Genomic DNA, 144,179 nt, shown 5'->3' on the forward strand with positions numbered 1-144,179 from the left:
GTGAGCCCGCTGTTGGGTAGGGATTGTCTCTATATGTTGCCAACTTGTACTTCCCAAGCGCTTAGTACAGTGCTCTGCACACAGTAAGCGCTCAATAAATACAACTGAATGAATGAACAGTCCTTGGCACATAATAAGCACTTACCAAGTACCATAATTATTATTATTAGTAGTAAGCACTCAAAAAAATTAATTGTTTGACTGATTTATGGAGACAGTACTGGGGTAGGGAAGGGGAAATCAGCCTTACCCCTAAAAATCATCTCCACCCCATGCCACTCTTGCCCCATTCCTGGCACCCAATGGCTTTGGGAGTTCCGGTTAGTGTGACCACTTACTTGAGTTACAGCAGGCAGTGGGCAGCCACAGTGAAATGACTTCAGGAAGTAGTGGATAGAGCATGGGCCTGGGATTCAGAAGGCCATAATCCCGGCACTGCCGCTACGTCTGCTGTGTGACCACGGGCAAGTCATTTCACTTCTCTGGGCCTCAGTTACCTCATTCAAAAAATGTGGTTGAGACTTTGAGCCCCAAATGGGACAGGAAATTTGTCCAACCTGATGTGCTTGTATCCACCCCAGCGCTTAGTACGGTGCCTTACATATAATAAGTACTTAGGAAATATCATCGTTATTATTATTGTAGGCAGCAAGTGAGTCTGTCTAGCTGACACGGTTTCCCCAATCCTGTGATTACTTATTCTTTTGCCTCAAGATTCACTCTCTGAAATGTGGAAATCTAAGAAAACCAAAAGAAAAAACCAACTCAGTAGTATTCCTCTTTTTCCCTGGGATCTCTTTCAAATGCAACCCACCTGCCAAGTCAAAGGACACTTGGAGAATCCTTCTGACGGAAAAAGCACTTTGATTTCAGCTGGGACACCAAAACTGTCTTTTATGAGGCCTCCAAACATGAAGGCCTTTGGGCCGATTCCTCTTCCAGGGTCATGGTGACACAGGGCTTAGAAACACGAGGCAAACCACAGGCAGAGACGGCCACAGATGGCGGCCCCCAGAATAATACCCAGACCCCACAGGCCCTGTCAGGATTCACTCCGGGACTCTCAGCCCTGGGCATCTCAGGCACTTGGCCTGCAATAGGCAAGTCAGTTTGAAACCACCCTACTGGAGCCAGAGGAGGATCGTGAGTGCAAAAAGGCCAACGGAAATGGGGCCTTGGTAGTTCGACTGAATAAGTGTGACGTCAGAAACCCAAGTCATCCCTCAGCCTCTGGCCAGTCAGTAACCTGGAAGAAAGACGGGATTTCAATCAATGGCTCTCTGGGGTTGGCAAAGATTCAGCCAGAGGAGGGGCCATGCTCCATCTACAAAGGGGTGAGCAGGCTGGGGGAGGCCTCCTCACGGGCTGTACCTCCCTGCTTCTCTTACTGGCCCTTGGAGACTGAAGATGGAGCTGCCACTGCTGTCCGCTGTCACCAGACCTTCTCTCTGCTGTATGTCTACTTCTTCAAAATGCCACGGGCAGTCAGCATTCATTCAACTATATTTATTGAGCACTTCCTTTATGCAGAGAACTACTAAAGTGCTTGCGAGAGGACAATATAACAATAGAAAGACATGTCCCCTGCCCACAATAAGCTTGCAGTCTAGAGAGGGAGACAGATATTTCTATAAATAAATAATTTGCAGATATGTTCATAAGTGCTGCAGAGTCGGAAGTGGGGGTTGAATAAAGGGACCAAGTCAGGGTGATGTAGAAGGGAGTGAGAGACGAGGAAAGGAGGGCTTAATCAAGAAAGGCCTCTTGGAGAAGATGTGCCTTCAGTACAGCTTTGAAGGGTGGGGAGTGTAATTATTGGATTTGCGGAGGGGGAGCTTTCCAGGACAGAGGCAGGATGTGGGTGAGGGGTCAGTGGTGAGATAGATGAGATCGTGGTACAGTGAGAAGGTTAGCATTAAAGGAGCAACTAAGCCCTCATTTCCTCAAGTGGTGGAGCTGGGATTAGAGCCCAGGTCCTTCTGACTCCCAAGTCTGAGCTCTATCCACTAACTCATGCTGCTTCTGTATCCCTATGGGGAAAGTGAAGAAAGGGAGACAAAGCTCATTTTGAAAAGGTTAGGACCCAAGAACCCTCACTACACTACCATCTGTTTCATCCTTGGAAATGTCAACCCCGGACGACTGACAGTGTCCTTATTTATACCCACATGCTTCTCACTGGCGGGAGTCTATTGTCCAGCATGTTGTTTTTGCTTTGATCTTTTTTACAAAATGAGGCCAGTAAATGTCCGGAGTCCAGTCTCCAAACTTGGGAATGTCAATTTCTATTCAAGAGGGGGCCTCTGACCTCTCCTCTTCTCCCGCTAGGAAGGTGAGATGACAGAAGAGGATTGTTGAAAGAAAAAAAAGACCATGAAAGCCTGGTTCTGGACTGCAGAAAGAGGGGAGCAGATATTTCAGGAATGGTGAGTCATCATCCTGCTTTACCATTCACAAAAATCCTTCCTGGAATACTGGAGTCCATTCTCGGTTCCGGGGCTTGAAGGAGGTGGGGAAACCAAGAAAAGAAAAGAGGCCAGCAAGTCCCAGATATAGCCCCTGGTGTAAAGACCTAGAATGAAAGGCCAAAGGCACAGGAATTCTTGATTCCGGAGAGGGCCTAGAAGATAGAGCATTGGCTTGGGAGTCAGAAGGACCTGGGTTCTAATCTCAGCTCCACCACTTGTCGTCCGTGTGACCTTGGGCATGTCACTCATTCTGCTGTGCTTCCATTTCCTCATCTGTAAAATGAGGATTCAGTACCTATTCTCCCTCCTCCTTAGGTTTTGGATGCTGTCTTGGGGCAAGAACTGTGTCTGATCAAATTAACCTGAAACAATCTCTGTCCTTACCACAGTGCTTGGCTCACAGCAAGCACTTGACAAGTTTCGCAATTACTATTGTTGCTATCGCCAGAAAAACAAAACCCAGTCTCCAGTTGACACTGCAACAGCTCCCTATTGGCTAAGTTTATTTCTTGGAGCTCAAACGAGGGGTGGCAGAAAAGACAGAAACAGGTTGGAGCGAGAAGCAACATGACCTAATGGATAGAACATGGTCCTGTTAGTCAGAAGGACCTGGGTTCTAATCCATGTCTACCATTTCTGTGTGACCTTAGGCAAGTCATTTCACTTCCCTGGGCCCCAGTGACCTCATCTGTAAAATGGGGATTACAACTGTAAACCCAACGTGGCACCTGGACTGTGTCCGACCTGATTAGCTTGTATCCACCCCAGCGCTTAGTACAGTTCCTGGAACACAGTAAGCACTTAACAAGTACTATTAAAAAAAAGAAACTGCAGAGAAAGTATAGCAAGCAAGTTAGTAAATGATGGAGTCAAGAATGACAGCCAAACCTCAGTCCTGAGATGTCACAGCTGAGTATCACATGAGGAATCGATTATGGTGCTGGTGGTTTGCACAACCCCATTCTCACTCATCCCCCCTAAATACTATTGATCTATTGATTGATCTCTACTTGTGGTGTTCTGGCTGGGACCCGGAGTTCATCAAGAGAGCAAGTCGGCAGGGTCAAGGTAAAATGTCTCCAAGGCATTTTCATTTGCCAGACTCATTAATGATAGAAGCATAGTCATTGTTATTAATAATGATAATAATGATGATAATAAAAATACTAATGTTGAAGATGATAATAATACTAATTGTGGGATTTGTTAAGCACTTACTATGTGCCAGGCACATAGTATTAAGCAGTGGGGTCTTTTCTTATGCCGTCGAGTCATTTCCTACCCATAGTGATGCCACGGGCACATCTCTCCCAGAACGCCCCATTGTCCATCTGCAATCATTCTGGTAGTGGATCCATAGAGTTTACTTGGTAGAAATACATAAGTGGTTTTCCATTGCCTCCTGCCACGCAGTAAACCTGAGTCTCTGCCCCCGACTCTCTTCCATGCTGCTGCTGCCCAACATGGGTGAGTTTTGACTTGTAGCAGATTGCCTTCCACTCGCTAGCCACTGCCCAAACTAGGAATGGAATGGGTAGGCCTCTGCTTGAATCTTCCTCATGTAGCTGAGACCGTTAGAGTACTGGAAACTCTCCAGGTGTGACCCTGAGAGGGATAGCACTGGGGCGGTACAAGCTAATGGCATTGGACACAGTCCATGTCCCACATGGAGCTCGGAGTCTGAATCCCCATTTTACTGATGAGGTAACTGAGACATAGAGAAGTTAAGCCACTTGCCCAAGCAGACAAAGTGTTTACTCTGTGCCAGGCACTTTACTAAGTGCTTTTGTCCTGAGTTTCCCACCAGGCAAAGAGAGAGTCCAGTTGTTACCACTTTGAGAAAATCAAGTTGGCCCTCCATGGGCCTGTTATCAAAATAATTCCACGTTATTGATCAACTTTGCAAGAGCACTCTAAAATGACAACACAGATGCTGTTTTGGCTATTGGGTCTTCCTTTGGCTAGGGGGTAAACTTGAACATACTGCAATTTACTTGTCTAATTATATTTTCAAAGGAGAGCTTCTGTTTACCAGCGATTTCCTCCTGCCATATTTTCATGTATATTCATAAGAATGGGTGCTGTTGACAACAAAAGGGAAGTTGAGCTTTCTCAGAGTCTCATGAAACAGACATAAAGGGAAGGATAAACATCAAAACATTCTAGGCTCCGGGATGGGGATGTGGGAAGGGAAGAAGAGGGAATCTGAGGTAGCCAGTCGTTTGTTTTCACCTGCCAGATGAGTCGAGAGTTTTCACCCAAAACTTCTCGGAAAAAACACTGTTAAAAAAAATCTCAGGAATTCTGAGCCTGGGATTTCCCACAGGCTTCATGTTTTAGGGCAATTTGGAGCTCATCTCTTCATCCCAAATCTGCTGCAGAAGTTTAAAATCTTCAAAAAAGCTTCAACATTCACCATGGGCTAATAATAATGACAATAACTGTCGTATTTGTTCAGTGCTTATTATGCACTAAGAACTTTACAAAGCTCTGAGGTAGACATTAGATCATCAGGTTGGATACAGCCTCTGTCTCACTCTGCTCTCGGAGTCTAAGGGTAAGGGAGAAGAGAAGCAGTAAGTCCTAGCTGGGAGCGCACAGGCCTGGGAGCTAGAAGGACCTGGGTTCTAATCCCAGCACTGACAATTGCTTGCTGTGTGACCTTGGGCAAATCACTTCACTTCTCTGGGTCTCAAATTCCTGAACTGTAAAATGGGAATACCTGTTCTCCCACCTACTTAGACTGTAAACTCCATGACAGGAACTGAGTCTGACCTAATTAACTTGTACCTTCCCCTGAGCTTAGAACAGTGTTTGACACATAGTAAGGGTTTAAGAAATACTTTGAAACCACCCCCCACTCAAAATAAACCAAACAAGTATTTCTCCTTGGCCGATTCTTATCAAATGGGTGGAGGCCTAAGTATAGATTTGCTAATAATAATAAATAATTGTGGTATTTTTTAAGTGCTCTTACTATGTACCAACCACTGTGCAGGAATACGTAGAAGACAGTCAGTTTAGATACAGACCTTATTCTACATGGGGCTCGCAGTTTAAAGGGAGAGGATGCACCTGCTGAATTGAATCCCTAATGTAAAGATGAGGAAACTGAGTCACAGAGAAGTTAAATGATGTGCTCGAGGTCATCCAGAAGCATCGTGTCCTAGTGTCCTAGCAGAGCACAGGCCTGGGAGCCAGAGGTCCTGGGTTTTGATCTCAGCTCTGCCACTTGTCTATTGTGTCATCTTGGGCAAGTCACTTTAAACTATTTGTGTTTCAGTTACCTTACAGGTAAAATGGGGTTATGATTGTGAGCCCCACATGGAACATGGACTGTGTCCAACTCGATTAGCTTGTATCTACCCCAGGGATTAGTACAGTACCTGGCACATAGTAAGCGCTTAACAAGTACTCAGTTCTGCTCAGCACCAGTTACTCTGTCAAAAACCAAAACCTGTGCTGTCCTAACACTGCTCTGAACCAGGAACAGCCTTGCTTTCATTCATTCAATCGTATTTATTGAGTGCTTACTGTGTGCAAAGCACTGTACTGAGTATTTGGGAGAGCATTCATTCATTCAATCATATTTATTGAGTGCTTACTGTATGCAGAGCACTGTACTGAGCTCTTAGGAGAGTACAATACAACAATAAACAGGCACATTTCCCACCCACGTCAAGCTTATAGTCCAGAGGGGGAGAAAGACATTACTATAAATGTTACAGATAGGTACATAGGACTGAGCCCTCCCTTTATCCTCTGCTCCTCCTCCCCTCCCCATTGCCCCCACTCCCTCCCACTGCCCTACCCCCTACCCCTCCCCACAACTCTTGTGTATATTTGTGCATACTTATTACTCTTTTTTATTATATATCTAATTGTATTTTTCTATTTTGATGGTATTGACGCCTGTCTACTTGTTTTGTTGCCCATCTCCCCCTTCTAGACTGTGAGCCTGTTGTCGGGTAGGGACCGTCTCTATCTGTTGCCAAATTGGACTCTCCAAGTGCTCAGTAGAGTGCTCTGCACACAGTAAGCGCTCAATAAATATGATCAAATGAATTAATTGAATGAATGAATAAGTGCTGCGGGTTGGGACGGGGGATGAATAAAACATTCTGGCTTTAAGCAGAACAGAAATTCAAAATTCAAATCCTCACTCTGGCATTGTTCTTTTTCAGTCATTCAGTCAACATCATTTCCCGAGAAGTTGGTGTACAAGGTGCAGTGAAGAGGTACAGATAAGTGAGAAAGCCCATTGTCCTAAAGGAGCTTACAATCTGCTGGGTTGGGAGGGGAAGCCGACCAGGTTATAAAACAATCAGTGGGAAGGCAGATGGAAAGCGACCCAACCACTTGCTGTAACACCAAGCTAAAGATATGGATGGAGGACTTCAGTGGGAAGGATGGTTGGATGAATCATTACACTGCCTTTGCAATACTGGAGGACTTCAGCGGGAAGGATGGTTGGATGAATCATTACACTGCCTTTGCGATACCTGGCAAAGGTGCAGTGTATCTTAGTGGACAGAGCATGAGCCTGGGAGCCAGAAGGATCTGGGTTCTAATCCCAGCTCCATCACATAACAATAATAATAATAATGGTATTTGTTAAGCACTAACTATGTGCCAAGCACTGTTCTAAACACTGGATGTCAGCTTGGACAAGTCACTTCACTTCTCTGTGCTTCAGTTACCTCATCTGTAATATGGAGAGGAAGACTGTGAGCCCCATATGGGACATGGACTGTGTCTGACCCGATTAACTTTTATCTACCCCAGTGCTTAAAACAGTGCTTGGCACATAGTAAGCACTTAAATATTATTGTTATCATTTTCTCTAGACTGTAAGCTTGTTTTGGGCAGGGAATGTGTCTGCTAAATCTGTCGCATTGTACTCTCCCAAGCACTTGGTTCAGCGCTGTGTACAAAGTAATCACTCAATGAATACCATTGATTAATTGACTGATTGATTTTCTTAACTGCCCTACGAGGCTGCCTTAGCATACACTGTGGGTCTTGAAAGCTTGAACTAGACATACCGGATTTAAATACAGTGCCCGCCGCATTCTTGGAAGGGGAATTGTGGAAATTTGATACTGATTGAATTGTATCCACTACAGTACTTAGCACAGAGCTTGGAGCATAAGTGCTTAAAAATACCACAATCATTGTTACTATCATTTTAATTATTATAAAAATGTTGTATGGCAGGGCAGAATCCAAGATGTGGATTTAAACCATAGAATTGTTGGAATTTGTTCTGAAAACCTCCAATTGTCTGTCAAGATTGCTAAGAGTTATCCTAGACACACTTTCGTATGGCATGCATGATAGAGAACCCAGGAAGAAACAAATCAATCCCAGCCCAGATTCAGTAATGACTGTGGTATCTGTTAAGCACTCAGGAGACTGAGTGTAGCTGAAAATGATCCTGTAATCATGGTCACTCTCAATTTGATCATTCTGGCCTGGGGGAATGTATTTTTTTTTCATGAAATCCTGTAATGGAGAAACACTGGGAAAGTCAGGATATAGATAAGGTGAGTGTTTGTAAACCTAACAGACCGAAAGCCACCCTTTGCAAAGCTCAGATTCAAAATATCAGCATGGACTTCTTAGGCAATTAACATCAGATTACTGTTTCTGCTCAGATTGCAACCTGAGGGTAATAATAAATGTGTGGTATTCGTTAAGTGCTCTTATTATGTGCCAAATAGTTAACTAAATGCAAAGATATAGAGATCATCTGGACACAGACCCTTTCCCATATGGGCTCACAACTTAAAGGGAGAGAGAACACCTGTTGAATTGAATCCCCATTTTAAGACATGGAAACTGAGGCACAGAGAAGTTAAACAACTTGCCCAAGGTCATCCAGAAGGCAAGTGGCAGAGAGGTGACTAGAAACCAGATCTCCTAACTCCTAGACTCATGCTCCTTCCACTAGGCCATGTGGCTCCCTTCAGTAAGGTAGAATTCCCCTCAAGACTGTAAGCTTGTGGGAAGGGAATGTGTCTGTTGTTGCATTGTACTCTCCCAATCACTTAGTACAGTGCTCTGCACACAGTAAGCACTCAATAAATATGATTGAGTGAATTCCCCTTCATAGAGTGGACTCCTGAGTCGGAGTAAAAAATTACCATTCTAGGCCCACAGAAAGACTAAATGTCCTCAAGCATATTCTCTGGGGGAATATTTGAAACCAAAGGGAAGATTGAACTGGAGAGGAAGTTCCTGGTCCTTGGGAATATTCTTGGTGCAATATTTATACACACACTCTCTCTCTGTGCAAACAGAAAAAGAAAAAGGAAGGTGGGGAGAGGTAGAGATTGGCATCGAGACAGAAAGAATTGGAGAAAGCTAGAGGCCAAGAGAGATGGGGAAAAAAATTAAAGGCCCAGTCTTCACGGTCACAGTCTTCATCCCTATTTAACAGATGAGGTAACTGGGAAGTGAAGTGATTTGCCCCAGGTCACACAGGAGACAAGTGGCAGAGCAGGGATTAGAACTCATGACCTTCTGACTCCCAAACCCATGCTCTATCCATTGCACCATGCTGCTTCTGTCTAGATCAAGACACTGCTTAAGCATTGATTGGAAAATTTTAGCTCCCAGGCAGCAGAGAAGCAGTGTGGCTCAGTGGAAAGAGCACTGGTTTGGGAGCCAGAGGTCATGGGTTCTAATCCTAGCTCTGACACTTGTCAGATGTGTGATTTTGGGCAAGTCACTTAACTTCTCTGGGCCTCAGTTACCTCATCTGTAAAATGTGGATTAAGACTGTGAACCCCACGTGGGACAACCTGATCACTTTCTATCCCCCCCAGCGCTTAAAACAGTGCTTTGCACATAGTTAGCACTTAACAAATGCCATCATTATTATAGAGAAAAGCCAAGCAACCCACTAAAAGGGGCAAATACTTCTCTGCTCCCTCTTGTCTCATGGAAAAACTAAGAGACAGGGTCCCGAATTCCTGGATTCTAATCCTGGCTCTGCCACTTTCCTGCTGTGTGACATTGGATCAGTCACCTAACCCCTCTGAGCCTCCATCTGTAAAATGAGGGGTAACTTATCTGCTTTGCCTCCTTTTTAGATTGCGGACACAGTATGGGACCGAGATTCTGCCAGACCTCATTATCTTGTACTTAGGTTGGACCCAGTTCCTGTCCCACATGAGGCTCATAGTCTTAATCCCATTTTACAGATGAGGTAACTGTGATACAGAGAAGTGAAGTGACACTCTCAAGTTCACTCAGCAGGTAAGTGGTGATGCTAGGATTAGAACCCAGGTCCTTCTGACTCCCAGACCTGTGTTCTATCCGTAAGCCATGCTGCTTCCCTAAAATATAGCCCATAAATACAATAATGAAATTAAATTACTGAGAAGCAGCATGGCATAATGGATATAGCACAGGTCTGGGAATCATGAGGTCATGGGTTCTATTCCCAGCTCCTCCAGTTGCTGGCTGGGTGACCTTGGGCAAGTCATTTAATAATAATAATAGTTATAATAATTGTATTTATTAAGCACTTACTATGTGCCAAGCATTGTTCTAAGTGCTTGGGTAGATACAAGGTAATCAGATAGTCCCATGTGGGGCTCACGGTCTTAATCCCCATTTTACAGATCAGGTAACTGAGGCACAGAGAAGTTAAGTGGCTTGCCCAAGGCCACACAGCAGACAAGTGGCAGGGTTGGGATTATAACTCACATCCTCTGACTCCCAAACCCGGGTTCTTTCCACTAAGCCATGCTACTTCTCCATGCCTCAATTCCCTCATCTGTAAAATCGGGGTTATGACTGTGAGCCCCACCATGGGATAGGGACTGTGTCCAACCCCATTTGCTGGTGTCCACCCCACCGCTTAGTACAGTGCCTGGCACATAGTAAGCACTTAAAAATACCATAATTATTAAATAAATTAAACTTAAACCTCCGATCAGGGGCTACTAATCGTCAAGTTCCACGCACAGGTGCAGTCATCCCCCCTGAGTGAGGGTGAGTTTGGTAGACCAAGGTGCCCACAGAGGTTGAGGCTGGCCCTGAGTCCCCACCAGGCTGTTCAGAGGGAATCTGTGATCCATCTTGAGGGCTTTACATGGGATTGAGCTGGTGGCTTGTGAATCTCTCAACAGGCTGAGGGGAAGAGAAATCTGGTCTCAGCCAACTAACCCTCTCCAGAGCCCTTTTAAACCCACAGATTTCCACTAATAATAATAATAGTAATTGAGGCATTTGTTAAATGTTTACCATGAGCACAGTGTGGGCCTAGACTGTGTCTATTTGGTGTTATATTGTACTCTCCCAAGCGCTAAGTACGGTGCTTTGCACATTTAGCCCTGAGTAAATATATCTGAATGAATGAATACTATGTGATGGGCACTGGAGTAGATACAAACAAATTGGGTTGGACACTGTCCCTGTTCCACACAGGGCTCATAATCTTAATCCACATTTGACAGATGAGGGAACTGAGGCCCAGAGAAGTGAAGTGCCTTGCCCAAGGTCACGCAGCTGACAAGTGGCAGATCCAGCTCCTTCTGACCCCCAGGCCTGTGCTCTATCCACTAGGACATGCTGCTTCTCACTAGGTTGGTATGCTTCTTATTTTACTCTATCATCCCAGTGAAAGATCCTCAAATGTGGAGCCAACCCAGCCCTCCTGGGGCAGTTAAGGCTCGAAGAGGGTATCCCAAGCCACCCCACCCCCGGGATTCCCACACTGCCCTCTAATTTGGACATCTCTTTCACCTGTACCTTTAGCCCTATGCCAGGCAGCAAGGCCTAGTGAAAAGAGCACTAGCATTGTATATTTAGCTTTAATTCTATTTGTTCTGATGACTTGACACCTGTCCACATGTTATGTTTTGTTGTCTCTCTCCCCCTTCTAGACTGTGAGCCTGTTGTTGGGTAGGGACCATCTCTATATGTTGCCAACTTGTACTTTCCAAGTGCTTAGTACAGTGCTCTGCACACTGTAAGTGCTCAATAAATACGATTGAATGAATGAATGAAGAGCACAAGAGTAGGAGTTGACAGACTCTGGTTCTAGTCCCTGGTCTGCCACTGACATGCTCTGTGATCCTGGGCAAGTCACAACCCTTCCGGGCCTCAGTTTCCTCATTGGTAAAATGTGGATAAAATACCTATTCTCTCTCCCTCTTGTTTTATGGTATTCATTAAGTGCTTCCTATGTGTCAAGCACTCTTTTAAGTGCTGGGGTAGATACAAGGTCAGATGCAGTCCCTGTTCTACATGGAGTTCACAGTCTAATAAGTAGGAGGGAGAAAATTCATTCATTCAATCGTATTTATTGAGCACTTACTGTGTACAGAGCACTGTACTAAGCGCTGGGGAAGTACAAATCAGCAACATATAGAGATGGTCCCTACCCAACAACGGGCTCACAGTCTAGAAGGAGAAGGCAGACAACAAAACAAAACATGTAGACAGGTGTCAAAATCATTGGAATAAATATAATTATAGCTGTATGCACATCATTAACAAAATAGAGTAGTAAATATGTACAAGTAAAATAAATAGAGTAATAAATCTGAACAAATATATACAAGTGCTGTGGGAGGGGAAGGGGGTAGGGCAGAGGGGGGTGATGGGGAAGAGGAGAGGAAAAAGGGGGCTCAGTCTGGGAAGGCTTCCTGAATGAGGTGAGCTCTCAGTAGGGCTTTGAAGGGAGGAAGAGAGCTAGTTTGGTGGATGTGTGGAGGGAGGGCATTCCAGGCCAGGGGAAGGACATGAGCACTCTTCTAAGCGCTGGGGTAGATACAAGGTCGGATGCAGTTCCTGTTCCACATGGCATTTACAGTCTAATAAGTAGGAGGGAGAAAATGAAACCCCATTTTTCAGTTGAAGAAATGGAGACGTTAAGTGACTTGCCGATGGTCATACAGCGGACAAGTGGTAGATCCAAGTTTAGAACCCAGGTCCTCTGACTTCCAGGACTGTGCTTTTTCCACTAGGTCATGCTCCTTTAATTGCAATCCCCATATAGGGCAGGGGCTCGATAGATATTTGAGATTATAAGGTCCTTCAGGGCAGGTATCTTGTCTACTTCTCCCAAGAGCTTAATACAGTGCTCTTCTAGGATTTCAACTCTTGCCACAGCGACATGGAGGAAAATCCTGGGAGCCGGCACCTGTGTGGGACGATGCTGGGTTCCAGACGCATCCAGAGGGGATGAGGGGAGGGATGGGGCTGTCAGCTCCTTAACCAATTAATCAATCAGCTCTGGAAACCTAAGCCACCTATAAGTGGCAGCTGGGTAGCAGAGATTCTTCCCTTCCTCCCAAGCCCTGATGTCTATGACGTGAAAGTACCAGGAAGATTTTCAGAGCCTGCTTACACCTGGGTATCATTCACCATCAGCTGCATCTCTGAACACAAGGGATGGCTGAGTGTCTATTAATCATCCCATCTCCACACAGATATAGATAAATGCATTGGCTAATTGGTTCTGATTTGCTTCCTACTAAAACCAAAGACTGACGTTTCCCCCCTTCTGCCACAACCAGGAAAGCGAAAGCTTCAAATTCCTCAATCCCCTACTAAGGTTTTTGGCTTTTCCAGTCCTATTTTGAAAGCTGGGGCAGATGGAGAAGCAGCATGGCCTAGTGGAAAGAGCACAGGCCTGGGGAACTTGGGTTCTCATCCCAGCTCTGCCGCTTGTCTGCTCTGTGATCTTGGGCAAGTCACTTCATTTCTCTGTGCTTCAGTTACCTCATCTGTCAAATGGGGATTAAGACTGTGAGCCCCATGTGGGACAGAAACAGTGAACAGCCTGATTTGCCTGTATCCACCCCAGTGCTTAGAAATAATGATAATAATAATTTTGGTATTTGTTAAGCATTTACTATGTGGAAAGCACTGTTCTAAGCACTGGGGAGGATACAAGGTGATCAGGTTGTCCCTTGTGGGACTCACAATCTTATTCCCCATTTTACAGATGAGGTCACTGAGGCCCAGAAAAGTTAAGTGGCTTGCCCAAAGTCACACAGCTGACAAGTGGCAGAGCAGGGATTAGAACCCATGACCTCTGACTCCCAAGCCCATGCTCTTTCCACTGAGCCATGCTGCTTCTCAGTATGCTGCTTAGTATGATGCCTGGCATACAGTAAGTGCTTAACAAATGCCACACTTATTATTATTAGTCTAATCCTGTCTCTACCACTTGCCTGCTGTGTGACCTTGGTTGTATCACTTCACTTCCCAAGGCCTCAATTTCCTCATCTATAAAATGGGGATTCAATACCTTTTCTCTCTTCTGCTTAGCTTATGGGATAGGGACTGTGATTGATTTGTGAGCTCGTTGTGCACAGGGAATGTTTCTGTTCTTTCTCATATTGTATTGTACTAAACCAAGTGTTTAGTACAGTGTTTTGCATACCGTAAGCTCAACGAATACCTCAATTATTATCATCCACTGCTTAGAGCAGTGTTTGGCACAGTATTATTGAGAAGAAGGGAGTCCAGCTTTCCTCACCCTGCCCTTCTCTGTGTCTGGCCTCCAGCCTTGGTGGGGAGGAGAGGGGAGAAGAAAGCCTGCCTGCTCGCAGTGGCAGGGAATGTGTCTGTTTATGTTATACTCTCCCAAGCTCTGCACACAGTAAGCTCTCAGTAAATACGATTGAATGGGTGAATGAATGAATGAGAGGGGAGATCGGGTTTACTTTTCAGGCCGAACAGGTCCAGCCCCAGTTTGCCTTGAAGGGGAAAGGAGGGAAGAGGTGGGGGAGAGGAGAGAGGAGAGGAAGAGGGAAGGGGAGAAGTGAAGGGGAAAAGAGGAGAGAAGGAGAGGGGAGGGAGGGGAAGAGGAGGAAAGGAGAGGAAAGGGGAGGGGAGAGGAGGAAAAGAGAGGAGGGGGAAGGAAAGGGAGAGGAGGGAAGGGGAGAGGAGGAGAGAGAGTAGGAGGGAAGGGGAGAGGAGGAGAGAGAGTAGGAGGGAGGGAAGGAGAAAAGAGGGGAGAGAAGGGGAGGGAAGTGAAAAGGAGGGAGGGGGAGAGAGGAGGAGGGGAGAGGAAAAGGAGGGAGGGAGGAGAGAAGGGGAGGGGAGAGGAAAGAGAGAAGTGGGAAGGAGGGGAGGGAAGTGGGAAGGAGGGAGGAGAAAGAGGGGAGGAGAGAAGAGGGGAAAGAAAGAGAGAGGGAAGGAGAGGAGGGGAGGGAAGTGGAAAGGAGGGAGAAGAGAAGAGGCGATAGAAAGGGAGGAGAGGGAAAGGAAGGGGAGAGGAGGGGAAGGAAGAGGAGAGGAAGGGGAAGTGGAGGGGAGGGAAGTGAAAAGGAAGGAGGGGGGAGGGAAGTAAAAGGAGGGAGGGGAGGGAAGTGAAAAGGAGGGAGGGGGGAGGGAAGTGAAAAGGAGGGAGGGGGGAGGGAAGTGAAAAGGAGGGAGGGGGGAGGGAAGTGAAAAGGAGGGAGGGGGGAGAGAAGTGAAAAGGAGGAAGGGGGAGGGAAGTGAAAAGGAGGGAGGGGGAGGGAAGTGAAAAGGAGGGGGGGGAGGGAAGAGGGGCGAGGAAAGAAAGAAGAGAGAAGGGGAGAGAAAAGGGAAGTGAAAAGGAGGGAGGGGGAGAGAAGAGGGGGCGAGGAAAGAAAGAAGAGGGAAGGAGAGGAGGGGAGGGAAGTGGAAAGGAGGAAGGAGAAGGAGGGGAGGGAGGAGAGGAGGGGAGGGAAGTAGAGGGGAGGGAAGTGGAAAGGAGGGAGGAGAAAGGGGAGGAGAGGAGGGGGAAGGAGAGAAGGGGAGGGAAGTGGAAAGGAGGGAGGAGAAAGGGGAGGAGAGAAGAGGGGAGGGGAAGGAAGGGAAGGAGAGAAGGGGAGAGGAGGGAAGTGGAAAGGAGGGAGGGAGGGCGAGGAGAGGGGAGGCGTCTCTTCGGGTCCCCCTCCTGCCCGTGGCCGGGTCCCCCTCCTGCCCGTGGCCGGTGGCCGGCGCTCCCCGGTCCCCGGCCCGTCCCCTGGGCGCGGCGGGCAGGGAGAGCCCCAGCTCGGGCGAGCGGTGCCAGGGGGCTCGGGGCTGGGACGGCGGGCCGGGCCGTGCCCCATGCCCCGGCCGGGGGCAGCGCGGGGCCGGCCGGGGCCCCGGGCGACGATGCTGGGGGGCCATGCCCGCTGCCAGGGAGGACGAGCTGTGCCACAGGGCGCTGCGGCTGCTGGCCGACCTGTGCTCCAGCGGGGCGGTGGAGCATCAGCACTGCCTCGACTTCATCCACGCCCTCAGAGACCGCGCCCGGACCCGCGCCCACGATGCAGGTGACGGCGGGGAGGGCGGCACCCCTGGCCCCCGCCACCATCACCATGTTCCCTGCTCTTGTCTGTCTCCCCCTTCCATTGATGACAACAACGATGGCATTTGCTAAGCGCTTACTATGTGCCAAGCGCTGGGGAGGTTACAAGGAGATCGGGTTGTCCCACGGGGGGCTCACAGTCTTCACCCCCATTTTGCAGAGGAGGTCACTGAGGCCCAGAGAACTTAAGTGACTTGCCCAAAGTCACACAGCTGACAACTGGCAGAGCCGGGATTCGAACCCATGACCCCTGATTCCAAAGCCCGGGCTCTTTCCACCGAGCTACGCTGCTTCCCGCTGGTGACTGTGAGCTGTTGGGTAGGGACTGTCTCTATATGTTGCCAACTTGTACGTCCCAAGCGCTTAGTACAGTGCTCTGCACATAGTAAGCGCTCAATAAATACGATTGATTGATTGGTGGGTAGGGACCGTCTCTATATGTTGCCAACTTGTACTTCCCAAGCGCTTAGTCCAGTGTTCTGCACACAGGAAGCGCTCAATAAATACGATGGAATGAATGAATGAATCACCCTCACCACCACCATCAATAACCCGGCTCCCCCGCTGGTCAGCTGGGGGACTTTGGGCCCCTCACTTCACTTCTCTGAGCCTCAGTTCCCTCATCTGTCAAATGGGGATGAAGACTGGGAGCCCCCATGTGGGACAACCTGATTCCCTTGTACCTATTCCAGCGCTTAGAACAGTGTTTGGCACCTAGTAAGCGCTTAACAAATGCCATCATTATTATTATTCTCTATGCCTCAGTGACCTCATCTGTAAAATGGGGATTAAGAATGGGAGCCCCCCGTGGGACAACCTGATCACCTTGTAACCTCCCCAGCTCTTAGAACAGTACTTCGCACCTAGTAAGCGCTTAACAAATGTCATCATTATTATTATTGTTATTAGTCCAGTGCGTGTATCTCCCCCCGCCCCAGCGTTTAGAACAGTGCTTGGCACCTAATAAGCGCTTAACAAATGCTATTATTATTATTATTATTATTCGTCCAGTGCTCTGCACATAGTAAGCTCTCAATAAGTGGCTTAGCGGAAAAAGCGCGGGTTTGGGAGTCAGAGGTCGTGGGTTCTAATCCCGACTCCGCCGCTTGTCAGCTGGGTGATTTTGGGACAGTCACTTCATTCATTCAATCGTATTTATTGAACGCTTACTGTGTGCAGAGCACTGTACTAAGCGCTTGGGAAGTACAAGTTGGCAACATATAGAGACGGTCCTTACCCAACAGTGGGTCACTTCACTCCTCTGGGCCTCAGTTCCTTCATCTGGAAAATGGGGATTGACTGGGAGCCCCCATGTGGGACAACCTGATCACCTTGTATTCCCCCCCGCCGCTTAGAACAGTGCTTGGCACATAGTAAGCGCTTAACAGATGGCATAATTTATTATTATTATTATTATTAGTCCAGTGTCCTGCACACAGTAAGCGCTCAATACGTGGCTTAGCGGAAAGAGCGCGAGCTTGGGAGTCAGAGGTCGTGGGTTCTAATGTCGGCTCCGCCGCTTGTCAGCTGGGTGACTTTGGGCAAGTCACTTCACTTCTCTGGGCCTCAGTTTCCCTCACCTGGTTAAATGGGGATGAAGACTGGGAGCCCCCATGTGGGACAACCTGATTCCCTTGTATCTATCCCAGTGCTTAGAACAGTGCTTGGCACCTAGTTAGCGCTTAACAAATGCCATCGTTGTTATTATTGTTATTAGGCCAGTGCGTGTATTTTCCCCACCCCACCCCCCAGTGTTTAGAACAGTGCTTGGCACCTAGTAAGCGCTTAACAAATGCCATTGTTGTTATTATTAACCCGGGGCCAGAGCAACCCCCTCCCCTTTCCAGACTGTGCTCCTTTGTTGGGTAGGGACCGTCCCTATCTGTTGCCCATTTGTACTTCCCAAGCGCTTAGCACAGTGCTCTGCACACAGTAAGCACTCAATCAATACGATTGAATAAATAAATTGTTTCTCTTTATGGCTGTATTGTGGAGCGATTAGTCCAGTGCTTTTTACACAGTCAGCGCTCAGTCAATACGATTGAATGAATGCATTAAACGAGGGTTTGGTTGGGGAATTGTACTTTCTAAGCGCTTAGCACAGTGTTCTGCACACAGTAAACGCTCAATCAACACAATTAAATAAATGAATTGTCTCTATTGCTGTATTGTGCTTTCCAAGCGCTTAGTCCAGTGCTCTGCACACAGTAAGTGCTCAATATGTGGCTTACCGGAAAGAGTCCGGGCTTGGGAGTCAGGGGTCGTGGGTTCTAATCCCGACTCCGCCTCTTGTCAGCTGTGTGACTTTGGCCCAGTCACTTCACTTCTCTGGGCACTTCCCTCATCTGGAAAATAGGGATGAAGACTGGGAGCCCCATGTGGGACAACTTAATTACCTTGTATCCTCCCCATCGCTTAGAACAGTGCTTGGCATATAATAAGAACTTAACAAATACCAACATTATTATTAGTAGAAGTAATAAATACGATTGAATGAATGAATGAGCCACTCACTACATGCCTAGCACTCTTCTAACTGCCGTGAATCCACAACCATGGTCCTGCTCAAGCGCTTTGTGCCCAGCACTCTTCGAAGCGCTGATAACCAATAAGAATGGTCTGCATTAAAATCAATGTGCCGAGCACTGTTCTAAGCGCTGAGAATCAATAAGGATGGTCTGGGTCAAGAGCTATGTGCCCAGCACTGTTCTAAGCACTGATAATCAATAGGGATGGTCTGAGTCAAGCACTTTGTGTCCAGCATTATTCTAAGTGCTGATAATCAATAAGGATGGTCTCTGTCAAGAGCTATGTGCTGAGCACTGTTCTAAGAGCTGATAATCAATAGGGACAGCCAGAGTCAAGCACTGACTATGTGCCGAGCTCTGTTCTAACTGCTGATAATCAATAATGATGGTCTGGGTTAAGTGCTATTATAACAATAATAATATCGGCATTTGTTATGCACTTACTCTGTGTGAAGCACTGTTGTAAGTGCTGGGATAGAGACAAGGTAATGAGGTTGTCCCACGTGGGGCTCACAATCTTAATCCCCATTTTACAGATGAGGGAACTGGGGCACAGAGAAGTGAAGTGACTTGCCTAAAGTCACACAGCTAATAAGGGGCAGAGCCGGGATTAGAACCCACAACCTCTGTGCTCTTTCCACTAAGCCACACTGCTTCTCAAGCGCTATGTGCCGAGCCCTGTTCTAAGCGCTGATAATAAATACTGATGGTCTGGGTTAAGCACTATGTGCTGAGCACTGTTCTAAGTGCTGGAGGGAGACACGAGGTCATCGGGGGGGGGGGTCCCTAGTGGTGCTCACCGTCTTCACCCCCATTTTCCAGATGAGGGAACTGAGGCCTCTAGAAGTGAAAGGGTTTGACCAAGGTCAAAAGGCAGATGACTGGCAGAGCCTGGATTATTATTATTATTACTACTATTATTATTATTATTATTATTATTATTATTATTATTATTCATGAAGCACTTACTATGTGCCAGGCACAGTACTAAGCACTTAAGTGGAGACAAGCAAATCGGGTTGGACACAGTCCCTGCCCCACATGGGGCCCACAGTCTCAAACCTCATTTTACAGATGAGGGTACTGAGGCCCAGAGAAGTAAAGTGACTCGCCCCAGGTCACACAGCAGACAAGTGGTAGAGGCAGGATTAGAACCCATGACATTGGGACGCCCAGGCCCGGGCTCTACCCATTCCTCCCCCTCCACCCCTGAAATCCCCACCCCATCCCGTTCCTTATCCAGCCTCTCCCAGGACCAAGAAGGACTGTTGGGCTCCTATACATGGCTCAGTGGAAAGAGCCTGGGCTTGGGAGTCAGAGGTTTTGGGTTCTAATCCCAGTTCCGCCACTTGTGTGCTGTGTGACCTTGGGCAGGTCACTTAACTTCTCTGGGCCTCAGTTCCCTCATCTGTAAAATGGGGATAAAGGCTGTGAGTCCCACGTGGGACAACCTGATTCCCTTTATCCTCCCCAGCGCTTAGAACAGTGCTTAACACTTCACAAACGCTATCATTATTATTATTATTATACAAAAGATTTGTGGGGCTGGGGTCTCCATGGGAAGCTTTCATTTCTGTCAACTATTTCATTTCATTTCATTTCTGCCAACTATTCCTCACCCCTGCCCCCTCCCACCAAGGGGGCAGCTCAATGTGACCCAAATAAGCCCCTCGGACCCGGCTGGAAGTGGAAGAGTCCCCCAACCCCGATTTTGCCGCTGTCCCCTGGGAGGGGAGATGTTGAGTACCAGGTCCCCTAAGAAAGTTCCTCGTTTTTCCCATTCTTCAGCTGCTTAAAGGAAAACCCCAAGTGCCTCACTGCAACCGAATAAGGAATTCACGAGTCTTCACATGACTGAGCCTTCCAAATATTTTACCACCGATTCCACCCCCGGCAAAGTATAGGAGAGCATAATAATAATAATGACATTTGTTAAGCGCTTACTATGTTCAAAGCAAAGCACTGCTCTAAGCGCTGGGGAGGATACAAGGGATCAGGTTGTCCCACCGGGGGGGCTCACAGTCTTCATCCCCATTTTACAGATGAGGTAACTGAGGCACAGAGAAGTGAAGTGAGTTGCCCAAAGTCACACAGCTGACAATTGACAGAGGCTGGATTTGAACCCATGACCTTTGACATCCAAGCCCGGGCTCTTTCCATTGAGCCACACTGCTTCCTCTCCTAAGTCACTTAGAAAAGAGTCTCAAACTTTCAGCTTCTATGATTGGTCAAGTCAGGCCGGGAAAGCTTTTGCCCCTGGGGGAGTGGGGAGAGAACGACTTAAAGCTCACAAATCTCTCTCATTTTTATTGAAAAATACCAGGAACTGGTGCTTTCTAGTCGTTTAATCCCAGCCAGAGCTCATCCCTATCCTTGAATTCCCCTCTCATCTCCTCCCCCTCCATTTGCATGCCTCGCCATACAGAGCAAGCAATGTGTTGCTGTTGGTGCGGGCTACATTCGCTTTCGAGTCATGCGGTGATGGTTGTAAGACTCGTGTCGGGATCAGGAAATTTCAAGGGAGAAAACCTGTCTGCCTTGAGAGATTTCCCCAGGTGACGGAAAATGTCAGGAGTTACTTCCATTCAATAGGGCTCCGTGCAACAAGAGGAGTCAAACCTTACTTGAATAAGCAGTGGAACTCTTTATTAATAATAATTGTGGTATTTGTTAACCCGTGAGGTCTTGCCACGTTATTAACAAATGATGACTCCCAAATGGTGCCTGATTAATTCGAATCTTAGTGAAGTTCAAAATATTGGGATGGACGGTCTCTAGGGGATTTAAAGGGCTTAAGCCCTTAACAACAGGGAAAAGGATGAGTCTTTGAAAAATGACTGACCACAGGCATTCCAAGGAATGTTCCTCATTTGATCCCTGCTGCTGGGAGAGGATATGTGAGCAAACAAATCTATTAAAAATCTGACAGTTATTGAAGGAAACATTTATTTAAATGGTTTGTCGCAGTTTGGATTTAACTTTCACTTTAACTGGGCATGTTTCCTTGAAGATGGTCTGACATTGAAAATGACTTGGTCCCAGGGAGCCTTTATGTTGGCTGACACCCTGTATTTGATGTTTATCTGATTTAAATAGCAGCTATTCAATCGCCCTGTTTCTCTAGACCTGCCTCCCAAGAACGGCCCCTATACGAACTTGTGAATGAAGAGTATGTGACTTTCTAGCCCGTAGGAGGAGAGCTGGCATGATTGTTTATGCATTTAGTTATTTATTTTATGGTATCTGTTGAGTATTTACTGTGTTTCAGGCACTGTTCTGAGCACTGTGGTAGATTCGAGCTAATGAGGTTGGACGCAGTCCATGTCCTGTACCGGGCTCACAGTCTCAGTCCCCATTTTACCTACGAGGGATCTGAGGCACAGAGAAGTTATGTGACTTGGCCAAGGTCCCATCTCAGGCAAGTGGCAGAGACGGCATTAGAATCCAGGTCCTTCTGACTCCCAGTCCCGTGCTCTTTCCACTAGGCCACGCTGCTACTTGAATCATCATCAGAAATGATCAAACCAAGAGGCACCCTCTGGTCTGGACTCTGAGAGACCCAGAGAATCACTTCCCAGGAACAGCTTTTCTGTTTGGAGCATTTCCCGTTCCTCTCAGCAGAGATCCCACCTGCTTTTTAAGTGGCATAGATGTTTGGAACTCACGGAAAAATGGGTAGAATTACATGGAATTTTGGGGTGTGGTGGGAAGGAGACAAGGAGCCACTGGGCAAGTTCAGGGGTGGTCCATTGGCCGGGCCAAGCTTCGGCACTGGGTTTGCCCAAATTTCAGCCTCTCTGTTCGGCTAGAGGTTCACTAGCAACTTTCCAGTTGGGAGGCTCCTGCCCTACTTCTAGTGGAGTTAAGTCTCCCTCTACAATCCCTCTGAACCCCCTCCTGCCGGGGACAACTTTAATCTGCGACCCACAGAGATACATCTGAAGAGCAATTTCCTTTGGCCCGAGAGCCCCAGATTGCACTAAATGGCGTGTTTTTTCCTTGGTGCGAATGCTCCCTGTTCAGCCATAATCCCTTCCCTGCAAATGGTCCCAGTTGAATGCCATGCCGTTGGCTCTCTCAAACCAGGCAGAGACTGGGGATGCTTAAAAGCAGACACAAGCTTCTGGCAGAGATGACACCGGTTTCCTCAGGCTGGGAGCCCTTCGGTGATTGTGGTAGCAAGATGAATCCCAGGGCTGAGGGGACTCTCAGTTTCCGAGGATGCCAAAGCTGACACGATGTCGCCGAGGATGCCAAGGCTGCTACGATGACATCGAGATTGCCAAGGCTGACACGATGTCATCGCAATGTGGGCAGGGAAGGTGTCTGTTCAATGTTGTATTGTACTCTCCAAAGCACCTAGCACAGTACTGTGTGCATAGTAAGCACTCGATAAATATGATTGAATAAGGATGCCAAGGCTGATGTCTTCGAGGATACCACCGGTGACACAGTGCCGTTATGGATGCGCCCGTTGTTGGGTAGGGACTATCTCTATATGTTGCCGACTTGTACTTCCCAAGCGCTTAGTACAGTGCTCTGCACACAGTAAGCGCTCAATAAATACGATTGAATGAATGATGCCATGGCTGACACGTTGTCACCGAGGATGCCACGGCTGACACGTAGTCATCGAGGATGCCAAGGCCGACACAGTGTCACTGAGGATGCCACAGCTGACATACTGTCACTGTTCATAATAAGTGTGGTATTTAAGCGCTTACTGTGTGCCAGGCACTGTACTAAGCTCTGGGGAGGATACAAGCAAATTGAGTTGGATATAGTTGCAGTGTAGGGCAGACGTGTTTTCCTGGGCCTGTGGAGTCGGGTGTGGCAGAACGTGCGTTAGGATGTGGGGTGTGGGTGGGGCCTGCAGATGATTCCACTTGAACCACAGGACAAAAGTCATAGGAACATAAGACTGTGTGTGACTAAGGTCACTTCCAGATCAGCCCACTGGACACCCAACCCTCCTTTCTGTCTCCTGGACCCCCATCCTCTTGGTTAGCATTGGATCACCTAATAGCCCTAACTCTTTCGCTCTGACCCTCCCTGGCTTTAAGCCTGGATCTTGTTGGTGACCTCTAGGAAAGGGGGAGATCTTTGTCATTGTCTCCCATTTTCTCCCATTCCCTTCTGCAACACCCTGACTTGCTCCCTTTATTCAGATTTTCAGTGGATCTGTCTGATAGTGGTACATGGGTCTGGGGCCTGTGGATCTGAGAGAGGCAGGGGAGCGGTGGGAAGGGAGGCCATGTTTACTCAAAGCAGCATGGCCTACGAAATGAGCACGGCCCTAGGAGGCAGGGGACCTGGGTTCTAATCCTGGCCCTACCACTCTTTTTAAAAATGGTATTTATTATTATTACTACTAATAATAATTATGGTAGTTGTTAAGCACTTACTATGCACAAGCATTGTTCTAAGCACTGAGGTAGATACAAGTTAATCAGGTTGGACACAGTCCTGTCTCAGATTGGCCTCACACTCTTAATACCCAGTTTTTACAGATGTGGAACTGAGGCACAGGGAAATTAAGTGACATGCCCAAGGTCACACTGCAGACTAGTGGTGGAGAGCTTACTATGTATGTGCCAGGCACTGTACTAAGCAGTTAGGTAGATACAAGTTAGGTTGGACACAGTCCCTGTCCCGGAGGGGCTCATAGTCTTAACCCCCATTTGACAGATGAGGCAACAGGCACTGAGAAGTTAAGTGACTTGACCAAGGTCACATAACAGACAAATAATGGAGCTGGGATGAGATCCCAGGTCCTTCTGACTCCATGCTCAGTCCACTAGGCCACACTGCTTCTGCTGCGTGACCTTGGGCAAGTCGCCTCACTTCTCTGTACCTGTTTCCTCATTTGTAAAATGGGGATTCAGTACCGTTTTCCCCTCTTACTTAAACTGTGCAAACCGTGTGGAACAGGAGCTGTGTCTGACCTGATTCTCTTGTACCTACCCCAGTGCTTAGAACAGTTTTTGGCATATAGTAAGTGCTGAGCACATACCACAGTTATCGTTCTTATTACAAAGATTGTTCTTATTCTGCAGTCTGAAGTGGGTTGTTTTTTGGTGGGTTTTTTTGTTTTGTTTTGTTACTGTTCGATGATATTGGGAGTCGCCTACATTCTGGCCCAGATGGGAATAAACCAATCCTGTTCATCAAAATGCGTTGGATCAAACAAAGGTGTTCTGGTGCTGTGGAGGGGGTAGGGTTTTGCCCACGTGTTTCAGGTGGCAGAGGAGGGTCCTCGCCCTTCCCTGCTCACAGCAGGGGGCTATGAGGGGCTGTCTGAAGGTACTGCCTGCACAGTTTGGTACCCCCGACTCTCTGGTTGCCATGGCAGCGGTGCCACTTTTCACACTTGCAATTCCCTGTTTGTCTGTCACTGACCTGACCAGAAACGCTGCGGTCGGTATGTTTTGTTGGGTTTTATTTGGGATGTCACTTACTAAGCATCTTGAGGAGTCGTAACAATAACAGATAATAATGGTACTTGTTAAGTGCTTACCATGTGCCAAATACTGCTTTAAGCACCAGGGTAGATACCAGTTAATCAGGTTGGACACAGTCCCTGTCGCACACGGGACTCACACTCTTATCCTATTTTCAGATGAGGTAATTGAGGGCCAGAGAAGTGAAGTGACTTGCCCAAGGTCAAACAGCCAACATGCAGTGGAGCTGGGATTAGAATCCAGGTCTTTCTGACTCTCAGCCCTGTGCTCTGTCAACCCTGCCATGCTGCTTTCTGAGCTGTTCTACCATCAAAGATCCTCATTCCTCTTCCACGGGTTTATTTATTTTTACCCATCAGTTGAGTTGAGTTGGACAAAGTGCCTGCTGTTTCATGAGTTCCCCTTCTCCATCACAGGTTTCTTCCTTTCTGGCTGGCCTTCTTGGACATTAAAAGTAACCCTGGGCCAGGAGGAAGTCAGTGATGAGACCAACCAGCCCCCCACACTTGAATTTTTTCAGCCATCTAGAGCCAAAGAATCAATCGATCATATTTATTGAGCACCTAAGCAGTGTGGCTCAGTGGAAAGAGCACAGGCTTGGGAGTCAGAGCTCTAATCCCAGCTCTGCCACTTGTCAGCTGTGTGACTTTGAGCAAGTCACTTCACTTCTCTGTGCCTCAATCAATCAATCAATTGTATTTATTGAGCACTTACTCTGTGCAGAGCACTGTACTAAGCGCTTGGGAAGTACAAGTTGGCAACATATAGAGACAGTCCCTACCCAACAGTGGGCTCACAGTCTAAAAGGGGGAGACAGAGAATAAAACAAAACATACTAACAAAATAAAATAAATAGAATAGATATGTACAAGTAAAATAAATAAATAAATAGAGTAATAAATATGTACAAACATATATACATATATACAGGTGCTGTGGGGAAGGGAAGGAGGTAAGATGGGGGGGATGGAGAGGGGGACGAGGGGGAGAGGAAGGAAGGGGCTCAGTCTGGGAAGGCCTAGTGACCTCATCTGTAAAATGGGAATTAAGACTGTGAGCCTCATGTGGGACAATCTGATTACCTTGTATCTCTTCCAGCATTTAGAACGGTGCTTGGCACATAGTAAGCGCTAAACAAATACCATTATTAATATTTTTATTATGTAAAGTGCACTGTACTAAGCATTTGGGGGAGTACAGTGCAGCAGAATTAGACAGGTTCCCTGCCCGTAATGAGCTTACAGTCTAGCCTTCAGTAACCCACTAGACCCAGCTGCAGGCTTTGGTAATACTTGTAATAATAATGATGATGATAATTGTGGTATTGTGACCCACAGACAGCCAGTGGCTGAGTTGAGATAAGAATCTATGTCCCCTGGCTCCCTTGCTCTTCGCACTCACACAGAGTCAAAGTCTTTTTCCTCTACAGTATAATAATACCCATAATAATTATAGTACTTGTTAAGTTAAGTTCTATGTGCCAAGCACTGTTCTTAGAGCTAAAGTACACACAAGTTAATCAGATTGGACACAGTCCCTGTCCCACCTTGGGCTCAAATCCTAAATCTCCATTTTTTACAGATGAGGTCACTGAGGCCCAGAGAAGTGAAATGACTTGTCCAGAGTCACACAGCAGACATGTAGCAGAGCCAGGGTTAGATCCCAGTTCCTTCTGACTCCCAGCCCCATGCTCAGTGTCTGAAGTTCTGTCTGCCTCGGTGGGAACCCAGGGATCAGGTAGGTTTTTCTGTGGGGATGGGCTGAAACCAAGCCAGAATGGAGACAGTTTCCCCAGGATCCTCTAAATGGGGCTGTCGTGGGCAGGTTCAAAGCAGCGTGAACTCTAGCCTTCCCTGGCCTGAACCAGGATCGGGAGGTTGGAATGGAGCCAGGTTGTCCTTAGGGGATGAAGCATTCCAAAAAGTGAATGTCCTCTTCACTAGCACTTCTTGGTCATTCATGGGATCGGGCTTTGCCAATCCGCATTGGCAGCCAGGGATGGGATGGCAGAGTAGGAGTATCATCATTTTGAGGGAGAGAAGGAAGAAAGAGAAATATCACTAGACTAGAAAGAAGTAAAATCTGAAATCCAGCCTGGAAAATGGATGCCAAAAGGTCTCCGTGGGGCCATTCCTGAATAATTGGGACAGCAGAAATAAACTCTCTAGTCAGCCAGTCAATTGTATTTATTGAGCGCTTCCTTTGTGCAGGGCATTGTACTAAGCACTTGGGAGAGTACAATATGGTTGACACATTTCCCACCCACAACGACCTTACAGTCTAGAGGGGAAGACAGACATTAGACAGTCACGTGAAGCAGCGTGGCTCAGTGGAAAGAGCATAGGCTTTGGAGTCAAAGGTCATGGGTTCAAATTCTGCTCCACCACTTTCATTCATTCATTCAATTGTATTTATTGAGTGCTTACTGTGTGCAGAGCACTGTACTAAGTGCTTGGGAAGTACAAGTTGGCAACATATAGAGATGGTCCCTACCCCACAGTGGGCTCACAGTCTAGAAGGGTTCACAGTCTAGAATTTTTTGTCAGCTGTGTAACTTTGGGCAAGTCACTTAACTTCTCTGGGCCTCAGTTACCTCATCTGTAAAATGGGGATTAAGGTTGTGAGCACCCCATGGGACAACCTGATCACCTTATAACCTCCCCAGCACTTAAAACCGTGCTTTGCACATAGTAAGCGCTTAATAAATGCTATTATTATTATTAATATAAATAAATAAAACTACAGGCATGCTGTGGGGCTGAGGCGGGGGGAAGGGGGATGAATAAAGGGAGCAAGTCAAGGTGATGCCGAAGGGAGTGGGAGAAGAGGAAAAGAGGGCTTAGTCAGGGAAGGCCTCTTGGGGGAGATGTGCCTTCAATAAGGCTTTGAAGGAGGGAAGAATAGCCTGCTCCCACTTCTCTGAGTTTGTTACTGTCTAGTGTTTGTTGGTCTGTCATTTCTTGTGGCTAAAAATGATCTGAGGAAAACTAAGTATCTTAGCAAACCAACATGAAAAGCAGTGAATACTGGCTGTCAAACAGAAAGGCTAACCCCCTCAAACCTTGCTTATCACCTCACCCTCATCCCCACAGAACTTACATACTCAATCTGTACTATATTCATTTGTTAGTGTCTGTCTCCGCCTTTAGACTGTAGGCTCCCTGTGGTTAGGGAACACGTCTACCAACTCTATTATAGCGAACACTCCCAAGCACTTAGTACAGTCCTCTGCACACCGGAAGAAATCAATCAATACCTTGCTTGATTTCTTTAAGCAATCAGTCCTACAGCGATCTTCTCCCATTGTCCTTGCTCGGTCAGCCTGGGATCTTTGGGGAGACTAATACAGTACTCTGCATCCAGCAAGTGTTCAATAAATAGCATTGATCAATTGCATCCTTTTCAGGTTTGGTGCCATCAGGGCTGCTTCTAGTGCGCAGGACACTGTACTCGTTTATTCAACTTCATGTAGTGCGTAGCCTAGTATGGAAGTCCCATGGCATTTCTGTATATATCTGTAATTTTATTTATTCATTTACTTAGGTATATTAATGCCTGTCTCCCCCGTCTAGACAGTGAGCTCGCCGTATCAGTTTGTTATATGGTACTCTCCCAAGCACTTAGTACAGTACTTTGCATGAAGTAAGCACTAAATAAATTTATTTATTTATTTTATTTTGTTAATATGTTTTGTTTTGTTGTCTGTCTCCCACTTCTAGACTGTGAGCCCACTGTTGGGTAGGGACCATCTCTATATGTTGCCAACTTGTACTTCCCAAATGCTTAGTACAGTGCTCTGCACACAGTAAGCGCTCAATAAATACGATTGAATGAATGAATAAATAAATATGATTGAAGGAATGAACAGTATTAAGTGCCTACTGTGTGCAGAGCACTGAACTATACACTGGGAGAGAATACACAGGTGAAAATACACAGAGAAGCAATGTAATAATAATAATAATGTTGGTATTTGTTAAGCACTTACTATGTGCCAAGCACTGTTCTAAGCACTGATAGAGATGCAAGGTCATCAGGTTGTCCCACATGGGGCACACAGTTTTAATTCCCATTTTACAGATGAGGTAACTGAGACCCAGAGAAGTGAAGTGACTTGCCCAAAGTCACACAGCCGACAAGTGGCAGAGCTGAGATTGGAACCCACGACCTCCGATTCCCAAGACCGTGCTCTTTCCACTGAGCCACAATGGAGCATGGGCCTGGGAATCAGAAAGACCCGGTTCTAATCCTGGCTCTGCCACTTGTGTGCTGCTTAACCTTGGGAAACTCACTTCGCTTCTCTGTTTTTCAGTTACCTCATGTTGAAAATCAGGATTAAGATTGTGAGCCGCATGTGGGGACGTGGACCAATCTGATTAGCTTGTATCTACCCCAGAGTTTAGAACAGTGCCTGGCACACAGGACATGCTTAAGAAAAAACATAAAACAAAAAATTAGACATGGTCCCTGTTGGTGCCCAGGAGAAGCTTTCCATGGTAACGACAAGTTGAAATTATCTGGGAGGAAACAATGACATGCCTTGTATTCAAGAGGTAGTGATATCTGTTTTAATGACGAGTCACTAGAAACTATTCTGTCCACCTAGAGTTGGAGGAGAAGATTGATGCTGAGGAAGAAAGGTTGTCATTTGAAATGGCTAGAATATTCCTTGTGAAGAAGGCTCATTACTATCAACAGGTGGAAGGCGAGTGGAATTAAAGAGGGAAAGAGATTCAGCTAGAATGACAGACAAGCAGAGTTAGCACATACCAAGTAGGTGGTGATAATCAGATCAGAGTTAGCCTTCACCCTGCCGTTGAAACAGAGGCCTGGAAAAGGCAATTCATAAACACCATGACTTTATGGACCGATATTGGCTGTAACTGCACACAATAGATTTCATTATTTTTTAAATGAAATTAGAGCTGATTGCAATCAAAGAAGTGAGCAAGTCTCAGATGGGAAGCACCCTGGAAGCAGTTTACATTCTGAGAGATTTAAGGGCTGCTTCATCAATATTTTCTTTAAGCAATCATATTTTTTGTCTCCACCGGCTGTTCCTCCACCTCAGCTGAAGAGAGTCTAAGCTGAGAAGTAATTATCCACAGGAAAAACACATTTCAATGGGATGTGGGTATCTCTGTCTCAGGTCGGGAGCCCCCACTAGGCATCCACAAGGTAATTTTCCTTGCTTCCACATGTACCGTGCTCACATAATTGCCCCATGCAGATTTTTGAGGAGGAAGCAGATGATGATTTTTTTTTCTGTACCACAGAATTTCACGCAGCGATAATGGCACACCAGGGGAGGAGGAAGAGGAAGAAGAAAAGGATCATGATTTGATAATGCAGCAGTGACAGGCTAGCGCAGGGGGTTGGAGAATTCTCTTTTTGAGATGGGCGTGCTCCGGGATAGGAAGAGGAAGGGCGACAGGGGAGGGGGTGTGAGGAGAAGGGGGAGTAAATTCAATCGATCATCAATCAATGCTTGCAAAACACTTTATTAGGCACTTGAGAGCCTACAATAGTTAGTAGACACAGTGCCTGCTGTGTGCTGTCCTTGAGAGAGGGCAAAAGAAATAAAGGATGCAGTCTCAGTTGCTCTCTTGGCCCTCTCTACCTTGTCTCCTCCTTTCCTCATCCATTCTTTCCTTCTCTTTTCCCTCCTCTGATCCTTGTTGCTAGATTTATTTCTTAGATGACCCTGAGCAATAATCCCTCCACTGACTCAATGTTACAAAGATTTTGCTAAGAAGTGGGGTCCATTGTGCAGTAAATGCAATAGCAAGTCCCTCCATATTCCCTATCCAGTTCATTCCCAGGCTTATTTTATCAATCAGGGTGATTTATCAGGTGTTTACTGTGTGTGAAGCAGTATCCTACATGCTTGGGAATAGTTTGAACCCTAAAGATACAGCTGAGAAGCAGAGTAAGAGAGCATAAAGATTTAAATGGGAAATAGCTCATTTTTCTCAGTGGGATAGAGAAGCAGCATGGCTCAGTGGAAAGAGCAAGGGCTTTGGAGTCAGAGGTCATGGGTTCAAATCCTGGCTCCACCACTTGTTAGCTGTATGACTTTGGGCAAGTCACTCAACTTCTCTGTGCCTCAGTTACTTCATCTGGAAAATGGGGATTAAGACTGTGAGCCCCACATGGGACAACCTGATTACCTTGTATCCCCCCAGTGCTTAGAACTGTGTTTGGCACATAGTAATCACTTTAAAAAAATGCCATCATTATTATTATTATTATTATTATTATTTGGGTGGCAGTGACAGTAGCAGAACCAAGGAATTCACCATGGAAGGGTCAGGATCTAGGCAAGCAGCCAAGAGAGACAGCAAAATGAACAATTTTTTATAAAGCTCTAAGTGTGTTTCTCTTTTGAAAAACCAATATCTGTAAGGATAAAAATAGCAGTCCTCCAAAGCAGGAGTTGCCTTTTTAATCCTAGGTACTGTACCAGTTTAATCCTTCGCTGTGCAGATTTGTTGCAAATGGTGTAGATGTATGGAGAATTTTCCATTGGCCCCAAAAGGGTTAAAATCCTTAGATTACAAGAAAAAAATGCAACTTAAGAAATGATATGAGTCCAAAGAAATCCTTAGATTACAAGAAAAAAATGCAATTTAAGAAATGATATGAGTTCAAAGAAACAAGGAAGGGAATAGTGCTTACTGGGAAAGATGTTGCTCCTGAACCATCCTTATTATTATAATTATAATTATTCATTCAATCGTATTTATTGAGCACTTACTGTGTGCAGAGCACTGTACTAAGCGCTTAGGAAGTACAAATTGGCAATGTATAGAGACGGTCCCTACCCAACAACAGGCTCACAGTCTAGAAGGGGGAGACAGACAACAAAACATATTAACAAAATAAAATAGAATAGTAAATACGTACAAGTAAAATAAATAGAGTAATAAATCTGTACAAACATGTAACAAGTGCTGTGGGGAGGGGAAGGAGGTAGGGCGAGGGGGATGGGGAGGGGGGATACCATATTATTATTATTATTATGGTGTTTTGTTAAGCACTTTCTATGTGTCAAGCGCTGTTCTAAGCCCTGGGGTAGACACAAGGTAATCAGGTTGGACCCAGTTCCTGTCCCCATTTCTTAATCCCCATTTTACAGATGAGGTAACTGAAGCACAGAGAAGCAAAGTGACTTGTCCAAGGTCACATAGCAGACAAGTGGCAGAGCCAGTATTAGAGCCTAGGCCCTTCTGACTCCCAGGCCCGGGCTCTAGCCACTAGGCCATGCTGTTCCTCCATTCATTCAATCATATTTATTGAGTGTTTACTATGTGCAGAGCACTGTACTAAATGCTTGGAAAGTACGATTCATTCACTCATCCCTCTTAGCTACATAAGCCCCCTAAGAGACAGGAACAATGTCTTATTCACACCCATGTATTCTTTCCCAGTGCTTAGTAGAGTGCTCTTCACACTGTAAGTGCTTGGCAAATAATAATAATAATAATGGCATTTATTAAACGCTTACTATGTGCAAAGCACTATTCTAAGTGCTGGGGAGGTTACAAGGTGATCATGTTGTCCCACGTGGGGTTCACAGTCTTAATCCTCATTTTACAGATGAGGGAACTGAGGCACAGAGAAGTTAAGTGACTTGCCCAAAGTCATACAGCTGACAAGTGGCGGAGCTGGGATTAGAACCCATCACCTCCGACTCTAAAGCCTGTGCTATTTCCACTGAGCCATGCTGCTTCTACTGCATGAGCAGCAGTGAGGAAAAGGGGCCTTGTTTCTTTCGGCGTGATTGAGAATCAGGAAATTAGATGTTACCTCAAGGACAACCCAGGTGGAAATCACTCTGGCACTTGGCACCACCCTCTGTCTTGGTTTTCCCTTCTGTAAAACAGGGGGATTGTGTCTCAGACCACTGGAGAGTTGGCAAAGTAACTTATGCAGTGTAAAGAGGCCTCCAAACTCCTTGAGGGAAAGAGAGCCCCCACCGAAGGAGAATTTCAGATCTAAAGTTACTGCAGGGGATACCCCTCCCCACTTCCTCTGCATAGAACTCCAAGCCATTCGTGGGGCAAACACAAGGGTGGAGTCTTAAAGGCAGTGGATCTCAAATATAAGAATTATTCTCGGTCATTTGTTCTCTTAGCTATAGGAACTGACGGTGTATCAAGTCTCAGGGAATTAAAATAAGTAGGTCTTAAGCTGTGGCTGCTTCCAGGGAGGTCCCTGGAGGGAAGAGGAACTAAAAAATAAATAAGACGTGTCCAGTCTCTTGCTGCCTTTGCAGTGATTCTTGAGAGAGCTAGTTAACCGGTTTGCCTGCCCCGACTTTAGGGACTTTATTAATCATTTGGTCACATGACTGAGTAATTAAGCTGGAACCAAACTCGTGAAGTGTGGAGGAATCTGGCTTTTCTTGACCAGCTCGGCCTCAGGGGCTCCAGTTGCCTCTCCTCAAAGCCAGGGCTGATTTCTTTGGAGAATCTTGCTCCCAGACAGGACCAGTCCCAGTTTGAGGGTCAGTGGGAACCCAGAAGGCTGAAGGAATGTTGTCGGAAAAGGGATGGCCAGATGGGTCAATGCGTCTCTAGACTGTAAGCTCATTAATAATAATAATAATAATAATAATAATAATAATAATAATAATAATAATAGAATTTGTAAAGGGCTTGCTATGTGCGAAGCACTGTTCTAAGCACTGGGGGGAATACAAGGTGATCAGGTTGTCCCACATGGGACTCACAGTCTTAATCCCTATTTTACAGATGAGGTCACTGAGGCCCAGAGAAGTTAAGTGACTTGCCCAAAGTCACACAGCTGACAAGTGGCGAAGGCGGAGTTAGAACCCATGACCTCTGGCTCCCAGTCCTGGGCTTGTTCCATTGAGCCACGCTGTTGTGGGCAGAGAATGTGTCATTTATTATTGTACTCTCCCAAGCCTTTAATACAGTGCTCCTCACACAGTAAATATTCAATAAATATGATTAAATTGAATGAATCCCATCTAACCTTCCACTGCCAAGCACTTATCTTATCCCACCTTGATAATTGTATCAGACTTCTTGCTGACCTCCTCACCTCCTGTCCCTCCTCGCTCTGGTCCACATTTCGCTCTGCGGCCCGGCTCCTTTTTCTACAGAAACATTCAGTCTGTGTTTCTCCAGTCCTCAAGAACCTCCCGTGGTTCCCTTTCCACCTGCACATCAAACAGAAACTTCGTGCCTGGAGAAGTTAAGTGACTTGCCCAAGGCCACCCAGCAGGTAAGTGGCAGAGTCAGGACTAGAACCCTGGTCTCCTGACTCCCAGTTTCATGCTTTTTCCACCACCAGGTTGTGATGGTGATGATCTAGACCTCTGGCATAAAATCCACTCTGCCTATTCCTAGGGAATAATAATAATTATTAACTAACACTTAACTAACTAACTAACTTAACTAACACTTAACTATGTGCCAGGCCTTGTCACTGCTGGGGGTAGAGGATTCACCAATCCTCACTCCTTTTTTTTTTATGATGTTTGTTAAGCTTTTACTGTGTGCCAGTCATTGTACTAAGTGCTGAGGCAGAGGCAAGCTAATAAGGTTGGACATAGTCCCTGTCCCACATGGGGCTCACAGTTTAATCCCCATTTTACAGATGAAGTAACTGAGGCACAGAGAAGTGAAGTGACTTGTCTACAGCCACTTAGCAGACAAGTGGGCCAGGATTAAAACCTAGGTCCTTCTCACTCCCGGGCCTGTGCTCTTTCAATTTGTCAATACCTCTCACTAAATCTCACTGCTGCAGGAAAATGAGCCCAATGGGGGAGAGATGTTTACTATCTCATCGCCCACATTTACAGCAAGTGACAACCCCTACATGATAGATCTAATTTGTCCCATACTCGTTGCTTCAAAGTTGGTAGAGTACAATCAGCCATCTGTTATTCATCCTATTGTCAAGACAGTTCCTGTACAGTGCCTGGCACTGACTAAGCACTTAACAAATACCACTATTATTATTATTATTATCATTATTAGGAATAATCCAGGAATTCCTCCCTTATGTTGTCAGTAGTCACATTTATTTTTATCCCTAAAAATCTCCCTCAAAGTCAGATGGACCTGGATTCTAATGCTGGCTCCTCCACTTGTCTGCTGTGTGATCTTGGGCAAGTTACTTACCTTCTCTGTGCCTCAGTTCCCTCATATGCAAAGTGGGCATTAAGTCTGTGAACTGAGCCCCATGTGGGACAGGGACTGTGTCCAACTGAATACTCTGTATCCACCCCAGAGCTTAGAACAGTGTCTGGCACATAGTAAGCCCTTAACAAATACCAGAAAAAAAAGTTTTTATAGTCACTGAGCAAGGCAGACTTTCCTAGCCTGTTTGTTAACATCCTCTGGACTGTAAGCTCATTGTAGGCAGGGAACTTGAGTAAAAACTCTGTTATATTCTCACAAGGGCTTAGCATAGTGCTCTGCACAAAATAGGTGCCCAATGAATGTGATGACGATAATCCTTCGGGTATGAAGCTTACCTCTGCTTTTGGGTTGAGAAGGTGAAAGGGAAGGCCATGAGCATAAACATTCAAATATGAGGGAGTTTTGTGTACAGTGGATCTTGCCGCATTGCAACTTTTTGTCGTTGTAGTTATTATTATTGTTGTTATTATTCATTCATTCATTCAACCGTATTTATTGAGCGCTTACTGTGTGCGGAGAACTGTATTAAGCACTTGGGAAGTACATGCTGAGAAGCAGTATGGCTCAGTGGAAAGAACACGGGCTTGGGAGTCAGAGGTCATGGGTTTGAATCCCAGCTTCGCCACTTGTCAGCTGTGTGACAACTGCAAGCCACTTAACTTCTCTGTGCCTCAGTTACCTGTAAAATGGCGATTAAGACTGTGAGCCCCACGTGGGACAACCTGATCACCTTGCATCCCCACCAGTGCTTAGAACAGTGCTTTGCACATAGTAAGGACTTAACAAATTCGTTCACTCATTCATTCAATTGCATTTATTGAGCACTTACTGTGTGCAGAGCACTGTACTAAGTGCTTGGGAAGTACAAGTTGGCAACATATAGAAATGGTCCCTACTCAACAGCGGGCTCACAGTCTAGAAGAGGGAGACAGACAACAAAACAAAACATATTAACAAAATAAAATAAATAGAATAGTAAATATGTACAAGTAAAATAAATAAAGTAATAAATATGTGCAAACATATATACAGGTGCTGTGGGGAGGGGAAGGAGGTAGAGTGGGGGGGATGGAGCTGACAAGTGGTGGAGCTGGCATTCAAACCCATGACCTCTGAATCTCAAGCCCGGGCTCTTTCCCCTAAGCCACACTGTTTCTGTAATAATGATGATGGTGTTTGTTAAGTGCTTACTATTTGCCAAGCACTGTTCTAAGCGCTGGGGTAGATACAAGGTGGTCAGGTTGTCCCACATGGGTCTCACAGCCTTAATTCCCATTTTACAGATGAGGGAACTGAGGCACAGAGAAGTGAAGTGACTTGCCCAAAGTCACACAGCCGACAAGTGGCAGAGCCAGGATGAGAACCCACGACCTCTGGCTCCCAACCCCAGGCTCTTTCCACTGAGCCACGCTGCTTCTCTTAACCAAGGTTAGAAAGATTCCCAGAGAATAGAGTGATCCACAATGTTGAAGTCTGTCAAGCGGTCAAGCAGAATTAGGATAGAGTAGACTGTGTTAGGTTTGGCAAGAAGGAGGTGATTGAAGACCTTGGAGAAGAGGGAAAAAACTGGATTGGACAGGGTCAGTAAGTGAATTGGAGGAGAGGAAGCGGAAGCAGCAGGTGGGTTCAGGCCATTCAAGGAATTTGAAAAGGAATGGGAGGAGAGAAATGGGGCAATAATAGCACAGCCTAGTGGAAGGAGCACAGGCCTGGGAATCAGAGGACCTGGGTTCTAATCCCAGCCCCGCCACTTGTCTGCTGTGTGCACGTCTCTGTACGTCGGTTTCCTCATCTGCAAAATGGGAAATCATTCATTCAATCTTATTTATTGAGCACTTACTGTGTACAAAGTTCTACACTAAGTGCTTGGGAGAATACATTACAATAATAAACAGACATATTACCTGCCCACAAAGAGCTTACAGTCTAGATGTGGGCTAGACAGACAGTAGTATAAATAAATAAATCACAGATAGGGACATGAGTTGTGGGACTTGGAGGGGGTAGGATGATCAAAGGGAGCAAGTCAGGGTGATACAGAAGGGAGTGGGAGAAGAGGAAAGGGCAGGCTTAGTCAGGGAAGGCACCTTGGAGATGTGCCCTCAGTAAGGCTCTGAAGGTGGGAAGAGTCATTGTCGGATTTGAGGAGGGAGGGCATTCCATGCCAGAGGCAGGATGTGGGCAAGGGGTTGGCGGTGAGGAAGATATAATCAAGGCACAGTAAGAAAGTTGGCATTAGAGGAGTGAAGTGTACCTGTTCTCCCTCCTACTTAGACTGTGAGCCCCATCTGGGGCCTACTTTACCTACCCCAGTGCTTAGCACAATGGCTGGCACATTGTAAGATTTAACAAGATTTTTTTAAAAAAATCACTGGTTCTACTTTACCCTTCATTTTTCATTATTTTCCGATGGCTTAAATTTGCTTGTCAACTTAACAAATAAAGGGGGAAAGAAATCTTCAAGTGAATTGAAGTGGAAAATTTGCTTCTTGTGTTTTGAGACCTCCAAGTGAGCCCCCTAAGCTTGGCTGGAATGGAAGTAAGATGGGACAGGAAAGGAAGCCCACTGCAATTGTCCTTTGGATAAAAGCAGATCTCCCAGAGCTTCCTTTTCCCTCCAATGGTGCTTGGGAAAATCAGCTATTTGATCCCAGGAAACACACCGACAGTAAGTGAGTTGTAAATATTGTCATTAATAATGCATCTTAGAACCTAGAGAAATGTCAGCAGAGGATTAGAGTTGGGTCTATATATAGCTCAGTCTATTTGTTTTAATATTCAAAGGGCTGTTTTATGAAACAGATTGAAATAGCAGGTGCAAAAATCAATCTGGCTGAATTTTCATCCAATTTATTGTTCTCCCCCCGCCCTCCTTTTGGCCAAGAATCCTGGGCTACTTTACGGACTTTAAGCTACCATGTCTCTGAGTGATAACCATCACCTCCAGAGAAGTTAGTCAGTGAAGAACAGGAGGGAAAGAAGACTAAAGCGGGCAGAAAACATGAGGTAATTAATAATGCGGGCAGCGCTGTCCATTCATATTTGCAGTTCTGGACCCCCATTCCAACTTCATCTGCTCTCTGACACACTGTGGGTCTGTGCTGGGTGTCTCTGGCCGTGTGACGCAGTTGAGGGTGAGGAGAAGGGTCAGTCGTCTCCGGCGGCTCTCTGGGATACAGACCTTCCTGAAGTAGGCCCAACTCTCTCTTTTTTTAAAAAAAAATATTTGTTAAGTGCTTACTATGTGCCAGGCACTGTACTAAGTCCTGGGGTAGATATGAGCTAATCAGGTTGGCTACTGTTCCTATGCAACATGGGGTTCAGATTAACTCCCAATTTGTACAGCTGAGGGAACTGAAGCACAGAATGGCAAAGTGACTTGCCCAAGGTCACACAGCAGACAAGTGGCAGAGCTGGGATTAGAACCTAGGTCCTTCCGACTCCCAAGCCCATGCTCTATCCACTAGGGCACCCTGCTTCTCAATAATGATGGTATTTGTTAAACACTTTTTTGTAACATTTGTTGAGCACTTTGTGCCAAGCAGTGTGCTAAGCACTGCAGTAGATATGAGCTAATCAGGTTGGACACAGTCCCTGTCCCACATGGGGCTTACAGCCTTAATCCCCAATTTACAGATGAGGAAAATGAGGCCCACAGAAATGAAGTGACTGGCCCAAAGCCGCATGGCAGACAAGTGGCAGAGCCAGGATTAGAACCTAGGTTTTTCTGGCTCCCAGGCCTTTGCTGTATCCACTAATAATAATAATAATAACAATAATAGCATTTATTAAGAGCTTACTACGTGCAAAGCACTGTTCTAAACACTGAATAATGATGGTATTTAAGCGCTTACTAGATGTGAAACACTTCTAAGTGCTGGGGGGATTCAAGGTGATCAGGTTGTCCCGTGTGGGGCTCATAGTCTTAATCCCCATTTTACAGATGAGGTAACTGAGGCACAGAGAAGTTAAGTGACTTGCCCAAAGTCACACAGCTGACAAGCGGCAGAGCTGGGATTTGAACCCATAACCTCTGACTCCGATGCCGGTGCTCTTTCCACTGAGCCATGCTGCTTCTCTCAAGGCCTTTAGCTTTTTCTGCCATGGACTGGATCCCACCATGGAGCCTGAGATCAGGAGAAGGCAAGCCTTTTGGGGCTGCAGTAGGGACCGGCGTTTGGCCAGAGGAGGTGGTGGCAGTGTTTGTGGCCTTAACTCTAGTTTGGTATTTGTATTTCACCTGAATCTCAATCTCTCCCTCTCTGTTTTTCCCACTGGTGGAAGCCCTGATTGGGTTTCCAGCGGCCATCTGGTCTGAAGGCACCTGAGAAGCAGCATGGCCTAGTAGTACAGTGCTAAGCGCTTAGTACAGTGTTCTACACACAGTAAGCGCTCAATAAATATGATCGAATGAATGAATGGATAGAGCATGGGTCTGGAAATCAGAAGGACCTGGATTCCGATTTGGGCTCTGCCACTTGTCTGCTGTAGGACCTTGGGCAAATCACTTAACTTCTCTGACTCTTAGTTACTTCATCTGTAAAATGGGGATTAAAGACTGTGAGTTCCATGTGGGACGGGAACTGTGTCCAACCTGATTAGCTTGCATCTACCCCAGCGCTTAATGCAGTGCCTGTCACATAGTGAGCACTTAAGAAATACCAAAAAAAAAAGGGCACCTCTGAGAATGAAGCACCAGGAATTCTCTTTGTTTCATTGGCCTCTTTTTCACTTTACAGTGCTGGGCCTCAAATCTTTCTCTCTGCCCAACTCTTCTAAGCATCCGATTCACCAACTGATGCCAAAATAAAACCGATGTGAAAATCCACAGATCATAAAACCATCTCTATTCAATCTCATCCTGCCTCTGCTTGCCTACTGTTTGCTCCCTGAACACCGATTTAATGTAATCATCCACCTCGACTATCATCTTTTTAACCTCTAAACCCCCTGAGGGGAGGCTCAGTTTTCCATTTTCCCCTGGCCCTGCCTGTGAAAGAAATCTTTCTGTCTGTCGTTGCTTTTCAGGCCCAGGCACTCTTTTCTGATTCTAGGTCGCTCTGACATTAATTTAAGGTCATTTGACTTAGAATGGACAGATGGAGATGGATCGCTTTTGAAGTTCTGCTTCCTTCAGACACTGTTTGTGACTTTTCCTGTCTTCTAATCGATGAGAAGAAGCAGGCATACAGGTCATCTTAATTCAGTACCTCATCAGGAAGTAAATTGAAGCTGAGTAAAATATGAAATTAATGGTTCAAATGAACCAAAAGAATCATTACTGAATTTCAACTCCAGGATGCTGACCTTTTTTTTTTTTTTTGTTACAGTTACTATAAAAATGCCCGATTCAGCACTTTGCAAATAATAATAATAATAATAATGGCATTTATTAAGCGCTATGTGCAAAACACTGTTAGAAGGCACTTGAGAGGTACTGATGAAAATTCATTATTATTTGTGAATAGTTTCTAAGTCAGAGCTCTGTACTAAGAGCTAGGGAGATCTACTGACATCAAAATTTAAATCCAGTGCCAGTCTCGGGGAGCTCATGATTTCAGAATAGAGAAATGGGCATTGACAGTGGATGTCCAAGAAAGTACAGTTCTTTGCACACAGTAAGTGCTCAGTAAACAGGATTAATAATAAAAAGAAGAACATGATGAAGGAAAAGTAATAAACCAACAACAGTGGCAGCTTAAACAATAATAATATGGAAGCAGTGTGGTCTAATGGAAAGAGCACGGGACTAGGAGTCAGAGGACCTGAGTTCTAATCCCAGATCTCCATATTTCTGTTGACTAACCTTGGGCAGGTCACTTAACTTATCCCTCATCTGTAAAATGGGGATGCAATACCTGTTATCCCTCCTACTTAGACCGTGAGCCCCTGGTGGGACCTAATTTTCTTGTTATCCACACCAGTGCTTAGCCCATTGCTTGGCACATAGGAAGTGCTTAATAAATTCCACAATTATTACCAAACAGCTCCAACAGCACCCTCTAGACTGTAAGCTCATCATGGACAGGAAACATATCTTCTCACTCTGTTTTTTGTACTCTCCCAAGTGTTAAGTTCAGTATTCTGTACACGGTAAGCACTCAATAAATACGATTGATTGACCTTGGTAGCAGTAAGAGCAATAGTGCATTATTGTAAGTGGGAGATTGAGTCTCCTGGCCTGGGTCACCCCTATTCCAGCAGACACACACTTCCCAACATTTCATCAGATGTTGCAGGTCTGCTTCCTGCCTCTTGCTCTCCTTGACCCAGGGGAAATCACTACTGGTGGGAAAGAGAGGGTTTCATTCATTCATTCAATCATATTTATTGAGTGCTTACTGTGTGCAGAGCACTGTACTAAGCACTTGGGAAGTACAAGTCGGCAACATGTAGAGGCGGTCCCTACCCAACAATGGGCTCATAGTCTAGAAGGGGGAGACAGACAACAAAACAAGTATATAGGCATCAATAGCATCAGAATAGATAAGTAGAATTGTAGATATACACATATCATTAATAAAATAGAGTAATATGTACAAATATACACAAGTGCTGTGGGGAGGAGAAGGGAGTAGGGCAGAGGGAGGGAGTGGGGGCTATGGAAGGAGGGGAGGAGCAGAGGAAAAGGTGGGGCTCAGTCTGGGAAGGCCTCCTGGAGGAGGTGAGCTCTCTGTTCTGGCTTTGAAGGGAGGAAGAGAGCTAGCTTGGCAGATGTGTGGAGGGAGGACATTCCAGACTAGAGGGAGGACGTGGGCCGGGGGTCGAAGGCGAGACAGGCGAGAACGAGGCCCAGTGAGAAGGTTAGTGGCCGAGGAGCAGAGTGTGCGGGCTGGGCTGGAGAAGGAGATGAGAGGTGAGGTGGGAGGGGGGAAGGTGATGGACAACTTGAGTTGCCCCTCTAGGCTGTAAGCTCATTGTGGATCACGGAGAAGCGTGTCTACTAACTCTTGTATTGTACTCTCTCAAGTGCTTAGTGAAGTGCCTTGCACACAGTAAGTGCTCAATAAGTATCACTGATTGATCTTCGTTTTTCTCTCCCTCCAAACTGCTACCATGATAATCCAAGCACTTAGCCTAACCCACCTTGATTACTGTATCAGCCTCCTTGTTAACCTCCCTGCCTCCTGTCTCTCCCCATGCCAGTCCATACTTCACTTTGCTTCCCAGATCGTTTTTCTACAAAAAAGCTCAGACCATATCTCCCCTCTTCTGGAGAACCTCTGCATCAAACAGAAGCTCCTCACCATTGGCTTTAAAGCACTCAATCACCTTGCCCCATTCCTACCTCACCTCACTGCTCTCCTACTACAGCCCAGCCAGCACACTTTCCTCCTCTAATGCTTAACTTCTCACTGTACCACCGTCTCATCTATCTCACCAATGACCTCTCATCCACATCCTACCTCTGGCCTGGAACCCCCTCCCTCTTCATAAGCTACAGACAACTACTCTCCCTGCTTTCAAAGCCTTATTGGAGGCATTTTTCCTCCAAGAGACTTTCCTGATTTGAACCCTCCTTTCCTCTTCTCTCACACTTTTCTGCATCACCCTGACTTCTCACCTCATTCAACACCGCCCCTCCCCCCAGCCTCACAGCACTTATGCACATATCTGTAAATTATTTTTATTAACCCCTGTCTCCCTCTCTAGACTATTAAGTTCAATATGGGCAGGAAATGTGTCCATTTATCATGTAATGTACTCTCCCAAGTGCTTAGTACAGTGCTCTACACACAATAACTGCTCAGTAAATATGATTGAATGAGTGAAATGCTGGCTGAATGGTTGGCTGATAAGGATTGGGATACAATTTGGGATTGGAAGTGGGCTCAGAGAGCCCTTGAGAAGCTAGGGAATGCTACACTAGATGTGCATCTAGCTTTATTTCTATTTATTCTGATGATTTGACACCTGTCCACATGTTTTGTTTTGTTGTCTGTCTCCCCCTTCTAGATTGTGAGCCTGTTGTTGGGTAGGGACCGTCTCTATATGTTGCCAACTTGTACTTCCCAAGCGCTTAGTACAGTGCTCTGCACTCAGTAAACACTCAATAAATACGATTGAATGAATAAATGAATGAATACACTGACACCCTAAAATTGTCCTATAAGGACTTGCTGCTCAGAAGGCACAAGTTCACAGCTTGGGCCCTTTGACTTCCATGTCCCATTTCCATTTGTGCCTGGTGCAATTTATCTCTCAGATAGTTTCCCATGTTGTACCTCTGTCCAGGAAAACATATGGCTAATTGCAGTAGGCTATTTTTCAGTTGGAAAAGAAGCACTCCCCAAAAAGCCATTGCAAGGTTGCATTGCCTAGTTGAGCCTTAACTAAATGACGAGTGATGAGCATCTGTTGAAAAGTCAGAGGAAAACGTTTAATAATCACCTTCCGTCTGCCATACAGACTTCTGAATACCGTACTGATTTGAGACTGAAACTGGATCCCACTTAATAATCTGTGCTCCCTGTCTCTGGTCTTGGTTAGAGAAGCTTATTTGCAAGAAACAATAATTGGGTTTTGAACACACATAATGTGTTCATTCTCCCCCTCTTCAGTGGACCCTTCAGTTGCAACTGCTGACTTCCCAGACTGGAGCTATCAGATACACTCTGATAGATAAAGAGAGAAAATGCAAGCCTCAAAATGTAGAGATTTAGCAGGAGTGTGGCCTAGTGGAAAGAACAGACTTGAGAGTCAGAGGACTTGGGTTCTGATCCTGGCTCTGCCACGTGTCCGCTGTGTGACCCTGGATGTCACGTAATTTCTCTGTACCTCAGTTCCATCATCATCATGGACTCTATATGTTGCTGACTTGTACTTCCCAAGCGCTTAGTGCAGTGCTCTGCATGCAGTAAGCATTCAATAAATGTGATTGAATGAAGCAGTATGGCTCAGTGGAAAGAGCACGGGCTTTGGCGTCAGAAGTCATGGGTTCAAATCCCAGCTCCGCCAACTGTCGGCTGTGTGACTTTGGGCAAGTCATTTAACTTCTCTGTGCCAGTTACCTCATCTGTAAAATGGGGATTAAAATTGTGAGCCCCCCATGGGACAACCTGATCACCTAGTAACCTCCCCAGCGCTTAGAACAGTGCTTTGTACATAGTAAGCGCTTAACAAATACCATCATTATTATTATTATGAATTGGGTATTTGTGTTTACTACATGTTTGAGAGAGCACAGTACAACAGAGTTGATAGACACATTCTATTTATTCTATTCTGATGGTATTTACACCTGTCTACTTGTTTTGTTTTGTTGTCTGTCTTCCCCTTCTAGACTGTGAGCCCATTGTTGGGTAGGGACCATCTCTATATGTTGCCGACTTGCAGTTCCCAAGAGCTCAGTACAGTGCTCTGCACACAGTAAGCACTCAATAAATAGGATTAAATGAATGAATTAGGACAGTGCTTTTATTTTGCAAACAGTAAGCACTCAATAAATATGATTGAATGAACATTCCCTGCCCACAGTGAGTCATCTGATAGTCATCTGATAAATGGAGGTTAAGACTGTACTCCCCACATGGGACATGGACTGTGTCCAACCTGATTAGCTTGTATCTACCCCAGAACTTAGTGCAGTGCCTGGTACATAGTAAAAACTTTACAAATACTGTTAAATTATAAAAAAAAAAGGCAGTATGGGAGTTTGAGGTTGTTGAGTGACAACAAGTGTCACTGTCCAGCAGGGAGAATGATTTTTAAAGCTTGGTGGGGATAGGAAATCTCCCGTTTTCCTTCAGCTCCACCCAGTCTGAATGGCAGAGAAGCAGTGTAGTCTAGAAGATAGAGCACAAGCCTGAGAGTCAGAAGGACCTGGGTTCTAACCCTGGATCTGCCACTTGTCTGCCGTTTAACCTTGGGCATGTCACTTAACTTCTTTCTGCCTCAGTTACCTCATCTGTAAAGTGGTGATTAAGGTCAAGAGTGCTTACTCTGTGCCAGGCACTGTGCTAAACGGTGGGGTGGAGTCAAGCTAATTGGGTTGGACACAGTTCTTGTCCCACATGGGGCTCATAGTCTCAATCCCCATTTTACAGATGAGGTAACTGAGGTACAGAGAAGTGAAGTGACTTGCCCAAGGTAACACAGCAGACAGTTGGTGGAGCTGGGATTAGAACCACAACCTTCTGATTCCCAAGCAATTGCTCTATCCACTACATAGACCTCCTACAGGAGGCCTTCCCAAACTGAGCCCCCTTTTTCCTCTCCTCCTCCCCATCCTCCCCCACAACCCTACCTCCTTCCCCTCCCCACAGCACTTGTATATATTTGTACAGATTTATTACTCTATTTATTTTACTTGTACATATTTACTATTCTATTTATTTTGTTAATGCTTTTGACACCTGTCTACATGTTTTGTTTTGTTGTCTGTCTCCCCCTTCTAGACTATGAGCCCATTGTTGGGTAGGGACCATCTCTATTTGTTGCCGACTCGTACTTCTCAAGCGGTTAGTACAGTGCTCTGCACACAGTAAGCACTCAATAAATACGATTGAATGAATGAGTAAAGAGAGGCATAGGTAGGTAAACTTCACTACGTGTTTTTCCTAGAACCTTCTTATGGAATTGGGTGCCACTCATATTTGGATATGATGCACTGCCATACCTTGAAGAAACGGTTTGGTATATGTACATAGCTTTGTATGCAGTATTATAGCTAAAGTTTTTCTTTATCATTATTATTATTATTAAAGGTATTTGTTAAGCCCTGTTCTAAATACCAGGGTAGATACAAGTTAATTGGGTCAGCTACAACCCCTGCTCTATGTAGAGCTCACAATCTAAGAGGGAGGACAGGTATTGAATCCCCATTTTATGGATGAGGAAACCGAGGCACAGAAAAGTGAAGTGACTTGCCCAAGGTCACACAGCAGGGAATTGGAAGAGCTGCAATTAGAACTCAGGTCCTCTTACTCCCAGGTGCATGCTCTTCCTACTAGGCCATGCTGCTAGTGAGAGCTCTGCTAGATCTCCCCAGGATTACCCCCAAATCACCTGGAGTATTTATAAAGTGCCAATCGCCAAAATAGAGGGTAACAGGCTTTCATTTATAAATGACAGTTCATCTACTTTCCAAGAGTCCCCAAGAGGGGCAGACCTTCTCCCTTTAGCAGGCCCAGAGAGGTTAAGTGAGCCATCCAGAGCCCACCCAGCACTTTATCCACCTAATAAGGCTTTCTCCTCCTGCTTCTGAAGCAGCAGCATAGACTGGTGAAAAAAGCCAAACCTGGGGGTCGGAAGGACCTGGGTTCTAATCCCGGCTCCACCAGTTGTCTGCTGTGGAGGATAAGGAAAGAAAGTTGAAGTTCATCAACTTTTCACTAGATTGTAAGCTCCTGGAAGGCAGGCAACATGTCTACCAACATTATTGTTCTCTTCCAAGTGCTTAGTACGGTGTTCTACACATGGTAAGCATTCAATAAATACCATGGATTGACTAATACCTTTAAGTCATAGATAAAGCAAACCATAGTGAAATTCAAATTTGTTCTTAAACGGTCTCACCATTTATCTTCTTCCAGTAACCCCTCTTTGTGAATTTCCTAGAACAATGATTTTATTTCTTAGTAATACAAGCCATATTATTATCATTTCTATTCTTTTGATGAAATGTCATCTTTTTGAAACAAAGTGCTAATATGCTCAGGAGAATGTAAATTAGCTCCTTGTGGGCAGAGCTCACATCCAACAAATCTGTCATGTTGTTCTTTCCCAAATGCTTAGTATAGTGCTCTGCACACAGTAAGCCCTCAATGAATACCACTGATTGATTGTAAAGTACAAGATTAGTCACATTTCACATCCCAGAACAATTGTCGTTTAAGGAAGAAAGATGGGAGCTTGGGAAAGAGAAGATATCTCCTTTTAAAAGAGCAGGTCCGGGGAGTCATTTAAGCATGCATATTACACAAGGCATGGACTCGGACAGAAAGAAATTGAACAGTGATCGGAGCTCTGCTATCAGCTGATATCAGATTATGGGTTAGATGCTCAGTGAACTGGCGATCAGTCGGCATTAACTGAGAGAAGGCTCTTTCTTCTTTTCATTTTTCTTAAATGCACTCTCCATGAAGAAACCAAGCGGACCATTGATAAGTGACATTTCTTTCACTCATCTATTCTATTCAGTAAAACCACAAGTATTCTCTTAGAGGGGCAGATGATCTAGGCTGTCCAGAATTCTGGCACTGAACAATAATAATAATAATTGTGGTATTTAAGTACTTACTGTGTGCCAGGCACTGTACTAAGCGCTATGGTGGATACAAACAATCAGGTTGGACACAGTTCCTGTCCCATGCGGGCTCACATTCTCAATCCCATTTTACAGATGAGAGAATTGAGGCAAAGAGAATAATAATGGTATTTGTTAAGCGCTTACTATGTGCCAAGCACCGTTCTAAGTGCTGGGGTAGATAAAAAGTAATCAGGTTGTCCCATGTGAGGCTCACCGTCTTAATCCCCATTTTACAGATGAGGTAACTGAGGCACAGAGAAGTTAAGCGACTTGCCCAAAGTTACAGAGAAGACAAGTGGCAGAGTCGGGATTAGAACCCACAACCTCTGACTCTCAAGTCTGGGCTCTGACTTGCCAAGGTCACACAGCAGACAAATGGCAGAGTCGGTATTAGAACCCACAACCTTCTGCCTCCTGGGCCTGTGCTGTATCCACTACGCCATGGTGATGGTAACTCAGGACGCTTCTCCCAAAGAATGGCAGTGGACCTGTGCTAGCCCCAAAGCAGCCTCTGCCCCGTCATATCTCCTAGAGTTGCCTGAGTTTTGAACTCCACAGAGCTGTATGCTTTAGGGTTATTTCCAAGTAGGGACTCCTTAGATGAAGGGTGTCTTCCCGTTGCTAGTCGTGTCTCTGCTACCCAGCTGCCTTCCAAAGCAAGCACTGACAGATCCGCTTCAACCAATCATTCATTTATTCATTCAATTATATTTGTTGTGCACTTCATGTGTGCAGAGTACTGTACTAAGCACTTGGGAGAGTATAACATAATAAACAGTCACATTAACTGCCCACTATGAGCTTATCCCTTGGGACCACCCATCAGCTGGTTTATATCATATCAACCCTCACCAAAAGTTCCTTATCTACCTGGAGAAAGAGATGGATGGGCAAGGAAACCCTCAGAGTTACCTCCTCTGTCAAACCAGTGTTTTTTCCAAGCATTTGAGAAGCTGTGTGGCCTAGTGGATAGAGCCCAGCCCTGGGAGTTAGAAGGACCTGGGTTTTCTACTTGTCTGCTGAGTGACCTTGGGCAAGTCACTTCACTTATCTATGTCTCTATTCCCTTATCTGCAAAATTGGGATTAAGACTGTGAGCCCTAAGTGGTACATGGACTCTATTCAACCGGATTAGTTTGTACCTATTCCCAGTGCTTAGTACAGTGCCTAGCTAATAGAGCTTAACAAATACCATTTTTTAAAAAAGGGAGCTGTCGGGGTTGGATTCAGCATCAGGGCTGTTAGTCACTAGAGCCAGCTGAAACTCAACTCCAGTTTAAGAAAAAATCCTGGAATGGGGGGTGCTGGGAAGACCTAATTCCCTTAGCCCTCCCTCGACCCCCTGCTGTCTCTTTGATCATCAGCAGACAGCCCCATCTCTTCCACTTCAACCCAAAGGCCTGGGCTACAAGTAGGACTCACTGGCCAAATGGTCACCCCAGAACAACTTGGTTTCCATTGCGGGGGGCACACACTGGGAGGGAATGGTGAGGCAGCATTCGGAGTGGGGTTAAACTGCTAGTCTTCTGCTGAGAGCTATCCTTCTTTCTGATGGAAGCTGTAAATAGTATTTTTGAAACCAAGTTGACTTCCTTTGAAAGCTCCATATTTTCCACTATGCTTCTTTTTTGAATTTCTACAATTAAGCGACCTTTACTGACCAAAAGGGAATTAAAAAAAAAAGAAAGAAATGACCATTGTTTTGAGTGATTTTTCAGCTTCAGGAAGTAAATGGACTTACTTCATTGGTTCGGGTTGTATCTCCTGCTCCTGAAATAAGGGTGGCATGGAGTGGATGTTTCTCAGAGGCAAACTGAACCATTGGGAGAAGGTTGGAATGCTTACTTCATTAGATTTTTCAGGAAAGTCTAGTGAATCGGGATATACCCTAGCAGACTGAGAAAATGCAGAGATGGATAATCTAATAAAGGGCAAGTCACTAAACTGAGTACCAGAGAGGTGGGGAGAGGCAAATAGGGAGGGACAGAAAGAGGAAAGATTAGAAAAGGAGAGAAGAATGTGGAGGTGCAAAGTACTGCTTTATTTTAGGAGGATCTGGGTTCTAATCCTGATTCCACCACTTTTCTGTTGTGACCTTGGGTAAGTCACTTCACTTTTCTATTCCTTAGTTATTTCATCTGTAAAATGAGGATTAAATTCTAATCCCTCCTATTTAGACTGTGAGCCCCATGTGGAACAGGGACTGTGTCCACCCTGGTTAACTTGTATCTACTTTAGTTTTTAGAACAGTGCTTAGAACATAGGAAGCACTTAATAAGTACCATAATAATAATAATCAGTATTATTACTATTATTATTTATTTTTAATGGTATTTGTGAAGTGCTTACTCTGTCCTAGGCAGTGTATTAAGTACTGGGCTAGATACAAGACACTCAGGTTGAACACACTGGGTTTATTTTTGTTTTTAATACTCCTATTGTTCATTCATTCATGTTTACTGAATGCTAACTATGTGCAGAGCACCATACTAAGAGCTTGGGAGAGTACGATATAACAATACACACACACATTCTCTGCTCAGCCTTCTGCACATAGTAAGCATTCAATGAAGTCCCCTTGATGATGATGGATTTGATTCTGCTACTCCCTGGAGGACATTTGCAGCAGGTGTTTTTATTTTTATTATGATTATTGTCATTATTCTTATTATAATTCCCTGCCTGTCCATTTTCATAAGATTACATCAGAGGCAACTTTGGATATCTCGGTGATGATCTGAGTGACTTAGCTGAAAGGGACAGGACTGAACCTCCCATACTAACCTTGCAACTCCCTCTAGATCGTAAGCTCACTGTGGGCAGGGAACATGTCTCCCAAATCTATTTTATTGTACTCTCCCAAGTGCTTAGTACAGTGCTTTGCACACAGTAAGTGCTCAATAAATACCATTGGTTGACTGACTGACTGCAACAATCCTTGACTCTAAAAACGATTACTGTCCCATCTCTTGGCATTACTTTCATACACCCTTTTAAAACATCAATTACTGGTAGTGGATTTGGTTTTTCTTCCTTTTCTAACTTGGGTCACTAACTCTTTACTCTAGGCAAAGCCAAAAGGTTTTTACTGCAGACATTTTGGGAAGAAATTCCCCTTTCTTAAATGGTCCCTGCTTGTATAGTTAATAGGTTCAGTTGCCTCTTCCATAGTCAGAATGCCATACCTATAAAATCATCATCACATGAAGATTCCCCCGGACACTTGGTAAAGATAATAGAAGTAAAATATGCAGTCCCTGCCCTCAAGAAGCTTGCAATCGAAAGGGGGAGACAAGCAGATACCAATAGCCAAATCAGCCAATCAGTGGTATTTGTTGAACGCTTACTGTGTACAGAGCACCATACTAAGTGCTTGGGAGACTACAATACAACAGAGTTGACAGACATATTCCCTGCCCACAGTGAGTTTGCAGTCTAGAGGATTAAATATACTATAAATATGCTAGTCTAGAGGATTAAATATGCAGGGAAATCATATCTATTAAGACAGATAGCTCCAGTGAAGTTATGTTAAAAAAGAGAAACAGAGTAAAATAGAGAAGCCCCATGTTTGAGCCCCAGCTCTCTCATGGACCTACATGGTGACCTTGGGCAAGCCACTTCACTTCTTTGGGACTCAAGTTTTCTCTTCTTTAAAATGGAATAAGATAGATTGTAAGCCCTGGTTTAGGACAAAGACTGTGTCCAGTCTCATGACCTTATATCTCCTCCAGTGCTTTGCTTATGGTCTGGTCTTATGTTGTCGAGCCGTCTCTGTCCATGGCATCGCTATGGGTCACATCTCTCCCAGAACACCCCACCTCCATCTGCAATCATTCTGGTAGCGAATCCATAGAGTTTTCTTGGTAAAAATACAGAAGTGGTTTACCATTGCCTCATTCCGCACAGTAAACTTGAGTCTCTGCCCTTGACTCTCTTCCATGACACTGCTGCCCAGCACCGGGAAATTTTGACTTGTAGCAGATTGCTTTCCACTTGCTAGCCTCTGTTCAAGCTCGGAGTGGAATGGGCATGCCTCTGCTTGGCTCTCCCTCCCATAGTCGGGACTGGTAGACTACTGGAAACTCTTCAGGTGCAACCCTGAGAGGGAGTTTTGCTTATAGTAAGCACTTAATAGATGCCATAATTATGGCTTTAGGTGATTCTGTGAGTTGTTGACTCAATACCCAGAGACTTTCAGCGCTGTACACCATTGCTACCAACTAAAAATGAGCTGATAAACAAAACCGATCTCCTATTATGAAGGAAAGGTGAAGATAAATTCTGCCACCCTGCCTTGGAAGCATATGTTGGTCCCTGACACTCTCCCACCAAAGACAAATTTCCCCTAGCCCCGAGGACTGGAAGTTGCCATAGCATTAGTAATAGTCCTTGGCACGTCATATATGCAAAAAGATTCATGCTCTGGTGAGACCCATTATCCTTGTTGTTTTTCCTCAGTCACTTAAAAACCAATCAATACCAGACATCAGAATTCTACAGCAGGCCGAGCCGAAGGGTAAACCCAAGAAGAGAGGCTCTGTCTGTTCTGACTCACTACTTTAATCATGGGACTGAGGTGTGTAAACACATGAGGATCAAATTATACTACCTGATTGATCCTTGGTACTTAAATTTTATGTTAACATTAATAAAATCCAATGGTGTATTGCTAACTTGAAAATGAATAGCAGCCATCCATCTCCAGAGTCAGTACATGCCAGGTACTCACTGATGTGGATTGGTGTGGTTTCTCAAATCTTGTGGCATATAAGCTTTGGGCCCAGGGCTGGCCTCTGGGAAATCGCTGAAGGAAACAGTAAAAGACAGATAGCATCAGTGAAGTGGTGATAAAAAAAGAGAAGTAAGGTAAAATAAAAATAGAGAAAGAATACGTATGAAAAACTAAAATACTTGGATTTATTCAGATCGGCATGGCCCGTGACATGGGAGCTGGAAAAATTTAGTGAATGGATGGATTGATTTCAGAGCTTCGCTGCGATCTCTGAGGTGAAAAGGAGTCACTCAATCAGTCCTTGATATTTATTGAGCACTTCTGGTGTGCAGAGCACTGTGTTAAGTGCTTGAGAAAGTACAACATAACAATAGAACAAACACATTCCCTGACTACAGTGAGTTTATGTCTAGAGGGAGGGCCAAAGACCACCCCAAGGATTGGCTAAGGCTTGTCGTTGGCTCCAAGCATGGTCTTTTGGACTGACAGGCCAGTTGAATTAACATCTACCCCTGGGAAAGCCATTATCATCATCATCAGCGGGATTTATTGAGCACTTACTGTGGGCAGAGCACTGTACTAAGGTTGGGAGAGTGCAGTGCAACAGAATTAGTAGATATGATCCCTGCTTACAGTGAGCTTATAGTCTAGAGGGGGAGAGAGACAATACAGATAATTTCTAATATCTAATTAAGAGATATGTTACTGAGATATGTTACTATACATGTATGTAATTTATAGATTGTGTTGTGAGGCTGAGGATGGGGTCAAAGCAAGTGCCCAGAGGTCACAGATCCAAATGCATAGAAGATGCCGAAGGGAGAGTGTGGCAGAGAAAAGAGAACATGATCAGCGAAGGCCTCTTGGAGGAGATGTGACCTTAATGAGGTCCAATAATAATAATAATAGAATTTATTAAGCGCTTACTATGTGCAAAGCACTGTTCTAAGCTCTGGGGAGGTTACAAGGTGATCAGGTTGTCCCACAGGGGGCTCACAGTCTTAATCCCCATTTTACAGATGAGGTAACTGAGGCACAGAGAAGTGAAGTGACTTGCCCAAAGTCACACAGCTGACAATTGGCAGAGCTGGGATTTGAACCCATGACCTCTGACTCCAAAACCCGGGCTCTTTCCACTGAGCCATGCTGCTTCTCAGTTATGATGGTTAACGCAAGACCCAGTTGGACGGAATGTGGGCTTGGGAATCAGAAGGACTTGGGTTTTAGTCCTGGCTCTGCCTCTTGTCTGCTGTGTGACTTTAGACACAAGTCACTTCACTTCTCTGTGCCTCAGTTACCTCATCTGTAAAATGGGGATTATGATCGTAAGCTCCATGTGGGACAAGGACTGTGTCCAACCTGATTACCTTAGAACGGTGCCTGTCACATAGTAAGTGCTTAACAAATATCCTAAAAAGGAGAATAAAATTTTGGAAAGCAAAGCAATAAGGCATCATACTGAGCAAGTCTTGCCAGACTAATTCAGTTTCCTGCAGGGATAGTGACAGACTATGTGGGCAATGGGGAAGCATTAAGCAGTGTGGCTTAGTGGATAGAGCACGGGCCTAGGAGTCAGAAGGACACAGGTTCTAAACCTAGCTCCACACATCTGCTGTGTGAGCTTGGGCAAGTCATTTAACTTCTTGGGGACCCAGTTACCTCATCTGTAGAATGGGGATTGAATGTGAGCCCCATGTGGGACAGGGACTGTGTCCATCCTGATTAGTTTGTATCTACCCTAGTGCTTAGAATGGTTCTTGGCACAAAGTAAGCACTTAACAAGTACCATAATTATTATTAGAAGGAATCTGTCTAGGCTCAATCGGGCTTTTGATTCCATTCTCTGTGACCTTTCCATTGACAGTCAATCAATCAGTGATGATGATGATATTGGTTAAGCACTTACTATGTGTCAAGCACTGCCCTAAGCTCTAGGGTAGGTACAAGCTAATTGGGTTGGACACAGCCCCTGTCCCACATGGGGCTCACAGTCTCAAGCCCCATTTTTTCAGATGAGGTAACTGAGGCCCAGAGCAGTGAAGTGATTTGCCCAAAGTCACACAGCAGACAAGTAGAGGAGCCGGGATTAGAGGAAGTGGTGTGGTGAAGCAGCAGAGTGCAGGTCTAAAAGCTGGAGGATCTGGGTTTGGGTCTTAGCTGTGCCTTCATGGGAGAGTTACTTAACTTCCCTGTACCTCAGTTTCTGTATCTGTAAAATGCGGATAATACCTCATCTGGAAAATTGGGATTAAGTCTGTGAGCCCCATGTGGGACAAGTGTCCAACCTGATTATCTTGTATCTACCCCAGTACTCAGAATGGTGCTTGACACATAGGAAGAACTTAACAAATGCCATTATTATTAATATTATTATCATCAACCAATGCCTTCTGCATCCCAGACCTGTGCTGTATCCACTAGGGCATGCTGCTTCTACTGAGTGCTTACTGTGCGCAGAGAACTGTACTAAGCTCTTGGGGGATTACAACACAACCGAATTAGCAGACACGTTCCCTGCCCATAACCAGTTTACAGTCTAAAGGTAAGCTGGTAAAGCAACACGTTGACCACACGGCTGCCAGGTGGAGGGACATAAACCTCGTGGTGGGGAAGGAAGAAGGTGTTACTTCCCAGAGGCTGGTCCTGTGACCAGCTCCATCTCATGTCTTTATCAATGGCTTGGGAAGGAGCCAAAGGGGATCAACTAGTTAGATTCACAAACGTTGTGGCCTAGTGGAAATAGCCCAGGCCTGGGAATCAGGGAACTTGGGTTCTAATCCCAGCTCCGCCACTTATCTGCTGAGTGACCTTGGCCAAGTCACTTCACTTCCCTCAACTGGGACTAGAACCCAGGTCCCTCTGAGTCCCAGGTTCATGCTCTATTCACTAGGCTATGCTGCTTCTCTGTGCTTGACAGTACCACAATCATTACTATGAGGGAACTGAGGCTAGAGAGTGAAGTTGGGCCCAACTAGGCATAGTTTTAGCTGGCATGGATCCTCTTTTTTTTTTTAATAACATTTGTTAAGCTCTACTATGTGCCAGGCACTGCACTAAGCACTGGGATACATACAAGCTAACAGATTGGATCCAGTCCCTGTCCCACACAGGCCACATAGTCTTAATCCCCATTTTTCAGATGAGGTAACTGAGGCACAGATAAGCGAAGTGACCTAACCCAAGGTCACACAGCAGACAAGTGGCAGAGCCAAGATTAGAACCCAAGTCCTTATGACTCCCAATCCCCTGCTCTATCCAGTAGGTCACACTGTCCTTGAATCCAGCTATTCGTTCCCCATTGGCTCCTTTCTAGGCCATCGATAGAGACATGAGGTAGACCACACTGCTTCCCTGAGCTCTTGGCTTTTTTTAGCCCTGGTTGGAAGCTTGGGGGTCTCATTGGAGACCCCAGATGGGCCCGGTTTGGAGGCATGAACAGTGACTTCCCCATCCCCCTCAGCTGGAAACCCAGGGCCTCACCAACCCCTATCTTTTCAGTTCCCTCTCCTCAGATACCCCAAGAGCCTGCCCTCCCACCAACGTCCTTCCGCCAGAAACCCAGGCCTCACTGACCCCATTTTTTCCATTCCCTCACCTCAGATACCTCAAGAGCCTGCCCTCCCACCAAGGTCTTTCAGCTGGAAACCCAGAGCCTCACCAACCCCCTTCTTTTCCATTCCCTCTCCTCAGATGCCCCAAGAGACTGTCCTCCCACCAACATCCCTCAGCTGGAAACCCAGGACCTCACTGACCCCCCTTCTTTTCTATTCCCTCTCCTCAGATATCTCCGTGAGCCTGCTGTCGCTCATGGTGACGGCCTGTGGACTGGCTCTCTTCGGGGTGTCTCTGTTCGTGTCCTGGAAGCTCTGCTGGCTCCCTTGGCGGGACCGGGGCCTCTTCTCAGGGCCCAAGGACGACAATCAGGAGCCCCTGAACTACACGGACACAGAGACCAATGACCATGAGAACAGCGAGGACTATCTGGGCCACCCCACCTCCTTCCCCGAGCCCTCCATGAAGATCAGCCACACGTCCCCCGATATCCAGCTGGACGCCCAGGAGGGGACCAAGGAGAACTGCATCCACAGTGTCCGCGTGCAGCGTCAGATAACCGAGCCCACCTCTTCCGCCCGGTCAGTAGTCCGGGGTTGGGGGGCGGGGCATGGGGCACAAATCCAGAGATCTCCAGACCGACGAGAGGTAGTGTGGTATGGTGGAAAGGCCACCGTCAGTCAGTCGGCCAGTCAGCCGGTCAATCCTATTTATTGAGCATGTCCTGTCCTGTGTGCAGAGCCCTGTACGAAGCACTTGGGAGGGTACAGTAGAACAACATTCATTCAGTCAGTCGAATTTATTGAACACTTACTGTGTGCAGAGCACTGTACTATGCTCTTGGAAGAGTACAATAGAACAATATTCATTCAGTCAATCAGTCATATTTATTGAGAGCTTACTGTGTACAGAGCACTGTACTAATGCTTGGGAGAGAACAATATAACAATAAACAGACACATTTCTTGCCCACAATGAGCTTGCACTCTAGAGGGTACACAAACAATAATATAAATAAACAAATTGCAGATATGGACATGTGCTATGGGGCTGGGATGGGGGATGAATAAGGGGAGCAAGGCAGGGTGATGCAGAAGGGAGTGGGAGAAGAAGAAAAGGGGGCTTTGTCAGGGAAGGCCTCTTGGAGGAAATGTGCTTTCAATAAAGCTTTGAAGGAGGGGAGAGTAGTTGTCTGTCAGATTTGAGGAGAGAGGGTGTTCCAGGCAAGAGGGGTCAGCAGCAAGATAGACACTGAAATAGATAATCCGGGGTTGGAGCGTACGGGCATGGGACAAAAATCTGGAGACCTCTGGACCAATGAGAGGCAGTGTTGCCTGGCCGGTTGGTCACAATCAGTCAGCTGGTCAATCCTTTTTAACTGAGCGTTTACTGTGTGCAGACACTGGACTAAGTGGTTGGACGAGTACAGTATAACAATATAACAGACACGTTCCCTGCTCCTAACAAGCAGTCTATGGCCCTGGGAGTCAAGGGACGTGGGTTCTAATCCCAGCCACGGTACTTGTCTGCTGTGCGATCTTGGCACTGCACTAAAAAATTGTTGTTTTCCTAATACTTCAGTGCCAGGATGAAGGGATCCCCATTGAAGCATGGAGGTGGTAGGGTCAATCAGTTGTATTCACTGATCACTTACTGTGTGCCAAGCACTGTGCTAAGTACTTGGGAGAGTACAGTGCAATATAACAGAGGTGGCAGACACGTTCCCTGCCCACAACAAACCTACAGCCTATTATTATTATTATTACTAAGTGCTGTCGAGTTAAGTTTCCAAATCATAGTGACTCCATGGATATACTTTTTCCAGAACATCCTGTCCTCTTCCATAATCTGCAAACTTTCCAACAGTTCTTCCATTATCATTTTTATGGTCTCTATCCATCTAGTTGCCAGTCTGCCTCTTCCACGTTTTCCCTGGACTTTTCCTAGCATCAGTGTCTTCTCCTGAGTATTAGTCTTACAGCTTAGAGGGTCTAAAGTAAGTTATGCCAGCAGAAGATTTCAGCAAGCTGAGGAAAACGGGGCTGGAGAAGGCTTCAGTGGTGGCTTTAGATACATGAAGCCTCGTTGCCACCCCTAAGTTTCTCTGGCCATCTTTAGCCCTACTCACCAGGCAGCACTGATTAGTTCATTGGGCACTACAGTGCTCTGCACACAGTAAGCGTTCAATAAACACAATTGAATTAATGAATTCCTGAAGCAGGCACAGCACTCTCTGATACCCAGTCAGTCAATTGATGATATTTATTGAGCACTTACTTTGGTCAGAGCACTGTGCTGAGCTCTTGGGAGAGTTCAGTACAACAGAATTAACAGACCCATTCCCGGCTCATAATGAGCTAACCAACATCTAGGCTGGATTAATCTAGAAAAAGAAGAATAGTAGCGAGAGAAATTTTCATCACTGTGGTACATGCTGTAAAAATAGCTTGGGTAGTTTCAGAAATGTTTCCCTCGCTTTATATATATCATCTCATTTTTCTCTAAGAAATGAATAAAATAAATGAAATCTAGGGGGGGAGGGGTGTGTGTGTGTGTGTGTGTGTGTGTGTGAGTGTGTGTGTGTGTACACACACACACACATATATGTCCTGGGCCTATTCTGACTTCACAGGGCTACTGTTTCCAGGAACAGTGTATTTGATTTGTGCCGTCTCCCAGTGAAGTGGCAGTTTCAATCACAATAACCAAGCAACCCCAGGTACTAAATCTCGCTGGTCCAGAGCTAAAAGCCACTCATTTTTTTTTTCCCCAGGGAGGAATGAAAGTAAAGCAACCTTCTGATTGAATTTTTCCGGTTTATCATCCCTCTGTTTGTTGAGAGCCAGTACTTGCTAGAGATTGCAGGTGGACAGCTAAATCAAGAGGACCGAGCTTTTATCGGCAATGATTCCATCTGCAACTGTAATTTATCAGCCTTGCCTTTGTCAGTTCTTAGATATGTCCTGGCCTCTCCCTTTCTGGGTTTTGTCTCCCAAGTGGAGGAAGGCCCCATATGTAAGAAAACACCTCTTGAGTTGTAGTGACCTGCAGGTGTGCCAGGGGGATTTTTTTGCTCTGGGAATTTTTTTTTGTTTTTTTAATGGTATTTACTAAGCACTCACTATGTGCCAGGCACTGAACTAAGTGCTGGAGTAAATACAAGATAATCAGGTGGGACACAGTCCTTGTTCCACATAGGGCTCGGTCTTAATTCCCACTTTACAGTTGAGGTAACTGAGGTTTCAGTTAGGTGAAGTGACTTGCCCAAGATCACCCAGCAGGCACGTGGTGAATCTAGAATTAGAACCCAGATCCTTCTGACTTCCAGGCCCGTGCTCTATCCACTGGACCACACTGCTTCCCTGAGTTTAATCTCCACTAAATCCTCTGATTCCCAGGATATTCCGTGTCATTTGAATAAATATTTTCCTGTCCCGGGACAAAATGTGAACAGGTACGGCTGCTGATTTTAAATATGAAAGTGAATCATCAATCAATCAATGGTCTTTATTGAGAATTTACATGTGCAGAGCATTGTATTAAGCACTTAGGAGCTCTGCCCCCAACATGCTTGAAGTCTAGAGGGGTAGACAGACATTAATATAAATAAATAAAGGGAGACAGACATTAATATAAATAAGTAAATTACAGATAGGTACAGAAGTGCTGTGGGGCTGAGGGTGGGGTGAATATCAAGTACTTAAAGGGTACAGATACAGTGCATAGGTGATGCAGAAGAGGGAAGGAGTAAGGGAAAAGAGGGATAAATTGGGGAAGGCCTCTTGGAGGAAATATGATTTTAATAAGGCTTAGAAGGTGGGGAGAATGATGGTCTGGTATATATGAAGAGGGAGGGAGTTCCCAGCCTTCTGGAGAATGTGGACAAAGAATCAGCGGCAAGATAGATGAGATTGAGGTGCAGTAAGTTGGTGTCAGAGGAGCAAAATGTGTAGATGGGGTTGTAGTAGAAAATCAGCATGGTGAGGTAGGAGGGGGTGAGCTGATTGAGTGTTTTAAAGTCAGCGGTAAGATGTTTCCATTTGAGGTGGATGGACAGCCACTGGAGTTTCTTGAGGAGTGGGGAAATGTAGACTGAATGTATTTTTCAAAAAATGATCCAGGCAGACACGTGAAGTTTGGACTGGATGGAGGGAGAGAGAGGAAGCCGGGAGGTCAGCGAGATGCAGTAAAGTGGGACAAGATAAGTGCTTGGATCAACACAGTATCAGTTTGGATGGAGAGGAGATGGTAGAGTCTAGTGATGTTGTGAAGGTAGAACTGACAAGATATGGTGACTGATTGACTATGTGGGTTTAATGAGAGATGAATCAAGGATAATGTCAAGGTTACCGGCTTGTGAGAAAAGAAAGATAATGTTTTTTTCCAATAGTGATGGGAAAGATGGGGGAGGACAGGGTTTGGGTGGGAAGGTGAGGAGATCTGTTTTGAACATGTTAAGATTGAGGTGCCATCAAGTCATCCAAACAGAGATGCCCTGAAGGCAGGAGGAAAGGCAAGAGCGGGAAAGAAGAACGATCAAGGCTGGAGATGTAGATTTGGGAATTGTGTGTGCAGATCTGGAAGCATGGATTTGGGAATCATCTGCATTTTATAGATCACGAATCCGAGGCACCAAGAAGTTAAGTGACATTCCTAAGGTCACCCAGCAGGCAAGTGTTTGTTTTAATGTATTTGTTAAATGCTATGTGCCAGGCATTGTTCTAAGTGCTGGGGTAGATACAATTTAATCAGGTTGGACACAGTCCCTGTCTCACATGAGGCTCACAGTCTTAATCCCCACTTTACAGATGAGGGAACTGAGGCACGGAGAAGTGAAGTGACTTGCCCAAGGTCACTCGGCAGACAAGTGGTGGAGCTGGGATCCAAACCCAGGTTTCCCGGTTCCCAGGCTGGTAGTCTTTCCAAGGGTCCATGCTGTTTTAGGCAAATTTGTATTACTGTCTGTCTCTCCCTCCAGACTGTAAGCTCATTGTCAGGTAAGGAACATGTCTACCACTTCTGCTGTATCCATTCAATTAATCAGTCGTGTTTATTGAGCACTTACTGTGTGCAGAGCATTGTACTAAGCACTTGGGAGAGTACAATGTAATTATATAACAGACACATTCCCTGTCATACTTTCCTCTCCCAAGCCCTCAGTACAGAATTCTGGACAGGAAGTGCTCAGTAAGTACCACTGATGATTGTTAATGATAATGCTGTTGATGATGATGATAAGCAGCATGACGTAGTGGATAGAGCATGGGTCCAGGAGTCAACAGGTCATGGGTTCTAATCCTGGCTCCACCAGTTGTCTGCTGTGTGACTTTGGACAAGTCACTTCCCTTCTCTGTGCCTCAGATAAGGTTATCTGTATAATGGGGAGTGAGACCATGAGCCCCAGGTGGGACAGGGACTGTGTCCAGCTCGATTTGCTTGTATCCACCCCAGCGTTTAGTACCGTTTCTGGCACATAATAAGCACTTAACAAATGCCAGCATCGTTATGATCTTGACAGTAACATGGATCTCTCTTTCCTCCCCTTTAAGGCACAATTCGATTCGCCGACAACTCAATCTCTCGAATCCGGACTTCAACATCCAGCAACTCCAGAAGCAGGAGCAGCTGACAGGGATCGGACGCATCAAGCCTGAGCTGTACAAGCAGAGGTCTGTGGATACAGATGAAGGGCGGAGGACCAACAGCCGAGTCTGTGGGAGACTCAATTTCATCCTGAAATACGACTGTGACTTGGAACAGCTGATCGTGAAGATCCACAAAGCCGTGAATCTGCCCGCCAAGGACTTCTCGGGCACTTCGGACCCCTACGTCAAGATCTATTTACTCCCCGACAGGAAAACGAAACACCAGACCAAAGTCCACAGGAAGACGCTCAACCCGGTGTTCGATGAAATTTTTTTATTTCCCGTCCCCTACAGTGGCCTCTCCACCCGGAAACTTCACTTCTCCGTCTATGACTTTGACAGGTTCTCCCGTCATGACTTGATTGGCCAAGTGATTGTGGATAATTTTTTAGACTTGGCTGACTTCCCCAGGGAGTGTCATCTTTGGAAGGACATCGAATATGTCACCAATGTAAGTATGGTGTCTTTGAGTTGGGTGGAGGGTGAATTTCTGGCTCACTCTTGCAGTCGTCTCTTTAAACTAGCTTCGGAATGGGCCAAACTCATTCCTCTACCGACATAGTATGTTGCTTCCTGGTTTTTTTTTTTCATTTTAACTGTATTTTTTTTAAGTACTTACAATGTATCAAACAGTGTTCTAAGTGCTGGGGTATGAACAGAGAAGCAGTATGGCTTAATGGATAGAGCACGGGCCTGGGGGTCAGAAGGACACGGGTTCTAATCCCAGCTCTTCCACCTATCTGTTGTGTGACCTTGGGCCAGTCACTTAACTTCTCTGGGCCTCAGTTACCTCATCTGAAAAATGGGGATGAAGAGTGTGAGCCCCATGGGGGACAGGGACTATGTCCAACCTGATTAACTTCTATCTTCCCTGGCATTTCAAACAGTGCTTGGCACATAGTAAGCACTTAAGTACCATAATTATGATTATTATTATACAAGCTAATTAGGTTGGGCACAGTCCCTGTCCCACGTGGGGCTTACAGTTGTGTCTAGATGTTCTTTTACCTTTGTGATCTATGGACAGGAAGCACCCTCAGTAATAACAGAGGCCTGTTTAGGGCTCTGGAGGAGGAGGAAAGCTAAGGAAAGGGTGGGGACACCTTCTGATTCCTTCCCCCTGACCCGGATAGTCACTTCCTTCCCAACTGGAGTTTCCCATCTCCCCTCCTCTCCACCTCTTTTTCTGTGACTGCAATTTTGCTGACGTCCTCTCAGCTTCAGCCTGCAAGCGGTAGTCCTTCTGAGGCTTTCCCTCCTCTCCAGGAGTAAAGTGCCCATGACCATCCTCCCTCAAACTCAAAGCATTGCGGCCCAAGCTAGCACAATCAGCAGAAAGCCAGAGCTTCCCAACCCAAAGCATAAGAAGAAACATCAGGGCTTGGAAAACAGAGTAGTCAAGCAACCGCTGCTGTTTACGTCTCAGGAGACCAGAGATGCATGTGGAGGTGAAAGTACTCCAGGACCTAGAGGTCACCAGGTAATAGAGAGCATCCCAGGTCCTTCCGAAACAAGCACCCAGTCTTGGTTTCTTTCTGCTTCTTCGCTTTCCTAGCTACAAAACGGTTTTCCCGTTACCTCTAGGCCTTAACCGTGTCTGACTCCAATGAGGGTTTTATCCCCAGCAGGTCTCGTTTGGCTTCCGTGATGCTGGACACAATTCTGGAGGAATGGATGGGTGTTTAAAGTAGACTTGCACTTTCTGGGACCTAAGAATAATAATAATAACTGCAGTATTTGCTATGTACCTATTATGAGCCACCAACTATCCCTATGTGTCAAGGTAGAGCCAAGATAATCAGGTTTAGACACAGCCCCTGTCCCCCATGGGACTCACACTCTTCATCCCCATTTTACAGATGACGAAACTGAGGGACAGAGAAGTTAAGTGACTTGCCCAAGGTGGCACAGTAAGCAGTTAATGTCCGTCTCCCTCTCTAGACTGTAAGTTCATTGTGGGGAGGGAATGTGCCTGCTTATTGTTGTATTGTACTCTCCCAAGCGCTCTCCAGTGCTTCGCACACAGTAAGCGCTCAATAAATATGATTAATAATAACAGTGGTGTCCTTTCATTCATTCATTCAATCATTTTTATTGAGCATTTACTGTGTGCAGTGCACTGTACTAAGCACTTGGGAGAGTACAATACAACAATCAAACTGGCACAATCCCTGCCCACAGTGAATGTATAATCTAGAGGGGGTGAAATACATTAATATGCATAAATAATTGATAGATATGTACATAAGTGCTGTGGGGCTGGGAGGGGGGAAGACTAAAGGGAGCAAGTCAAAGTGACTCAGAGGGGAGTGGGAGAAGAGGAAAGAGGGGTTCAGTCAAGGAAGGCCTCTTGGAGGAGATGTGTCTTCAATAAGGATTTGAAAGGGGGGGAGATTAATTGTCTGTCAGATTTGAGGAGGGAGGGGCATTCCAGGCCAGAGGCAGGATGTGGGTGAGGGGACAGTGGCAATATAGATGAGATCGAGATACAGTAAGAATGTTGGCATTAAAGGAGTGAAGTGTGCGGGCTGGGCTGGAGGAAGAGAGTAGCAAGGTACATTGGGAGGGGGTGAGGCGATTGAGTGCTTTAAAGCCAATGGTGAGGAGTTTGTTTGATTTGGAGGTGGATGGGCAACCACTGGAGTTTCTTGAGGCGTGGGGAAGCAGGTCATGAAAGTTTCTGTTGAAAAATGATCTGGGCAGCAGAGTCAAGTATGGGCTGGATTGGGGAGAGAGAGAATGTGCCGATCTGAAGAGGTAATGAGGGTTTGCTTCCACACTGAAAGACCTGCTTGTATTCTATGCCTTCCTGGAACCCATTTCGCTACCGTTCTTGTATAGCTTGGAGGGGATGTTGATGAAGGGAGAAACAGGACGTAATTTCAGGAGAGGGCTGGGGTCTCTCAATTACATGAAGTGATGGACACTAACTCCACTCTCTAGATGTGCCGCTTGCTCTTGATGCCACTTGATGCTGCCCTCTGTCACTTTCCCAAACGGCATGCCAGTCTTTTTGATAGGACTGTCACTTCTTCTTGGCTTCAGGGATTCATGAGCTAGAGCAAACTAGTAGATAGAGTGCAGGCCTGGGAATCAGAAGGACCTCAGAAGGACCTGGGTTCTAATCCTAGCTCCGTCACTTGTCTGCTGTGTGAGCTTGGGCAAGTCACTTCACTTCTCTAGGCCTCAGTTCCCTCATCTGTAAAATGGGGATTCAATACCTATTCTCCCTCTTATTTAGACTGTGAGTCCCATTGGGACTGGGACTGTGTCTGACCTGATTAACTTGTGTCTTACTCTAGCGCTTAGAACAGTACTTCAGCACGTAGCGAGCACCTAACAAGTATTGTCAGTATTATTATTATTAAGATTATTAGTATTGTCATTGTTGTTGTTATTATTGTTAGCCCTGGATGTTGACTTTGGTCAGGGTGTTGTCAAGGAAGCAAAATTCAGAGAGAGCTTTCAACTCCACCACCTTTGGAAAACTCTTTATATGGCATTTCTCTGATACAGTTTCTCAAACTCCTCACAACCAGCTTTAAAGCACTCAGTTGCCTTGCCCGCTTCTACCTCACTTTTCTACTCTCCTATTTCAACCCAGTCAGCATGCTTTGCTCCTCTAATGCCAACTTACTCACTGTACCACGATCTCGTCTATCTGGTCGCCGACCCCTCACCCGCTTCCTGTCTCTGGCCTGGAACGGCCTCCCTCTTCATAGCCAATAGCCAATGACTCTCTCCACCTTCAAAATCTTATTGAAGGTATATCTCCTCCAAGAAGTCTTCCCTGACCAAGTCCTCATTTCCTTTTCTCCCTCTCCCTACAGTATCACCCTGACTTTCTCCTTTTATTCATCCCGCCCCAGCCAGTCCCACAACATTTATATATATACCCGTAATTTATTATATATTTAATGTCTGTCCCCCCAACAGACTGAAAGCTCATTGTGATGGGGAATGTGTTGGTTATATTGTGTTTTACACTCCCAAGCGCTTAGTACAGTGCTCTGCGCACAGTAAATGCTCAATCAATATGCTTGGTTGATTGACTGAAGGAAGAAAAATTCAGAAACCGCTTTTAAAGCCAAATCATCTTGGAAATTTCTATAGTGTGTAGTGTTTCTCTGATATAACCCAAATTGTAACCTTGCTCTTCTTCCTGCTTCTCATCAAACCAGAGCATATTGTTGATTAAACAAGGTGGTCAGTACTCATTTGGCATTCTCCTGGAGACTGTATTTCCAGAGCCCAGAGGAAGAGCAGTGTGGTCAAGTGGAAAGAGCATGGGCCTGAGAGCCAGAGGACCTGGGTTCTAACTCCAGCTCTGCCACTTGTCTACTGTGTGACCTTGGGAAGTCACTTAACATCTCTGTGCCTCAGTTCCCTCACCTGTAAAATAGGGATTCAATACCTGTTCTCCCTCTGACTTAGTCTGTGAGCCCCATCTGGGACCTAATAATCTTTTATCCAGCCCACGCTTGGTCCAGTGCTTGACACATATGAAACACTCAATAAATACTTTTTTTAAGTATATAGCAGCTTGTGGGTGGCATGTTTCAGAGATTTTTGATATCACTCCAAACCCAGTGAGTAGGAAGAGTTTCCCAGAAGAATGGAATTTATATTGGAGTGCCAATTTCTAGCTCTCTTGTTGCTTTCTTAAACATGGAACTGGTTAAACAAAATTGCTTTTACGGCACTGTTCCTCTTTACCCAGTTAATGACGGATAACGGACCATCCAGTGAGGCATTTTCAATTCTGGAACAACAGGTCATATTATCGTGGAGTGATGTTCTAATAATGGAGATTAAATTCCTGTTCTTCCTCCTACTAAGATTATGAACCCCACGGCGGATAGGGACTATGTCCAACCTGATTATCTTGTATCTACCCTAGTTCTTAGAACAGTGCTTGACTCTTAGTAAATGCTTAACCAATAAAATCATCATCATAATAATAATAAACTTGCCAAGCTTCTCTGAGCATCCAGATGTGCTTATTAGATGCCAAACCCTATATCTACTGACAGGGTCAACTTTGAAGCAGAGTGGTCTAGTAGAAATACCTTGGAGGGCCTTGGAGTCAGGGGACCTGAGTTCTAATTCCGCTACTGCTATTGCTTGCCCGGTGCCCTAGGGAAAATCACTTGAATTCTCTGAGCTAAATCAATCAATTGTATTTATTTATTGAGTGCTTACTCTGTGCAGAGCACTGTACTAAGCGCTTGGGAAGTACAAGCAGCTCCAGGTTTATCATCTGTAAAATAGGGATAAAATACCAGTTCCCCCCTTCGACTGTGAGTATGATGAAAGACCAGTACTGCATGTCCGCCCTGATTATCTTTTATATACCCTAAGGCCCAGAAACAGTGCTGAACACATAGCGCTTGCTTCCCCTCTTTATGGGCAGGCAATGTATCTGCTAATTCTGTTGTATTGTACTCTCCCAAGTGCTTAGTACAGTGCCCTGCATAGAGTAAATATGTGATTGATTAACAAATACCAAGATTAAATGCAGAATAGAGGGCTTGGTGGTGTTCCCTGCCCTTGCTTTGTATCTGTTTTGTTTTAATGGTATTGTTAAGCACTTACTATGTGCCAGGCACTGTACTAAGCACTGGAGTAGATATGAGCTTATCAGTTTGAACACGGTCTCTGTCCCATATGGGGCTCACTCCCACTTAACTCCCACTTTCCAGATGAGGTAACTGAGGCACAGAGAAGTTAGGTGACTTGCCCAAGGTCACAGAGGAGACAAGTGGCAGAGCCGGCATTAGAACCCAGATCCTTCCGACTCCCAAGCCCGTGCTGTATCCACTAGGACACATGACTTCTCTTGTATGCGACACAGAGCAAAGATCAGAATTCTTGCAATTTTGGGTTTGCATGGTCCAGGAGGACACTGGCACAGATCTTGCTAAGAGGGGAGGTCAGTGGGATATCCTACCATGATGGTTCCCATCAATAAGTCAATCGCATTTATTGAGTGCTTACTGTGCACAGAGCACTGTATTAAGTGTTTGGGAAAGTACAGTACAACAGAGTTGAGGATGACGATCCTGGTGGAATCCTGGGAAACCCCTGTCAGACTTTCTTGGGGCTCCATCTGTCTCCTTCAAGCTCTCTAGACTGTAAGCTTGTTTAAGGGTGGGGGAAAGGTCTGCTAATTCTGCTGAATTGTTCTCTCCCAAGCACTTAGTACAGTGCTCTGCACACAGTAAATGCTCAATACATACTATTGATTGATTGATTCAAGCCACATGTTCAGTTTGTCACCAAATCCTGTAGGTTCAACCTTCTCTCCATCCAAACTACTACCACGTTAATCCAAGCACTTATCCTATCCCACCTTGATTACTGTATTCATTCATTCAATCATATTTATTGAGTGCTTACTGGGTGCAGAGCACTGTACTAAGCACTTGGGAAGTACAAGTTGGAAACATATAGAGACTGTCCCTACCCAACAGTGGGCTACTGTATCAGCCTTCCTTTCTGACCTCCCTGCCTCCTGTCTCTCCCCACTCCAGTTCATACTTCACTCTGCTGCCCGGATCATTTTTCTACAAAAATGATCCGCCCATTCTTACCCACTTCTCAAGACCCTCCAGTTGTTGCCCAGCCACCTCTGCATCAAATAGAAACTCCTTTCCATTGACTTTAAAGCACTCCATCACTTTGCCGTCTCTTTCCTTTTACCTCCCTGATTTCTTACTATAATCCAGTCTGCACACTTAGTTCCTCTAATGCCAACCTGCTCACTGTATCTTGATCAATCAGTCAATCATATTTATTGAGCACTTACTGTGTGCAGAGCACTGTACTAAGCGCTTGGGAAGTACAAGTTGGCAACATATAGAGACGGTCCCTACCCAACAGTGGGCTCACAGTCTAGAAGGGGGAGACAGAGGACAAAACAAAACATATTAACAAAATAAAATAAGTAGAATAGATATGTACAAGTAAAATAAATAAATAAATAAATAGAGTAACAAATACGTACAAACATATATACATATATGCAGGTGCTATGGGGAAGGGAAGGAGGCAAGGAGGGGGAGATGGAGAGGGGAAGGAGGGAGAGAGGAAAGAGGGGGCTCTCTCTTCTACCTCATCACTGACCTCTTGCCCACATCCTGCCTCTGGCCTGGATTGCCTTCCCTCTTCAAATCCGACAGAACATCTCTCTCCCTTCTTTCAAAGCCTTATTAAAAAGCACATCTCCTGCAAGAAGCCTTCCTCTACTAAGTGTTCACATCCTCTTCTCCCACTCCCTTCTGCATTATCCTTGTACAGAGATTTACATCCTTCACTCAAACCTCCCACAGCACTTAAGTACATAATCATAATTTCATCTATTATTTTAAATATTATTAAATTATGGGTTATTAAATTATGGATTCAATTATCTGTGTCCATCTCCAGACTGCAAGTTCATTTTGGGCAGGAAATATGTCCGGCAACTCTGTTATATTGTACTCACCCTAGAGCTCAGTACAGAGCGCTGCACACAGTCAGCATTCAGTAAATATGATCAATTGATTAATTGACTGATTCCATATATAGAGCAAATGCCCATCCATCATTCCTCCATCCGGCTGTAGAACTCGCGCCATCAGATCTGGGAACTTTGCCGTTCTTCGTGACTAAACCGTGGCAGTGAATTCCTTAAAAGTTGGAGCAAAGACCTTATCCTCACATATTTGTCTGGTTCTCTGTGCTCTGGAAGGCCTTGTTCTGTGGTCAGATGGGAAGTAGAGTAGTCTAGTGTATAAAGCAAGACTCTGGGAGTCAAAAAAACCTGGATTCTAATCCCACCTCAGCCACTTGTATTCTTATTCAATCTTATTTATTGAGTGCTTACCGCATGCAGCGCACTGTACTAAGCACTTGGGAGAATACAATACAATAATAAGCAGACACATTCCCTGCCCAAAATGAACTCACAGTCTAGAGTGGAGGGAGGGAGAAGTTAATATACATAAATAATTACAGATATGTACATAAGTGGGGCTGAAATCAGGGAAGAACAAAGGGGGCAAGTCAGAGAACGCAGGTGGCAGTAGGAGAAGAGGAAAGGGGACCTTAGCCAGGGAAGGCTTCTTCAAGGAGAAGTGCCTTCAATAAGGCTTTGAAGCAGGGGAGAGTAATTGCCTTTCGGATTTGAGGAAGAACGGTGTCCAGGCCAAAGGCAGGACAAGTGCGAGGGGTCAGAGGTGAGATAGACAAGATTGAGGCACAGTGAGAAGGTTAGCATTAGAGGAGTGAAGTGTGTCAGCTGGGTTGTAATAGGAGAGTAGTGAGGTGAGGTAGGAGGGGGCAAGAGGATTGAGTGCTTTAAAGCCAATGGTGAGGAGCTTTTGTATGATGTGGAGATGGATGGACAACCACTGGAGTTTTTTAAGGAGTGGGGAGACTTGTCCTGAACATTTTTATAGAAAAATGATTCAGGCAGCAGAGTGAAGTATGGACTGGAGTGGGGAGAGACAGGAGGCTGGGAGGTCAGCTAAGAGGCTGTGTGGTCTTGGGTAAGTCACTTCACATCTCGGTGCCTCAGTTACCTCATGTGCAAAATGAGGATGAAGACTGTGAGCCCCATGTGGGACATGGACTGTGTCCAACCTGATTAGCTTATATTGACCCCAGAGCTTAGTATGGTGCCTGGCATATAATAAGTGCTTAACAAATATCATCAAAAAAAAAGTTACCATCACTACAGATTTCCCCCTTATAGTCACCTACGGGGCCTAAGTATTGTTCTGAACATACCTTTAAGGCAGGAATAGAAACCTTGGATGAAGGCTGATTGAATAACCCCAGCTTTCTTTAACTTTGAAATCCCTCTGCAGGTGATGCAATGTTCCTTAGTCTGACCTTCATATCGGGTGGCCAGATTTTCTAGGCCTTCCTTTCATCAGGATCACAAGGAGCTGTGAGGTGTTGGTGCTGTGTTGCTTGCTTTGTCCAGAGAGTCTCTTGATCTCAGTTGGTTTTACTGAGCTTCTCTCAACTGCCATCAGCTAGCCATGCCCGGGGTTGTGGAGATGCTTACATGGACAACCTCCATGGGGAAATGTGGACTTAATGTCTTTGCTGGTGCCTCCGTTTTTTGTTTCATTTTGTTTTCATGGTATTTGTTAAGCATTTACTATGGGTCAAACACTGTTCTAAGCACTGGGGTAGTTGCAAGTTCATCAAGTTGGACACAGTCCCTGTCCCGCATTTGGCATCTGGTTTAAGTCGGAAGGAGAACAGGTGTTGAATCCCCCATTTTACTGTTGCGAAAACTGAGGCATAGAGAAGTTGAGTGACTTGCCCAAGGTCATACAGAAAACAAGTGGCAGAGCTGGGATTAGAAACCAGGTTCTTTGACTCCCAGGCCCTGCTTAATCCCCATTTTACAGATGAGGAAACTGAGGCACAGCAAAGTTGTGACATGCCTAAGATCACACGCTTAGAACAGTGCTTTGCACATAGTAAGCACTTAACAAATACCATTATTATTATTATTATTATTATTATTATTATTATTATTATTACACAGCAGGGCTGGGATTAGAACCCAGGTCCTCTGACTCCCAGGTTCCTGCTCTTTCCACTGATAATAATTATGGTATTTGTTAAGCACTTATTATCTCCAGGCACTGTACTAAGCACTGGGGAGGATACAAGCAAATCGGGTTAGACACAGTCCCTGTGAGCCACGAGGCTCACGGTCTCAATCCCCGTTTTCTGGATGAGGTTACTGAGGCTCAGAGAAATTAAGTGACTTGCCTAAGGTCACACAGGAGCCAAGTGGTGGAGCCAGGATTAGAACCCATGACCTTCTGACTTCCGGGCCCATGCTCTATTCTCTACGCCATGCTGCTCTCAGTCACACTCAGCCACTAGACCATGCTGCTTCTCCACTCTCCAGGCTCTTGACATTCAGCTGTCTAGACGAATGCCACTTCTTGATACAGTGGGCGTCTGAAGTGTATCTGCAAATAGCTTTCTCTTTCTGTGTCTGAAAGATTCTCTAGAGGGAGAGCAGGAGGGTTTGAGTGAATGCTGACGACTGTGACAGAGGAGAGAGAAATGGAGATGGAATTCCAAATCCAGCAAGGCCGGGATAATAACAATGCTGATAAATAAGAATTGTGGTATTTGTTAAACACTGACTACGTATCAATCACTGCGCTAAGTGCTGGCATAGATACAGGGATGAACAGATCAGATACATGGGACTCACTGAGAGAACAGGCATTGAATCCTCATTTGACAGAGGAGAAACAGGACACATGGGCAAGTTAAGTGGTTTGCCCAAGGTCATAGAGCAAGCAGCTAAGCTACGGGCCTAGTAGAGGTCCTGGGTTCTAATCTCAAGGAATGGAAAGTTCCAGGTGGCAAAACTAATCTCACCTATTCACCTCTGAGAGGCAGAGGTGAGCTTGGCACAATGTCCTCCAAGGCAGTTATAGAGAGGTTGGCATCCTTGTACTTCCCAAGTGCTTAGTACAGTGCTCTGAACATAGTAAGTGCTCAATAAATACGATTGAATGAATCCTCTCAGTCAGTCAATTGTATTTATTGAGCGCTTGCTGTTTGAGGAGCACTGTACAAGCACTTGGTAGAAACACTCCCTGCCCACGGTGAGCTTACAGTCTAGAGGATGACCCGTGGGGTGGGTTCTCCGCCCCCTTTCCTGCCTTCCTGGGCATGGGGGAATTCTCAGGATTTTTTTGATCCTTCTAGAAAGAGGGTAGGAGGAGGCTGGAATGGGCTAGCTGCTTTCCCAGAGGGGGTTGCAGTCACTAAATCCAGGAGGAGATGTGGACCCACTGTCCCTCCACCAGACTACTGGAGGTCACCCTGCCGAAGTACCTCTAGAGTGTAGGCTTGTTGTGGGCAGGGAAGGGCTCTGATAGCTCAGTCGGTAGAGCATCTGACTTTTAATCTGAGGGTCCAGGGTTCAAGTACCTGTTTGGGCGTAATTTTGAGAAGCAGCGTGGCTCAGTGGAAAGAGCCCAGGCTTTGGAGTCAGAGCTCATGGATTCAAATCCCGGCTCCTCCAGTTGTCAGCTGTGTGACTTTGGGTAAGTCACTTAAATTCTCTGTGCCCCAGTTACCTCATCTGTAAAATGGGGATTAAGACTGGGAGCCCCCGTGGGACAACCTGATCACCTTGTAACCCCCCCAGCGCTTAGAACAGTGCTTTGCACATAGTAAGTGCTTAATAAATGCCATTATTATTATTATTATTATTCTATGGTTGAAGAGTATTCTCCCAAGCACTTAGTACAGTGTTCTGCACACAGTAAGTGCTCAACAAATACAACTGGCTGATTGACTTACCGAGCATCCAGGCTTCTGTTTGTGCTTCTCCACGAGCCCCCTCTTCACACGCTCCAGATTGGTTCAAGTGTCAGTAGGTCCGGACAGCCAAGCAAGAAATACCCTAGGGAAGCTGCATGGCCTAGTTAATAGAGCACGGGCTTGGGAGTCAGAAGGCCTCCTCCAGGAGACCTTCACAGACTGAGCCCCCACTTTTTCCTCTGCTCCTCCTCCCCTCCCCACTGCCCCCACTCCCTCCCTCTGCCCTTCCCCTTTCCCCTCCCTGCAGCACTTGTGTATATATATCTTTAATTCTACTTATCTATTTTGATGGTATTGACACCTGTCTACTTGTTTTGTTTTGTTGTCTGACTCCTCCTTTTAGACCGCGAGCCCGTTGTGGGGTAGGGACTGCCTCTATCTGTAGCCAGATTGTACTTTCCAAGCACTTAGTACAGTGCTCTGCACACAGTAAGCGCTCAATAAATACAATTGAATGAATGAATGAAGGAGCTGGGTTCTAACGCCAGCTCCACCACTTATCTGCTGTGCGATCTTTGGCAAGTCACTTCACTTCTCTGTTTTGTTTTGTTGTCTGTCTCCCCCTTCTAGACTGTGAGTCCGTTGTTGGGTAGGGACGGTCTCTATATGTTGCCGACTTGTACTTTCCAAGCGCTTAGTACAGTGCTCTGCACACAGTAAGCACTCAATGAATACGATTGAATGAATGAATGTCTCAGTAACCTCATCTGGAAAACAGGCATTGGAACTGTGAGCCCCATGTAGGACAGGGTCTGTATCCAACGCAATTTGCTTGTATTTACCCCAGTGCTTAGTAAAGGGCCTGACACATAGTAAGTGCTCAACAAATGCCACAATTATAATTAGTGTTATTATTACAATGCTCTGCACACACTAGATGCTCAGTAAATATCTTAGACTGAGTAATTGATAGGAATTCCCCAATATAGTGCTCAATACACCCCTAGAGTAGCTACTTAGTCGGGTGTTCTGCACAGAAATGTTCAATCAGTCCTAGTGGTGGTGGTGATTGTGGTGATGATTATGATGATGATGACGACAACAACAACAACTAATAGATCAGGTTTTCTTGGAAGAGTTCCCTTGTCCCCATCTACATCAACTAGGACATAAATCTTAGGTAGGATGGTGAGAACCTAAGCCCGCTGTTGGGTAGGGATTGTCTCTGTTGCCGAATTGTACTTTCCAAGTGCTTAGTACAGTGCTCTGTGCACACTAAGTGCTCAATAAATATGAATGAATGAATGAAATGAGAATCCTACTAGATTCTCCTAAATAATTTTACCTAGGGAACTGAATATCCCCCTGTCTCTTGAAGAATCTAGGTGGATTGAGGAGTTAAAGGTACCTGGATTCTGTTCTGTCACCCCTCTCTCCCTTTCTTCTAGACTATAAGCTTGTTGTGGGCCAGAATTGTGTCTGTTATATTGCTGTGCTCCCAAGAGCTTAGTACAGTGCCCTGCACGTGGCCGGCTCTCAATTAATACTATTAATTGGTTCTTCCGTTTCCCCTCTCTCCCTCTCATCAAATCCACACCAGCCCAGAGATAGCTAATAAAGGAGGGGGTTTGGTTTGTCATGAGACTGAGGAGGAGGGCTGAGGATCCTGCGGCCAGGCAGACTTGGAAGGAATCGACAAAACTCCAGCGTCAGCACTTGGTACCTAACTCTGAGTCTCCGAGTTAGCAAATAGCACACCCAGCAAGCATCTGAAACACCTTGGGCTATTTTTAGCCTTTAATCTCTTCCAAATCTCAGAGCTATCAGTCAGCCTCATCTAGTGAGTAGAATCCTTAAGTGGTTCTTGGGTGGCAGATGGGGCAGGAGGTGGTCTGGGTGCCTTCTCCCAAAATGGGATTTTTTCCATGGCCTTCTGTCAGGCTTCAGATTCCTTGTTATGTTGCATTAATTTCACGGTCCCAGAGGTTACATAACCAGGCACAGGCCCTGCAGACAGAATAGGAGCTGCCTAAGTCCAGCACCGAAGGTCTTGAATGCCAAGGAGCAGGGTGGATGAGTTTTGTTTGATGTCGGCTGAGACCCACTGCAGGGATGGAATGATGCACCTGAATCTATTAAAAATGGGAAAAGCAGCATGACTCAGTAGATAGAGCATGTGCCTGGGTGTCAGAAGCCTATGGGTTCTAATCCCGGCTTTGCCACATGCCTCCTGTGTGACCTTGGGCAAGTCACTTTATTTCTCTATGCCCCAGTTACCTCATCTGTAAAATGGGGATCAAGACTGTGGGCCCCTTGTGGGGCAGGGACTGTGCCCGGCCTGATTTACTTGGATCCACCCCAGATGCCTGTCTCTTTGTTTTGTTTTGTTGTTCGTCTCCCCCCTTCTAGACTGTGAGCCTGTTGTTGGGGATTGTCTCTATCTGTTGCCAAATTGCACTTTCCAAGTACTTAGTACAGTGCTCTGCACACAGTAAGTTCTCAATAAATATGATTGAATGAATGAATGCTTAGAAGAGTGCCTGACATATAGTAAGAACTTAACAAATATCTTAATTATTAATTATTATGATTATTCTATAGATTAGGTGCTTACTACATACCTGGCTCAATACTAAGCACTGGGTTGGTTACAATATAATCAAATCAGACACAGTTCCTGTCCCACATGGCGTTGGCCGTCTAAGGGGAAGTGAGAACAGATATTGAATCCCAACTTTACAGTTGAGGAAACTGAGCTGCTGTGAAGTCAGAAGGTCTGGGAGTCAGCAGGACCTGGGTTCTAATTCTGGCTCTGCAACTGGTCTGCTGTATGGCCTTGGGCAAGCCTCTTAACTTCCCTGTGCCTCAGTTACCTCCTCTGTAAAATGGGGATTAAGACTGTGAGCTCCAGGTGGAACAGGGACTGTGTCCATCCGGATTAATTTGTATCTATCCCAGTGCTTAGAACAGTGCCTGACACAGAGTAAGTGCATACCAAATATCATAAAAACAAAAACAAGTGAAGTAAGTTACCTTAGGTCACACAGCAGATACGTGGCTGAGCCAGGATTAGAACCCATTCATTCATTCAATCGTATTTATTGAGCATTTACTGTGTGCAGAGCACTGTACTAAGCACTTGGAAAGTAGGAGTTGGCAACATATAGAGACAGTCCCTGCCCAACAACGGGCTCACAGTCTACAAGGGGGAGACAGACAACAAAACAAAACACGTAGACAGGTGTCAAGTCATCAGAACAAATAGAATAAAGCTAAATGCACATCATTAACAAAATAAATAGAATAGTAAATATGTACAAGTAAAATAGAGTGATAAATCTGTACAAACATATATTCAGGTGCTGCGGGGAGGGGAAGGAGGTAGGGCGGGGGGGATGGGAAGGAGGAGAGGAAAAAGGGGGCTTTGTCTCTCAACTCCCAGTCCTGTCTCCTTTAGGCCAGAGGCAGGAGGGAGCGGTGGGCTTGGGGGCCGAACCAGCAACTGACAGCTAGGGTTGGGACCATCACCCAACATCTCTAATGGGTGACTCCACTGATAGTCTCCCGCCCAAAGCAGTAGACGCGCCTAGGGCCTGAAACTTGAGGGGCAAAAATCACCCTGGAAGAGTTGCATGCAGGGCTAGCGCTTTACGCAGCGTGGCTCACGCTGCCTCATCCCTGCCCGTCGTGATCTGCCGGGTCCTGGAGAAGGTAAGCGAGAGCCAGTGGAGAGGTGGGCCGGGGGAGTGGGTGGACACAGACTCCGGAGAGCAGAAAAGAACCAGGCAACCAGGCCATATCTGAGGTCCTGATGTGGATCAGAGAGCTGAGCCTCATCCCCTCCTCCCTCACCCCGCTACTCTTCTATGACAACCCAGCCTGCACACTTTTCCCCTCTAATGCCAACCTACTCTCTGTACCTCGATCTCATCTATTTTGCCACCATCCTTCCTCTCACATCCTAATTCTGACCTGGAATGCCCTCCCTCCTCATATCTGTTAGGCAATTACTCTCCTATCCTCCAAATGGCCTTCCCTGACAATGTCTTTGTTAACTTTTCTTCCTCTCCCCTCTACATCACCCTGACTTGCTCCCTTTATTCATCCTCCTTCCCAGCCCCACAGCTCTTATGTCCATATCCATAATTTAGTTATTTATATTAGTACCTGTCTCCCCATCCTAGACTATAAGATTATATTGGGCAGGGAATGTGTGTGTTATATTGTTATATAGCACTCTCCCAAGTGCTTAGTATAGTGCTCTGCACATAGTAAATCCTTTAGAGAAGCAGCATGGTGCAGTGGAAAGAACCCAGGCTTTGGAGTCAGAGGTCGTGGGTTTGAATTCTGACTCCACCACTTGTCAGCTGTATGATTAAGGGCAAGTCACTTCACTTCTGTGCCTCAGTTACCTCATCTGTAAAATGGGGATTAAGACTGTGAGCCCCCTGTGGGACAATCTGATCACCTTGTAACTTCCCCTGTACTTAGAACTGTGCTTTGCACATAGTAAGCACTTAATAAATGTCATTATTATTATTAATAATAATAATAAATAGTACAGATTGATTGATTGGGTTGCTGGGAGAATGCATCCAAGGTGCTCTCTGGTTTTTGTTTTCTGTTTTTAATGGTATTTGTTAAGTGCTTACTATGTTCCAGGCACTGTTCTAAGCACTGGGATAGATACAAGGTCATCAGGTTGGACACAGTCCGTGTCCCACATGGCTCACATTTCTTAATCCCCATTTAAAAGATGAGATAACTGAGGCCCAGAAAAGTGAAGCCACTTGCCCAAGGTCACACAACAGACAAGTGTCAGAGCCAGGACTCGAAGCCCGGGCCTTCTGGCTCCCAGGCCTGTGCTTTTTCCAATAGGCCACACTGCTTCTGGTTTCCACCCCCAGGGTCTTTCCAGCCCATTTAGAATGGGAAGCAGAGGAATCGGGGGAGCTGAAATCAAACCAAATTTATTCTCCTGACCACAGCAGCCCTAAAAGCTTCCTCTAAAGGCCTGATAACCAATTCAGGAGATAAGAGCATTAGGCAAGGCCTCATGACATCAGCCTGCTTTTTCTCTCTTTGCCCTAATCCTCTCCTCCAGCCCGTTCCTCGGCCTGTTTCCTTCCCAGCCCTCCAACCACAAGAGAAAATTCAAAGGGAGAGCAGCTTTCTCCCTTCTAATGATCTTGTGGCTCTAAGATACCAAAGTGATGTTTATGGGCATTAAACTGTCCAGGTCCAGGGAGATCCTCAGCCTGTTTATCCCTGGGTAAACATGTGCAGTCTCAGCTGAGAGGTTTGTTACACAACTTTTGTGTCATGTGAATGATCACCACCGCACAGTTGGACCAGGAGGACTGTTCTACAGTTTGTTGTTCGATAATAATACTTATGGCACTTGTTGAGCACCTATTATATGCCAAACACTGTTCTAAGTGCTGGGGTAGATACAAATTAATCAGATTGGACACAGTCCTGTCCCACATGGAGCTCACACTCTTAATCCCCATTTTACAGGTGAGGTAACTGAGGCCCAGAGAAGTGAAGTGACTTGCCCAAAGTTACATAGCACACATAATAATAATAATGATAGCATTTGTTAAGTGCTTACTATGTGCCGAGCACTGTTCTAAGCACTGTGGGGGTACAAGGTAATCAGGTTGTCCCACATGGGGCTCACAGTCTTAATCCCCATTTTACAGATGAGGTAACTGAGGCACAGAGAAGTTAAGTGACTTGACCAAAGTCACACAGCTGACAAGTGACGGAGTCTGGATTAGAACCCATGACCTCCGACTCCCAAGCCTGTGCTCTTTCCACTGAGAGGAGGAGGAGAGGAGTGGTGGGGCTGGGAGTAGAACCCAGGTCCTTCTGATACCCAGGCCGGTGCTCCATCCGTTAAACCATGCTGCTTATCTTCAGTGACTCCTGGACTGCCAGGGATGTAGAAAGCCGAATTAAGAGGGTTGATCTGCCCACGGGAGAGTCACAGAGTGGGTGAGGCAGAAATGAGTCACCGTGACCCAGGACCCCAGAATGATGGGCCTTGAAGAGGCCTCCTCATCCAGGGAGAACTGAACCTACCACTGACATTGTGTCCGGCTACCTGAGGGGTTTCAGGACAGGGTCTCATCTTCACGTGAGCATCAGTATCACAGGGCAGGATGACCCCAACGGCAAGGAGGGTCTGGAAGCCAGCTCACCGCATAGAAACAACATTTTTCCTCAACCTGCTGAGAAACAGTGAGGCTTAGTGGATAGAGCAGGGGACTAGGAGTCAGAAGGATCTGGATTCTAATCCTGGCTCTGCCACATATCTGCTGTGTGACTTTGGGCCAGTCACTTCACTTCTCTGTGTCTGTTTCCTCACCTGTAAAATGGGTATTCAATACCTGTCATCCTTCTCACAGCCTAGGAGCGCCATGAGGAACCTGTTTACCTTGTGTCTATTCCAGAGCTTAGTATACTGGTGGGCACATAGTAAGAGCTTAACTATTACCACAGTTAAAATTATTATATCGTCTCTGGCCTTGGTCTTTGATCCCTAAGCTTTCCAGCTCTCATTTACTCCCCTCCTCCTCTCCCTTCTGAGGAATCAAGCTGCATCATTAACATCTGTCCTTGTGCTTGAGAGTAGTTTTTTAAAAAAAAATTAAGATGCCAACAGGACTTATTTTCTTAACATAGAAAAAATGGGTCATTAGGCTGACCAGCTGCATGTTTTCAAATTGCATTGGGTTTATTCCTGGGGAAGATGTTGGTTTGCCCTGCCACACTCGATGTGTACCTTTGATCGGAGGCAAGGTTCACATCCCTACCCAACCCCGTCCATTTTTTCTGGGCCTTTCAGGGCAACGTACATTTAATTAAGATTCCCCACAGTTATTGTTCTTTTCACTCTCGAGATTCTACAGAAACCTGAAGTGTGCGTAAGCAGAGGTAGCAGTAATCAATGATTTCATTTCTCGTCCTCTCGACCTACCAAAAATAGAAGTCAATGTCAGAGATTCCTTCATGGTTGGTGAATGCCGCAGATGTGGCAGATTGATATGAAGAGAAGTAGAGGGTGGAAGGAAAGACATGTGGGAGGAGGGACAGAGGGAAAAAAAGAGAAATGGTGGTGGGGGGAGACAAAGACAGACAAAGCAAGTTGAGGAGAGGGAGAGGTGCAAAGAAGGGGAGGGAAAAAAAGACAGAGGGAGCGAGAAGAAAGGAAAAAGGTGGAAGAGAGGAATTGAGAGAAAATCTCATCTATCCCCTTCTTTCTAGGACAACTATTTATCCTGCTGGCAATAATGGCCTGTTACATGCTTCACTGCTGGGCACATTGCTTACTGACAGTGAAACCTGAGATTCCCTTTTGTTACAGTCTTCCCAAGTCTCTAGGTCTTCCTGCATGCAGGTGGGTTGAGCCAGATCTCGAAGTCCCAACTGCTTGGAGCTTTGGCTTCTTGACTTCCCCTTTTGGAGGTCAGGGGCATGCTCCCGTGCTTGCAATCCTGGGCACATTCCCATCTGCGTTTTCTGGACCCATCAGTCAATCGGTGGTATTTACTGAGCACTTACTCTGTGCAGAGAGTACTGATCCAAGTGCTTGGGAGAATAGGGTACAACAGAATTACAACACAAAAATCATGGTTAACTTGTGCAAAGGAAACCATAGGAATTGTTTAATGCACACAAAAGAGACCACAGAGATTGTGGCTAATACATGCAATGAAGAGCATAAAAGTAATTCCTGATGCCTTCAAAGGAGACCACAGAAGTCATGGCTGATACCCGCAAAAGAGACCAAAAATCATGACTAGTGCACACAAAGGAAACAGCAAAAATCAGAGTCCATGTATAGAGCAGTTGACTAAGCTCTTGAAGAGTACAATACAACAGACTTGGTTGACACTTTCTCTGCCCACAAGGTACTAGAGAAGCAGCGTGGCCTAATGGCCAGAGCACAGGCCTGGAAATCAGGAAGGCCTGAGTTCTAATTCTGCTCTGCCCCTTACCTGCTGTGTGACTGTGGGCAAGTCACTTCACTTCTCTATGCCTCAGTTAGCTCATCTGTAAAATAGAGGTGAAGACTGTGAGCCCTGTGTGGGACAGGGACCGTGTCCAGTCCAATTACCTTGTATTTACCCCAACACTTAGTATGGTCCCTGATACATTGCACTTAAACAAATACCACAATTATTATTATTATTATGCTGCACACAGTAAATGCTCAATAAAGATGATTGATTACATGTACAGCACTGTTCTAAGCACTGAGGCAGATACACATATTTCAGGTTAGACACGGTCCCTGTCCCATTTGGGACTCACTGTCTAAGCAGGAGGGAGAACAGGTATTGAATCTCCATTTTCCAGATGAAGAAACTGAATCAATCAATCAATCATATTTATTGAGCACTTACTGTGTGCGGAGCACTGTACTAAGTGCTTGGGAAGTACAAGTTGGCAACATATAGAGACAGTCCCTACCCAACAGTGGGCTCACAGTCTAGAAGGGGGAGACAGAGAACAAAACCAAACATATTAACAAAATAAAATAAATAGAATAGATATGTACAAGTAAAATAGAGTAATAAATATGTACAAACATATATACATATATACAGGTGCTGTGAGGAAGGGAAGGAGGTAAAATGTGGGGGATGGAGGGGGGGGAGGGGGAGAGGAAGGAGGGGGCTCAGTCTGGGAAGGCCTCCTGGAGGAGGTGAGCTCTCAATAGGGCCTTGAAGGGAGGAAGAGAGCTAGCTTGGCGGATGTTGGGAGGGCATTCCAGGCCAGGGGGAGAACATGGGCCAGGGGTCGACGGAGGGACAAGCGAGAACGAGGCACGGTGAGGAGATTAGCGATGGAGGAGCGGAGGGTGCGGGCTGGGCTGTAGAAGGAGAGAAGGGAGGTGAGGTAGGAGGGGGCGAGGTGATGGACAGCCTTGAAGCTGAGGGTGAGGAGTTTCTGCCTGATGCACAGATTGATTGGTAGCCACTGGAGATTTTTGAGGAGGGGAGTAACATGCCCAGAGCGTTTCTGGACAAAGACAATCCAGGCAACGGCGTGAAGTATGGATTGAAGTGGGGAGAGACACGAGGATGGGAGATCAGAGAGGAGGCTTATGCAGTACTGAAATGCAGAGACGTGAAGTACTTGCCTAAGGTCACACAGCAGGCAAGTGGAAGAGTCAGGATTAGAACTCAGGTCCACTGACTCCCTCACCTGCGGTCTGTCCACTAGGTCACGCGTCTTCTCTTTTGTTTTAGAGACATGATTGCCTTTTGCCTCATGATAAGATGCTTTCATTATTACTGATCAGGCTGCTCCACAACCTCGCCGATGTGGTCACTCCAGTCTTTCCTAGAATTAGGGTCCAACAGTAGCTCCCACCCACTTTCCTCCAGTACAATTCAAGTCCACTTCACCCCGATCCCTTGCTGTTTAGGCACCTAGCATTACTGTAGAATATTTGTATACTGCAGTCTCGCTCTTTATTTAGCTCTAGACTGTAAACTCGTTGTGGGTGGGGAATTGTCTGTTCATCGTTATATCGTACTCTCCCAAGCGCTTTGTACAGTGCTCTGCACACAATACGTGCTCAATATATATGATCGACTGACTCATGTCCTCATCTGCCGGGTTCCCCTCAAGGTCCTGTTAGCCACAACTCGTTTTCCTCCTCCTCTGCCCATTCGATTACCTCCGGATTCCCCCAACATTCTCAAGTCTTCAGGCTCACTGTGGGCTGGGAATGTGTCAACTAACTCTGTTATATTGTACGCTCCATTCATTCATTCGTATTATTGAATGTCTACTATGTGCAGAACACTGTACTAAGCGCTTGGGAGAGTACAATATAACAACAGACATATTCCCTGCCCATAATGAGTGAACGTTAATATAAATGAATACATAGCAGATATATAAATAAGTGCTGTGGGACTGGGAGGGGTATGAATTCAGGGAGCAAGTCTGGGTGACGCAGAAGGGAGTGAGAGGAGGAGAGGGGGCTTAGTCAGGGAAGGCCTCTCAGAGAAGAGGTGCCTTCAATAATGCTTTGAATTGGGGGAGAATAACTGCCTGTCGGATATTCCAGGCCAGATGCAGGTCATGGGTGAGGGCTCGGTGGCAAGATAGACAAGATCAAGGTACAGTTAGAAGGTTGGCATTGGGGCGGCGAAGTATGAAAGTTGAGTTGCAGTAGGAGAGTAGTGAGGTGAGATGGGAGGGGGCAAGGTGATTGAGTGCTTTAAAGGCAATGGTGAGGAATTTTTGTTCAATACGGAGGTGGATGGGAAACCACTGGAGTTTCTTCTGGAGTGGGGAAACACGTCCTGAATGTTTTTGTTGAGAAATGGTCGGGTAGCAGAGTGACATATGGACTGGAGCAGGGAGAGACAGGAGACTGGGAGGTCAGCAAGAAGGCTGTTACAATAGTCAAGATGGGAGAGGATAAGTGATTGTTTTAATGTGGTAGCTGTTTGGATGGAGAGGAAAGGGTGGATGAAGGTGGAACCGACAGGATTTAGTGATGGATTGAATGGGTTGAATGAGACAGAGGGGTCAAGGATAACATCAAGATTATGAGTTTGTGAAACAGGAAGGATGGTGATGCCGTCTACAGTGATGGGAAAGCCAGTGGGAGGACAGCATTTGGGTGGAAACATAAGGAGTTCAGTTTTGGACTTGTTTAGCTTAAGGTGATGGGAGAACGTCCAAGTAAAGATGTCCTGAAGGCAGGAGGAAATGCAAGACTGCAGAGAGGGCAGGGCTGTACACATAGTAAGGGCTCAATAAATACAACTGACATTGAATGATTGATCAGGCAGATCCCAGCTCTCTCCACCTTCAGTCCCTTCTGAAACCCCACTCCTCCAATAAGCTTTTACTTGATCAATCTCCCAGTCCCCTGCCATATCAACTCCACCTCCAACCCAGCACCTACAAGCTAATTTACAACTCCCTAGGATTCATGTTTATAAGTCCACTCAACATATTTATTTTGAGTGTTGTAAATATTGTTTGTTTTTATGGTATTTGTGAAGCAATTAAAATGTGTCAAACACTTTTCATGTGCTGGGGTAGCTACAAGTTCATTCATTTATTGAGTACTTGCTGTGTGCAGAGCACTGTACTAAGTGCTTGAGAGAGTACAATGCAACAATAAACAGACATATTACCTGCCCACAACGAGCTTACCATCTACAGGGGGGTGACAGATATTAACATAAATAAATTACAGATATGTTAATCAGGTTGGACACAGTCCCTGCCCCACTTGGGGCTCACAGTCTTAATCCCCATTTTATAGATGAGGTAACTGAGCCCCAGAGAAGATAAGTGACTTGCCCAAGGTCACACAACAGACAAGTGGCAGAGCCAGGATTAAATCTCAGGTCCTCTGGCTCCCAGGCCTGTACTCTTTCCACTAGAGAACACTGTTTCTGGTAGTTCTAGTGATCTTCCCAGACTTAATTATTCTGCTCTTCCTAGGTGCCTAATAAAGTGTCCTGCACCAAATGGGTACCCAATAAATACCAGTGCTACTATGGCAACCCTCCCAGAAAGAGCTGATCCCCTTGCTGGTGGGGGCCGAGATTTGGTGTGGGAAAGGGGTCCTCATGGCAGTGGGAACACCTATTGAATACCTCCTCGATCAATCAGTCAGTCAACCAGTGACATTCATTGAGCACTTACTGTTGCCTCCCGACCCCTCAGCCCAACCCCAGTGTTTCCGGTTAACTTGTAGGTATTCAATGCAAGTTTTGACAACCGAGACTCTTTTCCCCCAGAGACTGTGACCCAGGTCTCAGAGAGCGGAACACGCCTTGAGCTCAGACTATCTGTTTGCACACAAAATGTCCGGTAATACACACAATTCTCAGGAGTGAAATCTGACTAAAAAAACAGAAAGCCCCTAGAGGTAATCACCCAGCTGGACAGAATTGGAAGTGTTACAGCAGTCTGATGTAGCGGAGAGCCGCTGGAGAAAAGAAAATCAAAGTTTAGTTCAGACCTTCTAACCAGATTAGTTCATCCCACTTGCCTATCCAGCTCCCTCCGTGGAATCAGACTGGGTGAAATCATCCCCTCAGGTGCCCCCCATTTTGGGGGGGTTTAATGAGACGTGTACTTTTGTTCAAGGGATCTTTCTTCATTGGCCCTTTAAAGAGGAGCCTGAGGTACAGCGGAGCGTTAAGGGAGCTATTAGAGGGCAGCTAATGAAATTACAATGAAGACATTCACCAGCATTTACTAATGTGGCTCATCCAAACAGCAAAAAAGCTGTTTTCTCCTAACCGCACCCCCCCCCGCCCGGCTTCCCTCAGAACCAACCCAGGTGGATCTTTGCTAAATGATCTGATTAACATGAGGTGAAGAAGGGGACTTTGGGGATGAGGACCAAGCCTGCATCCCCCTCCTATCATCATCATCTCCATCATTGATGGTATTTATCAAGCACTTACTGTGTGCAGAGAACCATACTAAGAACTTGGGAGAGTACAGTACAACAGAGTTGGTAGACATGTTCCCTGCCCACAGTGGCCTTACATTCTAGAGAGGAAGATAGATATTAACATTAATAAATCCGTAATACATGAATTATAGTATATAATTTATGGATATGTACCTAAATGCTGCCGTACTTCTCCTTTCCCTTTTCCTCTGCTTTTCCCTGATAAGCAGTATGAGCTCAGATCCGGGACAGAAGTGTTCTGGGTTCTGATTCCGGCTCTGCTATTTGCCTGCTGTGTGACCTTGGGCAAGGCGCTTGACTTCTCTGTGCCTTCATTTTCTCATCTGGAAATGGAGGACCCAATTCCTGTTCTCCCTCTCCCTTAGAATGCGAGCCCATGTGGGACAGGTATTGTGTCCGATCTGTTTATCTTCTATCTATCCCAGCATTTGACAACACTCAGCACATAGTAAGTTCATAATAAATAACCTACTTCTGCCATCTTCCCTTTCTGCCTCCAGTGGATTTTTTTTTAATGGTATTTGTTAAACGCTTACTATGTGCCAGGCACTGTATGTTCCAGGCAATGAAGTTACAAGTTAAGTTGGACAGAGTCCATGTCCCACATGGGGCTCACAGTCTTAATCCTCATTTTACAGATGAGGTAACTGAGGCACAGAGAAGTGAAGCAACTTGCACAACGTCACACAGAAGGCGGGTGGTGGAGTGGGATTAGAACCCAGGTCCTTCTGACTCTCAGGCCCCAGCACTAGGCTGCACTGATGATTCTCTCCCAAGTAGATGTTAGCCGGGGAGTCTGAGCCTTTCCTTTCACCTGGACTCTGTGCCACTCTAGGCCTAAGGTCACACAGCAACCTTGTGGTGGAGCAGGATTAGAACCCATCTCCTGACTCTTAGGCTCATGCACTTTCTACCAGGCCAAGCTGTTTATCTTCCAGCCCCTTATGAAAGCCCTTTTCATTACCTATTCTCTTTGATTTTCTTAATCACACAAGGAATCATTGTTCTTGAGAGGGCAGCTCTGCCAGCCCATTAGATGTGTAACCTGATGAAGAGTCAGCATCTTTCCTGAGCCTTAGAGGGGAATTCTGTCTCCTTCCTCAACCTGGGCAGTGGGCAAAGGGGTGAACTCTCAGCTACATGTCTCATCACACTCTCCACCAAATGTTCCCCCTGAGAAAGAGAGGATCAGGAGTGGAGGCAGGGGAGAATGCTTGGTGTGAGTCTAAGGAAAGAAGGAAAGTAGGGACAAACGAAGCAAAAATGATTTGGACTTCAGCCCCAAGAAGAGAATAGTCATGTAGAAGTAGTGTCGCCTAGTGGAAAGAGCATGGGCCTGGAGTCAGAAGCCCTGAATTCTAATCCCAGCTCCACCCACCGCTTGCTGTGTGACCTTGGGCAAGTCACTTGAGTTCTCTGTGCCTCACTCTGCTCAACTTTGAAATGGGGATTCAGTGCCTGTTCTGTGTCCTCTTAGTCTGTGAGCCCTTTGTGGGATAGGAGCTGTGTCCACTTTAATTAACCTGTGCCTACACCAGCACTTAGAATAGTGTTTGACACATAATAAATGCCTAACAAATGCCGTAGAAAAATCCATCCCCACTAAATCATCAGTCAATGAATGGTATTTATTGAGTGCTTATTGTGTTCAGAGCACTATCCTAACTTCTTGTGAAAGTACAGTGTGGCAGAGTTGATAGACTTGTTCCCTGCCCACAGAGAGTTTACAGTCTGGAGAGGGAGATATTATAAATAAATTTCAGATATGGACAGAGTACTATAGGGCTGAGGGTGGGATAAATATTGAGTGTTTAAGGGGAACATATCCAAATGCAAAGGCAATGTAGAAAATGTAGGGAGTATGGGGAAAAGAAGACTTAACCAGGAAAGGCCTCTTGGAGGAGATGTGATTTTAATAAGAGTTCGAAGGTAGAGAGAATGATGGTCTGTCATATATGAAGAGGCAGGGAATTTCAGTCCAGAAGCAGGATGTGGGCCAGAGGTTGGTGGGAAGATAAACAAGGGCAAAGTAGAATGAGCACGCACATGCTAGATGAGCCAAGTGTGGAGGCTAGGAAATCAGTGAGGTGAGATAGGAGGGGTCTAGATGATTGTGCTTTAAAGCTGATGGTGAGGAGTTTTTGTTTGATGTGGAGGTGAATGAGCAATGGCTGGAGGATCTTGAGGAGTGGGAAGATGTGGACTGAACTTTTTTAGGAAAATGACCCAGGCAGCAGAGTGAAATATGAACTGGAGTGGGGAAAAACAGAGGGCAGGGAGGATGCAGTAGTCAAGGTGGGATAAAATAAGTGCTTGGATTAACAAGGTAGCAGTTTGGATGGAGAAGAAAAGCTGGATTTAATGGTATTTTGAGGGTAGAGCCTCGGGATTTGGTGACAGATTGAGTATGTGGGCTGAACGTGAGAAGAGTTGAGGAAAAGGCCAAGGTTACTGGCTTGTGAGGTAGGGAGGATAGTGTTATTATCTACAGTGATGGGAAAGACATGGGGGAGGACAGGGTTTGGGTGGGAAGATGAGGAGTTCTCTTTTGGAGCAGTTTAGTTTGAGGTAGAGATGTCCTGAAGGCAGGAGGAAATTTGAGAATGCAGAGAAGGAGAAAGATCAGGGCTGAAGAGGTAAAGATGGGAATGGTCTGTAAAGATGGTTGTTGAAGCCATGGGAGCAAATTAGTTTGCCAAGGAAGTGAGAGTAGATGGAGAATAGAAAGGGACCCTGAATTAAGCCTTGAAGGACCCCCACTGTCGGGGGTAGAAGGCAAAGGGGGAGCCTGCAAAAGGGACTGAGAATGAGCGGTCCAAGACCTAGGAGGAGAATCAGCAGAAGGCAGTGTCAGTGAAATCATGATTGGATAATGTTTCCAAGAGAAGGGGGTGTCAAAGGCAATTCATTCATTCGATAGTATTTATCGAGCGTGAGAGTTTGAAGAGTATTAAGATGGAGGAGAAGCCATAGGATTTGGCAAGAAGAAGGTCACTGTTAACCTCAGAGTGGGCAATTTCCGTGGAGTGAAGCCAGATTGGAGGGGATCGAGGAGAGGAAGTAGAGGCAATGGGTGTAGAAAACTCTCTCAAGAAATTTGGAGAGGAATGGAAGGAGGGAGATGGGGTGATAACTGGAGGGAATTGTGGGGTCTAGGGAGGGTTTTGTTTTATTTTGTTTAGGATAGGGGAGATATGAGCATATTTGAAAACTGTGGGAAGAAGCCACTGGAGCGTGAACTAAAGTCCTGAGACTCCCAGGACTCAGAATTGAGGCTGCATTGACCCCTACCCAAGCCACCTACTTTCAATCCCGAAAGGGAGGACCCAAGACTGCTTATAGGTCACCTTGCTGTTTCTGCTTGAATTTACCAGCCCGCCATGCTTCTTTAACAACAGAAGAGTAGACAGAGATTCTCTCACCTCCCTCCTCCCCCTTGTCTTTGCACCTTGACTTGTCTTCTTTGCAGGTTTGCTTAGCTTCATTTGAACTTGTCAAGAATGAAAGGGTGTTTAGAATGCAGAGTGAATTAGAAAAATTTTCCAAGCTCCTTCACTTTCCCGTTTGAGGTATATCTGTCCTGGGGGCTTGTATGCTCTTCCTTTAAATAAAATAATAATGGTAGTGTTTGTTAAGTGCTAACTATGTGCCAAGCCCTGGACTTGAGTTCTGGGGTATATATAATATCAGAAGATCAGATATAGTCCCTGTCCTAAATTAGGCTCTCAGTCTAAGGGGGAGAAAAAGAGGAGAACCCCTCTGAGGCACAGAGAAGCTAAGTGACCTGACCAAGGTCACACAGCAGACAATTGGGGGAGCCAGCATTAGAACTCAGGTCCTTCTGATTCCCAGGCCTGTGCTCTATCCACCTGGGCCTTTTCTGAACACCTGCATTTTCCAGGGTTAGGGCAGCTGGTCCTCAGAATTCCCTAGTGCCAATTATTTCTCTGGATCTGTGATGGGACACGTAGCACATATAAACAGACTGAAGGATTCCAGCCTTTCTTTCAAACACGAGTCCTCATTTACAATAATGATGGCATTTGTTAAGCGCTTACTATGTGCAAAGCACTGTTCTCAGCATCAGGGAGGATACAAGGTGATTAGGTTGTCCCACGTGGGGCTCACATTCTTAATCCCCATTTCACAGATGAGGTAACTGAGGCACAGAGAAGTGAAGTGACTTGCCCAAAGTCACACAGCTGACAAGTGGCGGAGTCAGGATTTGAACCCATGACCTCTGACTCCCAAGCCCGGGCTCTTTCCACTGAGCCATGCTGCTTCTCTAGGCATTAAGCCATCGCCACTCCTGACACCCCCTCGCCTAGTGGCACACCGTGATCTAGCTGAAGTCTGGGACCTCATACCCTGAATATCTATGTCTTTACAAGAAGGAAAGAAAAGAGTGCTATTGGCCGGAGGAGGACCAGATTTGTGTTTGCTCAGAAGTGCTCCCTTATTCCATAAGATCAGTTCAGTATACAGTGCTCAAGCACTTAGTATGGTGCTTTGCACAAAGTGTAAGCGCTCAATAAATACAATTGAATGAATGAATGAAAAGCCTCCTAGTCACAAGGAGGACAGTAATAATAATAATAATGGTATTTGTTAAACGCTTACTATGTGCCAGGCACTGTACTAGGCCCTGTCATAGATATAGATAATTAGGCTGGGCACAGTCCATGGCCCATTTTACAGATGAGGTACCTGAGGCACAGAGAAGTTAAGTGACTCGTCCAAGGTCAAAGAGCAGACAAATGACAAAGCTTGAAATAGAACCCAGCTCCTTCTGACTCCCCTGCTCTTTCCGCTAGGCCACACTGCTTCTCAAGTTACTGGACGATGATTCCATTCACCACTGGATCAGACCAATTCAGATTTGGAGGGGCAGAGAGGGAGTGGTAGTGTTAATTCCCTTCCATGTGATAAGGCCGAAGATTAGATTAGAAGCATCCCTTTTAGGCTGGGAACCTGTGGGACAGGGATGGAGTGAGATCTAATTATTTCGCATCTACCCTAGCTCTTAGCTCAGTCTTTGGCACCTAGTCAACACTTAACAAATCCTATTATTATTATCATCATCATTATTTTTGTATCATTAAAAGCACCCCTTTCCCACAGACACATCCCCTGGGGCTCAAAACTGCGACAGGAAGCTATAAATGCCTACTTCTTCTTTTCCCAGAAGCCTCCATGCCAGCTAGCAAGGCGGCAGGAGGGAAGAACACCTCATTTCCTGGGGGTTGGACTGCGCTGTCACGTCCGATAAAATTGAAAACCCAATGTGTTTTGGAAATCCTGGGTGGCTTTTTTCCCCTAAAGACTAAAGAGGGACCAGTTAAAGACGTCCTGAACCATCTATATGGAACATTTGGCTTTGATCTGAATTTGTGTGAAAAAGGAAAAATCCTCTTTGGCTGAGGTGTGGGAAGCACAGTGGCCCAAATGCATAGGGGAAGGACTGGCAGGGGTGGAGAGTGTGTGTTTTGGGGGTACTAGTTTCCACAGAAGACTCCACTTCACAGGCCCCCCACCAACCTCACCTGAACCCGACATGGTCTAGACTGTAAGCTTGTTATGGTCAGGGAACGTGAGTTGGACTCTAGACTTGTGGGCAGGGAATGTGTCTGTTTATTGTTATACTGTACTCTCCCAAGTGCTCAGTATAGTGCTCTGTACACAGTAAGCACTCATTAAATGTGATTGAGTAACCGGCCATCACCAAAGTCGAGTTTTCAGGCCTCGGGTTGGTACCAACTGCAGAATCAACTCCCCGGATTGTGCTCGGCCAAAAGTTCAGACCGGCGGAAAAGAAAAGGCTGGAGAGTCCTAAACTAGGTGTTTCCACAGCTCTCAAATCCCTCGTGTCATTATTCATTGCACCCTACCATCTGCAACGAAGCAAACTGGCATCATGCTAAAAAGTGATTCACTCTCTGGGTTAATCTTTAATAATGTGAATCTTTTAGGCACCTATAAATAAAGTGGAATCAATTAACAGTGCATGCTAATTAGCCCCAGCCCCGTCGCCGAAACAGGGTGTCGAGGCTAAGGTTGTGATTTCTTTGCCACCTTAGGAAACAGTTCAGAGTTTCCGGGCAGACTTGGTTCATCCAGGATCCTCCCATTCCAGCCTTCTGCTGTTAGAGCGACGAATAAAGTCTGGAGGAAGCCCAGGACAGGGAGAAAGGAGGCTTTTCCTCGGATTCACTGAGGCTTGGGTTTGGGGTTCCAAGTGCTCTCGGCAAGCCGACAGACTATTGACAGAAGCAGGGCCTGGCTGATAGAATATACTGGGAAAGAGGAAAACAATTTTTTCTGGAGCCCTGATCCAGACCTGTCTATCCCTAGAGCGGCAAAAGCCTTCAGGGATAGCTGAGTCACTGATGATGTGTTCTTCCCAGCCATATGGCGATGGCTACGTGCTGAGGTCCTTTAGGATCTGGACTTTCCACTGTGGGCCTCGGTTCCTTCATCTGTAAAATGGGGATAAAGACTGTGAGTCCCATGTGAGACATGGACTGAGTCCAATCTAATTAGCTTTCATCTACCTCTGGACTGTAAACTCACTGTGGGCAGGGGATGTGCCTGTTTATTGTTATACCACACTCTCCCAAAGCTCAGTACAGGGCTCTGCATACAGTAAGTGCTCAATAAATACAATTGACTGACTAAATCAATCAATCAATCAGTGGTATTTATCGAGCACTTATCATGTGCAGAGAACTGTACTGAGTGCTTGGGAGAATACGACAGAGTAGGTAGACACATTCCCTGTTCACAAGGAGCTTGCAGTCTAGAGAGGGAGACAGACATTGATATAAATGAATAAATTACGGATATATACATAGGGCTGTGGGGCTGAGGGTGAAGTGAATAACAAGTGCCCCAAGGATATAGACCCAAATGCATAGATGACACAGAAGAAGCGTGGCTCAGTAGAAACAGCACGGGCTTTGGAGTAAGAGGTCATGAGTTCAAATTCCAGCTCCACCACTTGTCAGCTGTGTGACTTTGGGCAATTCACTTCACTTCATTGTGCCTCAGTTCCCCCATCTGGAAAATGGGGATTAAGACTGTGAGCCCCCACCCCCACCCCCGTGGGACAACCTGATCACCTTGTAACCTCCCCAGCACTTAGAACAGTGCTTTGCACATAATAAGCGCTTAATAAATGCCATTAAAAAAAAGAGAAAGAAGGCGTTGGGAAAAAGAAAGCTTAATCAGTACAGGCCTCTTGGAGGAGTTGTGACCTTAATCAAGCTCTAAAGGTAAAGGTGAGAGTGGCAGTCTGGCGTTTGTGGAGGAAGCAGCGTGGCTCAGTGGAAAGAGCACGGGCTCTGGAGTCAGAGGTCATGGGTTCAAATTCCAACTCCGCCAATTGTCAGCTGTGTGACTTTGGGCAGGTCAATTAACTTCTCTGTGCCTCAGTTAGCTCATCTGTAAAATGGGGATTAATACTGTGAGCCCCACGTGGGACAACCTGATCACCTTGTAAACTCCCCAGCGCTTAGAACAGTGCTTTGCACATAGTAAGCGATTAATAAATGTCATTATTATTATTATTATTATTATTATTATTATTATTATTATTATTCCAGGCCAGAGGGAGGATTAGGGAAGTGGGTCAGTGGCGAGATAGACAAGATCGTGTCACAGTGAGCAAGCTGGCGCTAGAGGAGCGAAGTGTGAGAGTTGTGCTGAAGTAAGAGATCAGAAAGGTAAGGTAAGAGAGGGTGAGCTGATTGACTGCTTTAAATCCAAAGGTAAGAAGTAAGGAGTCTTGGGTGGCACCAAGGTTTCCAACCTCCGAGATAAAGGGGACAGGACTGGTATCTATTACGAAGAGTAGGTGACATGGAGGAGTGGATTTGGGAGGAAAGATGAGAGTTCAGTTTTAGACTTATTGAGCCTAAGGTGATATTAGGACACCCATAAGGAAATATACGGGTGGCAAGAAGAAATGTGAGATTGCAGAGGAGGTGAGAAATGAGGACTAGACACTATTTTAGCTAAAACATGATCAAAGAGAAGCAGAAATCTCATCTTGCCTAGAAATTTGTGCTTTGTCAGGCAAGGAGTATTCACTGAACTCTGTATGTGGAGCATGGCTCACAGAGTTTATGTGTGAATACAATACTCCAGGTGAGGTCACCTCAGACACAGGTGAATGGGCCCCACTTCTTTCACTTTTAAAAATTTTGAATGGTATTAAGTGCTCACTGTGTATCAAGCCTAAGCACTGGGGTAGATACAAGTTAATCAGGTTGGACAAAGTCCTTATTGCATGTGGAACTCACACTCAAGCAGGAGGGAGGAAAAGTATTGAATCCCCATTTTTACAGTTGAAAAAACTGAGGCACAGAATCAGTCAATCGTATTTATTGAGCGTTTACTGTGTACAGAGCACTGTACTAAGTGCTTGGGAGAGTAAAACACTGTAACAGACACATTCCCTGACCACATGAGTGAAGTGGAAGCAGTGTGGCTCAGTGGAAAGAGCCCGGGCTTTGGAGTCAGAGGTCATGGGTTCAAATCCCAGCTCCACCACCTGTCAGCTGTGTGACTTTGGGCAAGTCACTTCACTTCTCTGTGCCTCAGTGACCTCATCTGTAAAATGGGGATGAAGGCTGTGAGCCCCCTGTGGGACAACCTGTTCACCTTGTAACCTCCCCAGCGCTTAGAACAGTGCTTTGCACATAGTAAGCGCTTTAAAAATGCCATTATTATTCTTATTAAGTGAATGTATGAAAGTGACTTGCCCAAGGTTGCATAGCCGGCAAGCGGAGGAGCCGGGATTAGAATCCAGATCCTCTGGTTCCCAGGCCCTCGCTGTATCCATTTATTCATTCAGTCAGTCATATTTATTGAGCACTTACTGTGTGCAGAGCACTGTACTAAGTGCTTGGGCAGTACAAGTTGGCAACATATAGAGATGGTCCCTACCCAACAACGGGCTCACAGTCTGAGCAACACTGCTACCCGTGCTTTTCTGTCTGTTATCTTAATGTCTCAGAGATAGAGAATTTTGACCTTTCCAAGATGTTCCCTCTGCCGGAAACAAAAAAAGCACCCTGGACGTGGCGTGCGGAAGATCGATATTCAGAGTCTAGCCCCACTGAGACAGAATTTGATAAGTCACTGCCTGATCCTGAAGCTGTGGGTCCCTGGATTTAACATGTTAACATGAGCATTCATTCATTCGATCGTATTTATTGAGCACTTACCGTGTGCCCATGCACTGCACTAAGCATTCCCTGCCCACAGCAAGCTTATAGTCTAGAGACCAGCGTCAACATCCCAAATACCCACTGAAATATACGGTTGGCCTCATTTTTTGAGATATTTTTTCAGGTTTCTTGCCTCTGAACAGAAGTGATGAGCTGCCTATGCTTGTAATACAGGCCCTAACAAAGAGGACCCCAGACTCAATTAATCAATGGTTTAGCTTCATGAAAAGCACTGGACTAAGTACTTGGGTGAGTGCCCTACACTTAGCCTGATATAGATCAGGCTCTATAAGAAGTGTAGTAGTTTGAGTGATGGCATTAATTTGAGCACTTACTGTGTGCAAAGCACTGTACTAAACAGTTGGTGGAGGGCAGTACTCTTTGTCACAATCTGTGTCAGGCTCTAAGAGAAGTGTGGTGGTAGTGGTCGTGGCATTAATTTAAGTGCTTACTATGTGCAGAGCATTGTACTAAGTACTTGAAAGAGTGCAGTACATTTTGGTAGAAATAATCTATGTCAGGCTCTAGGAGAAGTGTGGTAGTAATAGTGATAACATTCATTTAAGCGGTTACTGTTTGTTGAGCAGAGGAGCAGCGGTGTTGTGGATAGAGCACAGGTCTGGGAGTTGGAAGGTCATGGGTTCTAATCCCGGCTCCGCCACTTGTCTGCTGTGTGACCTTGGGCAAACCACTTCACTTCTGTGCCTCAGTTACCTCATCTGTAAAATGGGAATGAAGACTGTGAGCCCTGCGCTGGACAGGGACTGCGTCCAATCCTATTTGCTTGTATCCGCCCCAGTGCTTAGTACAGGGCCTGGCACATAGTAAGTGCTTAACAAATACCATTATCATCATCATCATTATTAAGCACTGGGAAAAAATCCCCAGGTAGTAATTAATCTGAGTCCCCAGAGCTGCTGTGTCTGAGCTGTCCATCTCTGCGAGGCTCATCTTCATCGGAGCCCTGGCTGGGCCTGAATAGGCCTTCCTCCCGGCATACCCAAAAAGTGCCCTTTTTCCCCCTTGACAGTTCTAGTTGCATGGCCTGGTGACTTTTCCTGGTGGTTAGATTTTTCAGGATGAGATATGGCCTCCAAAGCCATTTCAGTGCCCTGCTCACTCTGCACATGGATGACCTCCAGATGGAAGGAGTCAGTGGCTCTGCCATTTGTCTGTGGTGTGACCTTGGACAAGTCACTTCACTTCTCTGTGCCTCAATTCTCTCATCTGTAAATTGGGAATTAAGACTGGGGGCCTCATGTGGGACAGGGACTGGATCCAACCTGATTAGCTTGCATCTACCCCAGAGCTTAGTACGGTGCCTGGCACACTGTAAGCACTTTGCAAATATCATAAAAAAACAAAGAAAGAAAGAGACCCTTTGGACCCTTCCACCCCTGTCTTCAGAAGACTGCCCTACCCATTCCCTCACCCCAAATTCTGGTTTTGGTCACATGTCAGTGGACCCACCTACCTCTCTCACCCCATCCGAAGTGTGGTTGTGAGCTGTGGGAAGAGTTTTCCGTGCTGGAACTTTAAATCACCTAATCAGCCAATCAGTGGCATTTAATAATAATGATAATGACAATAATAATAACAATAGTACTGGTTAATAATAATAATGGCACTTATTAGGCTCTTACTATGTGCAAAGCACTGTTCTAAGTGCTGGGGAGGTTACAAGGTAATCAAGTTGTCCCACATGGGGCTCACAGTCTTAATCCCCATTTTACAGATGAGGGAACTGAGGTATAGAGAAGTGAAGTGACTTGCCCAAAGTCACACAGCTGACAATTGGTGGAGCCAGGATTTGCACCCATGACCTCTGACTCCAAAGCCCGGGCTCTTTCCACTGAGCCACGCTGCTTCAAATTGGGTTGGACACAGTCTCTGTCCCACATAGGTCTCACAGTCTCAAGACCATGTACCCAATGTGGGACAGGGACTGAGTCCAACCTGATTTTCTTGTATCCACCCCAGCACTCAGAGTGGTGCCTGGCACATAGGAAGCGCAGAACAAATGACACAATCATTATTATTAACAGAGGTGATGGCTGCCCTTCTGAGCACAGAGCTGCCTCTGGTATCCCCTGAGACCCCCCAACCTGACCCAAGATGCCATTTCTCCACACCTGATTTCAGCTGGCAGTTGACATAGAAAATCCTTCCCGCTCAGAGCAAGGAGCTGTTTGGCTTGATGTTCTCAAAACCTCGAGAGCCATTAGTGTGGTTCAAAGCATCTCCGAGTTGTGCCTAATGAGCAGTTATTATGAAGTGGCTTTTGCATGGATGAACTTCCCAGCAAACCGTATTTAGAGATTCCGCCCACTCCACTGACCACTGGCGCATGTCTAATACAAAAGTCAGCCGTGAGTTTTCCAAGTAAACTTACTCAAGTCAATGTGCGGGAAGGGCATCTAGTGAAACACTAGAGAATCAGTGTTGCCTAATAGATAGAGCACGGGTCTAAATCCTGGCTCCGCCACTTATTAGCTCTATGACCTTGGGCCAGTCACTTCACTTCTCTGGGCCTCAGTTACCTCATTTGTAAAATGAGGATTTAGACTGTGAGTCCCATGTGGGACATGGACTATAGCCAACTTGAATAGCTAGTATCTATCCCAGTGCTTAGTACAGTGCCTAGCATACAGTAAGCGCTTAACAAATACCATTAAAAAAAAATACTGATTTAAAAAATATCTTCTCACCTCTTCCTGACAAGGGGCAAAATAAAACCAAACTCAAGTCTTTTTAACGAACTACATTCTGGCAGGATGTGCCTTCTCACCTAAGTGGGATGCTCATTCTTGTGAACAGGTGTGATGGTGTGAAACCAGGATCTGTATAGACGGCTTGAGATCCGGTGGTCTTGAAACACTCAGGGCGATTTGGCAGTGTGACTGGTGCTCAGTTCTTTAGAAAGGGGTGAGACTCAAACATTAAAATGGAACTTTTGTCTCAGGGCTTATATTTGAGGCAACACACACACACACACACACACACACAAACAGGCATGTGCCCAAACACACATGCATGCATGCATAAACCTGATACTGAGTGATTAGGCACTGCCCATCTAGGAAGATATGAAGCAGCATGGTTCAGTGGAAAGAGCCCGGGCTTTGGAGCCAGAGGTCATGGGTTCAAATCCCGGCTCCACCACCTGTCAGTTGTGTGACTTTGGGCAAGTCACTTCACTTCTCTGGGCCTCAGTTACCTCATCTGTAAAATGGGGATGAAGACTGTGAACCCCCCATGGGACAATCTGATCACCTTGTAACCTCCCTAGCGCTTAGAACAGTGCTTTGCACATAGTATGTGCTTTATAAATGCTATCATTAATAAATGCTATCATTATTAACTTAACCCCTGTAGACCTTGAAATCCTTCTTCTAGGCATCCTGCCTAGAGGCATCCAACTTCCCTTCTCCCTCCAGGAGGGACTTGGATATCCTGTGAATGCTACACATGGCAGGGAGCCAATTTTCCACCCTCTCTTCTGTAAACTCGCTGTGGGCAGGGAATGTGTCTGTTACATTGTTGTGTTGTACTCTCCCAAGCACTTAGTACAGTGCTCTGCACAGAGTAAGCTCTCAATAAATAGGGAAGCAGCATGGCATAGTGGCAAGAGCATGGACATGGAAATCAGAGGACATGGGTTCTAATCCTGACTCTAACTCTTTTCTGCTGTGTGACTTTGGGCAAGTCACTTAACTTACCTGTGCCTTTCTTACCTCATCTGTAAAATGGAGATTAAGACTGTGAACCCCATTTGGGACAACCTTATTTCCTTGTATCTTCCCCACTGCTTAAAACAGTGGTTTTGTTGTGTATCTAGCTTTACTTCTATTTATTCTGATGACTTGACACCTGACCACATGTTTTGTTTTGTTGTCTGTCTCCCCCTTCTAGACTGTGAGCCCGTTGTTGGGTAGGGACCGTCTCTATATGTTGTCAACTTGTACTTCCCAAGCTCTTAGTACAGTGCTCTGCACACTGTAAGCGCTCAATAAATACGATCGAATGAATGAATGAATCTTTAATCTTGAATGGACTAATGGAAAGAGCCTGGGTTTGAGAGTCAGAGGCCATGGGTTCTAATCCTGCTTCTGCCATTTGTCAGGGAAAGTCACTTCTCTGGGCCTCAGTTCCCTCATCTGTAAAATGGAGATGAAGTCTGTGAGTCCTAGGTGGAACACCCTGATTACCTTGTATCTACCCCAGCGCTTAGACCAGTGTTTTGCACAGAGTAAGCCCTTAACCAGTGCCATCATTATTATTAGTGGGAAAAGCTCGGGCCTGGGAGTCAGAAGGCCTGGCTTCTAATCCTGGCTCTGCCCATTGCCTGCTAATAAAAATAATGATAATAATGGTACTTGTTAAGTGCTTACTTTGTGCCAAGCGCTGTTCTAAGCACTGGGATAGATACAAGTTAATCATGTTAGACACAGGCCCTGTCCCACATGGGGCTCACCCTCTTATCCCCATTTTATAGATGAGGTTACTGAGGCACAGAAAAATTGACTTGCTAAGGTCACACAGCAGACATGTGGCAGTCAGGATTGGAATCCTGATCCCCCCTTTTCCTCCGCTCCTCCTCCCTTCCCCATCACCCCTACTCCCTCCCTCTGCTCTACCCCCTTCCCTGCCCCACAGCACTTGTGTATATTTGTACATATTTGTTATTCTATTTATTTTATTAATGATGTGCATATATCTATAATTATATTTATCTATTTTGTTCCTATTGATGCCCGCCTACTTGTTTTGTTTTGTTGTCTGTCTCTCCCTTCTAGACTGTGAACCCATTGTTGGGTAGGGATTGTCTCGCCGAATTGTACTTTCCAAGTGCTTAGTACAGTGTTCTGCACACAGTAAGCACTCAATAAATGTGATTGAAAGAATGAATTAATCCAGGCCCTTCTGATGCCCAGGCCCGTGCTCTATCCACTAAACCACACCATTTACTGTATGAGACCTTAACTTTAGCTCAATTTCCTTATGCAAAATGGGAACAAAATACCTGTTCTTCCCCCTTCTTAGGCTGTGAGTCCCATGGTGGACAGGTACTATGTTCACTTGTGATTGTCTTGTAGCTTCTCCAGTATTTATTATGGGGTTTGGCACATTGTAAGCGCCTATCAGATATCATGATTATCATTATTTTAAAATGCATCAGCAGAAGCCAGGGACTGCGGCAGACATACTTGAAGCAACGTGGTCTAGTGGAAAGAGCACGGGCCTGGGAATCAGAGGACTTGGGTTCTAATCCTAACACCCCCCACTTACTGCATATGACCTTGGGCAAGTAACTTAGCTTCTCTGTAAAATGGGGATTCAGAACCTGTTCCCCCTCCTACATAGACTATAAGCACCATGAGGGACCTTATTATTTTGTATCTATTCTAATGCTTAGCACAGTGCTTGACCCACAGTAAGTGCTTAACAAATACCACAGTTATTATTATTACGTGTTTCTAGGTCTGGTTACACTGGCTAAGCTCTTCTTTCAAGTGTACCGAGGTTCAAAAACAAACTTCACAGCCAGGCCACAGACCAAATAAGAGCAGAGCCAACTCTAGATCCTTCCCCACACCCTCAGTGAGCTAGACCAGGATGGGAAATGCTAAAAATAGGCTGACTCCCTGACATTGCAGAGAGAGCGGGAGGGAGGGTGAAAGGGAGGATGAAAATCTATGTCCCAGAGCACCTTCTCTGTGAAACCAGATTAATTATTCACAATGGTCTAGCCAGAGAGTCCTAGTTATTGCTTAGAAAAAGAAATTACTTTTCTTCCTCATTAATGACGGGGTTTTTTTGTTCTTTCCGGTTTTACTACACACCACGGGCTAAATGTTCTGGCTAAATTTAACCTTCTTAAATGTTTGCAAATCAAAAAGGAGGGTGTTTTTGTTTTTGTTTTGTTTTTAATATTTCTTTCTCAAGAGAAAATCCTGAGCTGCTTGGGAAGGCTCTGTAAACTGTAGCTAAAATAATGCAAGATAAAAACTCGGTGTACATAAGCTGCACCAGGAAAGTAATTTTAATGGTTGGGAACAGAAAACAAGTAGCTTAGTTTTAAGTATCCACGCAGCATACCAGTGAAGTTCTAGATGAATAGCAAGTTGGGTGTCTCAGGAGAATATAAAATCACAAGCATTGCCATTACAGGATCAGTTCGGCGGTTTCTCCATTCAAAGGAGCTCCAGCGTGCTTGGAGGAGTCAATAAGCTGCTTACCCTTCATAATAATAATTGTGCTGTTTTTTAAGCGCTTACTAAGTGCTGAGGTAGACACAAGATAATAAGATCCCACATGGGGCTCACAATCTAAGTAGGAGGGAGAACAGGTATTCAATCCCCATTTTGCAGATGAGGGAGCTGAGACCCAGGGAAGTTAAGTGACCCTCCCAAGGTCACAGAGCAGGGAAGTGGAGAAGCAGGGATTAGAACCCGGGTCCTCTGACTCCCAGATATATGCCCTTTCTACTAGGCCATGCTGCTTTCCACCGACACCCACTCCCTTACCCTTCTAGACCCACACTCTTTTGGTTTGGAATGGGAAATCCAAAGCCCCAACTCTCCCCTCACCCTCCCAAAACTTCTTTCCACTGACCCGGGATGGTTTTTTTGGTCCACAAAAAATCTCTTTGAAATCTGCTGGTGTTTCCAGCTGTACAACTCCCTAGCTTCCTGTAAGACCAGATGCTATGTCCTACCTCCTCAGTGGGTGAAGATGTGTTTCCTTTTGTATGGATCTTGCCACGCTGCAGTTCTAATGGGTGCCCCTCATCTGACAAGAATTTAGTGTTTACTCAATTTGTATCCAGAGTGGCCTAGTGGATAGAGCACAAACCTGGGAGTCAGAAGGTCCTAGGCTCTAATCCTGGCTCCCACCATTTGTCCACTGTGGGACCTTGAGCAAGTCACTTAACTGCTCTGGGCCTCAGTTACCCCATCTGTAAAATGGGGATTAAGGTTGTGAGCCCTCTGTGGGACAGGGACTTTGACCAACCTGAATATATTATATCTACCCCAGCACTTAGAACAGTGCCCGGGACATAGTAACAGCTTAACAAATACAGTTATTATTAGTAGTATTACACTCCATGATTCTGTGAATTTCGAACTTTCCCCTTTGCGTCTGCTTCTGTCCAGGCCGAAGAGATCTGCAGTGTAGAAGGGGAGAAGCTCCTGGCTTTGGGCCCACACACAGTGTGGGAGACCCTCTCTTTCCCAGTTCCTGGATCTCTAGTTCCCTGGCTTTGGCTCTTCCCCAGCTGCTGGACATAAGACCCCTTCTCAGAAGCCTCTGGGCTCTCCTCAGAATCTTGGCAGGTAGGCACAGGAAACCCCTCTCAAAAAGTTTCCAGTACTCTAACCAGTCTCAACTACCAGAGGGAGAGTCAAAGAGTCACTCCATTCCTAGCTAGAGCAGTGGCTAGTAAGTGGAAGGCAATCTGCTACAAGTCAAAACTCACCTGTGCTGGGCAGCAGTGGCACAGGTGGGAGTTGAGGGTGGAGATTCAAGTTTACTGCACCGTAGGCAGCAATAGAAAACCACTTCAGTATTTTTACCAAGAAAACTCTATGGAACCCACTGCCAGAATGATTGCATATGGAGATGGGGCGTTCTGGGAGCGATGTGTCCATGGCATCGCTATGGGTCAGAGATGGCTCGACAGTATGGCAAGGCAAGGTGTAGGAAAGATGGAAAGGACAATAATGGAATCAAGAAGGAAACAGACAATTACTCTCCCCCACTTCAAAGGCTAATGAAGGCACATCTCTTCCAAGAGGCCTTCCCTGACTAAGCCCTCTTTTCCTTTCCAACTCCCTTCTGCATCACCCCGACTCGCTCCCTTTATTCATCCTCGCGCCAACCCCACAGCACAAATGTACATATCTGTAATTGACTTATTTATGTTAATATCTGTCCCCCTACCTAGGGCATAAGCTCACTGTGGGCCGGGAATGTGACTGTTATATTGTTACATTGTACTCTCCCAAGCATTCCCTACAGTGCTCTGCACACAGTAATCTCTCAGCAAATGCAATTGACTGACTGGAACACACAGGAGGAGAGAAAAGAAAAACTGAATAGGAAGGGGGGGGAAAAATCAGTGAGTTGGCAAGGAGACTAAGTGGGAAACTTAAACAGAGAGGAAGAAAAACCAGAAACTTAGAAACAGTGAACCAGCACCCAGGGGTGAGGAGGAGGGGGACCCACAGACAGGCAAAGAGAAAGAAAGAAAGAAAGAAAGAGAGAAAGAAAGAAAGAAAGAAAGAAAGAAAGAAAGAAAGAAAGAAAGAAAGAAAGAAGGAAAGGCTTCTGAGGAGACTATCCCTCTAATAATAATAATAATAATAATAATAATAATAATAATAATAATAATAATGTTGGTATTTCCCAGACTGAGCCCCTTCCTTCCTCTCCCCCTCGTCCCCCTCTCCATCCCCCCATCTTACCTCCTTCCCTTCCCCACAGCACCTGTATATATGTATATATGTTTGTACATATTTATTACTCTATTTATTTATTTATTTACTTGTACATATCTATTCTATTTATTTTATTTTGTTAGTATGTTTGGTTTTGTTCTCTGTCTCCCCCTTTTAGACTGTGAGCCCATTGTTGGGTAGGGACTGTCTCTATATGTTGCCAATTTGTACTTCCCAAGCGCTTAGTACAGTGCTCTGCACATAGTAAGCACTCAATAAATACGATTGATTGATTGATTGATTCTTAAGTGGTTACTAAGTGCCAAGCACTGTTCTAAGTACTGGGGTAGATACAAAGTAATCAGGTTGTCCCATGTGGGGCTCACAGTCTTCATCCCCATTTTCCAAATGAGGTAACTGAGGCCCAGAGAAGTTAGGTGACTTGCCCAAGGTCACACAGCTGGCAAGTGGCAGAGCAGAGATTAGAACCCATGAACCTTTGACTCCCAAGCCCGTATTCTTTCCACTGAGCCATGCTGCTTCTCTAACCTGTAAACTCGTTGTGGGCAGGAAATGTATCTGTTATATTATTATACTGTACTTTCCCAAGCGCTCAGTACAGTGCCCTGCACATAGTAAGCCCTCAGTGAATATGATTGACAGACTGACTGACAAGAAAGAGCAGAGAAGTAAGGAGTGGCAGTGTGGCTGGAAGAGGATTGTGGGGAGTAGGAAAGAGGATGAAAGTTGGTGTTGGAGGAACAAGGGAATTACTAAATGTAAAATCACTCACTAGGTTTCAAGATCCCTAACCTAGGACCCAGGTCAAGTCCTGAGCCTATCATCCCCAGGACTCATCTCCAAGAACTATGCTGAGAAGTAGCATGGCCTAGTGGGCAGAGCATGGGCCTGAAATCCAGAAGGACCTGGGTTCTAATCTCAGCTCTGCCACTTGTCTGCTGTTTGACCTTGGGTAAGTTAGTTCTCTAAGCCTCAGTTACCTCATCTGTAAAATGGGGATTAAGACTGTGAGCCCATGTGGAACGGGGACTGCATCCAACCTGATTACCTTCTATCTACCCCAGGGCTTAGAAAAGTGCCTGGTATATAGTAAGCTCTTATCAAACACTGTAAAAAAGGGGCTTACCTGTGAGCCCAGCTTCCTTGAAGATCTTGCTGTCTGGAAGCCCCATAAAATGACTCCCAGCTGGCAGGAGAGCCAGGCCTTTCCAGCTCCTCAGCTCTCCACCCTGCAGACCTTAAAAATCCCAACAGACACCACTGCCCAACCCTGGAGAGAATTTCTCATTTTGCGTTCCCTAAGCACTAAATCTTATTGTGGCCCCTTGGTGGATTAATTACAAAATGTTGAATGATTCTACAATTGCTATTTATTCCAAAGTCATGTGCTGCACCTTGTGGACTCAGAAATGTTCCCTGCATGACACGACACCTTACTTCCAACCCAAGAGCTGAAGAGGAGGTTTCTGAGGAGGAAAATACCCAGGAGGCTCTAGGAGATGAGCAGAAGTAATTCTGTCATGTTACATCTTCCCCTTAAGTGTTCTACTTTGGTTCATTTTTTATACCATGATCCACTCAGAAATACACACAGGGATGGTGGACTGTTAATAGAAAATATGTCTGTGTTTGTTTGTGTGTATATATATATATGTATATTTTCTCTATATATAATTTCTCCTCCTCTCCTTCCAAAAGTGTGTTGGTCTGGGTGAAATAGGTGAGCTATAGTCCTACTTGGGAAACGTACCGCAGCCTGGCTCAACGTCAGCCATGCTTGGCCTGAGCCTAGGGTCTCTCAGAGGGTCTGGAATAATTAGCCTGTCCTTTAGGTCAAAGGATTCACTAGGACCACTACAGAGAGCACAGTATTGTAGTGGAGCCTAGGAAGAAGCAGCGAGACATAGAGGAAAGAGTGGGCCTTTCCTAGGAATCAGAGGACCTGGCTTCTCACCAGCCTGCTACATGAATTAGGACAAGTCGCTTAACTTCTCTGTACTTCACCTCCAAAATGGGGATTCAGTTTTGTTGTGGCATATTTTAAGCACTTACTATGTTCCAGACACTGTACTAAGTGCTGGGATAGATACGAGATAATCAGGTTGGACACAGTCCCTGGCCCATACAGTCTTAATCCCCATTTTACAGTCAAGGTAACTGTGGCACAGAATAATTTTTCCCAGAACTTAGTTTAGAGCTCTGCACACAGTAATCACTAAATAAATAATATTACCACCATTATTTAACTCTTCCATTGGTCCATTATGTGACCTTTGGTAGGTCACTTACCTTCTCTGTGCCTCAGCTCCCTCATCTACAAACTGGGAATTCAATACCTTTTTTTTTTGTATTCGTTAAGCGCTTTCTATGTGCCAAGCACTGTACTGAGAGCTGGGGCAGATAAAAATCTAGTGAGTTTGACTGCAGTCCATGTATCCTTGTCCCACATGGGGCTCACAGTCTTAATTTCCACTTCACAGTTGAGGTAACTGAGGCAAAGAAGTGAAGTAACTTGCCCAAGGTCACACAGCAGACAGGTGGCAGAGCTGGGATTAGAACCCAGGTTCTTCTGACTCCTAGGCCCACGGTCTTTCCTCTAGACCATGCGACATCTTGGTTCTCCTTGCAACTTAGACTGTGAGTACCAGCGCTTAGAACAGTGATTGGCACACAGTAAGTGCATAACAGATATCATCATTATTATCATTTGGGTTAAGGACTGTATCTGAACTGATTCTCTTTTACCTACTCCAGTGATGAGTCCATTGTTTGTAACATAGTAATAATAATAATAATAATAATAATGTTGGTATTTGTTAAGTGCTTACTATGTGCCAAGCACTGTTCTGAGCACTGGGGTAGATATAAGGTAATCAGGTTGTCCCACGTGGGGCTCACAGTCTCAATCCCCATTTTACAGATGAAGTAACTGAGGCACAGAGAAGTTAAGTGACTTGCCCAAGGTCACCCAGCTGACAAGTGGCAGAGCTGGGATTAGAACCCACAACCTCTGACTCCCAAGCCCATGCTCTTTCCACTAAGCCACGCTGCTTCTCCTTAATAAGCACCTAACAAATACCACAGTAATAACTACTGTTCTAAGTACCTGGATTCCCTCTCAGAATCACACCTGGAGAGCTTCCAGTACTCTACCGGCCTCAACTACAGGAGGGAGGGTGAAGCAGAGGCATACACATTCTATTCCTAGCTTGGCAGGGGCTTGTCAATAGAAAGCAATCTGCTACAAGTCAAAATTCACCTGTGCTGGGCAGCAACAGCATGGGAGAGAGTTGAGAACAGAGACCCAAGTTTATGGCACGGAAGAAGGTAATGGAAAACCACTTCCATATTTTTGCCAAGAAAACTCTACGGATACACTGCCACAACGATTGCAGATGGAGAGAGGGGCGTTCTGGGAGAGATGTGTCCATGGAGTCACTATGGGGCGGAGACGACTCGACAGTGTAAGACAAGACAAAGTGCTTGGAAGAGCAACAGAAGGAAGAGGAGAAGGCACAGGCTCTGCCCTCAATGATGTGACAAGGGGAGACAACATACAACACACGTGCGCGTGCGCACACACACACACACACACACACACACACACACACACACACACACACACACACACAGAGATACCCGAGGGCTGAGGGGAGGGACAGAGGGAGGAGCATCATTATTCATCCCTTTACTCACCCCTCTCTCAGCCCCATAACTTGTATGTACATATCATTTATTTGTTTATATTAATGGCTGTCTCCCTCTCTGGACTGTAAGCTTGTTGTGGGCAGGGAACATATCTATCAACTCTGTTATACTGTATTCTTCCAAGCGCTTAGTATAGTGCTTGGCACATAGTAAGCACTCAATAAATTTGATTGGTTGATTGAGCAGACAAGGCCCCTGCCCTTGGAGGCTTCCAGGGGGTGGAGACAAAATCCACCCAAAAAAACCCACCAACACAAAGAAAGGAAATATAAATCCAAGCACAACTACCATAGCTGCTAGAACCACACATCAGATGGGGTGAATCTGGTTTCTCTGCCAGCTCAGGTAGCCATAGGCTCTGGAAATAAATCCCAAAGGCCAGTCTTGGCGTGGCCAGACTCTGTCAGGGAGTCTGTGATCAAGAGTGGGCATGGCAGCGGGAGTTGAGATGGTTAGTAAGATTGAATATGTGGGTTGAACGAGAGGGATGAGTCCAGGATGACCTCAAGGTTAGGAGCTTATGAGACAGGAAGGGTAGTGGTGTTGTCTACAGTGGTGGGGAAGTCAGTGGGAGGACAGGGTTTGGGTGGGAAGTTGAGACGTTCTGTTTTGGACATGTCAAGCTAAAGCGGATTGGCCTGCACAGTTTTCACCCTGGCCCTCTCTCTTCCTTGTTGGTTCTTCCCCCAACCCCATCTCACTGGACCAGCCTTTTTACCTTCCTGCTACTCAGTAATCCACACAACTGAAATGCCACCCTTAACCTTGGATTAACCCCCAGGTACTTGGTCACAGGAAGCATACCCTTTTTCTCCCCAAACCAGGAAAGCAAAGTGTTGGTCAAGTTTCTCCTTCTCTTCTCTGGGATTCTGGGCTGGACATTGCTGGAAGCAGGAAGCATTCCTTAATGTCTCCACTTGTGTGTGCATGTGTGGTGTGTTTTTTTTTTATCAGGATAAAGTGGATCTGGGAGATCTGATGTTTTCCCTCTGCTATCTTCCAACTGCCGGCAGGCTGACAATTACAATCATAAAGGCAAGAAATCTAAAAGCAATGGATATCACAGGAGCCTCAGGTAGGTGACTTTCATGGCTTCCCTCCTGCCATCTCCTAAAGCTGATTCAGTGCCGGGGTAGATTCCAGGTAATCAGGTTGGACACTATCCCTGTCCCACATGGGGTTCACAGTCTTAATCCCCATTTTACAGATGAGGTCACTGAGGCTTAGAGAACTAGAGTGACTTGCCCAAGGTCACACAGCAGACAGATGGTGGAGTCGGGATTAGAAGCTAAGTCGTGCTGACTTCCAGGACCATTCTCTATCCACTAGGCAACGCTGCTTTTCCGTAGATATGCGGGATGCAGTCACAGAATCTGCAGAATTCAAAGATGCGTCTGTAGCATCCATAGGACATACCTAAAGAATCCATAGAACACATAATAATAATAATAATAATAATAATAATAATAATAATAACATTTGTTAAGTGCTTACTATGTGCAAAGCACTATTCTAAGCGCTGGGGGGGATACAAGGTGATCAGTTTGTCCCACGTGGGGCTCACAGTCTTAATCCCCATTTTACAGATAAGGTAACTGAGGCTCAGAGAAGTTAAGTGACTTGCCCAAAGTCACACAGCAGACATGTGGCAGAGCTGGGATTCGAACCCATGACCTCAGACTCCAAAGCCTGTGCTCTTTCCACTGAGCCACGCTGCTTCTCATAGCAGCAGAAGTAGCAGCAGCAGTTGTAATAGTAATAATAGTTATAGTAGTAATAGTAGCAGCTGTGGTAGTAATAGTGGCAGTAATAGAGTAGTAGTAGTATTCATTCATTCAGTTGAATTCATTGAGTGCTTATTGTGTGCAAATCACTGTACTAAGTGCTTGGGATCAACAGCAGTGGTTTTTAGACTGTGAGCCCACTGTTGGGTAGGGACTGTCTCTATATGTTGCCAATTTGTACTTCCCAAGCGCTTAGTACAGTGCTCTGCACATAGTAAGCGCTCAATAAATACGATTGATGATGATGATAATAGTAGTAGTAGCAGTAATTCCAGGAGTAGTAGTAGCAGCAGCAGCAGTATAGTAGTAGTAGTAGTAATAGTAGAAATAGTGGCAGTAATAGGAGTAGTAACAGTAGCAACAATAATAGAAGTGATAGAAATAGTAATAGTTGTAGTAGTAATAGTAGTAGTAGTAGTAATAGTAGAGAGTGTGGATGGTCCTGGGGATTGGGCATCTCAGACATTATTCATAAAGGAGCAGCCCAGGAAGAGCCTACTTCACTTTGCCCCAGAGTTACATCTCCCTACTCCCTTCCCCTGCTATCCCCTTAACTCCCTATTATGGAGGGAAAATCCAGATTCCAGAAAAGAACCCAATTCAGACTGCATTGTCAGCAGGGAAGTACTCTCATTTTCTCTGAGGGATCAGGTGCCTGAGATGGTCAGCCTGGTCAGTCAGTCAGTCAATCAATGATATTTATTCATTCAGTCATATTAATTGAGTGCTTACTGTGTGCAGAGCACTGTACTAAATGCTTGGGAAGTTCAAGTCGGCAACTTATAGAGATAGTCCATACCCAACACAGTCCAGGAGGGATTGAGCATTTACTGTGTGTAGAGTGCTGTATTAAGTACTTGGGAGGGTACAGTACAATAGAGATGGTAAACCCAGTTCCTGCCCACAAGGAAATTACAGACTAGAGGGGGAGATAGAATATTAAAATGAATTACAGGTAGGGAAAGTGTCAGGGTATAAGGATATAGGTAGGCATAAGTGTTGAAGGGCTGGAATTCAGACAAGTAACAAAATCTTTAAGGGGCACATACCCAAGTGGCTCTGCCTTGGGCAAGTCACTTTATTTCTCTGTGCCTCAGTTACCTCATCTATACTGTTATATTGTACTCTCCCAAGCTCTTAGTACAGTACTCTGCACACAATAAATACACTCAATAAATACAATTGAGTGAAATACGACTGACTGATCTACAAGATGGGAATTAAGACTCTGAGCCCTATGTGGGACAAAGACTCTGTCCAACCTGATTCTCTTGTTTCTACTCCAGTGCTTAATACAGTACTTGGCACATTGTAAGTGCTTAAATACTGTTAAAAAAAAAAGTGCAAAGGAACGCGTAAGTGTCCCAGGGCCCCAACAGCACTGAACTCAGGTGCGGGACGTGGTTCCACCTCTTCCACAGAGGGGAAGGCATTTAGAGCCTGAAATGAGATTTTCCCATAAATCCGGCAATGAACCCAAACTGCTTCCTCAAGCAACTCCGGAATTGCTCATTCTATCCATTCAGCCAGGAAGATCTTTTTACTCCTGCACTTCCTAGGTATTTCATTCCTGCAAAATTCCAGCTGCCCATCCCTGGGTGGGTGGATGAATTATGCATGTAGAACCCGGCATAAACTGAGGGGATGTGCTCAGCTGTGCTTTGTATTTATTCTTGTGTCAACACGGAGGCTACTCGTCTTGATTTCCACAGATCCCTATGTGAAGGTGTCTTTAATGTGCCAAGGCCGACGGCTCAAGAAGAGAAAAACGTCCACCAAAAGGAACACCCTCAATCCTGTTTACAATGAAGCCATAGTCTTTGATGTCCCCCCAGAAAACATTGACCAAATTAACCTGTCAATCGCTGTTATGGATTATGACCGGTGAGATATCTGTAGCTTTTATGGAGAGGAAATGAAATCTGTTAGAACAGAGGGTGGGTGTTCTGTTGCCCATGACCAGGATGGAGAATTGCCCATCAAGCAGCAGGGTGGATTTAAAACCCAGCACAGGAAAATGGGCACTGTTTAAATTCTGTTCCCCCAATTAACTGACAGCCCAAGTGTTTCTTCTCTTTCACCCTCTCCCACTTCTCTCTTCTTTGCCACTCTCCTCTTTCTTTCACCATCCTCTCCTCCCCCTACTATCACGAGAAAGGTTGTATGGAGGGCCAACCCCCTCTTTTAGGGAGTTTTTGGGAGAGGGTCTAAGGGCCGGGGCCTGGTTCTCCCTGCCCCTCTCATCCCCAGCTCTTTCTCTCCAGCTCTGAAAATCTGAACATCCAAGCTCACTGCCTTCCAGCCAGGCGGCATCATGGAAAGAACTCATTTCAAAGCCCTGCCAACCCCCTCCCACACCCACCACACATCTTCAGTTGCTGTTTATAAAGCCCACTTTGAGTCATTAAACGCTGAGCCCTCCCCATCTCCAAACAGCTCAGAAATCTGGACTCTCCATGGGTGTCCGATTGCTGTGTACATATGGGTGTCCATTACATTCTGTCGGGTGTTGGATGTTCGCATTAATACAGTACAAATGTGGTATCTGTTGTCAAACTCAATATAGAACATATATTGAACATATATATGTGTATATATACATATATATAGTATTGATATTTAAAGTCAGATAGAGCATGGGTCTGGGATTCAGGAGGACCTGGGTCAAGTGGACCCAGTTCCACCACTTGTCTGCTGTGTGATCTTGGGCAAGTCACTTAATTTCTCTGGGCCTCAGTTACCTCATCTGAAAAATGGGGATTAAGACGGTGAGCCCCCATGTAGGGCAGGAACTGTGTCCAACCTGATCAACGTGAATCTACCCCAGTGCTTAAAACAGTGCCTGGCACACAGTAAGTGTTTAACAAATATTATTAAAAAGTTCAGATTGCAAAATGAATGTTCGAATGTCAGCAAGGAGCACTAACTGGGTCAAATCATGGGTCACAGGGTTCAAATCAGTTCAGTCAGCTGGCACATTGTGTCGCTTTTCATATGCCATCTCCCATGTGGCTTGGGTTCTGTTTTATAATCCTCAAGACCCGTTCCAAGGTCTTGGAAAGAAACAGGACTAGCCTAGGCCTTACCATTCCTAGGGGAAGAGGACTGAAATCAGATGGAGAGGGGCCTCTACAGCTTTTGCCTTCAGCATGAGGGGCCCCTCCCCAGCTTTTCCTTCCCTCCTGTGGCAACCCCCCTTCAAAGCCTTATTGAAGGCACATCTCCCCCAAGAGGCCTTTCCTAAGTCCTCCTTTCTTCTTCTCCCACTCCCTTCTGCATCACCCTGATTTGCTTCTTTTTTCATCCTTCCCTCCCAGCCCCACAACACTCATGTATATATCTGTAATTTTATTTATTTATATGAATGTCTTCCCCTGTAGACTGTAGGCTTGTTATGGGCAGGAAATGTGTCTGTTTATTATTATATTGTATTCTCCCAAGTGCTTAGTACAGTGCTCTGCACACAGTAAGTGCTCAGTAAATACAATTGATTGACTGACTGATTGTGGGCTCCAGTGACCGCCAAGCCAAAATCCCAGGGTCACTCACTGCTCCAGGCCACCAGTTCACCCACCCAACCGGAGGTCGCACCAGCCCCTGGCAGATGCCAGGATGGAATCAGTCTGAAATGATTTAATCAATCAATCAGTGGTATTTACTGAGCGCTTCCTATATATAGAGCACTACACTAAGCACCTGGGAGAATACAACGGAATTAGCAGACACTTTCCCGGTCCGTAATGAGCTTACAGTCTAGAGGACTGAAGGACTAAATGCCACAAGTCAGAAATACTCATCGGGGCTCGCTGGCATAATCAATCAATCAATTAAACAGTTGATAGGGCATATCCTGGGTCCCTTAGCATATTTACTCAAAAACAATCCTCCATCTGTCCCATTCTGCCTGCACTTGACTCGGGACTGGGTCCCTACCAGTTTTCGCCTTGGCCAGTTTTATCCCCTGGTGAAGAATTTGGACCATGGCAGCTCTGATGACCCACAACTTCATGAAGCACAAGAAGAAAGTAGCCCATTAAATGGCAGAGGTTCACCCATCCCCAAGACAGAATCCCTTGAAGGATCACTAGGTGGAAGTAGCATTTTTTTTCCTCCAGCTTGCCTACCTAAACTGTAACACATAGGTGGGGAATGTGTCTGCTGATTCTGCTGCATTGTACTCAACCAAGCACTTAGTACAGTACTCTGCAAATAATAAGAATAACATTTGTGGTATTTGTTAAATGCTTTCTACATACTAGACACTTTTCTAAGTGCCGGAGTAGGTACAAGATGCAGTCCCTGTCCCACATAGGGCTCACATTCTTAATTCCCATTTTACAGATGAGGGAACTGAGGCACAGAGTAGCGGAGCAAATCGTCCAAGGTCACACAGCAGACAAGGTACGGGACACGATTAGAACCCAGGTCCTTCTGACTCCTTGGCCCGTGCTCTATCCATTAGGCCACACTGCTTCTCATGCTGCACATACTAAGCCCCCAATAAATACCACAGATTGATTGGTTGATTGCTGCAGACCAATTCACTCCATCCAACCTTTCGAGTGACATTTCCCTGCCTCGTGCAGCACAGCCAACCAGCTTGACAGAGCAAGTGCCCGGGTTTGCAGTGCATCTTGCTCTTCCCCACCAAACCGTGGTTGTCTGGTCCAATGTCAGAAGTCCAGGCTGGGGAAGACTCAAGGCCTGAGCTGGTCTGTGTCTGAGGTAAATGGATCCTCCGCACAGAGGTGCTATCGCCGGAGAGCTGCAGGGAAAGAGCAGGAGGGATGAGGTTTCTGGACTTGTCCTGCCGGGAAAGGTGAAGGCTGGTGAGAAAGATAGGGCAGAAAGTGCCCAGCTGGACCAGGAATTCCACACTTTCTGGCAATGATTCTCAGGGATCTTCTAGAGAAGTGGTGTGGCTTAGCAGTTTGAGCGAGGGGCTGGAAGTCAGAAAGAGAGGAGGAGAGGAAGAGGAAGCGGCGAGGGATCCAGTGTTGATCTCTCTGGTTCAGGGGACTGGCGGACCTCGGTCTGTTGTCAGAGTGGACCAATCAATCAATCAATCGTATTTATTGAGCGCTTACTGTGTGCAGAGCACTGTACTAAGCGCTCGGGAAGCACAAGTTGGCAACGTATAGAGACAGTCCCTACCCAACAGTGGGCTCACTATGGTGGAGAACAGAAGTGCCAGCTGTTCTCGAATGTCACAAATTTTAAGACTAGACTGTGAGTCCACTGTTGGGTAGGGACCGTCTCTATATGTTGCCAACTTGTACTTCCCAAGCGCCTAGTACAGTGCTCTGCACACAGTAAGTGCTCAATAAATACGATTGATTGATTGATTAAGAACAATACAATAGAATTATAGACCCATTCCCCACCCACAAATCATAAGCACCTTAGAGGAGGAGCTCACAGTCTTCTCTTTGTTTTCCTGAGGTGGCTGCTAGGTCGCAGGGACCAGCCAGCCAGTAATAATGATAATTATTAACCATAATAATTATTATAATAATAATGCGTGGTCTTTGTTAAGCACTGATTAAGCCCCCTTGCTGATTAAGCCCCCTTGCCCCTGATCACCTTGTAACCTCCCCAGCGCTTAGAACAGTTCTTTGCACATAGTAAGCACTTAATAAATGCCATTATTATTATTATTATTATTATTATTAAGACAAAGCAATATGGTGGGCCGTTTTCACAGTGTAGGTCACAACGAGGTCATCGGCGTGTGTCAAGTAGGCAACGATGCGGAGAGGTTGGGCCGGGACCATTGGAGCGAGATGCTGTCCTACCCTCGGAAGCCGATCGCTCACTGGCACTCGCTGGTTGAGGTAAGATGATATAATAATAATCATAATGATGTCTGAGGTATTTGTTAAGCGCTTATTATGCGCCAAGCACTGCACTAAGCTCTGGGGTGGGTATGAGCAAATCGGGATGGACACAGTCCCTGTCCCACATGGAGTTCACCGTCTCAGTTTCCATTTTGTGGATGAGAGAACTGAGGCCTAGAGAAGCAAAGTGACTTGTCCATGGTCACACAGCAGAAAAGTGGCAGAGACGGGATTAGAACCCATGACCTTCTGCCTCCCAGGCCACTATGCCATTCTGATTCTAAAATTCCTTCAGTTCTCTCTGCCTTGTTTGTGGTCACTCCTCCACTCAGGCAATGTGATCTTTCCTAAGCCCGAATCTGAAAACTGGTTCAAATCCAGCCATCCGTGAGAGAGAGCAGATGCTTACCCCTGTGGGCATACGGAATAACAATAGTAATTAATAATTACTGTGGTAATTGTTTACGATGTTCTTACTATGTGTCAACTGTTGGGGCAGATACAGGATAGTCAGGTCAGGCGTAATGTCTGTCCCACTTGAGGCTCACAATCTAAGGAGGAGGGAGAAGAGGTAGCTCGCTGTGAGTAGGGAAGGTGTCTGTTTATTGTTACATTGTACTCTCCCAAGAGCTTAATAAGTGCTCAGCACACAGCAAGTGCTCAATAAAGATTTTGAATGAATGAATGAAAAGAAGTATTTTCAGTCAATCAGTGGTATTTATTGAAAGCCCTGTTTTAAGTGATGATGATGATGGCATTTGTTAAGTGCTTACTACGTGAAAAGTATTGTTCTAAGCACTGGGGAGGATACAAGGTGATCAGGTTGTCCCACGTGGGGCTCACAGTCTTAATCCCCATTTTACAGATGAGGTAACTGAGGCACAGAGAAGTGCCTCACACAGCTGACAATTGGTGGAGCTGGGATTTGAACCCATGACCTCTGACTCCCAAGCCCGTGCTCTTTCCACTGAGCCACACTGCTTCTTCTAAACTCTTGAGAGAGTAACTCGAGTAGATAGACACACCCTCAAAGGTTTTTACATTCTACTGGGGGAACTTAATCCCCATTTTGCAGATGAGGAAACTGGGGCACGGAGAAAGTAAATGACTTGTTCAAAGTCACACAGTAGGCAAGCGTCAGAACCAGGATTAGAACTCAGGTTTCCTGACTGTCAGTCCGTGCTCTCTCCACTAGGCCTCTCAGCTTCTTTTTCTCAAGGTCTCACTTTGTCCTCTGGGAAAATGACTCATCTCTCATCTTCTCCCTTCTATTCCGTCTCAAGCTGGGTATATGTGCTCACCCCAAGCAACTTCTAAACGTTCCAGACCAAATAGCGCAGGTCCCTGAGAAGCAGTGTTGCCTAGTGGATAGAGCATGGGAATGAGAGTCAGAAGGACCTAGGTTCTAATCCCGGCTCCACCTCTTGTCTGCTCTGTGACTTTTGGCAAGTAACTGCACTTCTCTGGGCCTCAGTTACCTCATTCATTCATTCATTCAATAGTATTTATTGAGCACTTACTCTGTGCAGAGCACTGTACTAAGCGCTTGGGAAGTACAAATCGGCAACATGGAGAGATGGTCCCTACCCAACAACGGGCTAAATGGGGATTAAGATTGTAAGCCTTATATGGGGCAGGGACTCTGTCCAACCTGATTAGACCATTTCTACCCCCAACACTTAGTAAGGTGCCTGGTAAATAGTAAGTGCTTAACAAATAGCAATTAAAAAAAAAACACTCAATAAATATGATTGATCGACTAAACACTTTACTTTCAGTAATCGCTCACAGGATCCCCAGTCCAGACCACGGGCCTGACACAATTGTGGTAACCCTGTCTGAAAGGAAGAGGCCAGTCAAGGGCAAAGATCGTTGGCATGGGCTCTCACCTGCGGCTCACACCCTGAAGCCTCCCTCCACTCTCCCGCAGATGGACAGCTGAAAGTCATTTCGCCCCGGGCAGGCCAGGCTGAAGAAAGGGTCATATTCAGCTCTGGGACGGGACCGAAAAGTCATAGGCTGATGGGGACCTCGGTGTCCATGGAAACAGCCCATCCCAACCCGGTCTGGAAGCCAAACTGACCGGGCTTCGGCCCAGAGAGCTGGACCGCCCCGGGAACCCGCGTTCGAACCTCCACAGAACTGTAAACGGCTCTGCAAGGCTGGCAAATAGGTGTCTCAGGTATTTCCAGTCGGGATTAAGCCTTACACCCCTGGATCTGAGTTTTTGTTTGGTTTCCCCTGTAGCAAACACAGTACTCTCCCCTGCCGCCTGGCTTGGGGTCGGGACTTGAAGTACTGAGCCGGAAGCTGTGAGCTCTTGGGCCAACTCCCCTTCACGCAGCTACTGATCCAGCTGAGTTCTAATCATTGTGATGGTTGTTAAGCGCTCACTATGTTCCAAGCACTATCCTAAGTGCTGGGGGAAATACATTATATGCAGATAGGAAACAGTCTCTGTACCACGTGGGGCTCACAATCTAAGCAGGAGGGAGAACAGGTGTTGAATCCCCATTTTACAGATGAGGAAACTGAGGCCTAGAGCAGTTAAGCGACTCACTCAAGATCACACAGTGGGCAAGTGGCAAAGCCATGATTAGAACCCAGGTCCTCTGACTCCCAGACTGGGACACACTGCTTCTAATCCTCTACATTCTCATCCTGTCTCCTGAGTTGGGGTTTGGAGTCGTCCTTGGATCACAGAGGACAGGGGAAGGGTAACACGCCCAACCCCTGACAGGGTGACCTAATTTTGAACCGTTGGATGGTGGGAAGCCTCCGTAGACCTTCCAGTGTCAGCTCCCACCCCCACACATCTCCACACTCCAAGAAGGGCCCTAAAAAGTAAGGCCCAAAAGAGTAAGATGTGTCTCTCACGATCCCCCGGTACCTAATAGCATGTTCCTTGAGAATGTCAGTGGCTTTGTGGCCCTACCTTCTCTGGATTGTCACCATTTTCCCTTTGTCTCTCAGCATTCTGGCCCCCATCCCTCACCACCCTCTTCCCTTGGAGAGTGCCGCCAGGGAGATTTTTCACTCGGTTCCTGCTCCTGCCTCCACTTCTCCCCGTCCCACCAGTACTGTGGCATTTCGTCTGAGAAGAGAAATGTTCTAAGGAAATAAAATCTGGGGCTTCATCGTAAGATCCTGAAAGTCTTTGCAAAGCATTTCTTTTGACGATGATCCTTAACTAATAGCCAGCACACCCTTAGCACAGTCAAGCTGACCTGAGAGACATGGGGGCAACGGAGGAGGGGATGAGAGGAGGGAGCAGGGAGTGGGTTGAAGGGAGCTAAGCCTGGAGAGACCACCCCCCAGCCCCTCATCCCCAGATACCTTTCCACAGGGTAAACTCTCAAGTTTGCCGATGGTGACTTGCAGTTGATGTCTGATTCAGGGAGCGGAAGAGCAGTGGTTTTGGGGGTCAGAAATGAAGAAAAAAAATGGTGGTACTGCTCTAGGAGAAATTTCAAGGCAAACTTTTTCCACCTGTTCTTCCTCAGGCTGCTTTGCCAAACATTTGGCGTGCTGGGGAAACACGGCAGATTGCAAACATATCGACACAAATGTGTCTCCACAGTGTTAAAAGTGTGGTGAGGCTGGGTCCCTATATGAACCAAACTGTTAGAAACGCAGTTTTGAAATTTTCCATAAAAAGTTGTGAAAAAAGGAGTCAGACTACAGACTGGGGAAAGAGGTTTGGCAGCCCGACAGCTAAGACAACTTACTGGGGGATGGAGAAAAAAAAAATCACACTCTTCCTATATTCAGTTATATCCAGGACAAGGATGATTGGGAGCTCGGACTCCACTGGGGGTGTGAACACACCTCATTGAGATCCACTGGGTGGGGGGGTAATCAATCAATAGTATTTACTGTGAGCTTACACGGTGCAGAGCACTGAACTAAGGGCTGGGAGAATACAATAGAGTTAGACAGGCTCGCTGCCCTCGGAGTTTACAGTCTAGCAGGGGAGCTTTCAATGTAGCGGTAAAGAAAGGCATGTGTACAGTGTCCTCCTCAAGCCCTGAGAGTAAGGAAGAGAAGGTGTCGGTGTGTCAAAAGTCACAGAGAAGAACGTTTATGTCGACCGGCCTTTCTCTTAGAAACTTTGGCTCAACCCGGAACCCCAGTTCTGAAACCCCGTGGGGTTGCCTCAGATAAAAAGTGTTTCAGCCTCAATTATGGCCAAGTTTGAGCTGTGCATTCAGGCATTCAGAGATGGCTCGTAATGTAACGGCGGCGGCCAGTAGTCGCGGGGGCCAGCGGATGAGGCCCAGGCGATTCTCGGGAAGGAATTTCATCCCTGTAAACACGCCAATGGGCTGGTGGCCGGAGGGCTGTCTGGGAGGATGACAACTAGGAAACCGATGGCCACTTCTGGCTAATCTCGACAGGCTTGGGCTCGGAGGAAAGCCTTGCCAAGAAGGGTCTTGGGAAATGTGTGTGTGTGTTTGTGTATGGTGTGTGTGTGTATGTGCGTATGTGTGTGTGTGTGCGCACGCGCGTGTGTATATCCGTTTCTCCTCTTTTCACCTCCAATGCCCCTGGCCCGATGTATTCATTGCAGAAGCTGGCATGGTTTATTATTCAGTTGCATGCTTGGTTGTGATCTTCTGTTCCACTCATTGCAAGAGGTACGTGAGCAGACCTGTGCCGTTTTGCTACGACTTGGGTTTCGACGAACCCAAGCAGTGTAGGACTCTATTTTTTCCCGTTCAGTCAGTAGTCCTGCTTTGTCTTCATTTCCTGTCTAATTTGGGAGAGCAAAGCCACACCCGTGCCAGGGGCCGCACTTCACAGTTGGCTCTGTTTTTCTGGAAGGGTCAATCGGGCAGAGATGGCTTGAGGGGTCACCGATGATTGACGTTTCTTAATTTCTTAACACCAGTAAAATGTACTGTGAGTTGTTTATAGAAAGCTAGTGTGGGCAACTATTTTTGTTCTGAGAAAAGTTTCTGTCAGAAACCTTGCGATTGTAATTTATTCCTCTTTTGTATTTCTCTATTAAAGCTTCGGTGTATGTTTCAAGAACTCTTAAAGTGTTGTTATTGAGATTGGCGTTTTCACAGCTGAAGCTATCCAGGCATCTTGGGGCCAGGACTGTGGGAATTCTGTTTAACAGGGCTGCTCCACCTGAAGGAAATAGTCTATCATAAAAACAATAAATACGATTGAATGAATAACAAAATAATAATAATAATGGTATTTGTTAAGCACTTACTAAGGGCTAAGCAGCATGGTTTAGTGGCTAGAGCACAGCCCTGGGAGTCAGGAGGATCTCGGTTCTTTTCAGCCATATGTCTGCTGTGTGACTATGCGCAAGACACTTGACTTCTCTGGGCCTCAGTTGCCTCATCTGTAAAAACGGGGTCAACAGTGTGAACCCAAAGTGGGACTGGGACTATGTCCACCCTGATTAACTTGTATCTACCCCAGTGCTTAGAATAGAGCTTGGCACTTAGTAAGCACTTAACAAGTGCCATAATTATTATTATTAAGAGCTGTGGTAGCATCACCATCTATGGTATTTATTGTGTGCTTACTATAGGCAAAGCACTTTACTAAGCTCTTGGGAGAGTACAACAGAGTTGGTGGACACATTCCCTGTTCATAATGAGCTTACAGGCTAGTGGAGGAGGCAGGCATTAATTTAAATAAATGATTTATAAAGTATCATTTAAAGGTAGCCAGATAGTCTCTGTCCCATGCTGGACTCTCACTCTAAGGGGGAAGGAGAAGAGATACTGTCTTTCCATTTTCCAGACGAGGAAGCTGAGGCACTAAGTTAAGTGACTAGCCCAAGTTCACATGGCAGGCAAGTTCATTCAATTGTATTCATTGAGCATTTACTATGTTCAGAGCACTGTACTAAGCGATTGGGAGAGTACAGTGCAACAATAAGCAGACCCATTCCATGCTCACAATGAGCTCATAGTCTAGCCTGGCAGGTGGCATGAGCCAAGACCAGAACTCAGGGGCCCCTGCTTCCCAGGACTTTTCTCTTCCCACTTTGATAAGCTGCTTCTTTTAGAGCCAGACCTCATTTGGAAGTCACCCAGCAAGCAATTCTGACTTAATGTACCTGGCGTACCACAGCATTCCACCTGTTTCCCTAATTTGCAGGTCACGTGACAGGGTTCTGGCTCAGACGGGTGACTTCTCGGCCAATTTTCACGGAATCTGAGGTGTGAAGTGGCCAAAGTGCTAGCTACAGTGGCAGCAGCAGCCTTCCCCAAGAAGAGTGATGGGGCTGAAGGGACGACAGGAAGACATCCTAAAATGAAGACTCCCCTTAGGGTCAGAAGGTCACAATTGTCATGCCAAGCAACCAGACCCTCTCGACTCTCTAGAGTGCTTCTTTGAGATGTCCTAGGGCATTGTCATCCAGAAGAAAATGGGAATCCTTTCAAGATTTTGACATTTAGTCAAATCCCAGGGAAAAAAAAAAGGTCTTGAACGTCTTTTTCCTTACAGCACAAGAAACCCGGTGCAAGCCTGCTCACTGGAAGAAACTTTTACAAAATGAGAGAATGCACAATATCCAGATTAAGCAATCAATCAGGGGTATGGTAAGTGCTTAGTGGATTGAACTAAATGTATGGGAGAATACCATAAAATAGAATCAGTAGACATGATTCCTGCCCACTGGGGCTTACAGTCTAGATGGGAAAGCCTTTTAAAATGGGTTCCTTCCATCAGGCCCAATCAGTAGCTTTCATGGTTCTTTGTTTCAGTGGTCATTGATCTCCTTTCCCTAGTACTTCAGGCATGGCTGGAGATTCATCCAGGTTTCCACTTAAACCAAAAATGTTGTTTAGGCCCAGGCATGGACAGGCATCTTTGTGAGACATTGTAGAGGCTATGATTTGAGGAACCTTTTCAGGAAAGTGAAAAACACCTTCAGAGAAGTGACAAATGCCCAGAGACCGGAGCAGGGAAGGGTAAGGCGTTTGTGGAGAAATGACCACACAACATAAGCGGCCATCCACAGAGGCCCAGACAGCTCATCACCCTGGGGTCAGAGATCAGGAGGAGGGGCTTTGTAGTAGGTCCTTCTAAGGGGGTGACAAAATCACACCGGGACTCAAACACGACCTTTGGAGGTGTCGGTTTGAACTCTGAGAAGCAGCATGACCTAATGGAAAGAGCATGGGCCTAGTTGTCAGGGGACCTGGGTTCTAATCTCAGCTCCTCCACTTATGACCTTGGGAAATCCATTTAACTTCTTTGTGCCTCCATTCCCTTATCTGCAAAATGGGGATTCAATGCCTGTTCTCCTGCCTACTCAGCCTGTGAACCCCATGTGGGACCTGATCATCTTGTACCTACCCCAGGGGTTGGCACGTAGTAACCGCTTAAGAAATATCATTATTATTATCAACATCATCATCATCATCATCTCTGGGTTGTTGAGACTACAGCTCCATTTGAATGCCCTCCCAAAAGCCAGGGCCTTTGACATTGAGGGAGGGGCCTGGTGGCTATATCCTCTGATAAATTGTCATTCTAAACTTATCCATCCCTGTTTGAGAACTGTGCTGAAGATGAACTGAAGTTTTGAGGTTTCTTGTCATTCCCTGACAGTGGCAAAGCTTAACTGGGCTGAATTCCAGCACCAATATCCTGTTCTGTAGTTTGAAATCAGTAACTGATGTACCCAGGGAGAAAGCACCAGCCTTTCCAAGCTTCAGCTCCAGCCTGGGAAAAGGAGTTTAATTAGGAGAGGCTGGAAAGCATGGAATACACAGGACCTCCAGAACTAAGAAGCAGAGGGGTCTAATAATAATAATAATGGCATTTATTAAGTGCTTACTATGTGCAAAGCACTGTTGTAAGCTCTAGGGAGGTTACAAGGTGCTCAGGTTGTCCCACGGGGGGCTCACAGTCTTCATCTCCATTTTCCAGATGAGGGAACTGAGGCACAGAGAAGTGAAGTGACTTGCCCAAAGTCACACAGCAGACAATTGACAGAGCTGGGATTTGAACCCATGACCTCTGACTTTTCCCTAGATATGCGGGATGCAGCCACAGAATCTGCAGAATTCAAAGATGCGTCCATAGAACATACCCAAAGAATCCGTAGAACACATAATAATAATAATAATAATGATGACATTTGTTAAGCACTTACTATGTGCAAAGCACTGTTCTAAGCGCTGGGAGGGGATACAAGGTGATCAGTTTGTCCCACGTGAGGCTCACAGTCTTAATCCCCATTTTACAGACGAGGTAACTGAGGCTAAGAGAAGTTAAGTGACTTGCCCAAGGTCACACAGCAGACATGTGGCAGTCAGAATTCAAACCCATGACCTCAGACTCCAAAGCCCGTGCTCTTTCCACTGAGCCACACTGCTTCTCTAGTGGACAGACCACAGGCCTGGGAGTCAGCTGCCACTTGTCTGCTGTGTGACCTTGGGCAAGTCACTTCACTTTTCTGAGCCTCAGTTACCTTATCCGGAAAATGGGGATTAAGACTATGACTCCCATATGGGCCATGGACTGTGTCCAACTTGATTACCTTGTATCTACCCAAGTGCTTAGAATCATGCCTGGCACATAGTGCTTTACAAGTACCATAAAAATTTTTAAAAGATAAAAAAAAACTCATCCAAGGAAGGTGGCATACGCAAAAAAGCAGACACCTTCATCATGGCTGGAACCACCCACCTAGCCTGAGAATTGTTGCTGCATCAACTCCCTCATGCATTTATCCTTTCCTTGCTATTCCTACTTCACAATAGATTATGGCATCGTTTAGTCCAAAGGGCAAACATAGAAGTTTTAAAAGTCTGCATTATTACTGCAAGGTTTGCACAAAGAAATCAATGAAAATCATATTTAATGGCTATTTAAACTTTTCCACCATTTTGTTATGTAGCTCTGCATTTGACTTTTCTTGCTGCTGCTGCTGGGAATAGGAACACATTTAATTCTTTCGGTTGTTTCTACCCTTTTATTAAAAATCTTGGCCAATAAATCCTAGCTAATCAGTGACATAGGAAATAGGACTCAGTCTCCTGTAAGGCATATAAAAGGAACAGCTGAATTACCATCAGCAGTAGCCTTTGGAGTTGTCCTCTAGCTAGGTATGGGATCAATAAATGCTTCATCACCAGAGCAATTGGGCTAGCAAGCCTATGTCCCTCCCCTCAAAGGCCTATATATTATCATGGCATTAATGAATACCATTATAATTATATATAAATGTTTGTGTGTGTGTATATATATATATGTACATATATATATATATGTATATATAATTTGTTAAGCACTTACTATGTGTCACCCCTCTCAGGGTCACACCTGGAGAGTTTTCAGTACTCTACCAGTCTCGACTATGGGAGGGAGAGTCAAGCAGAGGCATGGGGAGCAGCGTGGCTCAGCATGGGCTTTGGAGTCAGAGGTCATGGGTTCAAATTCCGGCTCTGCCACTTAGCTGTGTGACTTTGGGCAAGTCACTTAACTTCTCTGTGCCTCAGTTACCTCATCTGTAAAATGGGGATTAAGACTGTGAGCCTCCCATGGGACAACCTGATCACCTTACAACCTCCCCAGCACTTAGAACAGTGCTTTGCACACAGTAAGCACTTAATAAATGCCATCATTATTATTATTATTACTTATGTCCAGTCCATTCCTGTCTTGGGCAGTAGTTAACAAGTGGAAGGTGATCTGCTTCAAGTCAAAACTCCCCTGTGCTGAGCAGCAGTGGCATGGGAGAGATTCGGGGGTGGAGACTCAAGTTTATTGCGCAGAAGGAGGCAATGGTGAACTACTTCCAGATTTTTTTTTATGGAAACTCTACGAGAACGATTGCAGATGGAAGTAGGGCGTTTTGGGAGAGATGTGTCTATAATGTTGCTATGGGTCAGAGTTGACTCAACAGCATAGAACAAGACAGTACTATGTGTCAAGCACTGTTCTAAGTGATGGGGTAAATTAGAAAAGCAGCATGGCATAGTGGATAGAGCGTGGACCTGGGAACCAAAAGGTCACGGGTTCTAATCCAACTCCAGCACTCGTCTGCTGTCTGACCTCGAGCAGATCACTTAATTCTCTGTGCCTCTGTTACCTCATCTGTAAAACGAGACTGTGAGCCCCACATGGGATAGGGACTGTGTCCAACCCAATTTGCTTGTATCCACCCCAGCGCTTACTACAGTGCCTGGCACACAGCAAGTGCTTAACAGGTACCACAATTATTGTTACTATGACACAAAATAGGATGGACTACATAGGGTTCAGAGTTTAAACTGGAGGGAGGAGGCTGTAATCCCCATTTCGCAGATGAGGGAACTGAGGCCCAAAGAAGTTAAATTACTTGCTCAAGGTCACACAGAAGACAAGTGGCAGAGTTGGGATTAGAACTCAGGACCTCTGACTTCCGGGCCCATGACTTTTCCACTAGGCCACACTGATTTTTGGGAGCTTAAGCCTTAGGAGCCAAGGATAGCCTCCCTTGGAAAAAGGCCTGTAAGGCCTTGGATAACCTGGCCACCTGTTGGAGAGATTATGGTTATGATGTGACTATCATCTTGTGGCAAGGGTTGATATTTTAATATCAGCTTCCATATTATTATTATTATTATCATCATCATATTTTATCCCTTAAAATGTAACCTCCTTGTGGGCGAGCTTCTTTTCTACTAACTCCATTGAATCACATTTTCCCAAACAATACAGTGCTTTGCAGTCTTTCATTAAATCGTATTTATTGAGCACTTATTGTGTGCAGAGCACTATACTAAGCACTTGGGAAGTACAAGTTGGCAACATATAGAGCCGGTCCCTACCCAACAGTGGGTTCACAGTCTAGAGGGGGGAGACAGACAACAAAACAAAACATGTAGACAGGTGTCAAAACTGTCAGAATAAATAGAATTATAGCTATATTTGCACTCAGTAGGTGCGCTCAATAAATACTATTGATTGATTGATGGATTAATCTAATCCATCTCCCTGGGTGTTGCTGAGCTCAATCAATCAATCTACCATATTTATTGAGTGCTTACCATGTGTGAAGAATGGTATTAAGCACTTGGGAAAATATGATACAATAGAGTCAGTAGATACCCTGCCTAAAACGAGGTTACAGTCTATAGGGGGAAACATTAATCTAAATAAATAAATTACGGATATTTACATAAGCGCTGTGGAGCTGAGAGAGGGATAAATAAAAGGACCAAATCAGGGTCACACAGAAGGGAGTCGGGGGGATGAGGGCTTAGTAAGGGAGGGCCTCTTGGAGGAGATGTGTCTTCAGTAAGGCTTTGAAGGTGGGGAGAGTGTCTGTAGGATAAGAAGAGGCAGGAGAAGTTGGAGGCGAGATAGACAAAATTGAGGTACACTGAGAAGGTTGGCATTAGAGGTGTGAAGTGTGCCAACTGGGTGGTAGTAGGAAAGTAGGAAAGGAAAGGTGTGGTAAGAAGGGGATTAGGTAATTAAGTGCTTCAAAACCAATGAGCTGAGCTGCAACTAAAGATTATTTTATAAGTCATCATCAGCATGTGGTCTGCTCTGATCTCGGGCTCACTTTTTTGTCACTTTCAAATAGTCTTTTCCCACCTGCTTTTTGTGATGCCTGTTCCATGAAGTAGGTGGGGTGGGTTTTAAAGGTATTATAGCAGCAGACTGTGAGAAGCTAACAGTTGTAGACATTTCAGCCCAGAGGGCAGCATATGGGAAAGGATTCGGTCTCAAGGAACAGAGATTTAGGAAAGGTCAGAAGGACAACAGACAGATTGGAAAGCAGCAATGGGTGATGAAAGTGGCAAAATACGTCAGCACAGTAAAGGTCAATCCTTTCCGTGTCCATTATGTGAAACTGAGAGTGGTCACTTGTGGGTCATTAAGTCATATCCATACACGTAGGAAGGAGCTTACTGTTAGGTGTGGTAACTCTGTATATGAAGTGCAGCTATATTCCATGACCATATTTATTAAGCTCTTCAGTATGTCAGGCACTGGGATAGATATGAAAGAATATGATCAGATACAGTCCCACATGGTCCTGGGAGTTATAAGGACTTGGGTTCTAATTCCGGCTCCACCACTGGTCTGCTGTGTGACCTTGGGCAAGTCACTTACCTTCTCTACCTATGAAATGGGAATTAAGAATGTGAGCCTCATGTGGGACAGGGACTGTGTCCAACCCAATTATCTTACATTTACTCCAGCATTTAGAACAGTGCCTGGAACATAGTGGGTGCTTATCAAATACCACTATTATTATTATTATTGTTATTATTATTATTATCAAATGCAAGGAGGCTTCAGGACTTTAACTTACAGGGCACTGAACAGTTTAGCTTTCAGCAGCCTTATTCTGCTGTTGGTTTTTCTTAAAGCCCTAGAGTGAGAACAAGCCAGACATAAAGTTCAAATTGAAAACCAGCACGACCACTTGACGGGAGCATTGATCCAAAATGCCATGCTTTCCAAAAGGGTTTCATGCATAACGTCATCAAAGGTCTCCACTAAACCTAGGGATTTGAGCAGAGGGCTTGCATTGATTTCAAAAAAACAGCAAGAGGGAAAGGAGTCCACATGAAGACGATATAATAGAGACTGAAGGGGTGTTCACGGGCAGATTTCTAGGCAATTCAATATGCCTAGAACATTTTCTGTATGAAAAAAAAATCCAAATGCATTTATTTCTTATGACCCAAATGGAAACAGTCTTGTTTTCAATTCAACAGAAGCAATTCATCCTATTTTTTCATTGTTTTTCTGAGTCAGCTAGAAGCTGGGAGCCAGAATTGGGTACTAGGTAGTATGAGTCTTCTGATTGGCCAGGGGCTGACACAAGCCTTCTGATTGGCCACGAGCTGGTACAAGCCTTTTCTGATTGGCCACGAGTTTGTACAAGTTTTCTGATTGGCCAGGAGTCCATGGGCTTAACAGCTGTTGCTGGTCTCACTGACCAACTGACCTTCTCACACTCCGAGATGGACAGGAGGTTCATAAATAAAGTCGGGAATTCACCAAGGGCCAGAAAAATACCCCAATTGTGTCATTCACTCATTCAATCATATTTATTGAGCTATTACTGTGTGGAGAGCACTGTGCTAAGCACTTGGGAGAGTACAATGCAACAGTAAACAGACATATTCCCTGCCCACAGTGAGCTTCTTGTCAATCAGTCACATGGGTCATTGCTTCTAGACTGTGAGCCCACTGTTGGGTAGGGACCGTCTCTATATGTTGCCAACTTGTACTTCCCAAGCACTTAGTACAGTGCTCTGCACACAGTAAGCGCTCAATAAATATGATTGAATGAATGAATTGCCATGACAGACTCAAAGTCTGGAGACTAGAGGACTGTAACTGCTCAATGTATCCAACTTTCTGTATGACACTCTTCCTGACAAAGTTGGTTTAGGTCTAAGGATTTGAGGTCGTACAGATTCAGGTCAGAAACGAAGAATTCCTCTGGAAAAATCTTCTCAAAACATAGGCTTGTCCCGTGCAAACTCAGTTCTGAGTCCCCGCTGGTATATGTTTGTACATATTTATTACTCTATTTATTTATTTTACTTGTACATATTTATTCTACTTACTTTATTTTGTTAACATGTTTTGTTTTATTCTCTGTCTCCCCCTTCTAGACTGTGAGCCCACTGTTGGTTAGGGACCGTCTCTATATGTTGCCAACTTGTACTTCCCAAGCGCTTCGTACAGTGCTCTGCACACAGTAAGCGCTCAATAAATACAATTGAATGAATGAATGAATGAATGAACCCAGCCTGAATTCCCCTTGTATGTTCCAGACTACTAGAGGCCTCAGCTCGGTAATCAATCATTCATTGGATTGAGTACTTACTGTGTGCAGAGCACTGTACTACTACAAGTTCGTTGTGGACAGGAAATATTTCTACTAACTTTGTTGTATTGTACTCTCCCAAGAGCTTAGTTCAGCACTCTGCACATTGTAAGCACTCAATAAATCATTGATTAATTGACTAAGCTTGTGGGAAAGCACAATTTAACAGAGATGGTGGATAAATTTCCTGCCCACAATGAGTTTATAATCTAGAGACAAGTTTACAGTCTAGAGACGAGTTTACAATCTAGGTTTCATGGCTAGGGTTTGATCAGAGAAATCCCAGGAAAACTTGAAAGACTGGAGAAGGTTTCCAACTCATCCATTAGGCTTTATGCCAAGATGGGAAAGTTAGAAGCAAAAAGATATCTCTAGTTCAAATCATCTGTGGGAGAAAAGTGATTTTTTTCCTGGTTTTAAATTTGGAATAGACACAGTACTGCCATAATCAATCAATCAGTGGTGTTTACTGAGGGCTTATTGTTTACGGAGCACTGTACTAAGCACTTAGAAGAGTACACTAAACAGAGTTGGTCGATATGTTCCCTTTTAGACTGTGAGCCCACTGTTGGGTAGGGACTGTCTCTATATGTTGCCAATTTGTACTTCCCAAGCACTTAGTACAGTGCTCTGCACACAGTAAGTGCTCAATAAATACGATTGATGATGATGATGATGCCTACAATGAGCTTACAGTCTAGAGGGACCTAATAAGGAGATTCTCTGCTTCCTCCAAATATTTTGTTACTGAGTAGGCTGTTTTTTCTGGAACACCAGAATCTCAAGAAACTGCAGATCATCTGGGGTTTTAACCTTTAAATGCCAGGGAAGACAGACTCTCAAATGAACTATCTGCTCTGGGAGATAAAATCACTGTCCAGCTAATTCTAACCCTCCCGAACCTCTAGAATCCCCAAAACCTTTCCCTACTTTCTTAACCACTGTGAAAATAATCAATCTGTGGTATTCATTGTGCACTTTCTGTTTGCAAAACACTGTACTTAGCACTTGGGAGAGTAACGTATGTGTAATTGTGGATTTGGGTTTAGGATGTACATATATTTCATCCCAGACTGCTACGCAAGGTAGATTAATGTTTAGCTATGACAGTCCCAATTCCAGCACATTGATTGGTATATTGTTTTCTCAAATTGCCCGGGATGATCCAAAGATTTTGGACTGTCCTGTCTAGGTTGGAGGATATGATTCAGCCTTTCTTTACTACTTCAGCAGAGCAGTGTCTCTTGGTCTTATAAAATCTCTAAATTTAGCCAAGATTCTCACTCATCCTGGTGATTGACAGTCATAATAGAGATGTTCTCCACCTGTCTTTTCCCTCCTCTATTCCTTGTCACACCTTCCTACTTACAAGAGAACAATCATCCCCCTCAAATTGTAGCATTTGTTAAACACTTATAATGTGCCAAGCACTGTATTAAGTTCCCAGGTAGATACCATACAATTAGACCTGTCACAGTTCCCTGTTCCACATGGGGATTACAGTCTAAGGCCTGAATAATTTATTATTATTACTCTTTCTAAGGATCCCTCAATGTATGAAGCAAGACTGTGAACCTCTTATGGGACAGGGACTGTGCTCAACCTAAGAACTTGTATCTACCCTAGATCTTAGAACTGCGCTTGACACATAATAAGTGCTTAAAAAATGTCATTTTTTTAAAGATTCATTCATTCATTCACTCAATTGTATTTATTGAGCGCTTACTGTGTGCACAGCACTGTACTAAGCACTTGGGAAGTACAAGTTGGCAACATCTAGAGATGGTCCCTACCCAACAGTTGGCTCACAGTCTAGAAGGGGGAGACAGACAACAAAACAAAATATATTAACAAAATAAAATAAATAGAATAAATATGTACAAGTAAAATAAATAAATAAATAGAGTAATAAATACGTACAAACATATATACATATATACAGGTGCTGTGGGGAGGGGAAGGAGGTAAGGCGGGGGGATGGGAAGTGAAGCATCATATCAATCAATCAATCAATCGTATTTATTAGCACTTACTGTGTGCAGAGCACTGTACTAAGCGCTTGGGAAGTACAAGTTGGCAACATATAGAGACAGTCCCTACCCAACAGTGGGCTCACAGTCTCACATATACCAAATACTGTTTACCTTCTGACTTCCATTAGATCATGGGAGATGTTCTGGGGGGTTTTGTGGGCGTTTTTTTATGGAATCTGTTAAGTGCTTACTATGTGCAGTGTACTGTACTAAGCACTGGGCTAGACACAAGCTAATCAGGATGGACAGAGTCCATGTCCCACAAGGGGCTCACAGTCTTCATCCTCAGTTTTACAGATGAGGTAACGGAAGGGCCGAGTTGTTAAATGACTTACCCAAGGTCACAGAGCAGACAAGTGCAGATTAGAACCCAGGTCCATCTGGCTCCCAGGGCATGCCTCTAGCCACTAGGCCACACTGCTTCGTGATCTTGGGTTCCTCGATCTTACCCAGACTAAAGCAGGGGATTGGGTTGAATCAGATTGCTAAAAGAAATACCACCCCTTCTTCCTGTATATTTCTTCCTTCTCTGTTCATTCTGTTTGCAAGGGTCTAATTAAACAGAAGCCAAGAACAGAGAATGGGAAGTAAATAAATAATAATAAAATAGAATAAAACACAGGCCAGAGGACCCGGGCCTAATCTTGGGTCTGCCATTTGTCTGTTGTGACTCTGGGCAAGTCACTTAACTTCTCTCTTCCTCAGTTTCCTCAACTGCAAAATGGAGATTCAATTACCTGATCTCCCTCCTACTCGACTGTGAGCCCCATGTGGGACAAGAACTCTTTGTGGCCTGATTAGCTTCTATCTACCCCAGATCTTAGAACAGTGCTTGACACATAGTAAGCGCTTAAATACCATAAAAAAAAAGAACAGCCAGCCATCCACTGATCCATGCAACAGACACTGCTGCTGTAGGGCTTGGAGTCAGAAGCAGGATTAGAGTTGAGAAGCAGAGTAGTCTAGCGGAAGGAGCATGGGTCTGGGGGGGTCAAAGGACCTGTGTTCTAACTCTGACCCTGCCACTTCTCTGCTGTGTAGCCTTGGGCAAGTCACTTCACTTCCTTGTGCCTCAGTTACCTCACCTTAAAAATGGGAAGTAAGATTGTCTCCAACCTGATTAGCTTGTATCTACCCCACGACAGTGCCTGATGCACGTTAAGAGCTTAACAAATACCATTAAAAAAAATTCACTCCTCAGCATCTTCCTCTGAGAAAAGGGAGGTTTAGGGCTGAAGAGAGTTTTTCCTCAACCAGTTGAAGGGTTTTCTTTGTACCCTACAGCAGTGGCCACAGCAGCTAGTCTTCCAGATTCAAATTCCATCCACGGCTACCTGATCCCTCATTTATAATAAAATCCTCTCAGTGAATTGCTGTATATCAAAGGATGGCTGGGTTTCTATGTATTTCCCTCTGTGAACTTAGGATGCATTATAGAGCCCAGAAATCTGTGGAAGAAAATTTCTCATTTATTCATCCTCCATTCTCTACCTGTTTCCTAGTTGGACTTCATTTTCACTGGGTTGACAGCCACTCACATTTTCTCTCCTGTTTCATCCGTCTTTTTGTTGGCCTTCTGTGTTCTTCTCCTCCTGATACAGGCCTGGGAGGAGGGAGTAGATTTGAAATCAGGACATATTTCTGTAACATCTCTCCTCACAGTCCTTCCACAAGCAAGCTGAAAAGGAGGAAAGGGATGGGGGCAATTGCTATCAAAGTGAATCAGTCAATCAATCAATCGGTCCATCATATATGACAAAAGAATCACATGCATGAGAGACAAATCCAGGAGAAGATGAAATGAATTTTTTAATATGGTATTTGTTAAGTGCTTACTGTGTGCCAGACACTGTTCTAAGTGCTGCGGTAGATACAGGTTAATCAGTTTGGACAGAGTCCCTGTCCCACATGGGGCTCATAGTCTTCATCCCCATTTTACAGATGAGGTGACTGGAGCACAGAGAAGTGAAGTGATTTGCCCAAGATCACACAGCAGACAAGTGGTGGAGCTGGGATTAGTACCCAGGTCCTTCTGGCTTCCAGGCCCGTGCTCTATCTGCTAGGCCATGCATTGAAATAGCAAGATTTCAGTCACGCCCATCTTTAGCAGAGGGTAGAAAATTCTTATTTGCAGTGACTTGCAGTGACGCATTTTAAGCTAGAATCCAGTTTGGAACAAGTCCGTTGAAGAAAATCCCATGAACTAGTGATGTGGCCCAGTCTCCCGCCACCAAAAGATCCTGCAGCAGTTCATCAGAAAAAAAAAAATCCAGAAACTTCTGTCATGGTTTCCTTCTGAGACAAGAATTCTATCCTACTTTCTCACTGAGAAGCAGTGCTGCCTAGTAGAAAGAGCCTGTGCCTGGGAATCAGAGGACCTGGGTTCTAATCCCAGCTCTGCCTCTTGTCTGCTCTATGACTTTGGGTAAGTCACTTCACTTTTCTGTTCCTCTGTCACCTCAACTGTAAGAGGAGGATTAAGACTGTAAGCCTCATGTGGGACATGGACTGCATCCAAACTGATTAGCTGATATCTACCTCAGCACTTAGTTCAGTGCCTGAAACAGAGTAAGCATAGTAACAAATTCCACTATTCCTCTTAACAAATACTGTTAATAAAATTTGATGAAGTTGTTAGGTACTGCTAATGGGGCTAATAGCTGCTGCCAGGCTCTCTCATGGCCCAAGTCTTTGGGAGCAGGGGAAGGGGAAGCAGAAGTCATGTGAGAGGTCTCCACTTCTCTCCCTCCAAGCCTAAGATATCTTTCCCCTTCCAGATCTTTTTTCCCTTTCTTAATGGTATTTGTTAAGTACTTGCTACGTGCCCAGGCACTGTACTAAGGGCTGGGGTGGATACAAGATAATCAGGTTGGACACAGACCCTGTCCTACATGAGACTCACAATCTTAATCCCCATTTTACAGATGAGGTAAGTGGGGCCCAGAGAAGTGAAGTGAGTTGCCCAAGGTTACCCAGCAGACAAGTGGTGGAGTCAGGATTACAACCCAGGTCCTCTGATTCCCAGGTCCGGGCTCTACCCACTTGGCCATTCTGTTTTTCCGAGGCCTGCCATGGCTGTGCTGGGGTCTTCTGAGTGGGGTCGGCCAGAGGGGTCTCAGTTTCTCACAGACTCCTCCCTCCCCCACCCCGGAGCTAAGGCAGAGAGAGTGCTATCCTTTTGACTGGACTTGAGGACATTTTTTGGTATGCGGACTGGTGAGCTTTAGTGAGAGCTTGTGCTTTGGAGTGGCATGGTGGGGGGCCCCCCTTTAGCTTAGTCTTTGAGCCCCCGCTTCAGTCTGACTTGCCTCCACTCAGCCACATGCAGTCCCTGTCCCACATGGGGTTCACAGCCTTAATCCCCATTTTACAGATGGCATAACTGGGGCACAGAGAAGTGAAGTGACTTGCCCAAGGTCACGCAGGAGATAAGAGGTGGGGGCAGAATTAGAACCCAGGCCCATGCTCTATCCATTAGGCACACTATTTCTATGCTCATGTCAGCCCAGAGCACCTGTTTCTGTCCCAAGCACAAGACGTTGCTAAGAAAACCAGAGAGGGTTTAGTAGCGGAAATATAAATTACCTCCACGCAAGAATCCTAAACGTTCCCCGATCTCGCTGTGTTTAACCGGGGCAAATTGTGTTGACTGATTTTTAGTCAGAGTCCTGCCACAAGAGCCGCCTTAGTACGACGCTTCAAGCTGCAGCCAGTGTATAATTTCAGTTTCAGACAGCAATTACTGCAGCCTGGGGCCCTTGAAAAGATGTAATTACTGGAAGGAATTTGTATGTTCGTTTATCTGCACACTCAACCATCAATTAAATCATTACCATCTAATCCTGTTCCAGGCTGGGGATGTACAGCGAATCAGTAATTCCCCAAGTCACAGACTCTTGTTTTCAGACGTCTCTAAGTGAAAAATTGCTCAGTTGATGTAGCAAATTAATGCCCGTGAGGGTGACGTTTCCCAAGGAAGTGGAAGCTGAGGTGTAGCCATCTCTCTGTCTCTTTCCCGTTCAGAGCTTGTCTCGGAGTAACAAGTGACAACGGGTGGCAGGAGGGGATGCAGAAGTTGCCCTGGGCTGGGCTTCTTCACCAGGGCCGTGATGGAGGGGTCTGCAGAAGCTTATGCAGAATGTCCTGTTCTCCCTCCTACAGAAAAGCAGCATGGTTTAGTGGATACCACACAGGCCTGGAAGTCGGAAGGTCAGGAGTTCAAAACCACTTGTCTGCTGTGTGACCCACTTCACTTCTCTGGGCCTCAGTTACCTCATCTGGAAAATGGGGAGTGAGACTGTGAGCCCCACGTGGGGCAAGGACTGTGTCCAACCCGATTTGCTTGTATCCCCCCCAGAGCTTCGTACAGTGCCCGGCACATAGTAAGCACTTAACGAATACCACAATTATTACCGGGAGCCTCCTGTGGGATGTGAATATCTTTTTTTTTTCTTTTCAATGGTGTTCATTAAGTGCTTACTTTGTGTTCTAAGTGCTGTTCTTATCGCTGAGGTAGATAGAAACTGATCAGAGAGGAGACAGCTGTTGATTGTCTGCTGGTCTGTTGGATATAAGCTATTGGTAAAGTGCTCTTCACACAGTAAGCGCTCAATAAATATGATTGAATGATTGAATGATATGAAGTGGGAGACTGTAAGCTCACTGTGGGATAGGGAACATGTCTACCAATGCTGTTGTATTACATTCTTCCAAGTGCTTAGTCCAGTACTCTGTACACAAGAAGTGCTCAATAAACAACACTGATGATGATGACGATGATGAAAAAGCTCTGGGCAGGAGGGAGGGGTTGGGCAAGAGAGATGAGAGTGAAACCAAACCTCAGCTCACAATCCAGGAGCCTTAGTAGAGGTAAGAGTCAGAAGAGAAGGGGGAAGCTAGAAGCAGTGTGGCTTTGTGGATAGAGCTTGGGCCTGCGAGTCAAAAGAACTCGGGTTCTAATCCTGTCTCCACCACTTGTCTGCTGTGTGATCTGAGGCAAGTCTGTCTTCCCCTCTAGACTGTAAGCCTATAGTGAGCAAGGAGTGTTTCCATTTATTGCAACATGGCACTCTCCCAAGTGCTTAGTACCGTGCTCTGCACACAGTAAGCACCAATAAATATGACTGATTGACTGGTTTAACTTCTCCGTGCGTCAGTTCCCTCACCTGTCAAATGGGGATTAAGACTGTGAGCCCCATGTGGGACAGAGACTTTGACCAATCTGATTAGCTTGTATCTACCCCAGTGCTTAGTACAGTGCCTGGAACATAGTAAGAGCTTAACAAATACCATAAAAATGGTGGCGAAGGGAACCTGTTGGGATGGAGTGGAAGGCACCCTGATGGCCTCCAGGATCTCCCCAACCAGGATGGGAGTCTTCTCCGTCCACTGGTAAGAATAGTAATAATAATAATGATAGTGTTTGTTAAGCACTTACTATGTGCCAGGTACTGTACTAACCACTGGGGTGAATACAAGCACTTTGAACAGTGCTTTCCACATAGTGCTTAATAAATCCCATCATTATTATTATTACAAGCAAATCGGGTTGGACAAAGTCCCTGTCCCAAATGGGGCTCGCAGTCTCAATACCCATTTTACAGGTGAGGTAACTGAGGCACAGAGATGTGAAGTGACTTACCCAAAGTCATGCAGCAGAAAAGTGGTGAGGCAGGATTAGAACCCATGACCTCCTGATTCCCAGTTCCCTGCTCTATCCACCACTCCATGCTGCTTGTAATTATGGCTTTTGTTAAATGCTTACTATGTGCCAGGCCTTGTACTAAGTGCCGGGGTGAATACAAGCAAATTGGGTTGCTCACAGTCCTTTTCCCACGAGGGGCTCAAAGTCTCAATCCCCCATTTACAGATGAGGTAACTGAGGCACAAAGAAGTAAAGTGACTCGCCCAAGCTCACACAGCAGACAAGTGGTGGAGCTGAGATTAGAACCCATAATCTTCTGACTCTCAGGCCTGTGCTCTATCCACCACGACATGCTGCTTCTCACGGACGTGCCCATCGTAATCCACATACTAGTGCCCAAGGAGCAACAACCAGAGATAAACACACTGCAAGTACCCAATCAATGCCAACAGTCCCCACAGACTGGCAAATTCTGAGGCAGAAATGACTGGAAGGTGTCCAAGAGGAGCCCTGCTCCAAAACAGCAACTAAGTCCTCCACCCTCTCCGCCTTCGGGAGCCAATATTATTACAGGACTTTAGACTACACCCCACTTTGTAGAGGGTCTCGCTGTCATCTTCTCCCCTTTTCAAGGAGGGGGCCTTCACGAAGTGATTGAGAGCTAACGAGGTGGCAGCCATTTCCCCCGGGGTCAGCAGGCCCAATTAGCCGGAGTATTATGGTCACATCACTCCGGGCTGACTTGGGCTGATAAGTCAAAATGATGGGTCTGGTGCAGGAGGATGCTAATTGGAGACACGACAATCTAGTCCTGCATGAAATTGAATTGGAAACAACAGAACGAAGCGCTCATTTTTATAAGCCGGGATGAGAGCCTGTGAGTTGAATCAATGATCGTATTACTGAACCTCTAAGCCAAAACGAAGGAGGGAAACACAAACATAATACATCAGAGCAAACTCCTGTCAGAGTAGAGGAAAAGGAGTTTTCTTGGATGAGGTGGCTCCAATCAAACAATCAATCAATCAATAGTATTTATTAAGCACCCACTATTCACAGAGTACTGGAATTAAGGCTTGGGAGAGGGCAATAGAACTACTAGACTACTACTACTCAGACCCCTACTGAGAGCTCACCTCTTCCAGGAGGCCTTCCCAAACTGAGCCCCCCCCCCTTATCCTCTGCTCCTCCTCCCCTCCCCATCACCCCCACTCCCTCCTTCTGCCCTACCTCCCTCCCCTACCCACAGTCCTTGTGTGTATTTGTACATATTTATTACTCTTTATTTTATTAATGATGTGTATAATAAATGATGTGTATATACCCATAATTCTATTTATTTTGTTGGTATTGACACCTGTCTACTTGTTTTGTTTTGCTGACTGTCCCCCACTTCTAGACTTTGAGCCCGTTGTTGGTTAGGGACTGTCTCGATATGTTGCCGAATTGTACTTTCCAAGCGCTCAGTACAGTGCTCTGCATACAGTAAGTGCTCAATAAATACAATTGAATGAGTGAATGAATGAATGAATGAAAGTAGGCCTGATCCCTGACCTCGAGTATCTGACAATCTAAAAGAGAATCAATCGATGGTATTTATTGAGGACTTACCTTTTATGGTATTTGTTAAGTACTTACTATGTGCCAGGCACATAGGTGGGGAAGATAAAAGATAATCAAGTTAGACACAGTCCATGTCCCCCTTGGGGCTCACAGCTTTAATCTGCATTTTACAGATGAGGTCACTGAGGTACAGAGAAGTGAAGTAACTTGCCCAAAGTAACCCAGAAGACAAGTGTTCTCACCTGTCCCACCGTCGACCCCCTGGCCCATGTCCTTCCCCTGGCCTGGAATGCCCTCCCACTGCACATCTGCCACGCTAGCTCTCTTCCTCCCTTCAAAGCCCTACTGAGAGCTCACCTCTTCCAGGAGGCCTTCCCAGACTGAGCCCCCTTTTTCCCCTCCTCCTCCCTATTCCCCCTGCCCTACCTCCTTCCCCTCCCCACAGCACCTGTATATATATATATATATATATATATATATATATATATATATATATCTGTACATATATATATGTACAGATTTATTACTCTATTTATTTTACTTGTACATATTTACTATTCTATTTATTTTGTTAATGACATGCATATAGATTTAATTCTATATGTTCTGACCATTTTGACACCTGTCTACATGTTTTGTCTTGTCTGTCTCCCCCTTCTAGACTGTGAGCCAGTTGTTGGGTAGGGACTGTCTCTATATGCTGCCGGCTTGTACTTCCCAAGCACTTAGTACAGTGCTCTGCACACAGTAAGCACTCCATAAATACGACTGAATAAATGAATGAATGAAAGTGGCGGAGCTGGGATTAGAAACCATGACCTTCTGACTCCCAGGCTCCCGCTGCTCTGCCGATATTCAAAACCCTTCTCAGTTCACATCTCTTGTAGGAGCCTTTCCCAGATTAATCTCTCATCTCCCCACCTTAATTCCCCCATTAGTCCCCTCTCAGTACTTTTGAGTCACTTAAACATTTGGGCACTCACTTGCCCACCCCTTTATCCCTGGTAAATCTAGCATACATAACTTCAAACTCTATTGCTTCTGCTTATTTGTAATCTGTTCTAGATTCTGTCTCTCCTGCTAGATTATAAACTCATAGAGGTCAGCTGTCTTGTCTATTAATTCTATTGAACTCTCCCAAGCACTTATTACAGTGTTGTGCAGAGAGTAAGCACTCAATAAGGACTATTTATTGAGGGAATGTGTCTGCCAACTCTGTTGTACTCTCCCAAGAGCTTAGTACAGCACCCTGCACACGGTAAGCACTCAACAAATATGATGGTTTGACTGATTGGCTGTAGATCCTAGCAAAGCATTTGATATAATCAGTAGATCTGGTCTCGGGGAACTAACAAATTTAGCTACTCTGAAAAGTTCATCAGGGTTACTATTTTTCAGAGTAGCTAGAGCCAAGAATGCCTTATCTGGGCCATTTCCCATTGCTCATGGAATAAAACAAGAATGTACCCAGACCCATTCTGTTATCAATCAATCAATAGTATTTATTGAACACCTACTATGTGCAGAGCACTGTACTAAGTGCTTGGGAGAGTGCGATACAATATAATTAGCAGACATGTTCCCTGACCATAATGAGCTTACAGTCCAGAGGAGGAGCTCAACTTGTTCTATTCAAGCTACGATGGAGGATGCAACCAAAGACCCTGGATACAGGTGTCAGAGTATGCTTTGCGCATCACAGAAATTCTTCCACCTCAAGAGACTTTGAGCATCACCCCAAATCCTCAAAAAAACACTCAAGAATTACTGGATGCAGATGAGGGAACCCTAAAAAGACATGCAACTGATTGTAAACCAATTCACCTACAAAAAGTCTTAAAAAAAATGTGATACCTCACCCTGGACCACAGAAATCTTACACACAACCAAAAAGTGATTTGGGCAACACAGAGCTAATGGTACCATGAAATTTGGCTACTTAGGGAGCACACTGACCAAAGACTCAGTAACAGATAATGAAATAGAAAACAGAATCTAAAAGGTCAGCACATCCTCGGAATGTGAAGGGTATCAGGCTACAGAGCTGTAGTGTTGCCTACCCATCTTTACCCACCTACCCAGATGGGTAGTGTTATCTACCCTTCTTGCCCTTCCACTTGGGTTTGCTCCGTTTGTTCACCCCTCCATCAGTCAGTCCCACAGCCCTTATGTCTGTATCAATAATTTATTTATTTATATTAATATCTGTCTCTCCCTCTAGACTGTAAGCTCATCGTGGACAGGGAATGTGTCTGTTATATTGTTGTGTGGCACTCTCCAAAGAGATCAGTACAGTGATCTGCACACAGTAAGTGCTCAATAAATGTGATTGATTGATTGATTGATTGATCTCTTTGGCTGTGAGCCCTGAGCCTGACACGGGTGCCTTATCTGGCTCCTTTGACAGTTCCATCAACATCATTTATGGGCCAGACTCAGTCCTGAATGGTAAGACAAGATCCTGAACCATGAGATTGTGGTACATAGTTTGTCTTGTAACATCGAAGCCAGGCTCCCCTTCACACAGCTGCACTGGATGGGACGTGAGGAGAATGAGTGATGATGGGAGATCCAAACAGCCGCTGACTAGAGCGCTAAGCTAAAATTGGGAAATCAAAACCAGGAGGGCAAAGAACATATTAAAACACAGCTTCAGACAATGCTGCATCCCAGATAAAAATTGAGACACCTCTGGAGGGCTGACCAGCAGGGCATTCTGCCATCTAGAATGGAGCAGTTCTTTGTAAGCAAAAGCCTCATAAGGAAGGAGGATCAAAGAGACAGAAAAGAAAACAGAGCCTGGTATCGCAAACACTAAACAGAACGACACAGGGGACACCATTTTTGTGTTCATAATATGGGCAGGACTGTGGGTCCCACATTGACCTTTTCAGCCACACATAATAATATTTATTTGGGGCTTACTGTGAGCCAGAGCACTGGTGTAGATATAAGATAATCATATCAGACACAATCCTTGTCCCAGTTCACGGTCTAAGTACAAGGGAGAACAGGTATTGAATCACCATTATCCAGATGCATTCAAAGGTGAATTTTCCCAGCAGTGGTTTCTTCTTCCAATACGAGAAATATAAGTAGTTTTCCAAGAAGTATTTGTCCTAAGCACTTAGTACAGTACTCTGCAACAGTAAGCACTCAATAAATATGATTGATTGATTTTTGTAACAAAAGAACAGACTCCCTGGGCTGCTTTCTGTAGCTGCGACTCCTTGATCTGGTAACTGGGAGGAAAGAGCAGGTTCTTCCAGTGATGTTTTTTTCAGACAAGAAAGAAATGGTGAACTTTTTAATACCAGAGAGAGGGGCAAGTCCAGAGAGATTGGGAGAACATGCATACTGACAAGTCTGACATATCTTTTTGAAGAACTTTTTTTATTGGTCCTCAGCCCAACTGTGGGCAGGAAATGTTTCTGTCTATTGTTGTATTGTACTCTTCCAAGTGTTTAGTAGAGTGCTCCCCGCATGGTAAGCACTCGCTAAATACAATTGAATGAATGGAATACAATTGAATGAAACCTGCAAGTCAGAGGATCTAAATTCTAATCCCAGGTCCGCCAAGTGTCTGCTGAGTGATCTTGGGCAAGTCACTTAACTTCTCTCTGCCTCCTTACCTCATCTGTAAAGTGGGGATTAGACTGTGAGCCTCATGTGGGACAGGGACTATATCCAACCTGATAAGCTTGTATCAACCCCAGTGCTTAGTACAGTGCCTGGCCCATAGTAAGTGTTCAATAACACCATTAAGATAAAATACAGCTGTGATGTATATCAAACAAGACTGTTCCAAAATATGCCAGTTTGGACTGCAAATTCTATATACAGCAGTGTAGGCTAATACATTACTGGGAGAAAATGTGGCTCTTTTGCCCTGCTCTGCAATTTTTATTACTGCCAGGGATAAGGTAATTAGTACTCTCTCCCTGTCTTCTGTCTGTGTTGCCTCCTTCCAACTCATGTATTTCCAGTTCAGCTCTCTTATTCTGCCCAAAAGCCTCATTAGATCTTAGCTGAATCCACTCCTCAAAGTAGACATTTAGTTTGACCTATTATTCAGCCTGGTTTAGCAGGGAGAAGATAGGGTACTTAGTAAAATGTCTGTTTCTGAAAGAATAAATAGCTAGTTCAATCTTCTTTTTTTTTGGCCAAACGTTAAAAAAATCTTATCTTCTAGGGAACATTTTGAGAATCAGCATGGCTTAGTGGAAAGGGCAGAGCGCCTATGTGACGTTGGGCAAGTCATTTGTAATCTCTGTGCCTCAGTTACCACATCTGTAAAATGGGGATTATGATTATAAGCCCCATGTGGGATGAGGATGGTATCCAAATTGATTAGTTGGTATCTGTCCCAGTGCTTAGAACGGTGTCTGGCACATAGTAAGCACTTCACAAATAATGATGGCATTTGTTAAGTGCTTACTATGTGCAGAGCACTGTTCTAAGCACTGAGTTACTATTATTATTGAGTCCTGGGGAGGGCATAGAGGGAAGGTCCTGGGATAAGCAGAGAGGGAAGGGAGTTTTTCTCCAAGACATTTGAATTCTCCATCCCTGAGATGATGTCATTTTTTATTATAATTTTCTCTGAAGAAAATTTTGGTTTTGCCCCAGATTTCCGCATGGTGAGCTGCCCTTCATCACCTGCCTGGTATTATTGGAGACAGAAAACAGTGATTCCTCAAGTTTCATTCCATAAGCCCCACCCCCAAGACAACACAGGAACCTTGACTCCAGCTTGTCCAACTGATTGGCAGTGATCATTGTGATATGATCAGTGATATGATTGATTGATTGATTGATTGATCATTTCAGGTTTTTTTTTCCATAGCCCTGTGCTTTCCTCTACCCTGCTGCCTTACTGCAGAGACAGGCAGATTGCCCAGGTCCCAAAAGCAGGGGGGCCAGTACCTCAAGGCAGAAGCTGTCAGTCATGTACAGTCATAAACCAATCAGAAGACAGTTAAGAGGAGGCAATTCATTAGAGAAGCAGTGTGGCTCAGTGGAAAGAACACTGGCTTTGGAGTAAGAGGTAATGGGTTCAAATCCCGGCTCCGCCAATTGTCGGCTGTGTGACTTTGGGCAAGTCACTTAACTTCTCTGTGCCTCAGTTCCCTCATCTGTAAAATGGGGATTAAGACTGTGAGCCCCATGTGGGACAACCTGATCTCCTTTTATCCCCCCCAGTGCTTAGAACAATGCTTTGCACATAGTAATCGCTTAACAAAATACCATCATTATTATATTCATTCAATCATATTTATTGAGCTCTTATTGTGGGCAAAGCACTGCACTAAGTGCTTATTGTACTCTCCCAAGCACTTAATATGGTTCTCTGCACACAGTAAATGCTCAGTAAATATGTTTGAATGAAATAAATGCGACAGAAAGATCTCTGTCTCTGTGCATTTGATATTCTCCCCACCCTCCGCCCCCAGAACTTCTGTACCTATCCATCATGTATTCATTTATATTAATGTCTGTCTCCCCCTCTAGACTCTAAGTTATTTGACAGCAGGGAACTGTCTACCAACTCCATTGTACTGTACTCTCCCAAAAGCTTAGTACAGTGCCCTGCACATAGGAGGTGCTCAATAAATACCATTAATTGATTGACTGGACTCTTCCAAGCACTTAGTATAGTCCCCTGTACACAGTGAGCATTCAATAAATAGCATTGATTGATTGATCGAACTGAGTTTTCTTAATAATAATAAAGGCATTTGTTTAGCGCCTACTATGTGCAAAGAACTGTTCTAAGCACTGGGATGGATACAGGGTGATCAGGTTGTCCCACATGAGGCTCACAGTCTTAATCCCCATTTTGCAGATGAGGTAACTGAGGCACAGAGAAGTTAAGTGACTTGCCCAAAGTCACACAGCTGACAAGTGGCGGAGCAGGATTAGAACCCATGGCCTCTGACTCTGAAGCCTGTGCTCTTTCCACTGAGCCACACTGCTTCTCTAATCCACTCTGAGTGCCCCGAACAGAACCTAGATAATAATAGTAATAGAGATAATAATAATGGCATTTATTAAGCACTTACTATGTGCCTGGCACTGTACTAAGCTCTGGGGAATACACAAGCAAATCGGGTTGGACACAGTCCCTTGTCACATACAGGGCTCACAGTCTCAATCTCCATTTTACAAATGGGATACCTGAAGCACAGAGAAGTAAAGTGACTTGCCCAAGGTCACACAGATGGTCAAATCAATTGAAGAGCTCAGCCCACCACCAGCTGAAAGCGGTTAACTCCACTCTACTAATCCCAGGTTGAGGGAAACGAGCCATAGGAGTTACTGGAAGTATTTCTCGTCCTGGGCAGGGAACATGGCTAACAACACTTGTTATATTTTACTCTCTCAATGCTTAATACAGTGCTCTGCACACCGTAAGTACTCAATAAGTATCACTGATTGATTGATATTTCTATTGCTCCCAATTTTCACTGTTATTGAATCCTCTAGAACGCAGGAAAAGGATAAACGTATTACCCAAATAAAACACAGGAAACCTATTTCCATTAATGGAATTGGAAAATAACAGCGGCACACTTCTTGTTTTCTTCCCTGCTGGAGATGGGGCTGGTTGGATCCCAGGTAGGCAATAGCTACAAACTAAATTCAATCAGCAGAGAATGTGCCTACCAACTCTGTTGTACTCTTCCAAGAACTAGAGAAGCAGCATGGCATCGTGGATAGAGCACGGCCCTGGGTGTCAGAAGAACATAGGTTCTAATCCTGGCTCCACTACTTGTCTGCTGTGTGGCCTTGGGCAAGTCACTTCTCTCCTCTGTGTCTGAGTTTCCTCATCTGTAAAAAAGGGATTAAGAATGTGAGCCCTGTGTGGAACAGGTACTGTATCCAACCTGATTTGCTTGTATCTATGCCAGCAATTAGTACAGTGCCTGGCACATAGTAAGTGCTTAAAAATACCATTATTATTAGTAGTAGTATTGTCATTATAAAATCCTGTACTAATTTATTATTATTATTATTGTAGTACTAATTGTTAAGACAAGTGATGGAGCCAAAATTAGGACCCAGGTACTTCTGAGTACCAGGTTTGGGCTCTATTCACTAGTCTATGCTTCTTCTCGAAGCATTCCAGAAGCTCTTGGGAGGGATTGAATTCAGATTTGTAAATCTCTTTAGGTCTAACCTTGCTATTAGAATGTAAGTTCTTTTTGGATAGGA

General features: G+C 45.4%; 1 protein-coding gene and 2 non-coding genes across 5 annotated transcripts; 2 read left to right on the top strand and 1 right to left on the bottom strand.

Annotated features, from left to right (window-relative positions):
- Positions 1 to 3,945: 3,945 nt before the first annotated feature.
- On the bottom strand, positions 3,946 to 4,083 carry LOC119944370. The gene has a single exon (XR_005455856.1). It is a non-coding gene; the product is annotated as a small nucleolar RNA SNORA7 (small nucleolar RNA).
- Positions 4,084 to 15,554: 11,471 nt separating this feature from the next.
- On the top strand, positions 15,555 to 116,317 carry SYT9 (synaptotagmin 9). 3 transcript variants are annotated; one of them, XM_038764740.1, is made up of 7 exons: positions 15,555 to 15,724; positions 55,690 to 56,041; positions 61,010 to 61,556; positions 107,233 to 107,353; positions 109,775 to 109,946; positions 113,767 to 113,896; positions 115,678 to 116,317. In XM_038764740.1, exons 1-7 carry the CDS (start codon positions 15,577 to 15,579, stop codon positions 115,678 to 115,680), a joined length of 1,473 nt encoding a protein of 490 aa, XP_038620668.1. In that variant the 5' UTR covers positions 15,555 to 15,576; the 3' UTR covers positions 115,681 to 116,317. The 3 variants fall into 3 exon arrangements, with proteins under 3 accessions (XP_038620668.1, XP_038620670.1, XP_038620667.1); XM_038764742.1 differs by having other exon boundaries at positions 113,772 to 113,896; XM_038764739.1 differs by lacking the exon at positions 115,678 to 116,317 and having other exon boundaries at positions 113,767 to 113,905.
- Positions 72,006 to 72,078, top strand: TRNAK-UUU. Its single transcript has one exon. It is a non-coding gene; the product is annotated as a tRNA-Lys (tRNA).
- Positions 116,318 to 144,179: the final 27,862 nt, after the last annotated feature.

This window comes from Tachyglossus aculeatus, chromosome 22, assembly GCF_015852505.1.
Source record: "Tachyglossus aculeatus isolate mTacAcu1 chromosome 22, mTacAcu1.pri, whole genome shotgun sequence".
Taxonomy (NCBI): domain Eukaryota; kingdom Metazoa; phylum Chordata; class Mammalia; order Monotremata; family Tachyglossidae; genus Tachyglossus; species Tachyglossus aculeatus.

Coding starts and splice junctions, on each gene's coding strand:
- SYT9 (XM_038764739.1), top strand. CDS start 15,577: ATGCCCGCTGCCAGGGAGGACGAGCTGTGCCACAGGGCGCTGCGGCTG. Junction 56,042..61,009: donor GAGCCCACCTCTTCCGCCCG/GTCAGTAGTCCG, acceptor CTCCCCTTTAAG/GCACAATTCGATTCGCCGAC. Junction 107,354..109,774: donor GGATATCACAGGAGCCTCAG/GTAGGTGACTTT, acceptor TGATTTCCACAG/ATCCCTATGTGAAGGTGTCT.